This window comes from Nyctibius grandis, chromosome 12 (genome assembly GCF_013368605.1).
Source record: "Nyctibius grandis isolate bNycGra1 chromosome 12, bNycGra1.pri, whole genome shotgun sequence".
Classification (NCBI taxonomy): domain Eukaryota; kingdom Metazoa; phylum Chordata; class Aves; order Nyctibiiformes; family Nyctibiidae; genus Nyctibius; species Nyctibius grandis.
The window spans coordinates 4,478,932-4,623,110 of NC_090669.1; the positions used below are offsets into that span (position 1 = coordinate 4,478,932).

Sequence of the window (144,179 nt, forward strand, 5' to 3'; positions counted from 1 at the left end):
CCTACTGTCTGCTGAAGAAGGAAACTTAAATATACGTTCTTGTAAAAGCCTTAAGGCTCTCAATAACTCTTACACACTTCATATGCTTTGCTAAAATAGCTTATCTGCTATTTTAAAAAAAAAAATCTCTATTTTCTATATGGTGGGCTGGGACGATTTTTTGAGAAAACAATGTCTTTTGCTCCTTGTCTTCTGTGACTTGAAAGTTCAGTGTTCAAAATGCTTTTTTACAGTTTAACTTCATGCTGTGTTCAGCTTATTCTAATCTAACTTCATTAGGAATAGAAAGTAAGTCACGTGAAACTTGCACTGATTTATAGTATAGGTTTTCCTGAAACTTGCACTGATTTATAGTATAGGTTTTCCTGAAACTTGCACTGATTTATAGTATAGGTTTTCCTGAAACTTGCACGGATTTATAGTATAGGTTTTCAACTCGGTATGCAGTATATGCTTGAGTTGGGGAAGGTTGTAGTATGCCTAAGCTGATTCAGTCTTTTGTGATTAGCTACTCTGTTCATGGAGCTTAACTAAAAACACTGTCCCATGTTTGTTATATACAAACAATCATGTAATTCAAAACTATTGGTGAATAACATAAATAACCTGCATCCTTCTCTCTACATTGCAGGAGCTGTAGGTAACATAGAGGGTAATTTGTTAAAATATGTTTTAACTTAACCTGTGTTTTAATTTTTCGACTTCCACAGTGTATGACCCAGTAATCCAAGCTCTCATTCCTTCATTTAACTTTCTTTGAGATTATCTAGGTTAACCATACGTACATGACAGGAACTCTCGAGTACGTTTTTCTGTGAACTCCAGTAAGAGTCTCTTCAAAGTGAGGTACCACTCAGCCCTACTGGCAGAAATACATCCAAGCTGAATAACTGACTGGGAAGACTGAAACTGAACTGTTCAGCTAGCTTTGATTTGTTAGTCGTAAACCCTTTAGTGAAACCGTTTCCTTTTGGTAAAGAATCAGTAACAATACTTTACAATTACTTGAGAATATGCTCAAGAATATGGGCTCTCTTTATGTAAACAGAAGTGTGTGATGCCATTGACTTTGCTTTAGGCACTTTGGCAGCCTCTTTTGAAGCAGTTGAGTAAATTAAGAACTGGTGACTTCCCTGTCTCTCCTAAACTGGCTCTATCACAGGCATGATGAGGCAGGTCTGGCTAAACACAAAGCAGTTTAGATGCTCCTTAGTGTGGGGATAAATCCTTCACATGACTTTTTCATGTCTTCCTTACTGGACAGGTAGATGCATGGCAGCTATTGCTGATTATAAATACCCTACAAATTACTTTTGCCTTACGTAGAATTTATAATAAAACAACTCAATTTGAACAGCCAAAAGCATTGTATCCACACTTTGCAGACTTTCTTCTGTAGTTTAGTTTTTGATAAGACAGGTAGGGTTGTTAACAAAGCTTGTTATTCATTTACGACCAACCCACTGAGTCACAAATCATGATCTTGGCTCTAATAGAAATTATATTGGAATAAAGCTACAGAAAGAGAAGATCGTTGGGCATACAGTGTTGGCAGGTATATATAAAACTAGGACAAGAAGATGCCAAAACCATAATAAACCTCAAAACAGGATGCTTGTTGCTTATTCTGTAGAGAATAAGGAACGTGTCCTGTTCTGTGTCATCAGATTCAAGACAACATATCTCTTCCTGTGTGCTCCTGTGGTTTTGTGCACAGTTCTTTTGTGAACTGAGTGTGGTCAAAGTGATGTCATATTTTGGCCTTACACAGAAGAACAAGATGTCTTCATTTGGGTCCTCATATGTGATACATTTGTAAACATATATATGTCTCTATGAAAAGGGTAATCAAATCCCAGTGCAGAGTCTCGGAGACATGCTTGTGTTGTGAAAGCTAGAAGCAGAACATCACTCTAAAGAAGCACTGCTCCCCTGGTTAAATAACAGACTTGCTGGTGTTTAGATGAAGAACAGTGAGAAGATACTACAGCTTCACTGGAGTTTGAGCTTGGTCCATCCTGATTTGAAAAACAGATCGTTCTATGACAGCATGAAAACACTTAGTTAGCTTCTCGTTGCAATAAACTGGTTTAAGGCCAGTTCACAATCTATTTTTCCTATGTGTGTATCAACTTGACTTTACCTAGCTGGTTGGGTAAGGTCACTTGTCAGGTTCATCTCCTAATACTCCTCTTTCTGTAACAAAATACACTGTCAACTGGCCAGCTCTGGAGCATAACAAAATTCTGCAATAGTTCTCCTGAGTAAGTGCTGGTCTCTTGCTGTGCAAATAGCCCTTTTACTCAGTAACTCCAGACTATATCACAAAATGCTGCTTATTACAAAAGGAGAGATGTAAGTGTACATGCTGTGCTTTAATATCATCTTAGCAAAAAGTTTCCATGGGGATTTTCTCTCATAGCTGCAAGAGAGCTCTCTTTCCAATAGAACCACGGCAATTTTCTATATGCCACCTTATTCAGATTACTGCCAAATTCCTCAATTAAAGACACCTATTCTTAAGCATCACAATGTGTTGTAGAGATGATAAAGTACCTCAGAAACAATGGATCCTAAGTTGGCAAATTTTCTGGTCTAACAAAGACATCCCAAGACAAAGGTACTTCGAAGTCTCTCAACAACGCTTCTGTAAAAAAAAAAAAATTAATATTCTATATAGGAACTCTTACTTTCCCACAGCTCTGGGTGTTTGAGAGCACATGCTTATGCTTCATGTCAGATTCTGAGGCAGCTAGCTTAAAATACTTGCAGCAAATTTTAGATTTTTTTTAGATTTGAGTTAATAATTTCTCTGAAAGCGTTGGACAGACTTTGAATGAGTGATTTTACTTAGTTTCCAGTTTGTTCAGTGTGGTCTGGACAAGAGGCACAACTAGTCAATTTATTCCCATGCTGCATTTAGGTTCATAATACTTCTGAGGTAAGAAAATAACCTCTACTTTTGCATGTGCCCAGTACAGTTGATTGCAGATGCATAGCAAAGAAAAGTCATTGCATAAGCCTTTAGGAATTGCTAATGAAGTGACAAGCACACAACTGATTATTTAGAAACTTGGTATGAGAACATGAATGTGTTTCAGTGTAAATACAGTAGAAATCTACCATATAATGGATGCCTGTTTTGTTTGTAGCAATGTTGTGGTACAGTGAGACCTTCTGTAGCCCTACTCATATTTAGCTTGCTATCCTTCTCCTTTGTCCTGTAACTTGTGCTTAGGCATGTAACTTGGTAGATACATTACTATTGTAGAATCCAAAGGTCTTTTTTGGGTTGGGGACACTTCAAAAAGCATAGATTAGTAATAATCTCTGGACCATTGCAGAGGCTTGAAATAGGCTCTGTGCAGGAGAGGAGGAAGTAAAACACATCTGCTTTCACCATCTGTCAGGGCTGAAAACCAGTCATGACATTCAGCATATTGGTAAGGAATCATATTTTAAAAATGAAAGAAAATGGCTTATTACCTTTTGTCTATATCCCTTACTGATATTTTTTTCTCATTAACCCTGAGTTATCAAGACAGACATATGTGAGACCTCTTTAATGGCTCTCAGAAGTTTGAGCTCTTTCTGGTAAATTCTTAGCTTCAGAGACCCCAAGACATTTGAGGGCAGTTCTTGCTTTTCCAATGCATGTGTGTAACCACAGACTGGGAGATGGTCTGTGAGATCTCCTGGGAGGAAGAGGAGAGAAGGAGGCAGGGCAGGAGAGCTGAAGTCTGAGTTTACACATTCTCGCTGTCTACCAAAAAGGCAAGCTGGAGCTGACTTGAAGTGGTTTGGCATAGGTGGGATGGAGAGAAGGAGCAGTGGGACAGAGTATGCTTCCTCCCAAGAAGTGTGGGAAAGTAGATGTGGATTCACTTAATGAGAATTTTCCTCCAAATTATTAGTTCCAGTCTTTACTCTGTGTATGTGTGCGTATAAAATGCAAAAGCTATTGTTTTGTTGGGAATATTATTTTCAGGATTGACACGTGAAACTGGAAAGATTTTTAGAAAACCTTGGCTGCCTCAATATATTTTGTTAAACTGAAAAAAAACCCCACCAACTTCAAGTTTCTTGGTTTACTGTCCTGCTCACCAGCATATTACAGAGTAACTGACTTGGCTTTCTCCATGGAATTGCGTTTTGCATTGACATTTAGAAACAAAAGGGGGTGTGTGTGGTTAAGTGTTAAATAGAGAACAGAACACTGAAATTAAGATCAGTAGGACCTAGACTCTTCCGGTGTCCTAGAGTATGCTGACAAGCTTGCAGTTAGGGGTGGTTGGGAGCTTCTACTCGTAATGATTTTCTGGTGGAAATGCCTGTTTTGCAAAAGTGAAAAACTTTGCTGACAATAGCTGGCTAGCTGCTTGGGACAAAAGGGGAGAGAGAAGGGCAATATCCTCAGCTCTAACTTAAAATGGAATTTGTCTGGAACTAAATATAATTATTCTTGTTAACAAAATGTTGTAATCTACAAATAATACTATGTACAACTTCAATGATGTTTATGCAGAAATATCTTGGGGATTTTGTTATGTCTTGAGAGCACAATTTATGATAATTATAATTTAGCAGAATAAGTAGCAAACAATAAGAGCTCTAAAACAAAGATACATAGGAAAAAAGTTTAAAGTCAGTGGAAGACAGAATACCTGAAACTTTTCTCGTACTCTTCTACTGTGTTTAAAAAAATAAATAAATTTTAAAAGTCCAGAAGATACCATCCTCCCAGCCACCATAATCTGGCTGTTGTTATGTGACAATAGAGTTGAAGCGTTCTGTGGAAACAGTCTTAAGCACCAGTGAACACTGTAACTTTCTTGCTGCTGATAGCACAGTGTGAGCGACTTCAGTGGATGAAACACTCCTGTCCTTCCTGAGCTGTATGATCTGCCATTTCCCCAGAATAATCCTAAGAGTAAACACAAGTGAAAAAAAAAAAAAAACCCAACAATATAAATGCAAATATTACATGGGCCAAGACACAGAAACGTAATTTGCAATGCTGTGTTCATGAACGTTGGTCAGTTTACATCAATGAAATATTTAGGCTATATTTAGGCAACTTATACCAGCAGAGATGTCAGCTGTGAGTGCAGGGGTAAAACATCTCCAAAAACTGTAGCTGCTATATTTCAGGGCATGACCTCCAGTGAAGGAAGGAAAGGAAGGAATAAGGAGGACTCAGGCCTAGGTCAAGGATGACCTGGACATCATCTACAGATCAGAGATGATGATGATGACTTTTAGGCATCCCCCCAAACTCAAAGCAAAGTCTTTGAAACTCAAAGGAAAAAACCAACCCCTTATTAGGTGGCAGACATGAAGCTGACTAAGTAGACTTGCTCTAAATTGGCTTTTCTCATTGATACCAAAAGGATTGGCTTTTCTTAGAGACCTGTGCTGAGCAGGAAACACGGCATTCAGTGGAGCTCGCTGCCCTGCATGGCTGTGGGTGCACAAGGGCAGCTGCTACTTTAAATAGATACAAATGGCTTTGTTCTTACTGAAAAATTGCAATGGGAAGTGGCAGAAATAGTTTTGAGAATTCTGCTTTTAAACAGGAATGAGTGCTTATATAGGAATCAATCCAGAGCGGGAAAACAATTTTTATAAGTACTTTTTTAAAAAAAAAAATCCCCTGTTTCTGGAAGCCTTTGTAGTTATAATTCCAGAACTGAGTAGGCAACAACAACTGCTTCGGATCTCTTCTATTGCTTTTTTTAAGAAGATTTTTCTTTTTATTTTCTTGTTTTGGGGAAAAAAAAGCCAAACAAAAAAACCAGCCATCTGAAGCAAGTTAGTTTGCATCCCGGTTGACAGAAATGGTCTATAGTCCTGACAATTACCAATCTCTCATTAGATCACAGACGAGGCATGATTTTAATTAGGAAGCTCCTGCCACCTTGTGGCAAGGACTTTCACCTTGCTTGAATCAAAAGAATTAAAATGGATACTTAATACCTTTGCAGAAAAAAAGTATAGTTGAACAAACAGAAAGCAGGGAGATGGGATGCTTTGCTTGGTTTGCTTCACTATTTGGGCATTATCGCTTGTAAATATTACTAGTATTTTAAAATGAGCATAATTTAAATGAATAGATAAGTGTATTGCAACTTTTTTTTTTCTGCAGCTGCTTCCTCCATCTTTCCAGCACACCACAGAACTTAATTCTGTGGAAGTAGAGTATTGAGCCAGGAGAACCCACAACTTTGGTATTTGTGTAAAAAGTTGTTGCCAAGAGTCATTGGTGGGTGTCAGTGTAGTGCTCATTTGTGTTCATCCTGGAAGGTATCCGCTTTCATTATGGCACTATTTGCTTTCAGCTGTAGGAAGTATTCAGCTATAGCTTCCTTCCTAGTGACTACAAAGCTTTTGTGACATCTTGATGTGCTTCATGAAGCCTTTTCTCTGTTCAGAACATGGGAAAATAAAACGAGCATCTGTGAAGAGAAACATTCATCTTTGTACTCCTTCCTGTTTCTTTTGCATTTGGTAATTGGTGTCAGCTGATGTGGTTCTGTACGTACGTATCTGGAGACTGTATGGCATCATCTGAAAAGTTTTCACAGATGCTGGTCAAACTAGGGTCGTGAAACAGCAGCAGCTTCAGCCATCCATAAGACAGAGTAACATGGGAGAAAGGTTTTTACTGGCTTGGTTTGTAACCTGTTTGATTTCGCAAGTTTAGATTAACATTCCTTGCAAGGTCTGATCTGAGAAATATGTTGCAACTATGCTAATTTAAATAGATTAAAACAACCAACGAACCTCCCATCACCACCCACTCTCCAAGTGCAAACTCACTCCATTTTAGGACCTGAAACTAATACCATGACCAGTAGAAGAAATAGATGGAATTGAATTTGCAATAGTTAAGACTGCCTGTATTGTTATTTTTATGCAAACAGAAATCTTGATACATGGGATTTCCTCTTCCTAACATCTAACAGTTACTAATTAAAACACTGATGCCTGCATTCAAGAAATGCCAAACTGACAGTCTCGGAGATTGCAATCTTTACATGGAAGTAAGATACCAAGTTTGGACACTTGATAAGCAGCATTTATAACGGTATGTTATTGTGGCTTGTCCCTAAGCCATTTCACTGTATGTGGTTTTAAAGCATATTCCCACACAAAACTATATCCATGCCAAATGCTGGAGTGCTATTATGTAGGGTAGATTATGTCATGAGCTGGTAGAGTATAAGGATTTTATGGAGGAACCAAATTGCAGTTAAAAATGGCTGCCACGGTAGGCATCTGCATTTGCAAAGCCCTACTTTCCCAGCTGTAGTAATCTACAATTTAATCTGTGCTGGTAGTAAAAACACTAGTGCTTTGCGTGTGTAAGTGTTAAAATTAGTGAAGCTGCTCTGTGGCTGGAACAAGCCTTCCTAGCGTGAAAAACAGTTCCCACACCTAATGTTATCACTCTGTGTCCTGAAGCAGCTTGTATGAGTGTAAGTGCTGCAGTTATTTTATAGCTTCTCAGCTTGATCCAAAATATGAGGTGAATACAACATGATATAAACATATAGGGATAGCTATTATCAGGGAGAGACAGCTGTGTAACAGCGTTCTGGGCAATAAAGATAGCTTTCAGGATATTTATTAAGAGAACAGTCCTGCCAGACGGACTCCACAGGAAGGACATACATCACAAATGACAAGTTATAAGAAATATTATACTCAAACAGCTGCTAAGGCTCGTCCAGGGCTATTGGAATAAAAAGATAGAAGAACCCTGACTGTGAGCCAAAGGAAGAATTTGGCTTTTAGCAGCTTTAAAAATCAGTTACATTCTGAATCGGCAAAGAGGTGAGCTGTTAGAAGTCTGAGCAGGAGCTTAGTGGCACAGCAAAAATTGTTCTTGAGCAAGGAGTTGGTGAGCTTAGTTTTTCCAGAGGCATGTGGAAACACAGAGTTTTAGGTAGAAATCAGATCAGAGATGAAACTTGACTTTGCAAGGAGAGAAAAACTGAGAAAATAGGAAGGTTATGTGATATTACTTACTTTGGAAACAGAGGATGAGAATTTGAAAAGTTGAAAATTAACAAAGCAACATGAGCTAGAACTAGACTACAAGTGGGAAAATGAATCTGAGACTGTTATTTACTGCTTTAAATTAAATTTGGGAGATAGTTTCCTGTCATAGGCATAAAAATGGACCTGGCCTGGATCAAGCTTCAGATTAGGTAGAGGATATTTTCTAAAGAAAATATTTGTCCTTTCTCTTGATACTAAATTCATATCGTTTAGGGTTCTTTAGTCCACTCGAGTTGATGGTAATTGTTTATAAGTGAAGTTTGCTGAATTAGCAGTGTACCACAGAATTCCAAGTAATGTGGGGGTGTCTGTTTTCCTCAAGTTTTCCAGTTACTGGGAACCTGAGGATTGATGACAGACATGTTCCAGTTAGGACGACTTGCGCAACAGCTCTGGGGGAGTATTGATTGTGAGACTTGGTTATTTCTCTGCAACGGAATCATAAACAAAAGCACGATGCTCCTTTGGTTTTCTGTACAAAAAAGTATGAAGTAAAATAAAAATGGTGATAAGCAAACCTTACTTCTTGTGAAACTGCAGGGTCATGTTTTTGCACGTATGTATTTGTTTCCAAACTGTCAGCTCCTACAAAGGGAGTGAAAAGTCCCAGTAGGTTCAGAGATTTACATATCTTTGAAAAGGTCACCTGTAACTTGTGAGCACTTTGACCTTTACAAATACCACACAATGGCACTGTAAGTCCTGATTAAATCTGTCAAGTATAGTAACAAGGGGTAGATATTTATTGGCTTAGGTATAGTCAATGTGGCAAAACTAGGCCAGCAGTAAGGTGCATACCTGTACCTGTGTTTACTGTAAATTCAAATCTAAGAGGCTCTTCTCAGAGCAGGTCAGCAAGAGGATGAGAGGCAACCATCACAGACTGCAGCAAGGGAGATTCCAGTTGAATATTATTTCTTTGAAAAAAAAATAATCACAATGTGAATAAGCAAGCACTGGAACAGGGGCCTGGAAAGGTTATATAATCTTTTTGCTTGAAGACATCAACCTGATCTAACTTTGAAGTTACCTTGTCTGGGATCAGGTGGCTGGACTAGATGACATCACACCAGAAATCCCTTCCAACCTAAATTATTGTGTGATGAGGAGCACCTATTTCTAAAACAATATGAACAAAGCAGTGTTAAACACATCGTATGTTAGTGAGCAGATGCATGATGGACTGCACAAACAGCCTGCCACGAGAGGGAGGAAATGCCGGGTTTTGAACACGGCATAGCACAAGGCTTCTGGGTGGGCGGTAGCGGAGCTGAAAGCTCTCTCTCAGATGCTCTATCTCTGAAAGGGGTAATCTCCAAATGCCTGTTGAGCGTGAAGCCTGTGACACGTGAGCTAAAGAAATAGAGGACGTTTCTTGGTTGCTGCTCTGATGCCAGGAGGACCTGGTGCCAAGCTTTAGCTGTTGCATCCAGCACTGGGGAATGTGGATTTCGACTCTGCTATATTTTCCGAAGAAGGTAACCTGCTCCAAGGAGCCTTTAGATAAACAAGAAAAAGCTATAAATCTCATGTCAACTTCCACTTTTCAACTCTGTTCAGTCAGCATAGGAAAAAGCTGTGTGGGTTTTGTATTTTAAATGTTGTTTGAATAGGGGTGCCTAATATACCATGTTCTTAATTTTGTGTAATGCTTGCAATACTCCTTCAATTTTCAATAACTGATTTCTGAATGATGATATGCTTATGTGTCCTTTTTTACCTAAACCGTTTCAAAGGCAAATGAGTCTTACTGGCAAAGTAGAAAGAATATCTTGCATGAAACCTATAATGCACTTTTATATAGCAAATCTATAGAAAATTCTTGTAGCTACCAAGAATAGCATTTTTGTACAAATACACAGAATGGAGATTTGGTAATGTATAGATAAGTATAAGTTCTGTTAGCAGTTGAACCTCATGAAGAACATGTAGGTACTCTTCCTGATTAAAAATCTTCCTGAAAATCACATGGACTTCATATTGATGGAAGAATAGTCAATATTTGGACCAAAATTTACAATGTGTAGCAGTTTTTATAGCATCAGAACAGTGTTATTGTGTGAACAAGGCTTGGTACTTTCTCATTATGCATTTTGAACTGACAAATTACGTGGATTTCTGGAACAGCAGTTATACTGTACTATGCCACAGAGTACATAATAAGCTATAAAATCTTAATGTTCCCTTTAGAGTCACTTTGTCAGGATCTGGCAGAGTTCTAGAGATACAGGTTGCAGATTTGATCTATATTTTGGTTTTAGGAATTTGAAACCAAAAAACGCCTACGGAAACTAATTTGCTTTGTGATGGCAGCTTGCCAGAATTCTGATGCTTGGGCAATTTTTTGGCCTTTTCTTTTTAACGTCTTGCGTGCTGAGCTGCCACAAACAAATTTAACATTTCCTAGATTAGAGATACAAGGATTTTTTTCACTGTGGTAACAAACTCTGCACTTGTGGTAAAAAGGTAAGTCTGTATTTGTGCTTTGACATTTAAGCGAAGTCTCTATGGTTGCAACAAAGCAGAAAAGACACAACTTCTGATTGCTCTCTGTCCTTTACAGTTCTGTAGAAGTGCTGTTTCACTGAAGTTTTTGGGTCTTACAATGTATGTGTATTTCTGATGCATGTTTATGGAAGAAAAACTACTTCTCTAAGACTGAACTCCAATCTGAGGAAGGGTTTTGAAGATAACTGTGTTTCCTGTAACTTCTGTTCCTCAAAATCTTTCATTTGCATGCCATGACCAGAAGAAAACAAAGTGCTGTCTTTTAGATTGGAAAAATGTGGGCAGCACAAAAAAAAAAAACAAACACAAAGAGAGAGAAAGCACCCATGGTGTGTTTGAAAATGCTCTCGTTTTTAACAGCTGTGAGGGAGAGGCAGGTAAAGCCCACCATGGCACAAGTACTCAAATAAGCTTTCTTGTACTGAAGCAAAGTTCATTACCTCCTGTGAGAGCAATATTTCCACAGGCTGCATCCATTATGGTTAAACTTGGTTGTTAATGCTCAGTAATGCTCATCCTTGAGGCCTTTGTCTGTATTTCCTCACTATTTTGTAGCATTGTTTTTTGAAAGTGGTACCTGAACATTTCCAGAATATTAGAAGTATTTTGGAATTGGGCAAAACCCTGCCAAAAAGAATGAGTCTGTCAGGACTAGGGGCTGGAGGGGACATGGCTTGCATTGATCCTGGTGTGGAGAAGAGCACATGTTAAACAAGGGGCAGGAGCGTGGGGCCCAAATGGGGTGACTGGGAGGAAGAGCATTTCTTTCATATAATCTACTGTCTATAGCTTTGAAACCTGTTGTGGTCCATACAGTAGGGAGTACATCCACAGAGGGGAACCCTGGAGTAGTTGTTTGCTCAAGTCCGTACGTGCTATTCAACGAGTTCTAGTTTGCGTTCCAGGAAAGCAGTATCACCAGATCTGAGAAAGAGGAGACTGCGCATTAACAAAGCAGCCAGCTGACTCCCTGCATCAAACGCTCCTGGCCAGCCCTTCCACAGAGGTCAGCACTCTTAAGCTGGACACTAAGGCGGTTTCTAAGCAGGGGAACAGATAAACCTGATGATTCGTGGCTGGTCATAGCAAAAGGAATTTCAAGCAAAAATTGAAAGAGATTCGAAAGACTGTCTTGTTGACAAGGTGACTTTCAAAGGGATTAGTATCTTTTCTTAAAAACATACTTCATAGTATGATGCATGTGTTCTGCTCCTAGAAGTATGTTTAATATTTATGTATTACTAATTATGCTTAATTATTATTTAAGGAATAGGGAGAATCCATGCTTTTTCCAGCAATCGGCAGGGAAGTTTTTACGTGGGGTCCTGGTCACCTTGTGTTGTCTGTGCTGTTGCAACTAAGCTGCTGCCATGATCTGAGGTAGTTAATTCAGAGCTACAGTAGGATTATCTGCATGAGGTCTCAGCATAACTGGACTGTGAGGGAGATGAACCTTCTTAATTTCTCAGGATATGTTACTATCTTAAGGTGTGAGCTCTATTTTATTGCACTTTATATATTTGATTTGCCCAATCAAATTCGAGTCTTAATGTAATGGCTGTCAAGAAGTTTTTTAGTAAAGAATAAGATGGAAAATAAGGACGTCAAATGGGATGAAAGGAATGCCATTCCTAACTGAGATTTGCTGCGCTTAAATAGCAGCTGTTTACTGAACCTTCTGCACTGAGGTCTGGCATGCCTGCTGGAAAGGAGAAGAGGGGCCAGGCAGCTTGCCCATACTTCTGAAGATGGTAAATGATAGAAGCATGCAGAAAAACTTTCCTTTTTTACTGTGAAACTTTCCATTAAAATGTATCTATTTAAAGAACAAACCCCCCTTGTTGCATCCTTATACGGTAGATGTAGCCATCCTGCTTCATTAGAGCTCTGTCCTCCCTGACGTGGGAACACTCAGGGTAATGCACACTTTCTCAGCATTCATGTTTTATTGATAGTAACTTCCTAGCTGTTGATGAAGAGCTTGGAGAATGTAAACCAATGGTAGAAGCTAGCTAGTGTGAAGTAGTAAAGCGTTATTTCTGTAGCATGTGTCTGCAAAGACTCACTCTGTGCCTGTTGCAGCTCTCCAGGGACTGTCATTGTTTATTTTGGGCTGTGGGCTGATGGCTTTCTTAAGCTTGATGCCCAAAAATTGCTGTGCTTATCCTGTGTGCAGAGGTATGTTGGGGATGAAAAGCAGTTATGCTCTCAACGAGAGATGCAAAGGTAGATATGGAAAGAGACATTTTGGCTCTGAAGTGTAATGAGAAAGAAGTGAGTGCTGCATTTTGCACCTCCCTCCTTATCTCTTCCACACTGTGTGTGTATGTATGTTGCAAGTCTGTGATATTTTGTGTAACTGGAGTGGAGCAGAAAGTAAGAAGAAAGTTTTCTCTTTGTGCTCATTGTCTCTTGGAGTGTTACACATATTTCTTTGGGACAGACTTTTGGTCTGTGGGAGATTCCGCTGTGGTGCCTAACTCAGAACTGAAGAGATGTATTTCAGTTCCTGGAGCAGCATCGTGAGCCTGCCTCTGGGTTTGTCCCACGGGGACTAATGGCGCGCTTTGCTTTATGTACCTCAGGGCTGGGAGAGAGGAGCTTGGCAAGAGAAGTAGCAGGCTGTTGGGCCTGGCTTACTTTATATTCCCACCGTGTAGTACCACTCAATTTTCTGCATGAGGTTAATTAAAATAAATCAACTGTAAGCAAACTGCTGCAGTTTTAAATGCATATAAGATTCCAGTAGGATTCTCTTTATCTTTCCTTTTTGGAATGTACCCTCTCGCATAAATGGATTTTATTGAAAACAAGTAAGAGAAGGAAATCAAACACCATGTTGTAGTAGCACAACAGGGCTCATATTTTGAACATGGATTTCGCTGTAGCTAGGTAAGTGTAAGCCCGTGTGTCTGTGACCTCCCTCATTTTTTCCCAACTACATAATCTATAAATATTCAATTTGAGTAAAAGTAATAAGAGGTCAACTTGTTCAGCATTGACGCATCACAGTTGTTTCCAATGACAGTTCAAGTATTTTTTTGCTAAAGGCAGTATTACAAAAAAATATGATAGAAAATGAGCCTCCCAGTAAATTTTCTGCTGTATATAAATATAAAGCTGAATGAGAACATAGGCTGTTAAGCATCCTTGAAGGATGAGTCTATTTCTATAGTGCTTTCTTCTATGTAGGATTAGACCTCTGTACCTCACAAATCCTCTCTATGCCATTCCTTACATTATGTGTTTCTTATAGGAAACATTAAAGGTTATTAATTTTCTTTAGTTAGTGCCACAGCTCCCCTGGTATCGTATTTATATTGGATCTTCATTTGTACCTGCATACTGCTGTGTATATTCAGCTGTCCTAGAGCTACTTTGTGAGACCGCTTCAGGGCTGATTTTAAACCTGCTTCTCCATCTACGCCCCCTTTTGTATAAGCTTGTATGTTTTCCCACTGTTCAACAGTACTTCTTGGCAGGTAGTCCCACAATTTAATGCATTCACAAATCTTGTCAAACAGAAAAGGCCTGAGCCAGTTTCTCAAAAGAGGAACCTTAGGAATTTTTGTCAAAGTTAAAGGATGTTTTTAGAATAGCAGTTTCCCTGCCTGTGGCAGGGGGCTTGGAACTAGATGATCTTTAAGGTCCCTTCCAACCCAAACCATTCTATGATTCTATGATACCCATTTCCTCATGGAAATAAAGTGACCTTTCATGTTTGGCACATATTGTCCTTGCTAAGGTATGGAAATTGTTGGATTTCAATAACTTCCCTCTGAAAATACTCTGACATGCTGTATGTTTTAAGAATACAGTTTACTCAGAAGCAGCTGATTTTTGGAATTTCTCAAAAACAGTCTCAGTGTTCATTTCAGTGTGAAGTTTCACAAATAATGAGAACAAACCAGTTAATGTACTGAGAAAACTATCTTGTTAAACTGGTTTGGGAGCTGCTTTTTGGGAGGTGTGAGTCCAGGGTCTATCAGGCTCACCTTGCCAGCTCTGACTGAGGAGCTGGTTCCCTTCAGCAGTCAGCTGGTGGCAGCAGCAGAGTTTAAGGAGTGGTTATATGTGCAAAATCAATAGCCAGAGACCTTAAAATCTTCAAGAGAAGATAGCTGTTCTACAGTTTCCACTGCTACCTTCCCTTATGTTTACTATTCTCTCTCTCTCTTTCTTTCTTTCTTTCCTTCTGCAGAATTCACCCCAGCCTTACCAGAAGGAGAGGCATTTTGGCTCTGCCTACAACCTCCACAGACTGGAAATTTTGCTGTTGCATTGTCATCAGCGGATAATTGTGGTATCTCTTTGCTTTAGCAAACTGGAAAATGGAAATGAAGAGAAATACATCAAAGTTGCTGTGGCTGCTGCTGTTCTTCTCTGATATAGTGCCATTCAGCTATGAGAAATCAATAAGAGAGCGAGCTATCGAGCTAATGCAAGATGCACGTTTAATCGATGGGTACATAAAATGTGTTCAACTAAACCCTCTTTGTGAATCTTGACAAGTGAGGAAATGCTAAAGTGTGTTTGGATCAGTAGAGACACAGGCTGTTACTAGCACATAGCAGTTAGTTACTGTTGCAGTGATTTATCAAGAATGAATTTTGGTTCAGAGAGTACTTACTACAGGATCAGGTTTTTCTAAATGCATTTGTGATTTTCTGGTCAGGTTTTGCCACTCAATTATTATTTCCCTTTATATAATGTCCTTGTCTCCTTCACGTAATTTAATGGCATTTTTCATTAGCAATGACTTCTGTGCAGAGCTAGAAAGCAGGCACCATACCTTGAAAGGGTACCCTTACAACTTGAAGGAACGATGTTGAGTGTATTTTGACCTGGGAACACAAAGACTGATTTTTCTAGCACAGGCAGCGCTGATTATTCTACCACAAGTACTTGCTTCTAAGGAGCATGGTGGCTGATTTCAGTTCTTCCATTCTTTCAGAAATGACAGGGAGAAAAACAGATACAGAAACACAACAGCTATAAACATCGGAGAAGCAAAAAAAAATTTCTTGCTGTCTTGATTAAGAAATAAAGCTTGTTTGCAAAAGAAGGGAGACTTTCAAGCATATGTTATTGCAAGGATTATTGGCAATTAATGGTCTAAGGGACTACGAACAGTGGAAGAAATTACATTTGGGTTAGAAGGGGAACAACTTATTTCTATCACAAGCCCTGTTTGTTTTCAATTCTAGACACAATGACTTTGTACTGCGGCTGAGAATATTTTACCAAAATAGACTCAGTAGAGTCAACTTAAGAGAACTCAACAAGACCCACACAAACCTTGTGAAACTTCAGGCTGGTTATGTGGGAGCTCAGGTATGTACTGCCATGGTTGTGAATCTGAGAACATATTTTTACATTTGCCTCCTTCCCAGTCACAAGAGTAGTCCTGGCCTTGGTTTTGGCTCTTTCTGTTCAAAAAGAAAAAACAATGAAACTGAAAAGCCACAGAATTCAGGCCCTCTTAACCAAAACAGTGGCATTTGTTTTGTGGTAAATTAAAGTAAACTTACATCCACTTCCCTGTGTGTACTGTGGAGTAGCTGAGTGTGTCAGGAGGCTTTAATCATATCTGAAATGGATGCTTTTGCCTTGCATCGTAACTCTTCATTTGGGGGGGAGAAAACTATAGTGGGAACTCCCTTGTAAACTGTAGGAAAATATTTTGGTCTGTGCTCATGAACTTCACTGTTAGCAAATGAAAGTTTCCAAGTCGAAACACAAGTTATCTAGTTTACTTGTCAATGTCTCTTTCAGTTTTGGTCAGTGTATGTTCTTTGTAGCGCTCAGAACAAGGATGCTGTGCGTCTGACCTTAGAGCAAATTGACATTGTCAAGAGGATGTGTAACAGCTATGAAGAGCTTGAACTTGTGACAACTTCCCAAGGTGATGCTCTTTCTTGTAATAGAATTTTTTTTAATGGGATTGCAGGAGGTATGTGCAAAAGACAGCTGCAAGCAGGCAAGTTATCCTGGTTTAAAGAGTAACTTTAACTTCAGTTTTTCCACTGAACCACAATAACTGACTCTGTTATTGTGGGTCCTGGCCCACTGAAGTCATGAGAAAATTTGCCAAACAAACATGCACTAGTATAAGCCCCTATTCTATGAAAATGTCAGTATTATTGCTTGCAATTTACAATAACAATTGTTGCTCTGTAGCGCTGGCTTCTTATCTGTCATGAAATTACTTTGGAATTATCTTCCTTTGTTGTTTCCAGGTATTTCTGACAGTAAAAGGATCGCGTGTTTGATTGGAATAGAAGGTGGTCACTCCATAGACAGCAGTTTGGCAACACTGAGGATGTATTATGACCTGGGTGTTCGTTACATGACTTTAACACATTCCTGCAATACACCTTGGTAACTAATGTGCATGTTTTGGGGTGACCATCTAATGTAAAGTAGTGGCAGCTCCAAGATGGAGAAAATATGGATTCAGACACAGAGTTCACCTGTGAAAGTCTCTGAACCAAGTCAAGGATGACAGGTTTTGGCGTAAATCACTTGGTTTTGGCGTAAATCACTTGCCATGTGTTGAGTGGGAGACTGAAGGATCTGTTATGTAGTGCTTGTTACGCTGACAATTTGGGAACTTTTAAACCTTGTTAACAACACAAAGATTGTAAAATTGCTATCCCCTTTCCTTTATTAGGAAAGTTACATAGCACAAAACAGGCCAAAGAGAAAAAGTACTAGGAGGATAAATGCTATGTAAGAGCTCAGCAGTTAGCAGCCTTCAACGCTGTCCTCTCTGGACAGCTCTAAAGTGCAGGCCCCATATGCAGCTACAGAGATGGGTATTTAGTTCCTGTATCAGAATATTAGCACCTGCTCTTTGCTGGATTGACAAAGTTCCTTCTTATACTGACTCAGGTAAAGGGGAATTGTGTGCAGAGAGGGCTGAAAAGCAGGCTTTCTGGCTGACAGGTAACTGACATTTCAGTGTATCTTTGTTTTCTGATGAAGGTTTGTTTAATTAGAAAATTTCTGACAAGCATCTCTTTGCTTGTCTTGCATTGCTTCACAAACATACAAGAGTCCTGAACCTGAAGGCATAATGTCCAGGAAACAGTTATGAACATGAAAAGAACTGTGTGAACAAGACACGTGTTATGTAGGTCATTATCCCCACATTTGGCTATGTGATATGGTAATGATGTTTATTGTGTGTAGCATAAGAAGTTTCAGTTGCTGATATTGTAGTCTCCAGAATAATATATTTCTCCTTTCTCCCCTTTTTAAGGTCTGAATCGTCATCTAAAAGAATACACAACTTTTATCCTAGTGTTATTGGTCTGACTGCATTCGGCCAAGTAAGGATATCTTTTGAATGCTAATCTAAGCAATCTCTCATGCAACTAACAACTTCTGCCTTATCTTTTCAAAAGCAACTTGTCATTAAAAATTAATTGCAGGAAGTTCTTGATAGTTAGGAGGTGATCAGGTTTCAGTCAAATCAAATTCCCTGTGATGTTCCTTAGGGTAAAAGAAGTGCTAGATTTAATTATAACAATTGTTTTAATACAGATCAGACGTATGAATTAATATGTGGAAGTAGTGGGATGTGAATAAACAGTTCACACTAAGTTTTCTAAGTTTTAAGCATGTATTGGTTGTGCTAGTTAATTGTGAGTGAAAAAATTACTATTAAATTAATAGGTAAATAGAAACCCATACAGGCACAGCATGTTTATGACTAGCTGACAGCTGCAGAATTTCTTTATCTGTTTACATATATCAGCTAAACAGTTTCCTTTAAGGAAACTTAATACTGACACTGTTGTCTGTAAATCCATTTTAGGAAGTGGTAAAGGAGATGAATCGCCTGGGTATGATGATAGATTTATCTCATACCTCATATTCCACAGCAAAAGCTGCACTGAATATCTCAAGAGCACCAGTAATTTTCAGCCATTCCTCGGCATTTTCTATTTGTAATCACTCAAGAAATGTTCCTGATGATATCCTCCAGCAACTGGTGAGCAATATGATTTGTAGTATTGCTTTTTTGGGGGGTTGGTTGGTTGTTTTTGTTGTTTTTGGTTTTTTGTTTCAATGGCAACGTTTGGCTGGTCTGAGGCAAACTTGCACATTCAAGATGTGGTGTTTACTTTTCAGCTTCTCATCTCCGAATTGGGTTTATAAGCAGATGCCTGAGCAGCAAGTTACACATTTGCTTCTGAGACATTTTCTTTGGGTTGTGTTTTGTCTTTGGCTACAAAAATGAAGTGTTTGCAAATACTTCGAAATTCTTGTTGAGTTTGTTTTGACGTAGTCACTGGACTTCTTGCTGATTCAGGCTACATGAGAATATAATGCATCCAGGCTAAAGGACAGAGAGGCAAAGCCTTGTGTTGCCATCTGAGCTTTGACTTATAGTGTGTTGTTACGCTCACTGGTGGATGGATGTAGAAGGATCTGTATGAGATGCCCATGAAGTTTGCAGGACACATGGGTGTCCACTCATCACCTGTCTCTTCATGTCTTTCAGAAAAAAAACAAAGGAATTATCATGGTGACTTTCAATGCAGATGTACTGGCCTGTGGCAGAAAAGTTGTTAATATTTCTACCCTTGCAGGTTTGAAGTTAATATACTGTAGTTTTTGTGGGTGGCTTCTATGAATTCCCTGGTGTCTGCGTCATTTTTGAGATTGTGTAAATTATACTGCTTGCATATTCCCTTCTACACCTTGCCTCAGCTCTAGGTGTTTTTGGAGCTAATATTCATTAAACAATAACAAGAGGTACAAGGTGTATAGCATAGCATTAAGGACATGATGCTCCCAAATGGAGCCAAGAACCATTAATCCCAAAGTAGTTGTTACTTTCTGGAAAACATCTTAAACCTTTGTAATTAAGAGTGGAAAACATAGGTATGTAATGAAAAATCTGTTGGTATATGTGGGCTACTTGTTGGGAATTAATGTGCTGTTATGATCGTCTTTTTTCCTCATTTCCATCTCATCAGTGGAGCTATTATTTTGAAGATAGCTGTCTGATGTGCTTAATAACAGATAACACCTAGTTAAGCATCAGTAAATATCCAGAATATGTCAACTGCATTATTAAATTTTAACCTGTACTATCAAGATGTCTTTTGACTTTTTCAAAAAGGATTTGTTTAAGAATCCATGATTAAGGAGAACAGTCACCTAGTGCCAATATGTCTCAACTGTATTAGTTCTTCTTGCCAGATGCTTAGATATTGTTTTCTTTGGTATTTTCTTTCAGATCATTTTGACCACATAAAGAAGATTGCAGGTTCAGAATCGATAGGAATTGGTGGTGACTACGATGGAGTGGAACGGTTAGGAAAATTGTACATACATTGACATTGCTCCTTAAATTATGAAAGTTTTGATTCCTTTTGGGGAAAAAAGACGGCAGACTAAAAGAGTTGTAGCAAGTTGTCTTGTGATGAGTACTAAAACAAGTTTTGTGAAAGAGGGGCACAATGATTCCTTTTTAGAACTGTATGAAGCAGTGCTACAAATGTGGAAACAGTTCCTAATGCCCTGTGAACTCTGTAATTGTGTGTTCTAGGCAGTGGTTTGCACGTACAAAAACAGTGGTAGAGGGTGCTTTCCTCCAGAAGCCAAAGATGAATGACAGAAAAGCTGCCTCAGCCTTTAGATGGTAAACGGGTTAGCCCAGGAAGATGCTGCAGAACTCTTTCCTCCACCATTACTTTCTAGTGGGGAAAGCCCAGAGTGGTTGGGGGCTGTGAAACCACTCCTGCTTTGGGGCTTGGGGAGTGTTTGAGACAAGCAGAGCATGGTGAACAGCCTACAACATAACCTCTTCTGCTTACTCTTGGGCTAATGTTGTTACAGCACAGGAAATAAATGCAGATTGGTTGGCATTTGCTGGTGTAAGCCTAAACCTTTTTTTGCTTTTTATCTTCCTGTTGAATCTTCATCTCTCTTCCTGCCCTGACACACTTGGGTACAAGAGTCACAGTCAGACTCACATCTATGAAGTAGGACCACAAAAACAGTGCGTCAACTCCCATGAGAGTTAGCTAATTGTAGCTCTGAAACTATACTCTCCAAAATAAAAACACAGTTTGCAACAAAAGGCCACATTTTATTGCATGCGTTTTTGCAAAGACTATCGGTTTAATTGGTGGTGGAGTTGTTAAGGTCCTAAACCCTGGTAGAAAGTAATGGCACAGATTTCTTGAGATATGCTTATCACTACACCTCCACAGAAAAGAAAAATAACAGAAAATATTAGTTATCTCAAAAACAAAGTCAAAGACTCATAGAAATACAATGTAAAACAGCTGTTTAATGTGGGTTTTGCAGCATCTTTCTTATAATTCCTTTTTATTCTGACAAGAATTAGCACAAGACATAGGTTGACTTTGCTTATTGTGATTTCTTCAGTAGAGGATTCTGAATAGCTTCCTTTTCACTGCCTAAACTGCTGAATTCAAAACAGTAATATTATTCTAATTGTATTTTCTTTGGAAAACAGAGTACACAAAATTGCCTGCAACTCCTTAGCTCATCATGTGTTTTCAGGTTCCCTTTTGTTCTCAGTTACACAAGTGGATTGCACCAACTCCATCTGTGATGCAGCTGTTTCCTCCTTCTCTAAAGGCCAGATATGGAGAGTGGATTAATGCATACATGAGTTTGTTTTGTTTTTTTTAATTTGTTTTAATATCCTCCATGTTGTTTTTCTGCCTATACACAAGTGCATCTTCATTCCAGAATACACAGTTTTGTTCTGCTAATGGGATCCTCTGTGCAGAAAAATACTTTCATTTTGTCCCAGCCCTGCTACTGTTTATGTCAGTTGAATTCTTAATTATTTTTTTTAACTTTTCAGAGGAGGAATTGGGTCCAAAGTGAGCTCACTCCAAAAGTGAATATGTGCAAAAGACTAATTAAAAATCTTTTTCTACATTTTTTCATTGATGTGTGTTGAATGTTCTTGTGTGACTCTTGCCAACAGTTTCCCTGAGGGATTGGAAGATGTCTCTAAATACCCTTCTTTGATTGAGGAACTTCTTAGAAGAGGGTGGAATGAAATTGAACTGAAAGGGGTCTTAAGGGAGAACTTCCTCCGTGTCTTCAGGGAAGTGGAAAATGTAAGATTAAAAACTAAACTGAATCTTGATTCTTACTAAAGAGGGAGAGGGGAACTGTTGGTGCCTTGCTGCTGCTTTTCCCCCCCCCCTTCAATGAGAGAGCTATGAGGGAATGTAAGCACTTAATGCAGTAATTCCAAATGCTGGGAAAGAAACCAAGATGGCAAGAGAGTGTTAGCAGAATAAAGGAAAGTGAGAGAGAGCAGACAAAGCTCTTTGGAACTTTTTCTCTCTGTGGTAATCTGATAAGTACACATCACTGACTTCTAAATAGAATCACTTCATGTTTTGGAGAAACTGCGGACGTACCAGCGTCACAGTCTGGCTGTGTTCGCTGGTGCAGTAAGGAATGCTGACTCCTGCAAATCAGTTTAATTCTTGTCATGAGATTGGGCTGCTATCCAAAAGGCTCCTGCCATGACCAGATCACTAACAAGGCATAAACATAACAACTGGATCACAATGAGCTTTAAGTGTAAATGGTAGAAGCTAATCCAGAAGGATGAGGGAAGGAGAGAGACTATGAGAGTAAGAACCCCTTAAATGGTAACTTTTTCAAAAGTTTCTCTTGAAACTTGCAAACTGCTTGCCTCCTACTGTTTTTATTTACAGGGACAAGTAAATAGATACTATACACAAAGCCTTATAGACAACAAATATTTCACAGTGATCTTTTTTCCAGTTGCCTTTTTGGGGTATGTTAGATGAACAGAAATCAGGGAATTTTATGCTGTTCCAGTTAATCTGCCAAAATATCTACCTAATGCCAAGTTGCACGTGTGGCAGACTGACATTATGAAGAGGTTGAAATTCATCACACCTAACCGATCTGTGAGATTTAGTAATTTTTTTCCTCCTAAATTAGACACGTTTGAAGCTCTGTCTTGAGACTGTGAGCTGACTTTGGGGAAGAAAGCTCATGAGTTTGTTTGCTTAAGGTTTTACTGCTAAGGCATCTGTATGTGGAGGGAGTCAAGACAAAGAACAGCCAGACTTGTGACTCTTGCCTGTAATGTATCTGTACTGAATTCTGGGAAGTGTTTCATAAGAACACAAACATCAGGATAATTATGTTGATTTTCTCACATTCAGATGTGTTTTTGCAATACAGTTTGAGTTGGTTCACTTCAAATAGCATTGAATTTGCTACCTGCATAAAGCTTTTTGCTGTTGTGCCAGTCTGGCTTTCAGGGGCAACCTTTTCAATTTTTCTAGGTGCGGAACATTAGTGGACTAATGGATGTAGGTGAAAGTGAAATTCCGCAAGAAGTAGTGCAAAATTCCTGTCGCCTAGACCTACGTAATCATCGGCTTCAGGCAGCCAGGTCCTTTGGATTTCCTTCTGTGGCACAAACTTTTAGTCTGACACTTGTAATTGTATCATATTTAATACTGTATTTATGAATCATAAGATCTATGGAGGCTAGAGAGAAATATATGGAGTAATCTGCAATGCAGCTAGCTATCTTTTTTGGATTTTGTTAATGTAAAGCTATGCTAAATTTTTTCATATAATTTCTATAAATTCATCTGCATACTTGAAAGTTAATGTAGATTTTAAATGTTGTAGCAAAAGCATTTAGAATTTGAAGTGATAAATTCTGTGTCATCTTGGCTAAACCAGGACCAACATTGTTAATGGAAAGTATTCACATCTAATGAATAAATTCTCTAATACATGACACATGGTTTTGGTACCAGTATTGTGGTACTTGGTATAAATACTGGAGACCAGAATCAGCAGTTCCACATAGGAACCAGAGAATATGATTAAGACAGCTGTGCTGAGATGTTTTCAGACATTACTTCTTGTTAAATCATACAACTTTCACTGTCAGTCGATGGCTTAGTCAGAGAAAACCACTCCCCTGGTATATGTAGAAGAGTGTTTTTTTGTTTTGTTTTGTTTTTTTTTTTAAGATGACAAGATGGATGAGATGGCTATTTCAATCAGGATTTCATGCCTACCACTAGCTTTAGGGATCCATCCTGCAGTTCTAAACTTGTATTTTTGAACACTGACCAGGAGAGTGGGCAACTGGAGAGTTATCAAAGGGTGGAGGTAGGTGTCTTGCATTTTAGGTACAGGTGACCAGGCAATGTTGTATAATTTGGGGACTGCTGGTAGCATAACCATGAAGCTGGGAGCAAGAATAAGCCAGGACAAAGCAGGAATTCTGGCTACTCAGAGAGTGAGATCTTGATCTGATATTTTTATTAAGTATAAAATGAGTATTTAAATAAAAATTTTGTTGGAATGTTACACAGCTTTGTGAAAATCTTTCTCACATTTAAACAATGATCCTTATCAATAACAGGTTTTATTATTTTATTTTTATTCTAGCTGGCTAAAATCAGACCATTGTCAAAGGATTCATAGGCATGAGATTAGGAAGAAATCTTTTTATTATAAATCTTCTGCTGTTTCAGCCTTTGGAACACGTTTTCAAATACACAAGGTATGTGAGGTCAGAAGCTACTGTTATACAGAAGAGCATATATTGCGATAGGCTTATTCTTGGTAGGCTAGTATGGCTCAAACCTGGAATTTTAATCAAATATCCTGAGGTTCATGATGAAATTGTAAGATGGCAGCTCTACATCTTTGTAGGGTCATTTCCCAGTGCTTGCTGGTAAATGCCTTCTATGATACTTGCTGTTAATTGTGATTTTTATCCCATGATATATGCTTTTATTTACTGATATGACATATGCAGAATTTAGCCTACGTATGAAATAAAAATCCTGTAATTGATCTAAGGACAGCATTTGTAAACACACAAAGTATTTAACAACTGAAAGACAAGGCTAAGCATGATCAGAATAGAAACAGCAGGTCAGTTGTTTTCTAGAGTCACTTGAGACTGTTCCTGCCATCCGTTTCTGCATTCCACGTACAAGCAGGGCTTCTGGAAGCAGACTGTTCTCTTATTGCTTCAAAATGAAGCTTCATTAACTCTTCTGATAAGGTGGTCTCCTTCATAAGTATATTCTGAATATACTGCTGCCACTTACTGAATTCTTTACAAATCATGTTGAATCATCTAGTTGCATACAAGCCAAGTTTTAAAGAACAGTTTCTCAATAAATACTGATCCTGGTTGTGCATCTACAATGGGGAATTACTGCACTGATTGGGAAGTCTTGACTTCCTGATACTGCTTGACTGGCATCAGAACTTGTTTTACTGGTAAAATGATTAATGCAATAGGGCAAATATTTATGTCCCATCAGTACTTCTGCTAATAGCTTCATAAGCCCTTGGAAAATGCCATCCGTGGTCTGTTTTCACAGAATTAGTACTGTGACAGTAACTTCATTACATATTTGAAATGTAAGATGCTTCCTTATTCCTTCCAGCCTCTTTCTTTCTACTGTGTTGTCACTTCCCTGCCTGCTAATTTCTACTTTTTTTTTTCTATACTACAGCATGGATTAAAAATATATTCCTTTTCTTAAAGATATGGATAATACTTTTAAATTACTGATGCCACCATACTATAGATATTTGTAGTTTATTTCCTTGGTTTATCTATAGCGTATTGCACTTGTTTGACTGCTTTGTGCAATGGATAATTTGTAACCTTGTGGCAAAACATATACATGAAATTTCAATAAAATATTGTTTAAAATTGTGTATAGGTACTGGTGTAAATGTTCAGAACTCCATGAAACCCTGAAAGAACCATGCAGCTCTGCTGCAGAAGGAAGGCCCAGGGTATCATGAGGGCTCTAGGTCCACTCTTCACAGGAAAGGTAGCCTCCTGCATGGCAGGCAGGAGAAAATGATATAGGTTTAACCCTAGAGCATCCTGGATGTAGGCAGCCAGCCTCATCTTCATTCAGATACCAGCTAACCTATAGAGAAGTCTGAGCAAGTGTCTATGGAAAGGGAACATGGATGACTCAGTCCATAATGACAGTGTTACCTGCAGCAAATCACTTGTTAAAGCTAGTCAAGTCATAGAGAACAAGGCTTATGGGGAACTAGACAGGTTGCCTGCACCAAGGTTAGGATAACCTCTACTTCACAGCATTTCTCACAGATGTGTGATGATCTAGAAGTCTCTTTTCCATTACTAGTTACAATGTCAATTCAGAACGCTTCAAATAAGCTGCTTGTGTGAAACCAACATGAGTCCACAGTCATCAAACAAGAAATGGTCTTGTGCATTGTGCAATGATTATACACATGGTACCTAGCTTATCTGATAGATGCAGTTAGTTTATTTTTCTTAAACGACCAAATTCATACAACTTGAAACATGGTAGAAAGGCATCTCATTAGAATTCAATTTCAAAAGTAAAATCATGTAAGATATGACTGTAAAGAAATACTGTCAGAAAAACTACAGTGACCCTTCAGTCTTTCCAGTCTACTGACAGCAGCTTGTAGTAGTAGTCACAACACTGCATTTCTAACAGCTCAAGCATAAAAAGATTGCACTCTGATTTCTGCCTCCCAACGGAGAGGATGATTCATCCTGAAATTGAATGCCTTTGCCCTGCCCCAATTAATAAGAGCAATTTGCATTGGTAATTTGAAATGCATGCTAGCTCAGCTGACAGATTCTATTATGGCTAGTGCCATCAGTGAAGTATCAGAGATAATTGAAATACCAACTTTGTAATAAGCTTTGTTGGCTGCCAAATGGAAGAATGCAAGTCATTATTTACAGCTTCTAAATAATGAGTTGTTCTAACATGAATTCTGAAAATAGTTATTACTATTTCTGTAATCTCAAAATCCATGTACTATGAAGTACTTTAGGCTGATTTTGTAAATAAGACCCAAACTTAAAGGCATCTTTAGCAATCCAAGGCTCATGCTTTCACGTGTGTGATATGAACAGCCAAAAACTACAGACATAATATTGATGCAGACTATTGATTTGATTCTAAAAGGTTGACGCCAGCGCCCTTCTCCCAGTACTATCCTTTTCCAGACTAATTGGCTGTAGCATCCACAGAAATAAACAACTTCAATTCTCAGTTGTCTCATCTGGGTAAGTGGTGATGCTAGAAACCAAACCTAAAAAGTCTGTTGCTGGTCTAATATATACAGCTGATCTGTTACATAAAATCTGAGTGGTTCAGTTCATGTACCTAACTTCTACGCAGTAGGTGATTTGTTTGGGCCATGGAAGGACTTTTGCATGTTTTACATTGGACATGGACTACTGAACTCTGCCAGTGCTTGACATCTGTATTCCTTCTTGCATATCATTGAGCTGCTCAAGCAATATGCCAGCATATTTCTATGTCTCAAGGTCAGTAAACATCATGCATTAAGGCTAACCACCTATATAAATATAAGTTTATTAACTTCTGTTTGATCTTAAACATAAGGTTCAGTGGGCACCTGCACCACAGAATCACCTTTGACAAGCTGTGTATCCCTGCGTCTCCATCACCTTCCAGAGCAAGGTGCAGTGCCATAGCAGTTTATGCCAGTGTCACCTTCGGTTGCTGTAGGCCTTCCCTGTTTCTTAGCTGCATGTTGTCTCCCCTGTCTCCTGTGACAGCACTGGTGTTTGTGTAACTATATGGTAAGCTGATTCAGGGAGCTGATATAGCTGAAAACTATCTGTTTTCCTCCTTCAAGTGACGGGTTTCCTGCTGATCATGTCAGTGATTGGGTTAACCATGTTCAGCGTTAGGGGAGGGGAGGAGCAGAAAAGCAGAGTGAGACTGCAGCAACTCGGATTTCTTCCCTTTGCTATTGAAAGCAGCAGCTCCTCTGTTCGTTCTTCTCTGGATTTATACATATGGAAATGATCAAATTGCTTCAGATTCTGAAAATGTAGCATGTCTGAACTACAAAAAAATAAATAACCAAAAGATTCTTCCCACTAACAGTGGCTTTCATTTGCTCTTAAGATTTGTTGGATTTAATTCACAGATCCGGAGCAGTATGTCACTGGATCTGCTGAACAGTTTTCAGGACAGACTGTGATGCTGGATAACCCTTCCTGGAGCATTTTGGAAGGCTTGATTCAGTGTTTCAAGAACTTTTTCTTTTTTTTAATTTGGACTTGATTTTTGTCTTGATATCGTACCTACAAACCTTACGTCTACATAGAACAACTTGAGATGATGGGTGTTTGGCACTCCTGTAATTTTCCTTTTTTAATCTTTTGAAACCAGAGAAATGGAAAAGCTTTTACTAACCTTCGAACTTATAAGTTCATTATGTAATTTCTGTCAGAGGAAAAACAAAATTTGTGGCCATGGGAAGCATTTTTGTCCCATTTCTGTATTTCACAGATGTCCAGGATCTTTGGTGATTGAGCTAGAACTTCTCAGTCAGTTGGTCCAGTATTACCAGATGAGCTGTTCAAAGCCTGTTTCGCACTCAAATTGCAAAGGTGGCAATTCTTCCCCAGTATCTGTACTCTTTGAGAAATTATTGCAACCTGCAGGTTTTTTTTCCTGCAAAGTAAAAGCAACAAACAACCCCTCTTCCCTAAAGCTGTGACCTCAGAGAGTTATTAGACTTGGTTCAGCTGCTTCTGTCATGAGTCAACAAATAGTGAGGGGGGGAAAAAGCAAGCTAAGTAAACAAAGTTCAGCATTTAGCTTTCCTCACAGAAATGTGCTGCTTCTAATCAAGGCTCTAGCCTTAATGATCAGAACTCAAATGAGAGGGCACTTAATTTTGCTCTGTTTCTGTTGCTTCTCCCCAAATTGTTTTGTAAACTTCACTAGGATGATTCTTTCCCCTGTATAATGGGTATTTTTCTCTGATGCCCTTCCTCAGCACCTGGTCTCACTGTTTTCATAAAGCATTTCTCTCGCCAGTTCTGCAATGAAAGAAAAGCACAGAGCCCAGGAAGCAAGAATTCAAGTTCCCCTGGGGGTTGTTGCTGAGAAACAAAGATTAAAATAGCTAAGATTAAAACTGAAGCTAATACAGGTTTTGTCACACAAGCAACAAGAAGGTCCCTTTAGTCTGGAATACAAACATTTGAAAAAAAGTTTAATACATCTTTGAAAAGTCCATTTGGATTAACTTTCCTGAATGCCCTTCTGTAGTTAACATCTAAAGAATCTTGTCTAGGCCTGTGCTCAATTTCTTCTCTGAGCCCTTTATTAAAAATTAGACCATGACAAATTTATCCATGCTAAAAATGTAACTGAACTGAAAATTGATTCCTTGAAAAAAGGAAAAAAGAAAAAAACACAAAAAAACACTGAGTAGTATTTTTCCAGCAAACCCATTAGGGTATGAAACCATGCAATGTTTTAACAAGTTTAGTGAAGAAAACTTTGATCCAGTTCTTATTTGAATTTACAGGATCTGATTGGGGTGGCGGGGGAGAATCTCAAAGACTTAGTAACTGTTGAGTCTCTAAAGATGAGATTAAGGTATCTTTGTAGAAAAGGCTATTCCACATATCAACTACAGTTATGAGTAATCTTACAAGTGAGGCAGAAGTTCCTTGAAGTAAATAAATTCTGAAGATAAGTGGCGCCATAGTGTCCTCTTGTGGTCTTTTACTGTTTAAGCTGTGACGTGTTTTCTAGGGGAACAACAGCAAAATTTTCAGTTGCAGTTAGCATATGAGCTCCTGTGTAAATATGTTGTGACCTTTCCTTGCCTTATTTTTCTCCTGGAAATGGCATATGGAGGATTGCACATTGCACCTCCCATAAGCTCTTATTACTCTGTCCCCAGTTCTTTACACGTGGATGTATGTGTTGTGGTCCTCTCCAAAGGACCTCTTTCAGTGACTGCTTATCTTTGTCATGGATGAAATAGATCCTGATCTTTGTTAGTTAGAAACCTTTGCAGCCAGGTTGCCAGTTTCCAGCCTGCTTTGTCCATGAGGCTGGTGTGAGCCTTGGATGTGGAGAAGCAGGAATGTGCTGAAAATGGAAGTTCACTATGGTGAAATGCTGGCCATGAACTTGCAGAATTTCTGCCAAGCCTCATGTCCAGGGAAGCTGTACCTTGGCAGTGGCAATTTTTGTTTTGTTATTTTTTCTGATGGTCAGCTCTATGCTATTTGTCACCCAGGTTCCACTGTAGTGGAAAAAATCTTTCAAAACAATAAATAATAGTTATGGATCCACTGCTGTGCATATCCCAGCCTTTCTCTTTACAGTTTTAAATATCTGTATTTATGCTTTTTAAAAATATGTTGGCTTCAAAACTTGCAAGTATTTAATTCTTCCAGGTATCAGGGCTTTGTGCCTAACTGTGTGGGAGATAACTGAGCAGAGTTTCAGTTTCCCAGAATTTTTTTACTGTGTTAGATCTATGCTGTCTATAAATCTGCAAACCTTTCCTCTAACCTCTTTCTGTTCTAACTGGAATATATTTTTTTTTTCTGGGCCACTACCCTGCTACTAACTTGATGATCCGAGATATCTCAGAAATACTTTTCATGTCATATGGTTTAGAAATTTCTCCTAGTTTCAAAGCGTAAGTTCATAGATTGTCCCATTGACAAATAGGAGAGAAGCATTATACCGGCCTGTATTAACAGAGATGCAATATGGTTATTACATAAAACATCAGAATGCAGGTATTCCACTCAGGAAGTTTTATGTATTTTGGATAAACACAGTTATGGATGTTATCCCTCAGGCTTCTAGGGCAGTGCATCCTGTGCGTATACCTCTAAGCAGGCCACGTATTCTGCCTGGGGACATAAACGTTACGGTCAGCAATGAAAGCAATAACTGGGCAGGTTACTCCACCAATGAGGCATTTCAAAGCTTCATTTACAGAAAGTCAATTTAAACTTTCTACAAAGCTTTTTTGAGGTATCATGTTATTATAAAGCACTCCAAACAATGTTAGGGGCAACACAATTTTACAGATGAATTTAAAAAAAAATCTGAATTCTAATTTTATGACATATTTATTTTTAAGGATGATACTTTTTGCTTGGTTTTGATTTCCTAGTTAGAAAAAATAAACTAGTTTACTTAAAATTAGGCATCTCTCCATGAAATTCAGGAAGAAGGGAAGATAAGAAAAGCTGTTCTCAAACACAGTTTCAGATGCTGGGTCTTCTTGTCCTTAAACAAATGGCAAATCGCCTTTATTGAGAAGGAGTTGAAACAATGTTACTTTTTGTTGTTTGTTTGAGGTCAACATAATATGTTGCAAGTCCATAAGCTAACAATACCCCAGAGCTCATTTACAAGGGCCTTCCAATGTGTGTACTACATCCCTTTGTGAGGGCTGAGGCAGGCTGTTCCCTCTACTATCTCCTTAAAAGCGATCACTAATGCTGATGTTAATTCTATGTTCACTTTCTCCTAGGATGACTGTATGAACACCACCTTGTGAATTGCTGCCTGTCGGGGAAGGGATGAAACACCTTGCGTGCGTAAGTCAAGCCCGTTTCTGTAACAGCCGATGTGGTGTGCGGTCACTATCTCACGCTGGGCTGTAAAAGCCAAGCTGCTTTTTTTAATGCTTGAGTGGTGTCACCTGTAATAAGAAGCATTTAAGGCAAACTTGACCTTGCTTGCCTGCCCCAGGGATTTATATCAGGCTCTTCAGCAGTTTACCCAACTACCCTTCCAGAAGACTCAGAGTTTCTCATACAACCTTTTTCTTTGTCGAACCGCGTAGTTGTTTACTGTGGAAGCATACTGACCTTTCAGCTGGAAGCTTATACCTACTTAAGGTAGTTCACAAATACCCAGTGGCTTACTAATTAAGAACTGAACTGTGTCTTTGCATATATGATTTGTAGGTAATAAACAAACAATTTAAAAAGCAGTTCCTGATCAGAGATCATGGATTTGCTGATCTTTAGGCTGCTGATTTCACTGATGCTGTAATGTACGCTAGAGTACTGAAAATTCAGGCCTTTTCTCATCTAGTAAGTCTTGATTCTGCTAAGCTGGTCTCTGTGTTTTTTGCAGTGAAACCACCAGACTTTTTCTTAGAAGTGCAGTTTTTCTCTGTTGAGCGTGGGGGGTGTGGTGTGTAGAGAGGGAAAAAAAGCGGGGGGGGAATTAATATTATTTTCTCTGCTCTTTCTTTTGTTGTCACTGACTGGGCTGTACCCATATGAAACCATAATCCCAAATTCCATTTAGTTTTGTAGAAAGCAGATAATTTTCATCCCCATTATTTAATGAGAGATAGCAATGTTGTCTCAGGTAAATGCTGTAGTATTGTAGATAGTCTAGTTTCACTCCAGCCTCGTATTCATATCAGATAACTTTTAAGCTAGTGATGGCCACTCGTACCATTCAGAAGTAACAATCAGTATTCATACATGGGGTGGTAGGGCGGAAGTCAATCACTCAGGTTGAAATTTCAGTTCTCTTACAAACCAGATGCTAAACAACAAAGCTGATATGGGTAGATAACGTCTTATCTTTAAATATGGGCTTTCTACAAGTCAGTAACGAACTGTTGTCTTCAGACAAAATAAATATTTTTGCTTCAATAAACTTGAATAGTTTCCTAGGGCTAAATTCTCTCCTAAGACATTTGGATATAGTTTCCATTCTAGGGAGGGGAGTTTCTGGTATATGTGCATGAGCTTGATTTTATGTATTTTTTAACCTTCATGGGACACAATTTCAGTGCCATTGATTTTATGATACTAAAACATTTTGTGGTGGCATAGATTCACTTTTTGGTGCCTAAAAAAAGACAGCTCCTTGCCAGACCTGCTTTCAAAAGCAAGATGAGAAGGAAGTGCCCAGTTTAATTCTTCTTCCTAAGTAAGCATGACTCCAAAAACATTAACTCTTGAGACTTATTTCTTATAATCCATGTCTCCTTTTTCTAGGACAGCTTACTTAGACCAGACACTTTGACTCAAAAGCTTTATAAAGCGGAAAACAGGAAAGAAGACGACAGAAGACTAAGCATGAACTAGCTTAATGGTGAGTTATCATCTTGCCCTTTTTCTATATAAAATTCTTTGCCCCCTATCAATTGATACTTAATTTTCCTGTTTTCTTGGACTCTAGCTTATTAGGTCATACTTACTATGAACACTAATGAAACATAATTCAACCAAGGAAGGTTAAACAGAAAATGCTAGTTTTTGGCCAGTTGTTCCACTTTACTCCAGGGGAAAAAATATTGCTGGAGATAAGAGAGTGGACTAAGTGGTGCACCAGGATGTTTCCAGTCTGTCAGAACTGCTTCTAAAATTAACATAAATGCTTTCTAGATTATCAAAATTGGCCTAACGTGCCCACAGAAATTGCTGGTAAACCTTTACAGTGGGATCGTATTTACAAATGTGCTTATTTTACTGTTACTGGAAAAAAAAATCTCACCCTAGGTCTTCAAGATACCACGAGTTTTGAACAGAGGAAAATCTGGGGTTTTTTTTTCTCCTCCAAAACTGATGAGGCTGTAACTGAGATACACATGGCCACATGAAGATCATTGTTTTCCTTAACAGAGCAGAGACGAAAGTAAAGTGTAGGTTATATGAAAGCACAGGAGCCTTAGAAGTCTTTCCACCTGTCTGATCAATACTAAGAGGTGTAATTGCTCTGGCTTTCCCCAGAGGTGGTCTACCAGCAAGTTGGTGTTAAGTGAACTGAGAGACCTGTACCCCCTTGGCAGCAGTCACTCCACAGCATGGAGCCTTCTTGTTTATTTCAAAACCCAACTAATTAAAAGTAGACTTGACTACTCAGTTCCCGTGAACAAAGCATTCTCCCTCTTAGTTGTCTCTTCTGCTCATTACACATTTTTCTTTCTCCCAGTGACCTGGGGGTTGCTTTGTCAAAAAGGCACAACAAATTCAGAAAGCCTAGGGATAGGGTTCTTCTGAGCACAGGAAATGTCTAGTCTTCTCCTCTTCCTCTGCTGTAAGCTTTATATTCTCCCGCAGACTCCTATGCAATCCAAAGACGAAACTTACATCAGTACTGGATTGACTTCTCACTGTACACAGGTTTCTTCATTAAGGAATATTTTAGTCAAAAATCTACAGAAAAACTAGTTTGAGTTGATATTCCATAGTAAAGCACACAAACTCTTCTCTAGAGTTTTTTTTCTGATGATTACGTAACGCATTCAAAAGGGATCCTTTTACTTTCAAGGTTAGCTTTCAAGCACAGACAATAAATAGCATTATCAACTATTAATTCATGTTTAAACTCCATGTGAAGGCTACCGTATACGAAAGGAAGGCCAAGCTACCCATTGCTGGTGCCAGCTTTTTCAAATGTGAAGGCAAAATTGAATTTTGCTCCCTCAGGGACAAGAGGCTGAGAGGCAGGCGTGCCCCGGTCTTTATGGACCCTGCTACCACCAAGGCGTCCCTCCCGGCTGCTGGGAGGGGGTGGCACACCCCACTGCTTCCATTAGTGGGACTAAACAATGGTTCAGCCCCGGCTCCCAGGCCCCTGCCTGAGCAGCAGGGCCACAGTTCATCTTCCTTGTCAGTCTGCTGCCTTAGCAACTGTCTGCTTTGCATATAGCTAGAAATACCCTTGGCTCCAGCCGGCATTCAAATTTCCCCAGTGTAGTATTTTACCCCGCGTTCCCCCCCCTCGCCTTTTGTGTGTGCAGCCATGTTTCCCTTGGGCTTGCCACGTTATTTCTGAGGGTTTCATGCAGCCAAAGAGGGCGAGCACAAGAGAAACCACCCGGCTGCCACCACAAGCACAGGAAGCGGGGACAGCTGCCGCATCTGAAGTTAACGATAACTTGCATGAAAAGAAACCGGTTCTGGGGGTGACAGTATGTCTTTAATCAGTCCGTTGTTATCAGCCGCAGCCCGGGGTTTAACAGTCTGCTGGGAGCCGTGAGTTTTTAATTGGCGCGCTCCGCTCCCCCAGGGCCTAGCAGGGCTCCCGCTTCCTCTCCAGCGTCCCGCTTGCTGGGGTTTTCCCCACACCACCTCCCCTGGGGTTTCGCGACCACCCGGCCCCTGGCACAGAGCGCACCGGGCCACCCCCCACGCCGGCAGCAGCCAGCGGAACCGCCGCTTCGCCCGACGCGGCCTCTCGGGGCCGCCTGGCCCCAGCCCCGGGAATCGCCCCAGCCCCGGGAATCGCCCCAGCCCCGCAGCCGCCCCCCCCGGGCCTGGGCGCGGCGCGCCAACGCCCTCTCCCCGCATCGCTCCTGCCCAGCAAATGGCGGCGGAGGGGAGGGGGTCGGAGGCGGCCTGGAGCAGGGTGGGGGGAAACTTCCTCCCCGAGGCGGCCCGGCAGCGCCGGTAAGGGAGGGCCGCGGGCGGAGGGCGCCCGCCTCTCCCCGCCCCGCGGCTCCCGCCGCCCCCGGGCCCGGCTCCTGTCACGGTGACTGCAGGAGGAACGCTCCCCCTTCCCCGCGCCGCCTCGCCGCCTCCGGCCCCTCCTCTGCGTCCCCGCTGCTGAGCGCGCCCGCCCGGCGGAGCGACCACCCTCCCCTGCCCCCGGCCCTCGCTGTAGGGCGGCCTCGGCCTGTCCGTCCGCCGGCTCCGGGGGCGGCAGCCGCCGCGCCGCCGCGGCGCTCGGAGGGGAATGGGTGGAGTTGAGGAGCGCGGTTTCCTGAAAGGAAGTGACCGCACGGGGCAGGAATGCGCCGCCGGCTCCGCGCCGCGTCCCGCCTGCCTGACTGCGGTGCCGCGGGGAGCCCTCGCCGCCCCGCCAGCCATGCCGCACTTCACCGTGGTGCCGGTGGAGGACAAGCACCGCACCGAGTACGACAGCGTAGAAGGGCTCAGCTGGGTGGACTACCGGGAGCCGGCCGCGGCGCCGGCCGCTGCTGACTCCTACGACACCGTCAGCTCCGACGGTGAGCGGGCACGGCTGGGGCGGGGGGGGCGGCGGTGCCGGCCGCTCCCGGCGGGGCCCGGGGCGAGCCTGGCTCCCCCGCTCCGCTTCGCTACCGCTGGCCGCGGCAGACAAAGGCGGGGGCGCCGGTAGCGGCTCTCGGCGCCGCGCCCGGAGGAGGAGCCCCGGCGGAACCCGCGGCGGCGGCTCCGCTGTTGCCAGGGCCGGGACGCGCCGCCGTGGCGAGGCCCGCGGGGAGCCCGGCCGGGCCGGTGGACGTTGTCGCTGGCTGTTAGCCCCGGCGGCCCGGGCCGGGCGGTGGCAGCGCAGCCCGCGGGGCTGCGGCGGGTGCCCTCGGGCTGCGGGGGGCCGGGGTGTCCCCCCGCTGCGCAGGGGAGCCGAGCCGGGCGCACCCGGGGATCCGCCCCTGGGATTCTCTGCGCTCCGCAGCCGCTTGGTGATAGCCCGGGGTGCAGCGGGGAGCGGGGCCGGCGCGGGGGGACGGGTGTTATCGTTGCTCCCACAAACTGCAGTCTCCAGAGGTGATAAGAGGACGTAGAGATACGCTCGAATGTTTTCAGTGCTCCACGGCCAAAATAAACGGGTGATAAGAGTTCAGTTAAATGAGCCGAATCTCAGGTACCTGACTGCTTTTCTTGCTTATGTCATTTTCAAAAACGCGCCTGCCCAGCTAGGTCTCTCTCCCTCAAACCGGGCTCTTGAATACTACAGCATGTGTATTGTGTCTGTGTGGCTTTCACAACTGCTCCTGCTAGGCAGAGCTGCTTTTTGTTAGTTGGTAATTTATTCCAATTACAGAAGAGGATCATGCAAGTAGGAGGTGATTTTGGTTGTTGAGAAGTACTTTCTTTAATTAGGCAGCTAATATCAGTCCTCAGCCTGTCTTGGTGTTTTGCTGGGACGTTTAGGTATAAATCAGTTTAAATACAGTGAGTGTTTCTGGTGAGAAAATAGACAGTTAGATTTGGAGAGTAGAGTAGTTCTGGTAAAAGGTTGTTTTAGCTCTTTGTGGGATCTGTTTCTTTTTCCTGCCTTGGTTATGTTTAGTTCTGTAACCTTTAGGAAGAGGATCTTCCCACGGGCTCAGCTGGTGAATCTGCCTTACCCTCTGTGAATCATGTGTGACTCTAGGCAACAAAAGAAAAATCAGTAAACACCTGACCTGTTCTTCCTTGCCTGTGCAGTCAAACTTTTCAGACTGCGAATGTTACTGGATGCACAGTAATCCCTGAAGGGAGCCTGCACTGCTCAGGCTTGTGCTTAAGGAAGAGAACGGGGTTGTTTTGCTTAGTGATACTTAACTGTCATGAGATCAAGGTCCAGTTCCTGCCTGTCACCTTATTCAGTTCTTTGTGAATCTGTGCTTCGATCTCTAGTATGTACCATTTTTTTTTTCTTTTTTTTCTTTCTTTGCATAGTTTTCAAAGGAATTTAGAGTTCATATACCATGTAGCTTACATAGGCCTAATGTCCATTATGTCAGTTCTTTCCAGTCCTAGTGTGGGCATTTTGGAATGATGAAAGGTAGGTGCTTTTCCCAGCTTGTCTGTTATCACAGACAATTTGAGGCTCTAGCCCTAAAGGCTGTGCAGGGCCTTGAGTTCATTTTGTAAAAAAGGTCTGTTTTACTCTCGGGTTACTTAACATATAGTTCATGTGTATGAAAGTAACAGGTGTTTTTCACCCATCTCAGCAGGTTGAGGTGGAGACCTCATGGAGTACTTTTTCCACTAGCTAGTTTTGGCCATGGGTTGGTAAGTGTGACTAGTGGAAGCGACTGCCATGGTGGATAAAGGAAGGTCAACTCAAACTGCCTCTTATTTGGATATGAGACTGCCTGTACGATGTGTGCAAACAACACACTTCAGGATACTCAGCTCCCCAACACAGTCTATCAGGAGCTGGCAAGCTGCGATCTTTTAAGTACTGCTATTCTGACTGCAGCACAGAACCATGCTGCTGGAAGTTAGCTGAGTCCCTTTATTGTAGAACTGATAAATATCTAGTAATCTCTATTAATATGTGGTAGTTGGTTCTGTTTCTGTTTGAACTATAACTGCCTTCTATTTTTTAATTTACTTTCACAGTAATTAAGTGTTGTTTCATAGCCTCAGGGTGTACGTATAAAGATATGCTGTCTTGCCTACCTGTACTGACAAGCATGTTCCTTCCCACTAGCCTTTTCTGTCTCTTCCTAGATGTCATGGGTTTATGGCTCTGTAGAGGGGAATCTGAACTCCCTTTTGTTATTCCTTTGGTTTTTGGTGCTTCTTTCTACATCCTATGCAGAATACCGTAGCCTCTCATACTGGGGGAGCGTTGATAACATGGCATGGTGGAAATTGAAGCTCCTGTTGAAGGCAGTATCTCACAGCTGTTTAGTGCTGGCTGGAGCCTGCAGACTGGAGGGAAGAGAGTCACCCTCCAGAGCCTTCTGTGGCAGCTGATCATGGGGCTCATGGAGGGATTTGTTGGTGTTGGTGATGCCCCTGATTCCAGATAAGGTAAACTTTGTTTGACTTGAGTGCACAGTTTCAGAGTTCTAGGTTGTGTCCCTATCAAAGTGCATACGATTCATACTGGCACTGTGTGAATGCACGCAGGGCTGCCTGAGCAGTGCCGATTTTCCAGTCTTCCTGTGCGATCAAGGAGCGCCACCATAGTCAGTATGAGAAATTGGTTGCAGTTGTTCTGGTGAATCTTCTCCAGGGAAGATTTTATTTTATCAAATTCCTATCCAGAACCTTTTTTAAAGACTTCTCCAGATTGCTCAGTTTGATTTGAGATGGGTTAAAGTGACTCAATAATGATACGGCCTTTCAAGATTATGGTCTGTCATGGTAATGTAACTCTGTTTATAGCTGGTTTGTAACAGTGTGGAGAGTAGTGGCTTTGTTGTCCAATAGTCCTTGCATAATCTTTTAGGCTGTTGCTTATGATTCTGACAGATTCTTATTTCACTCTGACCTTTTCACTAAAACCTTTATTTGTCATAGCCTTGGTTTTGAATATTTTTTTTCTGAATTTTGCTTTATTTAGGACATCAAGTGATAGGGTGTCATCTAAACATTAGTCAGTGTGCAATAAGGTAGCCTTCCCAGATAGCTCCAGTGCTTGCTTGTGAATAAAATCAGCCTTTTTTTTCTAAGCAGGTTCCACCAACTGCCCCTGCTTGTAATAGATTTTGACATCTTCCATTTAGAAAAAGAAGTACAGAGAATTATCCTGTGATCCTATGATAAACATGCGAGCCCTGCTTTATGGATCAGCAGGGATGAGAAATGTGAATTTGGCATCTCCTCAGTCTTTGAAATAATGCCAGCACATTGGGTTGGGTACACAGGGTAAGAAGAGGGACAGTGGGGCCTGAATAGTGTTTAAAAACACCGAATGAGCTTTGCTTTAATAGGAATCTCAGCTCCACAGTGATTGTGCACCCTGTTAGCCAAAGTATGGCAATGTCATGTGTCCTGTGGGAAGTTATTTATCTTCCTGTGACTTCTGTTTGTGGAAATGAGACACTAATCAGCTTGGTGTCACTAACCAGCTTTGGTCAGCTGCCACCCTTGGTTTTTGCCAATGAATTGCTCTGCTTATGTTCCAGTTGTCGCATGGCTTCCTTTCAGCTCAGAGTTTTCTAACTAGACTTGAGACCTTTTCCTCATGCTTCCAGTCTATATCAGTATGTCTGGTGCCCTTGTGCAGCAGCAGATTGTGCTGGTCATTTCCAATAAGCTATTTTCGAGAAGATGGATAACGAAAATTCTGGTGTGATAGGAGTGCGCTTTTACTTTAAGCTTCTTCCTGGTTCACTGCTTTTTAATATGTGGTAACTTACTAGTAAAGGTTTTAAGTCTTTTGCAAGACTTGAAATAAAGCTCACATAAAATATGTCTGAAGATACTTTCAATGGGGATACATAAATCATTCAAAAAGTCCCTTTCAAAGCGCTTAATTCTTATATGTAGGTGTTTTGGCGAAGTCCAGAGATAAGATAAAATTAGTCATATAATGAATTAGATACCACAGCTAAAGAGGAGCGACAGAAACATGTCCAAATATATTTTAGGTTATCTTAAATTCAAGACCTCTGCTAGCAGCAATGTGAGTAAATGGCGCTGTTACAGTAGTCATAGCAGGATAGTTTTTCGTAGCCTCTGTAGCATGTGCATCTTCAGCATTTTTCATGTTGCCTCAAAACTGCAGAAAGAAGTTATGGAGGAGGGAGCCTGGGGAGGACTTGAGGCAGAAGCTCTGAATTGTTTGGGAGGAAAGAAAGTAACCTGAGAATAGAAATGCATTGATGTCAGTGAACTGTCTCTCATTGGGATTTGTTTACTGTTGTCTTGCTGAAAATGGTACAGAGACTGCATCTTCTTCAATTTAGTTGCATTTTGATGAGGAAGGGTTTTTTTTCCTGTTCTGCTAAGCTTGGCATGTTTTCCCTTTCTGTGAAGTTTAATGTGTAAATTTGGAGGTATTAAAGGTGTCCTGTCAGTGCTAAATACGTCAATTATGTCAATATTTGTTCCTGTTCCATAAAGGATACTTGTAGGATACACAGCAATGGTTATAATTTGAAATGCAGATCCTGAAAGGTGTCTTAGAAGCAGGGTCATCCTTGTGAAGTCCTGTATTTGGGTTTGGTGTTTTTTCTGTTTGTGCAATCGGCAATTAGCACAGCACTGGTAGCAGTGCCAAACTCCAGAATACTTCTTTCAACAATACAGGTGCATAGATAAGTGAACTCTTGCTGCAGATAAGGAAAGATAAGAGTGCAGTATGTGAAAAATGAGAGTGGAGAAATTCTTTGTGACATAATTAGCTGTTTATAACACTTGGGTGGGTGAAGGAGATCATATGTACTTTCTTAGTAGCCTGTAAGCAAAGGAATTTCTCAGACAAGCTTGTTTTAGTGAAGTCCATGGTGGGTACCGCAAGTTGCTTTTGGCAGCATGCAGTGTTACAAGGTTTAATTCATCTGTTAAAATGTTTGTCTAGGAAAAGGAAAAAGTGTAGGTTACTGCATAAGCTGTTACTTTTGCTAAGCATGTCTCTCATACCTCTTCTAATTTGTGCGGTGATTAAGACAGAGCTGGAGAGGCTGCAGCTGTCCGGTACCAAGGGGACCTCGGTGCCAACTGCTGGCGGCCAGGAGACTTAGCTAAATATAGAAGAACATCGGCCTTTTTGTGGGTTCTCTGGTATTTCAGTTATTTGGAAAAGCTCTGGGAAGGATCTTTGTGATATGTCGAAGTGATTTGAAAGCAACTCCTGTAACTGTGTCTGTGTGGGTCTGTATGTGGCAGAAAACTAAGAGAAGATTAAAAAGAAAATAAAAAACCAATCCTCTGCTGGTCTTTTGTAGCTGCTGATTTTTTGTGTTTCAGAGAACACCTGTATTAGAAGGCTATGCAGTTGCACGTGGAAAGACATGGATTTTTCCATCCAATTCTGCCTGCAAATGGTCGCTCCTTGTGACTTGCAAAACACCTGTTTCAGACTGGAGTTGACACTAAGTTTGGGAATTTTTTTACATGCTGAAGCTATATCTTTTAGTCAATCTCTGCACTTTTCTAAAGAAATTCAAATAAATTTTTTGGTTTCTTATATTGTGTTTCTAGTACATATCTCTCTCATGTATAGAATTGGTCTCTGTGTGTGTTATTTAATTTCCCCTTGCAAATTTCTTCAGTGTTTCACTTCCTTAAAGAAAATAGTGACATTTCCTTTCTTTTCCCCTGTGCAACGAAATTAAAGAGTACTTTTTTGCATGCTCTTCAATGTAAAGTTTAAATTTGGCTTTTGCTCTGAAATTCCATGTAGAATGGAGACTAAGGTATTTTGCAGCCTCATTGACTAGGAAATGTAGCCAAACATAATAAATGCCATTTGCTGAAGTTAAAGAACAACAACAACCTTGAGGAAGATCAAACTTAGTGATCACTGCTTTCCTTTTAAGTATGTGTAACAGAATGGGGGACACCCAGCGCCACAGGGAGAGAATAGCTGCATTTGGTGAGTTTCCCCTTCCAAGACCAAGTTGAAGATTTACACCTGTTGTTGACTATGATGTAACAAATTATTTAATGTGCAGACTGATCTATATTACAGAAAAACTGCTATTGTCACCAGTATGTGGGAGCAAGATTTATTTGATCAAAGGGTTCGTGTCTTCAACCTGTTGGTTCAACATTTTTCTTTAAATACTTTGATCCGTGACCTGAACTACGGAGAAAAAAATGCACCATTTTAAGACATGGTCTAAAGCCTATTGGAATTACGTTTTAGGGATGTTTCCATTGCCTTCAGTAACCTTTGAATCGGAAATTTTGAATCTCTTAATTGTACTAAGCTGATTTTTATTCTCACAGATAAGAAAGTTTCAGGGTTTTTTGTTTGATTTGGTAACATCTCTTTCTTTATTATTAGTTTTCAATAGGCATCTCTTCAAATGATGCCAAGTGATCCCTTAGCAAGGAGTAGTACTGTTCTGGTTCTTTCAGTTGAGCTGCTTTGGATGATTTCTTTCAGTATACTTGGATTTTTGTCACGCATGGACAACTGTGCATCTCTCACAGTGGCTGCTGTAGTGAATGCTAAGCAAACAATATCTTCTTTATAAGCAAGCAAAATAACGAAATACCATGCGCAAAAAATATTAGTCTTTTAGCAAAATCAAATACTTGACGTACATTTAATATGTTCTGTCTTTAAATATAAAAAGTCTAAGTGACCAGGAAAAATACAGCTCTTATAGTGCATGTAGGGTAAACTTATCCGGATTTTGGATATCTAGCATTTCGTATACTGTTGTGTGGTGCAGGTCCCCTGTGTTCTGCCACCCTCTGCACCCCTATCCGGCGGTTATTTTGTAGTGTGTCTACTGCCTATTTGTCCTGAGTGACTCTTATTTTAAACATTGTTTCCCAAGTCTCAGACTCTCATTTCTGAACCATAAAAAGAAGTTACTGGAGTTAAAGGAGTAGCATTTTTTACTAATAGGTCATGTAATAGGGCTTTTGATTCTGTGGTAGGTATTAGGTTTGACCTGGAAAAGAAGACTGTTTGCTTTTCAGCAGTCTTAATTCATGTCTGAGCAACAGAGGTATAGGTTAGAACAGTTCTGGGAATACATTTTTTTCAAAATTTTTGTTGCTGTTAAAGGTACTTTGTGGAATTTTTTCTTGATCATCTTTTGATCTTCATTCTGCTCTGTAGGACAGAGAGGTGGAGTTCGACATGCAGAATAAAGCGCTAATTGCCCAAAAAGGGCTTTGACTCAATTAGCTTATGGGTGAATGGGGAAGGCTGATAACTTGGCAGTTTTGCCAAGTCAGCCATGCTTTGCTCACTGGAGGCAGCCTAAGACTTGTCGGAAATGTAGATGAAATGGCATTTTGCTGAGCAGAAGATGAGAGGCCAGTGCCAGGCTGGGCTGGGCAGCTGCGGCAAGGGGTGAGGGAGGAGATTGCTGGTACTGGTGAGGGGACAGTCATCATCCTGCCTTTGTATTGGTGGTCACAGTGCTCTGACAGGAAACCAGGAAGCTTATTTGCTCGGGGCATGGCTTAGCAGCATTTCCAAAGGTATTCGGATTCTGGGTTTGCCTAATGTCCACTGGAAGTTTGTCCCACAGGTCCATCCCCTTGATTTCGGAATTTAGTTTAAGGGGGCTTAATTTGCCCCCTTCTCCCCGCTCCACCCGAGTGACCTGCATTGTCCTGGAAGCCCAGCTCTTTCATTGATTGACACGTGGTCTATAATGTAATTAGGATGCAATCCATCGATTACTCTGAAAATTAGAATCAAAGCTGTAAGCTGACTTTGGAAGCTGGCTTGCAGGGAACTGTAGCAGAGACTGTACAAGATCCTGGGAGAGATGACGCAGAGCTCTGTGTTTAGGGCAGAGGCATGCTGTACTATGTATAGGTTCAAGCTAACCTGAACAAAACTGTATGTGTTTTTTTTTCCCTACAGTCTTAATTGCCAGCCTTCATTTTCATCTCCTATGAGTAGCCAGCGATTTCTTGTGTTTATCTGAGGGATTTAGAACATCATTCAGTCATTACAGATACCTCCTTATCGTGAAGCAGGTTAGACCATCCAAACTTTTGCCTTTCACTTCCATGTCAAAGGGAAAGAAAGACTTTTATGGTGTGCCATTAGCAGCTGCCCATTTGCTGAGTTGGAGTAACTCCTAAGCAGGGCAATCTTGTTGAGACTTGCTCTTGCATACTTTAAATTGCTTATTGCTGCAGTAAAACACAATTTTTATGCCCTGGAGTGTAATTGTTTTTCATAAAATTATCTATAGCAATGCTACTTTGTGTTATGACCCTGTCTCTGCTTGCAAGCTGGGCAGCCCCAAGCTTAGTTACTGTGTGCAAAGTCCACCTCTGCATTTCCATGTAGGAGGTCAGATCTGAGTCAGGACTCGGAGTAATTCAAGAAGGTGGTGTAGCTGCTGCTGTTTCTGATGGAAGACATCACATTATTGTTTTTCCTCTAGCTTTCACCTTTGCATTGAGGAGCTTTGCCTTCCTGATCCACTTCTAAATAATATAACTGGTGTAACTTTTACTGCTACTTGCTATAGTATATATTTGTATCCAGAGCTGATGCAAAGGACAAAGGTAGAGATTCTTTAATAGTCTTGCAGATCCAATTTAAGAAACTACTGTTTTCGGCTTTCTTCTGCTAAGGTTTTCACTGTCCAGTCTGTGATTTTACAATATGAAGTCTTCAGCAGCAATACCACTTGTCCATCTCCCCACAACAGGATCCTTTCCTTTCCCTTGAGTTGTGTTCTGCACTCTGTCCTGGGACATGAACTCCAGGGCACAGCTGTTTTTAGAGCATCACAAGCCAACCCTTGCCAAGCTTATCCAAATTCAATTCCCACATCAATATATCTTAACTACTTAGCCTAAGCAGACACAAACCATTCACTTTTGATGTGGCTATATGTTCCAGAGAATGCGGTGGCAATATCGGGGATTAATTTCAGGGACATTGCAGCCAAACATGGAGGGAGGTATAGTTGAGCTGTGTTTGGTAAATCCCAATACTATGTAACCAGGCAGTGGGATGATTATCTGCCTTGTGTTAAGATGTCTTTTAGCGTACGTGCAGGGAGCTTTAATGCTGTAACTCAAGGCAACACACAGAGAATAATTTAATTGCAGTATTTTGCCTTTGCCCTTTTAAGACACTATATTCTGAACTTTGTGGTAGAAGCATGTGTTTAGCAGGAGTAAACTCACCATTATATGTCCCTGAGCTTCTTCTGACTTAGATTCTGTTGCATGTACTTGATTTAATTCCTGACTGGTGGAGCAGAAGACAAGCGATCTAATGTTGCCCATTGCTCCTTGAAGAGTTTCTTGCAAGCTAATGTGCTGTACTCATTTTGCTCTGATGCTCTTGCAAACTGACAAACTTTTTTTAAAATGATGGTAAAAGCCACTGTGGCTTCTCCAGCTATCTGACTTGGTCTTGGTCTGTGCTGTGTATTGCACAGTGCCTAATATTTTGTGCAATTTTGGAAGACCTGTGAGCTCTTTATAAACGTATGTTTGAATAGATGTATTTTACAAGTACTGTGGTTTGTTGCTTATTGTGTGCCATGTCAGAGCGTTCTCCACCCTCTAAAATGTTCAGTGGGATGGAGTGACTTCCTTTGCTTGGAGAAGTCTCATGCTGACTCGTACTTTCTTTAAGTATTATGGCTGGACTTACAGTGAGTTTTGGCTGTTTGTAGCACTTCATAGTGAAAGGTCAGCTCTTCATCCTTGGAGCGTAGACAAGCTTAGCTCTTTTTTATTTCTCTTTTTTTTTTTTTTCCTTTTCTGTTTTCCTTAGTTTAAAAAAAAAAATCTCTCATGCACTTTGTTTTCACATGGAACAAAGTACTTCTCAAATGGAAGAAAAATCTGATATTCAGCACTTTCTATATGAGTTAGCTGAAAACTTAATAAAACATTCAGGGCTTCAGAATAAGCTGTAACTGATTACAGATATCTTTCTACTGTCTTCCAGGAATGGATAGTAGATGTCTGTTAATGCACATTGTATAGAATGTACATACGTTGAAATTTTCAGTGTCATTGAACCTTTTTCTGTTATTTTCTGTACGTCTGGAGACATTTAGCACCCTGACCTATTTATCCTCTATTTCCACTTGTTCCCTGTAGGAAGTTTTCTGAGCTGGTGGCAATACTGACCTAGTGGTCGCTGTTCCCATCTGCTTGTTCTCACTCCATGGTTTGTGCCTGTACAATTGTTTCTTTGGCACATGTTGAGCTGGAGGAGGGAAGCGGTATGTCTGAAATGGCGGTGTGTGTTGTGGGGTCTTTTTTGGAGTTTGGATTTTTTGTTGTTGTTCTCTCATCTTTCTTACTGCGCAGCCATGGTCAGCTGAACAGGTATAGGGCTGAAAACAATTTTCTGTATTTGGTATCAGAGAGAAACGTGAACTGAACATCACATGGAATCTGCATGCTGGTCTCCTATGTTGCTGTCTCTCAGAGAAAGTGAGAACATTTTACAGCAAGGTAAGAGGCTTTTCCTGAGGCAGGGAAAATGCTAGAATGCTTCTCCCTGTATTTTGATACAGGGTGTGCTGTATCTGAGGTGCCTTCATGCATGTGAAGAGATGGAGTTTCAGGGAGGATAGTTGTGAGGAATGATTTGGAGTCGTTCCACATGAAAGAATCTCTGAAGTGGATTACAGTGAAGTACAAAGGTTGTTTTTATAGTGTATTTTTCAGCTGGTAGTTACAAGTTGTATTATGAAAGCTCCTAAGTGATGTGAGTTCCTAAATCCAATTTCTCAAAAGTGACTTGGCATCTTTAAATACATAGGCGTTCTTGGTGATTGCACCTACTGTGTAAGGTAGATAAGTCTCAGTGTGGCGTGTGCTGGTATCCAGAGGACCCCCTTATGAATGAGCAGGATGGACTGGGTTCTGGTAATTATGAACTGCTTAGAATCATCAAGTTAATGTTTACTTATGTATCTTGTATAAACCTCCCTTTCATCATGCTGATGCTTTTTTTTGTGATCTTGCATATGATTGGTCCATTAATGGGTAATCATATTAAAAAGTATTGAAGATGGAAAGAAATACATCACTGTTTTCACTTGAAAGCTGAAATGCCTGGAGGGCTGGCGTCACAGAGCTATACTTTTCGTGGCATTAGCAGGCTTAAAACACTATCTGATTCCACACTCAGCAAGCAGCAGATTTGTGGCACACACTTTCCTGAATAAGCGTGCAAACAGCTAGCAATGTGCCTCTTAAATGTGGCTGTGTTTGGGTTTCACAAATAGCATTTTCAGTAAGATCCTGACATTTGTGTATTTTCTCAGTGTTGAAAGGATTATAATGCCAGGATTATATCAGTGTCGGCTTAGCTTTCTGTAAGAAACTCTTTTGATTCCTGAAAGAGATGAGTCCCATTCAACATGGCAGCCAGCAGTTAGTTTGTCAGAGGAGGTAGAAAAAAGTTCTTTTGGGAATACGATATTATTAAACTTGTCCGATCCTCAGGACTTCACAGAGAAGGCGTTTACTAAAGCATGTACTAAGAGCAGAAAGAAGAATAATGGTAAACCAAATTACTGAAAATGGCAAAGAGCTATTGCTAAAGGGTAAGTACTTAATGTTGATGTTAATACCTACAAAGGATTATGGTGTTCTGAAACTATCAGTGTATCTTAACTGAAGAATAAAATCATTGCACTTTCTGAAACACAGGATTATTAAATTGCTAAATCCTTTGAGTTGTATGGTATCAGTCAACTTGACTGGTAAAGCTGTTCTCTAAGCTAGTTTTGCAAAGTACAGTAGAAGTTTGATAGTAACTTGACATGTGATTATCTAGGGATAAATCAAAGATCTGTGCTTAATTGTACCCTTAATTCTGTACTCTGGTGCAGCCTAACTGTTGGATAGGTTGTTGTGTGGGAAAGCTTTGGCTGTTTCTTTCATGCAGAACACAAACAAACGCAGTCTTTAGAACTCTGAACTGTTTCAGAGGAACTAATATATTATCAATAATACAGCTTTTTAATTTACTTTTTGGTAAAACTCTGCTTTGTTTGTGTCACTTTTGTAGATGCCGAAGTGTTGCTGACTATCAATATGTACATGGTATTTGCAGTGTAGTGTGTAATGAATTTTAAGCAGCACACCTTTACTTGTTGGCTAAAATTCAGTAAACTCAAAACTTTAATGACAGCGTCAATTTAACAGTGAAATAAATAATGTTATGTATTAGTGTTAAAATGGTGAATGAACACGTTATATTCTTAAAATACCCATGAATGTCAATAGTTTGGCCTTAAGCTGCAGTTGCCGATGGAAGTGTACATGTGGGTCTGGCATGTGAGAGTTCAGTGTTGTCCGTGTAACTGATAGTTTGAGCCTGTGTTTAAAGCACAGAGGATCTCTTTGCTGCCTAAAAGTTATCCAGGTAAAGATCTGTCCTTTCATTCTGCTGTTCTTTCCTCTCATACAGCCTTATTGTTACGTGGGTTGTTATCTAGTGCAACTTTGGCCTTTATTTTCATAAAATACTGGGTCAGCCTGGAATTTACAGCTCATGCTTTCTGCCACCTTCAGTGAAAAAGGCCTGGTAGCCCAAGGTCTTAAGTGAACTGACATTAATAGATTTCACTTAGTTATTTCATTACCAATGCCTAGTTTGTAGTGTGAATGAGTTTTATCTAACTAGATGCAATTCCATTTTTTTTCCCGTTTCTCCGATTTCTGAGGGAAATACAATACTCCTAATTAAAAAAAAACACCTAAAATATGCCCCACTACCCCACCTGCAAGAACTTAGTAAAGTTTGCAAAATATTTTAAGAACTGTTTCTTCTGAGCTTGGAATGTCACTATCAATCTTTTGCTACTGCAAAATAACAAAATTCTAATTTTCAGTTTTGAAAAACCTGAAAGTTAATTCTTAAATCATGACTTCCTGGTTTTGCACAAAAAAAAGCGCTTTGGATAATATTGACTACTTTGTAGCTAAAGTGAAAATAAGTATTCCTCATTATCAGATTTGTGATGTCAGCTGCCTGTTCTGCTGCCATAACTGAGTTTGCAATCAGAATTTTCATTTTAGAAATTCTTTGTGTTCCTGGCTAGCTGTGTGTTGTCCATGGAGAAACAAACATTTCTAATAGGCCATCTTTTTTAGTTATTATTTTTAAATAAGATCTCTACTTTGGACTGTTACTGACATTGGATTAGGATTTGTGCTAAGCAGTTGAAAGAGACTAATTTAAGAAAAGAAGCAATATCTGATTTCTGTTTATGAAATGTATAGATAATGATCTCTGCAAAAATATAATTGTAAATTGAATAATTTGTTATAGTCTCCTGAATGAACTAAGAAAGATGTTTCATAACAGTTCTGAAAGTGAATAAGAGTTTTGTTTAGCCCAGGCACATGTGAGGAACCACATAAATAAAGTATATAAGCAAATTCAGAATGTATTTGAAATCAAATTGTCATCTACAATTTGACTGATAACAAATTTGATAACCTACATGTTTCTTAGGGCATCTTAATGTGATAGTCTCTTGATATACTTCAACAATACTCTTGAATGCTTTGCTGCTGTAATGTGGAGATACCGGGGCGTTCTTGAACTACTAGAAAAGGCCAAGAAACTTGTTTAGGGTTTTCTGTTCTTCAACAAAACTCAGTTCTGCAAAACTTTTCTGCTGGTGGACGATGAGAAGAATGCTATCCGAACATAGCACAGCCTTTTGGAGGGAACAGAGTTTTATCTCACAATACAAGTGCTTGGGAAAGTAGTATCATTGTTAACATCTGGAAAGTGCTTTCTCAAGAACTGTGTTAAAACAGTTTCCTTTGTCAAAACAAACAAACCAAAATCCCAAAGTGTAATAGAAATGGACATGGACAGCTTTTTACATTAAAACTTTACCCTTAAGGCTTTGGACAAATGTTTTCAGAAATAATGTTGTGACTAATAAAATTACCTGATTATGCAAGAAAAAAATATTCTACCTGAAAATAATTTCTGTTTGCAGCAATCCCATTGTTCCTCTAACTCTTTTTTCCTGTAGAATACCTATCTTGGGAGCATTCATTTGCTTCTAGGTCTTGTGAGAACAGTAAGTGTAGCAAACCTATTTTGGTTTTGTGGTCAAAAACTCAAACTGAATACTGGCCTAATTACCAGTTGTGTAGAAATTTGCAGAAGATCTTGACACATGAAAGTCTGGGAAAGCACAAATATATGGGAACAGAACTAACTTGCTTTCCAAAGTGGGATAAATTTTGTATGCCTTAAACCATCTATAAATTCGGGTTTTATTTAGGTTAGACACTCTTGAGAGTAATTTGCAGCATGCCAAGATGTGTGTACAGGAGAGGCACTGCAGGGATCAGCTAATTGAGCCATCTCTTTCTGAGTAAAAAGTGAGCCTACATGATTAGTTGAATATAACTGCGTGCTGTTCAGATAGCTGAAATTAGGTTAAAGGAAGCCTGCACCAACTGCTTGGGTATCAACTCTAATTTCTAATCTTGGATTTCAGTATTATTTGTAGATGAAATAATAAAAATACAAGTGATTGATTTTTAAATTAAAAAAAAGTCTACGGTTAAGTAATGTTTTCTGTGCATGAAAATGGCTCAGTTTGTGTCCCTAGCTATCACAGGCTTTGTGGCCAGTGATGCTTGTTGTAAAATAGTGTCTAAATGGCAGAAAAAAGTGGTGTTAGCTGCTATAAAGTCTATTGCATTACAATCTTTTTTTTTCTGTGGTGTGCACAAAGGAGTCTGCACATGCATATTATAATTACAAGTGAGAGATTAGCTCTTACGCTGCTCTAGAAATTAAATTACAGTGAGGGAGGAGTGTTGGGCTGTCCTTTGAGCTAGTTTTCTAGTAAACATCTGTCAGTTATAAAGAGGTAAATAAACCAATGGGTTTCTGGTTTTGTCAGCCTAGCATTTCAGTTCTAACTGATTTGTACTCTGATTCATGCTAAAATTCTTCGAAGAAATTTAGGCCGTCAGTAAAGATTTAGCTCTTGATATTTCAGACAGGGAGGATTATGGCAACTCTGCATGCCATCGTCACAGGTCGTAGCCATATCTGGAGCTTCTTCCAGCTTGCCAGCCTAGCAAAGCATGCCTGAGAGTCTCTGCGTTCCTCTTGAGACATATGAGTGTGGTGTATGTGCCTCTACCAACTTGCATTTAATTAGCTCGGATATATGCCTGTAAAAGCAGTGGCATAACTTTGTTGTCAAAGTTCAACCCTCTTGGGAATCTTTTTTTTTTTAAAAAAAATGTTTTAAGCCTTACTGCAGCTTAATTAGCATTACTTTGTTTTTCACTTCTCCTGTTATCTGTGCTGGCTAGACCAAAACTAGTCAGACTATGTCCATCTGTGCCTTCAGCATGCCTTCACTTGTCAGGTAGATAGAGCCTCCATAAGAACTAGCTGAGTGTCTCTCTGAGTTAGTCATGTCCAAAGGGAAAGATCTGAAGTTGTTTTAAGATGTACTAATTTCCACTTATTTAACTGAACATGATGAAGTAGGGGAGTGGTGGTTTTCTTTAAGGGAGTTCAGAAACTGACAACAGAGGAGAGTAAAACCTCAACAGATCGAGTCATGCAGCCACTTCTGCCACCTTCTCACAGGGATGATTATTCTTTTAGTAGTCTGGCTGAGTAAACTTTATCACTGTGAAGCTTCCTGGTCTTTCTTTACGATAATCTCACTGTGCCTAATTGCTCAGCTTTCATTTATCCTTGTGAATCTGTCTTTCTTATAGTTACTTTCATATATGTGTTTTGCCTGTGGTTCTCTCTAAATTCTGGCTTCCATACCTCACTTACTAAAGAAAACACATTGGCTTGCACAGAAGACTTGCACTCAGCATGCTCAAGCAGTGGAACTCTGTCTCTCTGGCCTAATGCCCTTCCAGAAGGAAAGCAGTAATGTGAACACTGTCATCTGTGTTCATAGTCTTTTTTTAAAAATAAAGACAACATAAACCTTTTGGAGAAAAACAAAATAAAACCAGTCAGTAGACTATCCGGTACAATTTTGCCACAGTGTTTTTTCTTGACAACAAGACAAAAGTTAAGCAAAAGTTTGGACATCCATTTGTTGCTTTTATTCTGTCTCTTGGGGTTGTGTGTTTGCATGTATGGGAGTATGCACACTTAGGATTTTTAGGTTTTGTTCCAAGGACCACCTTTCATGTTTTATGGAACTCAAGTGATCCGCACAATGATGAATCTTGTTCTACAGACCTGTCCCCACACCAGAGTATGGGAGCTCTAGAAAGTTCAGGGAACTATGGTGGAGATGTTTAGATAAATTGTATAATTGTAGTGGTGAGTGCAAATAGAATTATTTCATTTGGAAGAGAACCGGTAACATTCAGAAATAAAATGCCTTAATTATGAAAGATAACGAAGACTGAGAAGCAATGAAACAAGTGAGGAGGAAACATTAACCTACTTAGAATGTAGTTTGTGTGCCTCAAAATTGAGATCAATTAGGGACTAAGGTAAATAAATTATTCTCTATTGCAGAAGTATATAGCTCCCTCTTTAAGAAATGTTCTTTGCAAAACAATCTTTCATGATGAAAACTAACACCACATAGCTACTGTCCAAGACCAAAGACTTGATAACTAAGAATGTGGAAAACTGTACGCGTGTCACGAGATGGTGCTTGCCCAGGAGACTTCATGCTTCAGAATGTAAACTGTCCTCGTGTGAAGCTGGGGCAAGAATCCCCCGGAGTAGCTTTCCGAGGTCACCTCCGCTCTTCTCCAAAACTGATGGAGATAACAAGCTCTTCCCACGCAACTAAGTCTCTTTGAAGCTGCTGGTATTGCTCATTGGCAGACAGAATATGCTAGACAACATTTTTATTGCAGTACCTATTATATACTGTGCTGCAGTCCATTATATTCTATTTTGTCAAAGTACATTTGTGGTTCTTGTTGAGGAAATGGTCATCTGCTATAGGTTTTACTCATGAAATTGGAAACAGAATGTGGAAAGAGAGAAAATGAGATGAACACTTTGATGTTGTGATTTAGGACATGTCTGAAAAGTAGAGATTGCACCAAATGTGCAGTTGTGGTGAAGGTGATTTTGGCTATCATTTAATTAGCCGTATTTAACTTAGCAATGGAGTACTCTTCTTGAATTGGCACACATCTCTGCAGCACCCAGTTCTACATATTGGTGAAGTTAAAATAGGATGTCATTGTAAAGAACATAAACTCACACTCCTTTCCTTCCTGTTGAAAGTATACAGTGTTTGAGAGGGGGTTTAATGTGGTACTTTATTGGATCATGCAGTTTGAAAGGTCACTTTTATTTTCGCATTGTCTGCAGTAATTCATAATCTGTATATGCTTTCAGGATAATGGAGCTGGTGCTGTGAATGTGGTGAAAAGCCAGCTGTATTCCTCTATCATCTGAACTTTTCCATCAATAGAAAAATGCGCCCTAGCAATTGCAAAAACAATACTCTATTTCCAGTCACTAGCTCTACTGATTTTTCTATTGCAGTTTGCTTTGTTTGGGCTTCCTGTGTGCAGGAAGATGTATAAAGCAAGCACACCAAGGAGTCGAATTCCGAGGGAAAGGCTAATAGGAAGGAATTGGGTGATGCTTGAAAATGCAAATGGAGAATGAGAGAGGAGCTGGAAGCTCTTCTTTAGAGAAAGAGTGAGCTTCTGAAGAGACCAATTGTGAAAAATTTACTGGAGGTAAAATGAAGATGCATCTAAAAAATAATGCCAGTTAACTTACTCATCTTAAGTCACTGGTCTTTGCCAGGCTCAGAGGTGGTATGAAGTAATCTTTCTTAACTAAGGATAGGTTATACCGATGACGGTAATGAGTAGCTTGGCATTTTGAAAGAGCAAAACAGTTCTTATCTTATATCAAAATCTGTGATTGAATGTATGAGTTATCTTGACAACAGTGTGATTTTATATGTAAAAGGGGTGAGAGTTTCTGTAAGCATTACAAGTAAAGGAATGCCCATTATACTTTTTTGAGACAGTGGTAAGCTGCATCTGTAAGCTAGGGTTCCTGATGGAAGAACAAGGAAAACTCAGACAACAAAGAATTGATTTAAAAATCACTCAATGATTTAAAAAAAATAATCAGTTTGATTTTTTTCAAACATTCAGTTACCAGAGCTAATGTATAGGAAATGAGAAAACAAAACAAAGTTACTCGTGACCTTGCTGTGTTTGGTAAGTGTGATGGTGAGAAGACACTGCACAGACCAAAGTCTTGAAGAATCAAGTAGACAGTATTTCTGTTGGTGTTGTCATTATCATGACACCTCTGTCAATTTATCTGTCCAATTTAATGAGTAAAACCTAGATGGCAGATAACTCCATTCCCTCAGGAAAAATCGCGGATGTACTTCAACCGCAGTAGGACAGAGTGGACTGCAGCTCAGCTTACAGTACATACTGCAATAAAATTGATCTTTTGTACTCCTGCCAATATAGACATAACAAATACAGCAAGCAAGTAGTTTTTGCAGATTTTTTTAGTAAATCTGTAAATTTTTTTAGTAAACCTTTGCTGAAGTTGAGAAACATTTTATTTTGATGCTGTGTTGCTAAGCTTACTGATATTTTTTCTAGTAGTGCAAAAAATTCTACAATGTACAGCAATATGAGTATCTCTTACATGTAGGTGGGGTCAGCAAATAAGCTGGGCCCACTTGTGCAAGACAACTGCTAATTAACATCTTGGTGTTGTCAGAGCTGTGGGAAAAGCAATAGGCACATAAACACAGCAGGCTGCTATCTGTAAATATTTTTAGTCAGCTGAGTGTTTACTTCCAGAAGCTTAAAAAGACCTCTGTTGTTTGTGAATATTGTTTTTCCAACAGTTTTGTTCAAAGCACCTGTCAGCAATTTCCAACGAATTGTGCTTCTTTCCATGCATCCCTTCCCCTCTGTAAGGATAGTACTGAACTTTCTCGCAATTTTTTCGCTTATAGCAATTACTTTTGTAACAGTGCGGTATATGCTGATCACTGTGTGCAGGGGAGGAGTCTTCTATTTGCCTGCTAGGTTTATTTTGTAAGTTGATGTAGATTTCAAAATGCAGAGGTACTTTTCACTTCAGTTATGTTAATTTAATGTAGCCTTGTTGAATTGATTACCTTAATCATTGAAAATATGCACCAAAAAAATCCACCTGTTTAATCTCTTTTTATGTATTCAGTGTACAACACTTCTTTATTTTGCAGTATTTTCATTTGAGATAATTTTTTTCTTTCATTACTTCTTTTGTACGTTAAAAAAAGAAAGTATTCCTTGGATTGATCCTTTCTTAGGGAGATACTCTTGGAAATCTCTTTAGTTTGTATTGGCTGAAAGAGCAGGGAGTGAAGAGTTACAGGTGAAAGAAAGGGATTTTTGTTTGTCGGGCAGAGTGTAATGGGAGCCACAGGTCCGAGAACTTCTGAATACTGGAATCAATTTAATCTCTTTTTTCTCTCCAGAGCTCATTTTATGCTATAGTGCCTTTACATTTTTTTAAAAGTTACTACTTGTTACAAAAAGCTCTACTGATCTTCCGTGTTATTTTTTTTTTTAAACATTGTTCATTGCATACGTGAATGCTTTGCTTTTACTGATGTTAGGTTTTAACTTAAAAGCATAAGAGGAATCTGAAGAATGCATGGTCTAAATGTTCAAAATACAATAAGGGTAAAGGCATCATGAAGTGAGCTCGTTTGATATCTGCAATTAGTGGGCATAGTAAAAAACAAACAACAACAACAAACCACTAACAACAAAAAAAAAAAAGGGGGGGTTTTAGCTGATATTTACCTGTATTGTAATAACAGAATCTAGTCTTTGAATTGTTCAGTCCTACTAAATCTCCCTAATCTGTTTGGACATACTGCTCAGAAGTTACTCAGCATTAGTAATGATTTCTAAGTGCACAAGACCTGTCTTTTCACTTGTCATTGTTCTGTATGAGAAATAGTTATAAAAGGGAACATTAGAGAATAAAGGCGCAGATAGTGCTGTAGCTGTGACCCTACTCGTATTTTTTGCTTTGATTAGACTTTTTATTCTATTTTAATGAAAGTGGAGGAGTAGAAATAGAAATAACTCTACTTTGAGAGTGACACCTCTGATATTGATAACATTGCATAACTTTAGATACTAGAAAGAGACAGATTCAATTGACCAAACAAGTTTCCTCCCTATAGTTTTTGTCAAGGTTACAAAGTCTGTCTTTCTGCTCTTATCAAAACCTGCTTCTTTTCTTTGCAGGTCATGGCAACCATAAAGAAAACAGTCCTTTCCTGAACAGTTCAGAAGCTAACAAGGGAGGTGATTACTATGACAAAAATCTGGCCTTGTTTGAGGTAATTTGTAACCGTTTTTCATACTTTTAATGTGATCTGTGATCTTCCAAGATGGGAGGGGTTGAGCGCATCGTATTAAGTGGAAGACAAAGTATTGCAAAGGTCCAGGCAGTGGGTTGGTACCTAACTCTCACTGCATGGCAAATGTAAGAGCCATTGGTGTGTTTAGGGGTATGTCTGCAAAGCAGCAAAAATAATGGTACCATGGGTAACCTGAATGACTTAAATAGTGAAGCTGTGGCACTGTGGGCTAATCAGTGTGGGAAATGAGCATGGGCTGATTTACTGCGTTAAGAACCACCATGTTACTCTGTAGGAGAGTGCCTAAAATCAGGTACTCAGATTAGCCTGGGTATCCTGTATGACACTGCACTATATCAGTAATACCCATTTCTCCCGCACGTGCTTTTTTGTGTGTGTTTGTCTGTTGTCCGAGGTACCAGTAGGCAGAGATATCCTGTGTGATGAAAAAGCCCAGATACTATGACCACTCGGGACTGTGAGGCAGAGAGGTATGACTGTTTCCATGTGGAAGTAAGGAGAACCAGACTCTCATGCGGGAGGCCAGTTGGAGCCACACCAAGGCCAGCAGAATCCTCCTCCACATCCTCACCTCACTGGCACTGCATTAACTACAAATATATCATGGTGTGCTAAGACCAAGTTTCTGAAAAATGTTTTCAGAAGCTCAGGTGCTGGGGAGTGGTGCAGAGAGTCTTTGTATGGCTCTGCAGCTGCTTTCCAGCTGGGCTTCTGAGTTACAGCTTCACAGCAAAACTGACAACATGTACCCAGTGTTTCCCATTCTGGGAACTCGGTGTGGGGCAGCCTGAGCTGGCTCTACACCCCGCCAGGTTGGCGCCTGCAGAGTTCAGCTGTGTGGCACAGGGCCTGGACAAGTATAACTAACCTGCTGCTAGATGGGAACTCACTGTGGAAATGCTGCAAGCATGTTTGCAGGCAGTGTGCTTGAGCTAAAAGACTTTGAAGCATGCTCCCAGCTGTGGTGTCTCCTTCCTCCAACACATGCTAAATCTGCGATCAGCATAAACTCACTTGCAGATCGTGAAGAGCTGGCCTCTTAAGGCATGGCTGCTGCTAGTCACACACCTGCCATTTTCATAAGCAATAACACGGTGCCACACCAGGGGTGTGGGCTCTTTCTGTACTAAAGAGGAGGAGGAGCAGGTAGCATCCCTAAGGCCATGCTGCTCAAGTGAACAGGAAGCATGTGTTGCCTCAAACGCTTTCTGGAAGGAATTGTAACCAGGTTTTGGAAGATGTGAACTGCAGATGAGATTGGAGGAAGGAACTAGAAAAGGGACATTTGGGGTCAGTTTCTGCCATCAGGTACAAAGCACATAAGCTGCTGATCCTCTCAGAAACTGCTTGTGATGATACGTGAGGATATGATAGAACTCCAGACAGTGAAATCTTTCTTAATCAGTTTTTATTTCCTGTGTAGAAAGTTGTTTCTCTTTACTATGCATTACTTACTGTGCAATTAGACGAAAGGGGAAGGGAATGATTTTATTCAGATTTTTTTTTCTTTTTCCACCTTGAACTTACTTTCAGAAATATAAGTTGGATGAGATGAATGTAAAGGTGTGAGGCTTCCATACATGTGGCTTTTGAGATTTTTATCTAGATCCACATAAATTGAATAACATAGTTTGAAAAAATGTAATAAATTATGAGTGCATGCATACCTACAATGACCAGAGTTTAATCACTAAATCTCTGATTTAAGTGGCAACTTGACCTTTTAAAAGTACATCTGTTGATGTAAGCTGACATTAGATACATGCAAAGTACACGTCCATTTTCTTACGTCTTTATCGCTTTAATTCATGCTTTTCAGCACCTAAGGAGAAGGGTGCAGACCTGTTGACATAGCCTTTTCCTGTCAGATTTGCCCTCCTTTCAGAAAATTAAATCCTCTTATCAGTGGTTCAGGCACAATGAAATATTCTGTCATTGCCTGGATGATTTTCCTGGTGTGTTCCCTGGCAGCCTCAGGCATGCCGAGGAAGGCATGACCCCAGCCACTCTTCATCAATGCTGTGAATTGCAGAAGTTGACTAGTTGTCGTCTTCCACAGGAAGAACTTGATATACGACCAAAAGTGTCATCTCTGCTTGGCAAGTTGGTCAACTACACAAATCTTACCCAAGGTGTCAAGGAACATGAAGAAGCAGAAAGTACTGATGGCTCGAAGAAGAAAGTATCAAAAGTAAGTATCCTCTCCATGAACGGGATGATTCCCTGTGTGATTTTTGGGGAGCTGGACTCCTTTCTGCTTTATACTTAACCTCTGTCAGGAGCCATGACAGTGTTGCAAAGAAATAACATGGAACTCTGTAGGTAACCAGATGTTACCAAAGAATTGGGGCAGCTGTAGTGGTTAAGCACTGTGCACTGCAGTGCAGTTACGTACACTTGGTATGGATTTAGATAAGGAGGATAGGCTTTTAGCAGTGAATCAAATAAACAACAAAACAAAACCCCCAGCTTTTTCCTAGTGCTGTGTTAGCTGCCCAGCAGTATCTGACACATCTCTACAAGCCTGGTAGGTATGACACAGGACTTGCAGGAGATAACACCCTTCTGGAGTGGTGGGTGGAGGTCAGATTGGACACCCTGGGGCAGCTCAGGAGTCATTCTGGTGTTAGGCACTTAGGCAACTGAGTTCTGCCCCAAAGGATCTGCATTTAGATGGTTAGCCCATTTGGGCAGGCCTTGTAATAACTGGGTAGAAGGTGGGGTTTGATTGTTGGTAGTTAGATTTCTATCAATCAGGAGGGCTGTGTTCTAACTGCTCTTAGTGCTCTGGCAGTCAGCAAGTGTTTCATTAGTGCTAAACCCTCAAGCGGTACAGTTGCATTTTATGGCACTTGCAGGCCTGTCAGTTTGCTTGCAAATTTTCTCAAAAGAAAGTTTTCCAAAAAACAAAGATAGCACTTGAATTCTGCAGATTTTATAGTACTGCGCTGTCAAAGTCTGAGCCATTTCAGAAAGCGATGGCAGTGATAATGTTGAAAAACAGCACATTGTTCTCAAAGAGAATGCGTGTTCCCTCCTGCCGAAAGCCGGATTCCAGCTCCCTTACTCACGCTCAGTTCCGTACTCTGCACGGTTTTACACCGGGGTTAACAAAGTTGTTTGGTCAACGTGAAACTTAAAATTCAATTTTATCTGGGACCGCATGCACTAAAGTGCTGTGATATTGTGGTTAATACGACATCGTTACAAGACTGAGTGAAGTCGTCTGGATGCAGTAACTGCGTTCTGGTACTAAAGCTGACATTAAAAAAGTAGTTTAAACATTTAAACTCTGAATTCTTTTGTGTGGTACTTGGTGTTACACTAACTGCTGAGTCTGTCCGAAGTTTTTACCTTCACATTACTGATACGAAATGTCAGCTGCATCTCTGTTTTAGCGTGTTTTTTGTGGCAATAATGTCAGGCATCAGCTGTTAATATGGTGTTACTGCATAATCTAAAATTATTTCAGCCTTTTCCTATCAAAAGCAGATTGATTGTTACCCTAACAAAGACAGAATGGAGGGGGATACAATAGGTGCAGTCCTTACTATTTTGAGAAAGTTCTGATCACTTTTGCTGTTTATTTCCTTGTTAATTGCCTGACCAGAATACCAGGGTAAGATGCAGTCTAATCTGAAAGCTACTCACTTACTTCCCTGCTGGAAAAAGAATTGGGAGAATTTGGTGATGGGTCTGTAGTGTAAAGTTGGTTAAAGCAAATGCAGTATAGCTTCATAAGGTAAAAATGGGGCAAATAACAGGAGACTGGGTTGTTTTAAATCCCTGGCAGAGTAACATGTAAGGTTTGGTGTTAATATTTCTACATCTAGGTATGATTTGCGTAAACACTTGCATATTTTCAAGCTGTTTACTGCCATAAAAAAGGACTGTTGTCCTTGTTAAAGCTATGCTTCTATGGTGAAATAGAGTTTGGGCTTAATACCTGGGTTGTCCTGAATTATGCTTTCCCGTGTCCCAGAAATGTGTGTTTGCAGACTTCTCAGATGGTTTTTGTAGAATGGGTTGGGTAACCATTCCAAAAGTGACAATATCATCCTGTGTTAATATCTCGGTGTTTTCTGTGTAAACACTGCAGTTCCCTTAAGCGAATCTTTGCCTAGCATGTCTGTCTCTGGGATAAATTACATCAGCTGCAATATCATAACTGTAGTTTGAATTTCTTCTCCTTCTCTTGCCATAAGCAATATGAAATTTTGAACATCTTGTAGAATATAAGAAGGTTGAATATTAACTTGGCCAATAATTATAGCCATTAAAAACAGGAAATTCAAAGGCAGTAACTGTACAATGCTATGGATTGAAGGTATCCAGAAACTGTGCAAATGGGATTCTTCTACACATTTGTTTATAATAATCTTTGAAGTATAAATCAAGGCACTGCTCTTACCTTATCCTTCCCATTTGAGCATTAGTACAGAAGCGTGAATATCTACCCCAGCACGACAGCAGGTTCTGTTTTAAGTGCCAGCATTGTTAACTGACTCGTTGCTGAATGCAATACTGGGTACGCTCAGCAAACACGTACCCAGCCAGTGTGACAAAAGGTAAGCTGCCTGTCCTGATGTGTCACTTACTGGAATTGGCATCTCATAGACAAGAACTGGAGTGAGGAGGGTGAGCAGGCTCTTCATTCAAAAACTTGATGAAGAAAGCAGTCCTTTCCCTAAGTGAATATATAAATCTCTGTCTGAGCAGATAAGACAGGTCTCTCAGTGAATACCTTTCTGTGACCTAGCACACGCCTGCCTGCCAAATCATATCTATTCAAATGACAAAAAAAGACAACCCAAAAACAAACCATGAAAAAAACAAACGAACAAAAACCACAGACATAAAAAAGGAGACAAGGCAGTTGTGCGCACATGACGCGCCCAAATCTCTGAGAGGCGGGTATTGAAAAAATGAGTTCTCTCTTCCAAAGTTTAAGCTTAAAGGACTAGAGAATGATGTGCTTTAGCTTGTGGAGATCATTGTTGTCAGCACCTGCTTTCTACAGTGACGAGACCAAAAGAGACCTGAACATTTCCACAAGCTCTGGAAAATACAGTACATGACTATCCCCCTTCTAATCTCTTGGAATTATTGCTGCAGAGTTTGTGGAAGATGCAAATGATCAGGACAATTTCAGTGCAAAACAGCTTGATATAAACATATTACCCAGTTTCAGCATTCCCATTAAATATTTTTGGTAGTAGCATTCTGTGTTAGATACACATCAGATAAAATTGACACTACTCTATGTAACAGGGTAGAAATTGGGTTGTTTTTTATCTTTTCTAAATACAGTCCTGTATTAAAGCACTTAATAGTTGCAGTGCTATAAAAATATCCCCTTCTTATGATGGAAAAAATTAGATTAACTATTTTAGTTCATGTATCTTTAATAAGACAGCTCATTTCTGTGCTGCTGTCTGTCCTCATGCTACAGAGCAACTGCAAGAGCTGTCATTACTGGTCAATGTCCCCAAGCCCTGCAGCCAAGTGCTTTGATAACCCATCACACTGGCACAATGGAAATGGTGTCCTTCAGGCTCAGATCAATATTTGCATCATTTATGTGTCTGCAGCTGATTAGAATGAACAGAAGCATGATCTGCATCACTGAAATTGAGACTGTTTTCACGATTTTCCTGTCCCTTCTTGGTTGAGCTAAAACATCATTCTTCAAAATGTCTTTGTGTTTTATTTCCTTTATGCAGCATGGGGTGTTTAATGTTTTTCATTTGGTAGTTGTTGAGACTGAACACAATGCCTTATTTCAGATGGCATTCTGTTGAGACTTCAGCACTGGTTTAGTATCGCTGATTATAAGATGTTATAAAAAAGGGTCAAGTCACTGCAGATTACAGGTGTTAAATATTTTTGTGAACAAGCTGGTTCAAGTAGTATTTGTGGGTCATTCTTTCCTACCAGTATTTTTTATTCCTCAGGGTAAGAAAATCCAGAGTAAACTCTTATGCCCGAGGTACACTTAGTAGTACTGTGGCTTGGGTTTTGTCTGCGGGCAGACGCTTACGCATTTCCTAGGCTGATTTACTCTGCAGTAGTCTCATAACTATACAACTAATGCACAATTTCCTTCCTCAGTGGCTGAAGTTAGCTTGTAACTTGATATGCGTAAGAGGCCACTTAAGAGGGTGAGGGAGAAGATGATGTGCAGTAGAGCAAAGCTTCAGGGGCCACTTAGGGCAGAAGATAGGACAGAGCTGAGCTAAGGTGAATTCTTATGGAAAGGAAGGAGATGTTGGGAGATGTGTAAAGGGCAGACTGAAAACTCACCTGCTTTGATGGTGCTTGGAAAACTGTCATAGAATATATAATAACTCTGCTCCACTTGCTTCTCCTGCGTAGGAGCAATAGGTTGGGCTGCTTTCCTTTTCCCAGATGCCAGTTTTGGCGAACTCTTAGAAACTCCGTTACCTCTGAGATACCCACACAACTGAAAACTTCACTTGATGCTGGCTGAGGGGGGTGACTGACGGATGAATGGTCAAATAGATGATAAAATTTTGTGGAATGTCTCTTTAAGGGAGGCAAAGAGTACATTAATGTGGCAATGGGAAGCCGTTATGGAGGGCAAAATTTGCCCAGAGCCTGGCAACATTATTTAGTCAGTTCTCAGTTAATATTTATGCAGTTGAAGGCACAATGTGAGTCAGATGGTGGTGTTTGAATGGAAGAAACAGGCATGCTATAAAGACTACTCTGAGAAGATCCTCCTCCACGGTAGCACTGGAACAATTCATTTAAGAATCCTTACCTTACCCTGCTCAGGATACTTATGCACAAGTGTCATTTCTGTTAGTGTCAAATACAACAATTCCTTTTGTCCTTATACATAATCTTGACAAAGCTGATCAGGTTAGTTCTATAGGATGGTAATTTTTGTACAAATGACAGGTGACATTTTAGGGTTTGTTGTTTTTTTTTTTTTTTTTGTACTGTGGCATTGGCACAGCTGTGTAACAGCTCTCTGGCCCCATGCTGGTAGGTCTCATAGGGCAAGTCTAGTTCAAACCATCAGCACATGGTTCTGTTGCCCACTTCACTTCAGGAGGTTCACCCGAGTTGAAGTGTGTATGGAAGAAGTCTGGTCTGGTTTAGCTTTAGCCACACAAGGAATTCAAAGCTGACTTCAAAAAATTCAGTCAGCAATTCCTGGCATTTCTAACAAAGAACTGTTCAGATCGTGTTCTTAGGCACAGTTTTCTTTCATCTCTGGCAGGACAGATTCCTAATGCAGATGAGGAAATTTCAAATTGTAACCTGTAATTGCAAGTTGAAGCACTAAATTCCTAGGTTGCTTATTTTGACCTGGGGATATTATAACCATTTGATTTTTCTAGGATTTTGTTTTGTGTAATAAAATATACTCTTGACTTACCTTAGGTAACTAAATTTTTCCATAGTGAAGACAAGGCAAGAACAAAGTTTTTGATGGCCATTTTATTGCTTTAAGAGTAATATGCTTAAGTACCGTTGCTTTTCATTCATGACTAATTTGTCTATAATGGTGCATGTTACCTATTTACTTTTGCACTTAGTTAATGCTATGTGGAGTCAAACTTAAGCAAGTGTTGTCACCTCCCTTTAATACCCTTCTCATTTAGATGATTGTTCATAGGTTTCTTTAAGTGCTGTCTGTCTGTAATATGTTTTGGAATTCACATTTATTTATAGAAAGAAGTAGGAAAAGGGTGAGCCTTTGAGAAGTTACACTCCTATTCCCCCTATGTTTCAGCATTCTGTATAATTTTAAATGCAAAAGAAAACCTCAGAAAGCAGAAGCAATGAAATGTCTTGGTAGGAAAGCAGAGAGATTTGAGACTCTGAATTGCTGCTAGTGCCAGGTGTGCCAATGCAGGGAATGCTTTTGCATTCCTTGAAATAAAACCCTTATCAGCAGCATTTTGATACCATTGTTTTGGGTCTGACTATCCTCCGACAATAACTGTTTGGGCAAAGGAGAATTCTGCAAGCTACTATGTTGAATGCCAGTCAGTTGCAGTTCCTGTGAAGTCACGTAACTAACTTATATTTTCTCAGTCAGTGTCAAAAGTAATTCAGAGATCTTACTGAGGGTCTGCAGCACTCAGTGGGTGTCATATGAGAAACTCTGTGGTTGTACACTAAAACAAATACACGTATCTTCTGTTGTTAGTAATTGGTGTTAAATACTGAGTATAATTACTTCAAATGTGAAGATGTGATAGGGTCACCATTTTGTTCAGAAATTCGTGGGCTTGGTGTTAGGAGTTTGCTCTGTGTTTTATGGAGGTCCAACACAATAGTATTTGTGTGTGTCTACCTTATGTTTCCCAGATTTCTACCATTTGAAAAACTGAAGTTATAGGGGTTTTGAGTTATTTATGCTTTGACTAATTCCAGTTAATGAATGTCAATGAACTTTTTTTTTTCAGTCACCCAGCATGGGCACCCTGATGGGGGTGTATTTACCATGCATGCAGAATATCTTCGGGGTTATTCTCTTCCTTCGGCTGACTTGGATGGTAGGAATGGCTGGAGTTCTTCAGTCCTTCCTGATTGTATTACTTTGCTGCTGTTGTGTAAGTATATAGGTGAAATAATGCATGTGACATAACCTTTGTGAAACTATTGACAAACTTGGAGAGCCTGCATTGTAGATGCATGTGTAAAGGAAAGCCACATTTATGCTAGACACTTCTGCTGTGTTTGTAGCCATGTGATTTTTTTTTTTTTTTGCTAGTATTTCTAAACGGACAAACTGTATCTAGTGTAGATACAGTCTTAAAAATGGTGTTTGTTCAGCAAACAGCTATTTTCTGTGCCTGTCCGAGGTCATGGCTGCCTCCTTTGCTGGCCTAGCCTTTGTTGGGATTTCAGCTCTGCAGATGGAGGGACACCTGCGTCCTTTTATCTTGCTTTGTCTGCAGACACCCATTATTTGACCTGATAAAGCAGTGGTCATCTCTCAAGCAAAAGTCTCAACAGCTTGATGATTAAATTCCTGCTACCCTTGTTTTCTTTCAGATAATGACCTTTCAAGGCAGAATAATTAGAAATATTGTATCCTATATGCAGTGGCAGCTTTGCTTTCCCAAGAAATAAGTTAGGTTTTAAAAAATGCTGACACAATTGCTTCCTTTTCCTTGTTTTCCTCAGACTATGCTGACAACCATATCAATGAGTGCTATTGCCACAAATGGTGTTGTTCCAGGTAAGTTTAAGTTTAGCTAGCAAACTTCATTTGTGTTTTTTTTTTTTTTTTTTTAAAAAAAAACACCACCAAAAAAACCCTGCTATAAGCTGTTAATATGGTTTTATTCCAGAGAAATTTGCTTAAGCCAAGATACAAAGCCTAAATTTATATCTAGTATTTCTTCTTAGTATCAATTAGGCTAAAGATTAATTTATTTGGTTTTTAGTTACCTCTGTGCTAACAGAAAGATACTTCAATTGAACCCCCCAAAAAGCAATACACAGTGTATGATTTTATTGTATTCTTGTTGTGATTATTATACAATTTATAACAATAAATAAATGATAATTTTACTCTCACTTTTCTTGTTTCGTAGCTGGTGGCTCCTATTTCATGATATCCAGGTCATTAGGCCCAGAGTTTGGTGGAGCTGTAGGGCTGTGCTTTTATCTGGGAACAACATTTGCAGGAGCAATGTATATCCTTGGTGCCATTGAGATTTTATTGGTGAGTAGTACCGGAGCAGTCCTGCTTTTAAGAGAAATAACATATAGAAAATACTGCAGTATTCTTATCCCATATTCGTATACACATTTAGAGGTAGAGACCAGTAGGTCTCTGGTTTCTTGGTGTCCAGTTCTGTACTGCTAGTGCTTCCCTTTGGAAGCTGCATGCTCTGTGGTTATCCAGAATGGAAGCTCTTCTGAAAACACAGATGGAAGTATGACTTAATCAAAGACACATGCTCACCATTGATAAAGTTGGCTCAGTTGTACTACTGAAACAGAATGGGCCGTTAGCCCTTGGCTTTCCCTATAAACTGACGGTTCTTGGTGAAGAGCATGTTGCAAACTGGAAAGTGATTTGCATTTCTAGTATAGGTACAAGATCACTACGGTAATATAGACAGAGTTCTGTTCCTGTGTTCCTTCAGCTTGCTTTCTTCTTGTTTCAGACATATATTGTGCCACAAGCAGCAATTTTTCATCCATCCGGTGCCCATGACACATCCAGTGCTATGCTAAACAACATGAGGGTGTATGGCACCGTGTTCCTCATCCTAATGGCAGTGGTGGTCTTTGTAGGCGTGAAATACGTTAACAAATTTGCTTCCCTCTTCTTGGCCTGCGTAGTAATATCCATACTGTCCATTTATGCTGGAGCTATCAAGTCCATCTTTGATCCACCTGAATTTCCGTGAGTAATATTTCCAGATGAGGGGTGTAGCTTTGCCTACGGGTTTGGAAGGTGGGGTTCAATGGAAGGTACTTAAAACTTGTGCCTAATACATTTTCAAGGCTGCCTTTTTTGTGAATTACTTCAGATTTTTTGAGCTATATATGGTGACAGGGATAGTATTCTGCAAGCAGAGCTCATGGAATAGAATTTTTTTGGGATAAAATGAACACAGTATTTCATTCTTTAACTCTTTTGGTAGAATGAAGTCTCGTGGTGAGTATAGAGATTGATGGAGGCTGACATTTCTCTGCTTCCTGCAAAGACAATCCAGTACCTTAGCCTATGGCTGTTGAGTTAAATTTTAGCAAGAATTTTGCTGTGTTATTTATGGCAGTCCTCAGTAGGAAGCAGAGGGGCAGATCCGTTTTCCTCAGGCCAGTCAGAGATGATGTGCTGTGTTTGTGGTTGGAAACTGTGGTGGTGTGATGCAGCTGCTTGCCGAGAAATAGGGCATCTCTTAGGAACGTGGGAGGTGTGATGGTGGGGCCGTGCTGAGGCTCCAGTGAAACTTCCCCTTGGTCTGAAAGCGCGTTAGTCTGCCATGTGAGTAGCTCTGCTCTGAACACAACACACGTTCCTTGGCGTGTTGGCAGTTAAACATAAATACGGTTTCTTGAGCTCAGAGCTGGAGCAGCAATAATGTGGATACGTGTGTTTTACCAGAAATGCAAACGGTATTTCCTGATGCTGCTGACAGGAGATGAGTGGAATGGAAATAGAGGAGTTGAGTCTGCATAATTACTCACATCTTAAAATGCTGTGACCATAACTAAGTCCTTGCAACCCTCAAGTGCTCCCTTTAGATACTCAGGGCCCAATGATTACAATGTTTTACAACAGTGGCAGGTTTACAGTGGTAAAAATAAAACAGTGTCTGTACCTCCCCCTCATTATCTCTTGGATTGTTCCTGAATGTTCTCCCTATCTTTCGTCCTTGGGCTATATTCCTTTTTCTTTTGCTGAAGTAACCAGGTATTGTATTTATTTTTAATTCTAGAGGGGAAGGCTTCCCTGAAGTTACAGTTCACAGGCCTGCAAACCCTACAGAAATGGCTCTGTCTCTTCCATTTTCCTGGCTTTAGTGCTTGATGAGACCTTATTAATTAAATTAATTAAAATGGAAAAAAACAATATTTTTTTTTTTCTGTGAGTGCTTTCTGGCACTGAGAAGAGAAGCTGAATGAACTTTTAGTGGCAGCAGGCTGTTATGTTGTATCTCCATGTCTTGTGCAACCACCTTTAGAGAAGTGGATTAAAAATTTTCAATGCTGGAATAAACTATATTTGTAGTTAGGTGAAACACAACAGGCACAGGAGGATTTTAGCAATTCTGTATAGTATCTTCTGACACGGAGAACCTTTGCTTATTGTGATTGAAATGTATGTTCCTAATTCTGAAGCTACAATGTCAAGGGTCATTTGAGTGCTACTGCGCAGAAACTGGGATATAATGCAATTCCAAATATCTTTAGATATTCTAAATATCTAGTAATTTGAATGCTAATATTCTTCAGATCTCTTCCACTCCAGTAGTTCTGTTTAACTGAAAACAAAAACGTTGCCTAATCTTTCCCTTTCATTGTTTAAGGTCAATTTACCAAATTTAATAAATCACACTGATGTAGCTTTTTATACCTCTCTCAAAATTGTTGGAAAAGTAGCTTTATACTTCTGACCCTTAAAGGAAACAGAGACAGTCTTTGTCCTGCTACCACCATCTTCTTGAAGCTGAGAAATGATGTAGCAGACTAGAACCACTTGGAAGTTTTCATGATAGGAAAGAACAACTATGGGGAAGGATGGATTTAATTTTCCCGGTACCGTATAATAACACTGGTTTTCATGTTTCCCCTCCAGGATTTGCATGTTGGGCAACAGGACTTTGTCAAGAGATCAGTTTGATGTTTGTGCCAAAACCATAGTTAAGGACAACATTACTGTGGGCTCTAAGCTTTGGGAGCTCTTCTGCCACAGTACAAACTTAACTACCGAGAACTGTGATGAATATTTCCTAATGAACAATGTCTCTGAGATAGCGGGAATTCCAGGAGCTGCTAGTGGCATTTTAAAAGGTATGATAGAATATTTTTTTCCCTTAAAGAGAAGGCATGCTGAGCACTTGAAATGGGTTGAACTGTCACCTGCTGGTTAAGAAAGGGGGACTGAAGAAATGTAATTACAGTGAAGAAAATTATCTTCAGTAAAGAAAACAAAGTCTTACAATCTTAAAAATAGTAGATGTCATTTTTCTCCTAATACAGTCCTTGTCTGCTGTAAACTTGATTAAATTTGCCTTCTACAGGTCATAATTTCAGCAGAAAGTCAGCTATAATTATCAGCTATAGTAACATAAGTAACTTGTTAAAATTTTTCAGAACTCTGTAGCTATGATTCTCCATTTTAGACAGGTTAAGATTATGTCCTGAAAGATAAGAGTACTTGTATAAAAATAGTGCACCTCCTTCTTTGCCCGCTCCTGAATATAATATCACTGAAAGTGTTCATTATTTAAATGAACTCCAGAGAACAGTTGCTTTGTGCAGGTGTGGAGTGCCTCAGGTTCCCATTTTCACAGGAACCAGTAGTCTAGTTTCTGAAATGGACTCGGCATTTAGTAGTGAAATTTCAAATGCCAGCCACATAATTCTGTAATTCTTCCACTGTCTAAAGAACAAATCAGTTTATATCTAGAAAGCTGGGCAATATTGCTGCTTTGGATTCTCTGAGCTACTATGTGTGGGTATGGTGGTTCATTAAAAATATTCAGTGTATTTCTTGGGGTTAAAATAGGTATAAAGTTAAAAGAACGTTACATGTAGAAATATTAAAGGATAAAAGTGCTTAGACTTCTGTAGACTATTCATACATATTTATTGGTTTTGTTACAGATTCCCTTGAAAGCATGCAATATGAATTTTCTTTCACATAACTTGTATATGTCTTAATTTGTGTTGATCACTGAATTGCATTTGTAATCTTCAGTTGTAGAACCATTATAATGAGAACAGGTTTGAACTGAAACATGCTTTTCTTTTCTGTCGTGTGATAATAACATTGAAGACAACTTATGGAGCAATTATTTGGAAAAAGGAGAGATCCTGGAGAAAGCACATCACCCATCTGTTGATGTAGCAGGCCAGAGGAACAACCTTCATCTGTATGTGCTTTCAGATATAGCTACTTCATTCATGGTGCTGGTTGGCATCTTCTTCCCTTCAGTGACCGGTGAGAATACTGGGACGTGACAGCACCTTGGGTCTCTGAGCTTTCTTCTCTCCCTTGATCTTACATCCAAAGTGTATTTTCCAGGTATCATGGCTGGTTCTAACAGATCAGGGGACCTCAAAGATGCACAGAAATCCATTCCTGTTGGAACAATTCTTGCTATTGTCACCACATCACTAGTCTGTATCCTTTTAAAACCAGTAGAGTCCTGGCACGTTGTAAGTGACTCAGATGAATAACTGTGTATCTGATTTGTGGAACTGCTTTCAGGTGACTAAATTATCAGTGTGAGTATGATTGGTCCATGGAGAAAATAAAAAAAACAGTCCTTGAGTTGAAGGCATCGGAATGATTATCCTGTTGTTTTCCATCTCCCTTTTTTTGTGTTGGGTTTTTTGTTTTGTTCTTTTGCTTTTCCGTTGCTTTTCTTTGCTACGCAGTGGTCTATAGCTTTTCAGGCTGGTGGAATACAGGTATACATTTGTTTAGGATGTAGTGGACCATTAAGGTGAGGGAAGGCTTTAAGTGGGAGAGACAGTAAATTTCAGTTCCTTAAAAAAAAAAAAAAAGCCTTTTAGTTTGAGTGACGTTAAGGATTATAGGCTTTCTTGAACATTTTAGGGCAAGATAAAGTGGAGTTAGAAATTAGACAAGATGTTCCCCCGGTGGGTTTTTTGGGGGGGGCGAAAGGTTCATGTGTAGTCAGGTGCCCACTGGTACCAATGAATTTGTGTTTACTTTGAAGTCAGTGAAACAAGATCATCTTACATAGCTTACAGGACTGTATATTTTTTTTTTCTCTTTATTTTTAACACATTCCTCTGATTTAATGCTATTCCATGATTCTTAGACACATCCCCAGCTGGCAGGCGTGGAAGTGTTACACACACTGCGCTCAGCAGTGAGCTCCGCGTAGCTGTGAGGGACTTGTCACTTCCCTCCTGTTTCCGCTGAGACTGGAGCACTTCCTTTGCAGAATATGAGGATGTTCCTCCTAGCAGATTTCTGGGTGCTGAGAGTGGGTGCAGAGGAACAGCCTTTGTCCCAGCTGAAGTTGCCAGGTTTTGTATGTGGTTAAACTCTTCAGGGCTTAGGACCAGAGGAGCTTTGCTAGGAAAGGCTGTCTTAATCTCTTCTTTCCTGCTAGAGAAAAGATGAAGCCAAGGTCTTTAAGCTTCATCTAGTTGTTGGTGTCCTAAACTACAATTTATCAACATGGGAGATTTAAAAAAAAAAAAAAAAAAAAAGAAAAAAAAAAGAAAAAAAGAAAAGGCAAAAGGCAATTCACATGAGCAAGGACTTCAAAACTTCTTTGTAAGAGCTTTCTGAATAAATCCCACCCAAAGGGCAGCTGGCTGAGACGGTGACTCTCCTGGAAATCCTGCTGGTTTGAACCTGGTTTTTGCCAGAACTTGCCAAGGTGTAAATCTGAATCCCAGCTCGCTGGTCCCAGCTTCTTAGGAGCGCAGCCTTTTCCAGATGTTGATTTGGGAACTGACCCTCTACCAACAAGTCTGCATTTCCTGTGAACGTAATACCTGTTAAAACAGGTCGCAGACGTAACTCCCGGCTCTAGTGTTAAGATATTTGCAGCTCAAAACTTATTTGGTGGCGGGTAACTTTGTATGTAGGTACTAACGCGCCACCCAGTGGAAGGCTTACACCGTAATTCTTAGGAGTGATCAGTCCTTCCCCTTTTATTACTCTTTGTATTTTACAATTGCATTTCAGGGGTAGAGGGTAGAGTTTAGGATTTAACCATTCCTGTAAACTTAAATCCCAAGATCAAAAACCCTACTGGAATGCCACATCAAAAAACCTGAAGTGTTTTGTACTCCCCAGTGCAGCAGTAGTACAGTTTAATAACAAACCCCATATTCAAAGACTTATTGATGATGTGAATGCCATCAAAGACCACAACCTGAGAAAGTGCAAGGTAATGGTTTGCTTTATGTTCCAAATATCTTCAGATACAAGAGGAGGAGAGAGAGAAGAAAGATCTTTTGTTATCAGTTTCTGTTCTATACTAGCAGATTAAATTGATGTGTACATATAAAATTACTTCCTTTGAAATTATCTCTTTTATCATAACATTTAAAACTATCTTTTTTTAAAAATTGAAACTTAGAATAATAACTTGGTCACTTTAACATTAGAAGGTGTATATGAGTAGCGAGACACTAATTTACTCACTGGCTTTACCATGTACTTACGGAGGTGCTGCAGCGCGAATGCCGTAGGACTGAGGCACATACTGAACTTCCCACAGTACTTTCTATGGTTGTTTTAATCTGCCGTGTCTAAATAATCCTATTTCCTTAGCACACTCTGTACGACAGACTTCAGTTGTGTATTGTTATTTGGAGCCTGCATAGAAGGTGTAGTCCTGAGAGATAAGTAAGTTGTACAGCTTTAATGCTCTCCTTTCTTTTTCGTTTTTGCAAGGAGGGTGTATTCTTTCCCATCTCTCCCCACCCCCCTCCTTTTTTTTTGGCTTTTACTTTTGGGTGCCTTTTAAACCATATTTGTATGTAAATTGTAAACATTTTGGGGATCTTCTTGTATTTGATTTGATATTTTCTGGCATGGCTCCCTCAGATTTTCTATTCCATGTCTTAATTCCCAGCCCCTCCAAAACTATTTTGTCTTGTGCTGACGTACCCTTTTCAGTTTCCAGGGGTACCTGTTCAAAGATCAGATCCCTAACAGTAAACTATAGATTTCTACTTTTTCTTTCACTTCCCTAGAGAAGCAAGATCAAAACAACAAAAATTCTTTCTTTTTTTTTCTTTCCCTTTTTCATCTCCAGATGAACCTTAATTTTTTTTCTCATTTGTTGTTTTTGTTAATTACCGAGTTTGGCAAAATTACTCTTTGTAAACTGTTTTCTGGCTTCACTGCCATCCGAGGCACTACTACTAGCTTTTGTAAAAGTACTGGTGACATCGACAGCGTGTGCCAAATAGCTGAAATGATTTCAGCCTACAGTATGTTAGCAAATAGCTTGCAAAGTTGCTCTGATCTTTCTTGCACTTGCTGACCAGAGTTCCCGAAGTCAACGACCAGTATAATGTACATTCCCTGACCTATGCCAAAGAACAATCTTAAAAGACGGGCAGATAGCACACATCTCTCTGTATATGTTGTATTGCTCATAGCGGTATTCATAGGAAGGAAGTATTTCCTTGTAGCATTTGTGATTATTTTATTGCATAGAAACCCAATCAGACATCCGTAACTGGACAACGTTTGGTGTTTGGTTTTCTCTGCCCTCAGGTTATTGGTTATCAAACATTTCTGTCTGTAAAACCAATAACAGTGTTCCCAGCGCTAGAGTCTACAAGTGCTTTTTCTGAAAACTTCCCTCACATTGATGGGCTCGTTCCAGTGGACAAGCAGTGAAATGCTTGTGAATATAATTGTCTGGGGGAAAAAAACCCCAAACCAATCAACCAAAGAAACCCCAAAGCCTTCTGTAGGGATGTCTGATACTGGATTGTGTTGGGTGTTTTAAACATTAAACTTTTTTTTTTTTAAGAACTGCATCTTTCTAGGTGAAAGTAGAAAATAATATTGTGGTAATAACGTAAGAGTTTTATAATATATAATCAAAAGAAAGTTTTTGAATTGTTGCAATCAGGCTGCAGACACTTCCTATGTGTATTAAAAGTAACTCAGATTGTTTATTACTTCCTATATTTCCTAATCAAGAATATTACATAATATTTAAATGACATCTTAAAACAGACTGAGAAAACCAAGCATGAGTGTCAAAATGCTCCTCTGAATATGAATGTCTTGCTGTTCGTCTCTGCAGATACGGCGATGCAGTGAACAAGAACTTAGTGGTGGGCACCCTTTCGTGGCCCTCGCCGTGGGTCATCGTGATAGGATCCTTCTTCTCTACCTGCGGAGCAGGTTTACAGAGCCTTACCGGAGCCCCCCGACTGCTGCAAGCGATAGCAAAGGACAACATCATTCCTTTCCTCTGGGTTTGTATATCTTCAGAAACAAACAAACAAAAGGCATTCTGTACATAGTAACTAACCAGCTATTTGACTTTGTGCTCTTGGAAATTAGATTTATTCTCCCTAGTTTGCCCAGCATTGAAGTGGAGGTCAATATTTTTTATTTTAATGCTTTGTTTTCTTTTGTTAAAAACTAGGGATATTTTTAAAGGAGGTTGAATAGACATATATGGTAATTTTATGACAAAGTCTAACATCTAATTCAGTGAAGCACAGCAAGCCATTAGAATAATTTGACTCCTTGCTATAGAGAAAATGTATGTAGGAAAATTACTGTTGTTTTTTAAAACGTAATTTTTTTTTTCATTATAACCTTATAAAATACTTAGAAGATAGGCTTAACATTTCTTTTTCTCCAGGTTTTTGGTCATGGAAAAGCGAATGGTGAACCGACATGGGCTCTTCTGTTGACAGCATTAATTGCTGAGCTGGGAATCCTTATTGCTTCGCTTGACATGGTGGCTCCAATTCTCTCAATGTAAGAAATAGGCTGGTTGCTGTTTAAGCAATTTTGAGTTTTGCTAGTTTGATTGTCTTTCAGAACCATATCTTAAACCAGTAAAGCAAATTACTGGAGCCAGAGTTCCATTTTTATTATTTCTAAGAATTCTCTGACTTCAGGCTCTGCATATAAATTTATTTGTTTCTGCTCTGGAGTATTCTGTGGGTACTTTCTTTGGGAAAATGTTATTTTTGTCACAGAACAAACATAGTGATGATGATGTGGATAGATCTAACTTGATCCAATTAAAAAACTGTTCTAACTACTTTGTACTGATAGTTCAGGCTAATAAAAACCAGAGGGATAATCACACGTGACAGAGCAGCTGTATTTTAACTGTAAATCATTCATGTGATTATAATATGTGCCAGAACCTATAAATGTGTGAGCTAAAAAGTTTTGTGCTTTTTTTGCTTCTGCAGGTTTTTCTTGATGTGTTACCTCTTTGTTAATCTAGCATGTGCATTACAAACACTTCTTAGAACTCCAAACTGGCGGCCCCGATTTAAATACTATCACTGGTAAGCAAAAGGCCAGCGCACTTGATGCCTAGTCTGTAATCGGCAGTGTGGGTTTTGGGAGAACCCTCTCCATGAGGGCTGTGGGCGTGTTTTATTTCTCTGGATATTAGTTCTAGATGGGAGTACACCGGTGTAATATTCACAGTGGACTAGACCCAGATATTTAATGGCATGAGAGTTTCATTCCAACAACAGGATACTAAAACTGCTGGGGACAAGCTTTACTGTCGCTGCCAGTTCAGAATAGGCAATGTAAAGAAAAAAGAGCAAGAGAATAACTGACTTGTTTTTAAGCTTTTCTACCCCATTACTCACGAATATCTTTGCTTCTTGTTTTAGGGCCCTCTCATTTTTAGGCATGAGTATTTGCCTGGCACTGATGTTCATTTCGTCTTGGTATTATGCTTTGGTAGCTATGCTTATTGCAGGCATGATTTACAAGTACATTGAATACCAAGGGTAAGTATTAACCGGATAGAAGAGGGTAGGAAGGAGATTGGGTCTGTTTTTTGTGAATTATCTCTAGACTTCACATTCGGAGAAGGAACTGTCCAGAGATATGACTTAAAGGGCTTCCCTTACTAGTGTTTTTTTTTTTTTTTTTTCATTGTTTGAATGTGTCAGTGCTAAACAAAAGCTCCTGAAGTGCTTTGTTGTTAAGTCTCTAAAGGTTTTTAGTGAAACTTGAGAGTCACAGGAAGCAGAAACCCTGGCTGGGATCTATCCTTTGGCTGTCTATCCCAGATAATTACTTCAGGCCCAGAACACCCGAAGGCAGCCATCTTATTCCAATTTATCTGATGCAAAGGTCTGTCTAGAACAGTCCTTGAAAAGCTGACTCTGCAGGTTAGGTTGCCTGAGATTGTTAATATCTGTTGGAGTCAGGCTGTAGTATGACTGGATAACTTAATTTTAACAAATCAGGTATTGAAATGCCTAATGTTTGTTTATGCTTGGGAAGCATTCCCTGTAGTGGAGTGTTGATTACAAATTAAACACAGAATGGTGGTGTTGTGGTATACATTTGACTGAAACATTTGCATTTCTCTCATGTGATATGTGGTAAGTATCACATACATACATGTACAAATGATAAATATACATGCGATGCATGCTATGTATCACATTATTAAACTCATTATGAAGTAATGATTTCTCTATAGCATGACTGTAAGTGTGCAATTAAATGCTCATGAAACCGTATGTTGGCTAAATTGTGTTTTCTTCACAGTGCGGAGAAGGAATGGGGTGATGGCATCCGAGGTCTTTCACTCAGTGCAGCCAGATATGCCTTACTCAGACTGGAGGAGGGCCCTCCACATACAAAGAACTGGAGGTACTCATTTGAGACTAATAAAATGCACTGTCATGATTATCTACTTACACTTAAGGAATTGAACTGGACTCCAAACAAGATGCTTTTGGTCTGTGTAAATGAATTTAAATGCCCAGAATATTATAAAAAAAAAAATAAAAATCTGAGTCTGTGATAAGCTGCCCCATCACTGCCCAAGCCCTGCTGTGTGGGTCATGTACGGGCAGACCTTTTGTGTCCTTTGGATCTTTAATCACACTCTGAATTGGTGAATTCAGAAGTGGAACTTGGGGAAACTGTGGAGATCTCTGAGTACAGAGGTCCAGAGGCCCATGGTAAGTTACACTGGGAGCATAAAGAAGTCACTGCTGTCATTCTAGGATTAAAAACTGGAACAGTGGCCAACATTTTTCCCTCTGGCTTTGTGTGTTGAAGAAAGATGAAGTAGGCAAGAACCCTCCTCTCAGTTATGCATTGCACAACTCAGGCTCTGAGCAAAAGAGGACTAGGAATCTACCAAAGAGGAGAGTTTTACAAATCTTTTTATACTTGCCTAACTGTAGCTTAAGACAGAAAATAACTTAATTGATGTGTAGCAATATTGTAAGGGACAGAAGGCAGGTGGGATCTGTGTTTAAATGAAAATATTCATGTTTCTCAACAGTTTAGCACAAGTATCCAGATAGATCTGGAAGGACAACATTACAGTATGAACAGTGTCTGTGCTCTAATAGCACTTAAAAGAGCCTTGAAAATCAACCACATAGATAAAACACTAATGCAAGCCTCTTAAGTGAAGTACGTGAATGGGGTTTATGACTGTCAACAGAGTGCAGCAGCAGAATTCCCTCAACGCTTCAAATTTGCTTTGAATAAAGAGAAATAAAATATTAACTAAAAGCCCTCTAATGTGAGATAGAGAAAGAATGTGCTGTTTCAGAGTTAATATTCAAGCACAATTAAAGTGATGAGAGAGGTGGTTTTTTAGAAGTGTTTTTGTTGAAGCCATAGTAAAAAATACATTCCCTTTTTTTTTTTTTCATTTCCAGGCCTCAGTTGCTGGTGCTTCTGAAACTTGATGAAGATTTGCATGTAAAGTACCCCAGATTGTTAACATTTGCATCTCAGCTGAAAGCTGGCAAAGGTTTGACTATCATAGGGTCAGTGATCCAAGGGAATTTCTTGGAAACTTATGGAGAAGCCCAGGCTGCTGAACAGGTCAGTGTCTTGAACACATTCCTAAAGTAAAAAGGGGTGAGTGGGTAGGTAACGTAAAAGTTTCATAATCATACATGGAAAAAAGCATATCAGTGAGGCTTCAATGAAATGCAGGACTAGCTGAGTAATACTACAGCTGTTCAGTAAAGGGCTTGCAAACATGTTTTAACTGCCAACTGTGGCTTTGGGAATATAAGAAGATCAGTGCTTGCACTTGTATAAACAGCCTTACTGCAGAAACCTGTCTTCATTTATAAGAAATAATTACTGTGGAAGTGTGTGTATGCTGATTAATGGAGGGAAGAGGACTATTTAGTCTTCTGAACATACCAAGAAATACTTTAATAACTGTCAATTATTGCAAACTTAGCAAATGTGCTGTGTCCCTTTCATTGTGGTGATAAATTTATTACAAAAAGTATCGAAGGATGGTCCTGAAAATTTGTTAATACATCATTTATTCTTCCTCACTGTGTAAACAAGACATCATAGCCCCGTTTACATCTGTATAGTATCAGCACATCACTTCTTCCCCAGAGGCTTTTTGTACAGGAAAACTATTATGAAGGGAAAACTAATTCATAGGCCTATGTGTTGACCAAGTTTGTTTAGTTTTTAAGTGTTGGGGGATATTGTTACAATATTGTTACAGCTAGCGGGGAAAATTAAGGGCAAAAGTAAATTGCAACATAACAAAGAAGGGATTGAGAAATGCTGAATCTACAATGAGGATTGCCAAGCAGGTGCTAGGCTAGCATGAGAAAGAGGAAGAAAATTGCAGCTTGCTGACAGGAGGAAGGAGCGCTTGAAACTGCTGAATCAATATGTGGCCTCACTTATAGTTGCAAAATGAATAGACAAAGTGTATCAAGAAATAGAATGAAACATTAAACAAAGCACTGCTTCAGAATAACCATGAAAGTAGAAACATGTACTGTATAAAAAGAGCTATGCTGCTTGCAATAAATCATTAATCTGAATCTCATCTATGTGTATTGTCGTTACTGCCACATTTAAGCAAATAAAGGGTACAGTATTCTTGATAGGTGTGGGGGTTTGGTGCTTGTATTTGTAAATTGAATATAATAACACAGCACGTTACACAGAAATCTGAAACTGGAAATCAAAATGAAGTTCATTAACCTCGGGTTTAAAGAGGTGTTTTAGGATTAGAAAATGGAAAGTGAGATAACGCTAGCTACTACTATAAATAAGAGATTATAGCACAAATCAAAGAACCCTTCTCTTAATCTGTTAGAAATAATTATGTTTGGAAGGGAACTATGTGTGTTTTAAACAAGCATTATTCACAATTAGTGGGTATTTTCTCTTCTGTTTTATTAAGTAAAGCAGACGAGCAGAACTTTGCCTTGAAATGTGTTTTACCTGTGGATGTGTGTACCAGGAATTTACATTGTAATCACATGATAGAGACATTCTTAGAGTTCCTCTTGGTTGTGAGGTTTTTCCTTGTCTGTCTTGCAGACTATTAAGAATATGATGGACATTGAGAAGGTGAAAGGATTTTGTCAAGTAGTTGTAGCCAATAAAGTTCGAGAAGGAATTGCCCACTTGATCCAGTCCTGTGGACTAGGTGGCATGAAACATAATACTGTGGTTTTGGGATGGCCCTATGGCTGGAGACAAAGTGAAGATCCAAGGTCATGGAAGACATTTATAGGTGAGCTTTAAAGGTTCTGTGTGATCAAACATTGTGAACAGAGATTATTATGCACATGGTACACACAGGATTTTAACAGAATCCTTGTCAAATTGGTTTTGGTTTTTAGTCTGTTTTGTCTAGTTTTGATTGTGAAATAGATAATTTCTGACAAAACTGCTCTATGTTTGAAATATCACTTCTTGTAGGTAAAAAAACCTATGAAAGATCTTCAAAGATTAATCTAGCAGCTAAAATTAATCTGTCTAATGAATGCTTAAAAAGTTACGGACTTGAGAGTTACTGCTTTTATGGCAAACTGTAATTTGTTTCCAAGATCATCTCTGTCTTTTCACAGGTCCTAACCTATCCACCTCTCTTCACTACTGGAGCTAACACTCACCTTGCCTATATCCTTGTCCTTCCCCTATGGTCCAGTTACTTAACACAGTCAAATTAGAACAGAGCAGATGTTTTCTCCTCATACTTAGCTTTGAAGATTGCTGCTTTTATTTCAAACATGAAATAAGGCTTGTGTTCCTGTAAGCCTGCTTTATCCTAGATTTGTCGTTTGGCCCTACCTGTCTATGCATGCCTCGCTGTACGTACTTTTCTTTACGTAAGCAATGACTTTTATGGTTTGCTGACATTCGTTCAGTGAGTAACTATTTTTTTTTTTTTTTTAAACCATAGATCACTCTTGCAGAATTGGAAGTAACTGTCTGTTCTTCCCCTTTGGGGCAGGTACTGTTCGCTGCACAACTGCAGCCCATCTGGCTCTGCTGGTTCCCAAAAATGTGGCTTTCTACCCCAGCAACCATGAGCGTTACAATGAAGGCAACATTGATGTGTGGTGGATTGTGCATGATGGAGGCATGTTGATGTTGCTTCCTTTTCTTCTCAAACAGCACAAAGTAAGGAGCTAGCCAAAGAATGTTTGTCACCCAACTGCTTCTGTGTGCATTAGTTTAAAGAAACATGGTCCAGTAGAGGAGCCTGTATTGATAAATGCAAATGGATATATTGATAAGTTCCTGGTTTGTAGAGCAAAATATTATCGGTTCAAATACTGAGAGTTTGCGTTCCCTCACCAGGTTTGGAGAAAATGCAAAATGAGAATTTTTACTGTAGCTCAGATGGATGATAACAGCATCCAGATGAAGAAGGACTTGGCTACTTTCCTCTATCAACTCCGAATAGAGGCAGAGGTAGAAGTGGTAGAAATGGTAAGGGATTTGAGCCTGGTTTTCACTTTACAATGCAAATGGTGGCGTTTGGTTATGACTTGATTACAAGCACAATATTTGTCTCCTATTTCTGCAGCACAACAGTGACATCTCAGCATATACTTACGAGAGAACCCTTATGATGGAGCAGAGATCGCAGATGCTGAGGCAAATGAGGCTGACAAAAACAGAGAGGGAAAGGGAGGTATGTCATTTGTGGTTGATTGCTATGGGCTGCTGAGGTGGATGACACAAAGTGCCTTCCTAGTAGTGTTTTATATAGCTGCTGCTTAAATTTAACTCCCGTTTTCTAAATATGTAAGGAAATACTTTTAGTGTCGCTTTTTTGTTTCCCCAAATTGCATGTAGTCATTGAATGACCTGGCTGTACTTGCAAAACCGTGCTAGAAATTGTTTCGGGGGGAAACGATGGCAGTATATACGCTGTAGAAACAATTTGTGTGTTCCCCTTTGCGATGTAAATGATACTCGATGACTTGAGGATGTACATCTCAACCCTTTCTTGACCTTGTTTCTGCTTTATATGGGATATCCGGGGTTTGTCTCAATTTAGAGTATATCCTGTTTTCCTGCTGAAGCTTTCATTCCAGTTTGGACTGTTAAGACACGTAGCTATGAAAGGTGCAGATATTCTAATTTTTCTGCATGTCTTTATCCAACATTTTTTTGTTATCCATTTTGCGTCAGACTGGTCCATTGTTTCAGACCATGTCATGATGTGAGTTAGACTGTCTTTTTCTTGTATAGGTACAGGTCTCTGTTAGTCCAAATTCTGCACGGCTTACACCCATCAAAACTGTTTAAAGTCAGCTGGGTATGTAAGATTATTGGCTAGGGCAGATGCCTCGTATCAAAGCTGTCCTAAATGCTAAACTGACTGTACAAAATAAAGGATACAATGAAACAAAAAGTCTTTCATTACTTAAAAAGAACCAGAGGATGTAAAATAAAGTCTCAGAATTCACCTTGTCATTCATGTGCCCTCTAGGCTCAGCTGGTAAAGGACAGGCATTCAATAGCACGTCTGGAGAGCCTCTACTCAGATGAAGAAGATGAGGGAGACACAGTTCCTGAGACCATCCAGATGACCTGGACAAAAGAGAAATGTGATGCTGAGAAGCGGAGCCGAGGCAGTGCTGTGGGAAGCTTTAGAGATCTCATCAGCATTAAGCCGTGAGTCTTGTCATAGTCAGCAGCTTGCGCCTCCCCAAATTCTAGATGTGCTGTGCTTTTATTATCTTTTGTCTCCTAATCCTTGGTTTAGACTTGCGCAATAAACGTTGAGACCTGACTAGTGAAAAGACAGCAGTTAGCCTCCTGAGAAATCTCTAACCAACTAAATGTGGCACTCATCCCTCAGTATTTTACGTGGTATCATAAAATTCTAAATTGGAGCTGTTAAATCCTATTATAACTTTCCTCCTGTCTCCCAAATACCTCAACAAAACACACAGTTAAAAAGCAAACTGATAATTTCACTGATCTAATCAGAATTAAAAAAAAAGATTAATAATTTCACTATCTAACATGCAGTGCGGATGTTTAACGCAGCAAGGAAGAAGCTATGGAGATGGTGATGAATGACTGTGAACAGAATATGTGTGTGATAAAACCCTCTAAGACAGACTTGCTGTTGAAGGAGCACTGACCTGTAACAGCAGCCTCAGTATTACCACGTGTGTGCCCCTTGAATAGCTAGAAGTAAAGCTCTGTTTGTGGCTTTGTATAAAAAGGTGTGAATCTCCTGTGACCTCTTTGATGTACTACACCTTACACAGTGTTCACTCCGTCAGCTTTGCATATGTGGCAAAGTTTCAGATTTTTCTTCCTCATAAATCAGTGAGAATTCAAATCTGGTTTAGGATGAATCATACATAGTGTATATACTGTAGAAATTCTGCTGAATTCCATGTTAACTACCTGTACTTTTTCCTCTTCCATGCTTTCAGAGAGTGGGAAAACTTGTAAGTTTGTTATTTAACTTAGAAATACACTAAGATGGTTGAGAGGGAAGACTTAATTTTCTCAACTAAAAGCAGGAAAACTATATGTAACTATGGAAGAAAATAAACAGAGTTAGAGTTGAGCAGTCTTAGCAATGTTTTTGAAGGGAGCAGGATTCACCACTTAAGCTAAGTATCATTATAAATAGCACGTAACAAACTACAAGAATTGTCCTGACAAGAACTAAGTCAGGATAGAAGACAATTACAGGTCTGAACCTATTTTCTTAAGCAGAATATGACACAAGAAGTGGGAAACATTACTCACTCGGAGAAGCTCTCATTCCACAACACTGCTGTGATGCTATTTCTGGAAGTTTCTGGACACTAAATCCCTTTCTTATAGCCTGCACCTTCCAATCACTGGGGAGATGCCAATTTTAAATGTCACTTTAGAGAATACCAAACCTTTAGTTTTCAATTACTCTTCCAAAACTATACATAGTTAATAACAGTATATTGTTTCTGGTGCTGGCTTCTTCCTCACCTCCTGTAAACATAATCTGGCCTCTCTGTTGTCCCTGGCTTTCTGAAGCTGATGTGGTGAAGACAGAGGATGTCCTTGCTCTAAATTAAATAAGAACATGAAATAACAGAGAAGTAATTCAAAGTGGGTAAATAGTGTTGTTAGTTCTTACCATTGCATCTTCTATTTTCTGTCTATATAAAACATGTCTTTGCAAACCTAAATATTCAGAAGAACAGCAAGGTGACTAAAGACTTTAACTCATGTAAAGCTGAATTAACAAAACTCTAGATTCATATTTGATTTGTTTCTACTAATACTTGTTTTTATAATATTAACATAAAAAAAAACCAAGTGGTAATCCTCAAAACTGCAAATATATTCTCCCTTTGATAAATCTATTTCTGTATTGTCTTTCCCTTTACATTACCAAAATAATGGTTGATTTCCTGTAGGAAGGAAACATTCCCTGGCTCAAAATCCCTGAAGGATACTCTCCAGTTCTGTCCCTACATGAACTGGTGTTACTTTGTGATGATATATTCTGAATAGTTAATCCTGTTACCTCTCTTAGCCTGGATTCTCAAGGAGCAGAGGCCTATGAGATCATGCTGCATCTATTCCCTTCTCTTCCATAACTTTTGAACCAAGTGCTACTCAAATTTGAAAGCATGATTCTGATTTTAAAGATACTTGGGTGATAAGTGTTTCTTGTAAATAGCCAGGCAGGGAGGTTGATTAATGTCCAACTGCAGAAAAGGTTACAATCCTCGTTCCACACCAGAAAAGCCCCATAAGCAGGCACACATCCAGCCATTTGTAGGCTGCATTCCAGCCTATGAGTCTGCAGGAAACCAGGCTTTCTCTGGAGATGTCAACTGCTGTTCACCACAACAAGTGAGCTCATGGGACGTGTGGACTCAGTGCAGTGGTGCTGGTCTCCTGCTTGGTTCCGATGGGTCTCTGAGAGAGTTTTCTGGTACTGAGTCCACAGAGGTGCGTGGTCTGTGCTGCCATGGGAGTGAGGGGGTCTGAAGAGGGCTGCCAGAAGGGAAAGCTCTGCAGTCACAAGTGTACACGGTCAAAGAGCGTGTCCCCTTGCGCAAGTGCATTTTAACTTCCTATGTAAGACTAAATCATCTTTATAAAATACGCTTCTTGAGAGCAATATAACTTTGTAAACTGGAAACTTGACTCCAGGGACCTTACAACCCATGGACTAGCCGTACCTGAAGAACTCTGTGAAATCTCTTTTGTATTTTCACCTTTAAGTTTGAAAAAACTTACTGTGTGTTGAGTTGACATTGAACAGGGTCTTTAGGAGATTTAAGGTATGCTTTTAAGGGACTTCTTAATCATTCTGTTTTCAGAAGCGTGTTTCTAACAGTAAGTCTGAATGTGCTTCTTCTACAGGAACCAGTCTAATGTCCGAAGAATGCACACAGCAGTGAAGCTAAATGAAGTTATTGTAAATAGATCCCATGATGCCAGACTTGTTCTCCTCAACATGCCCGGTCCTCCAAAGAACACTGATGGTGATGAAAACTGTATCCTTTCAGGCAAGGCCTGATCCACACAGAAGATCTTTCTTTAATCTATGCTCTTGAATTCATTTTGCCATGACAGCTGTCAAGCTGTAGTATGTGACAAAGTGTCCACTGAGTAGAGGGTACTGGCTTGTGGCTGTTCTGTAGTAAGTGCTTAGAGTAAAAGTTGCCACTGGTTGCTCTGGAAGCCTCGTAGGTTTGAATTCAGTCTTGTCTAAATTCTTACTTGATTTAATTTATTTATTAAATTAATTCAATTAATTTAGTTTAATTTTCAGTAGTGGATGTAGCAGATGTTTAAGGAGGCATTCACCGCAGTCAGCGCTGTGGGCAGAGCAATGTCTGAACTCGAGTGAATAGAAGTCCTGAAAGAGAGGGCGTATCTCAGGCATAGCTCACAGGTCAGAAGTTGGGAGCTTAGCTCCAAGTGCAATGCTCTGGTAAGTTTAAAATTCAAACCCCCAGTATTATGGCACTGAGGGGTGCTTGCACCATGTCCCTAAGCAAGGCCAGAACCAAGGGCGGTGGTTAGTGAGCCTGGTGGCACCGCAGTTCTCTGTCCACAGCTGCTCTTCAGCCTCGGTTTGTACCATTCAATTAGCAAGCCTTTCACTGGCCTGTGCCAAAAAATGTATGTCACAAGTCACACATCGCAGAGCGAATGATTGTCTTCTCCTAAGCCTAGATAGTAGTAGCAGTAACGGCTGTTTCACAACAGTGTGCTGGCCAAAGAAAGGATAGATACATTCCTCTTGGCGTAAGTGCGTTTCTACCACAGCTACTACAGCTCAGGAGAGATTTTAAGCTGGAGGTTATGGGTGAGAATGCTCATTCCCCCACCCTTCCCTGGAGAGGCTGAGCCACTGTGGCTGAAAACCACTCCGTATTGATGGAGAGCGGCTGGGAGGGAGTGTGACTGTGTAACCTGGTCCCACCAGCATCACTGACAGGCTCAGCTTGGGGCGGTGGCGGGTTCGTTTTGGAGCCGGCTGAAACGGGCTCTGTCCAACGTGGGGGCAGCCCCTGGTCTCATCTCACAGAGGACGCTCCTGCAGCCTCCCCGCTGCCAAAGCCTTGCCACAGAAACCCTGTACAGAGACTAATGGCCGTGTATTTTGGTTTTGATATTTCTTTTGTCCTTGACTTTACCGAAACAGACATGGAGTTTCTTGAAGTCTTGACTGAGGGTCTGGAGAGAGTATTACTTGTTAGAGGAGGTGGCCGAGAAGTCATCACAATTTACTCCTGATTTAGTACGAGCTTCTAACGCTGGTCTACATTTACCTTCTTGGCGATAACAGACATTCCAGTTTCAAAGGGAGAAGTAAAAAAGGTTTTTTGCCTAACAGGCTCCTCATCCAGTCGTATTCATTGTCTTTCCATTTGCAACATACATATCTTTTGGGATTGCGGTATTGTTACACCATCCAATTAGCAACATAAGTTAATTGTGAAGCTGCCACATTATTCAGTTTCTGCTTTGGTACTTCAGCATTTGTGCATGTAGTTTCAACACTAAACCTACTTTTTGTCAGCACTGCTATGTGCAGTATTTTTAGTAACTGTATGTAAAGTTAGGACATGAAAGCCAGTTACTGTAAAAAGATTTTAAAAGCTTTTTATATTAGGTTTGGGGGATAGAATTACATTATATAGCAGCTAGTTTCTGCTGAAGTTCAGCTATAAAGCATTTTCTAAGAGCACACTAAATTGTAAGAGAGGACTGAAAAAGCTTTTGTTTTTCTGGGTTTATTTCCAGAACTAAACTCGCAGTATTGGGTAAGAATTTATACTTTTAATACATTTATTGATAGAGATTTAAATAAATTATGTTGATATAGTTGATATTATGTATGTAGCTTGCTACAAATTGTGTTGCTTCTGAGACTTGAGGTTCTGTGAGGCCAGATCCCTATTTATTTTTGTATTTATTTGTCAGAAATATTGGATATGCAGATGCAGACTGTTTAGGATAACAGAGATCTCACAATAGATTTTGAATCATCAGTGGATTGAAGGACCAGTCCTGTGCAGTTCTTCCATGCTTTAAATTTCTTGCAGACCATCGAAGTACATTGAGCATGTTGGAGTCCCGTCTGTAGAGCCATGCGCTATGCTGTACGCACAGCAATGGGATTGCACTTGCACAAGTACAGGGGACCTGCTGCTTCATTGTATGCTTTATGCCCTTAGAGGAAAAAGAAAAGAAGACCTAGATTAACCAATAAGTCTCTGGAGATTTTATCAAGCCCATTGAGTTGTACTTTATGTACAGAACATTCGTATTTTTTCAATAAAATGTTGCATACACTTTGAACCTATTCTCTGTTCTGTGTGTGCTCTGGTGAATTACCTGGGAAGACCCCGTCTGTCCCTCCCTGCGCAGAACTGCTGCAACCTGACTTCAGCGCATCGGTACTGGTGGATGCACTGTGCGAGGGGAACGTGGTGGAGGGGTGTCGGTGCCACCCCACATGGCGCACATACTGCACTGTCCAGGTGCCACCTTAGTCTTTAAAGCAGCCTGGTGGCATGCCCAAGTGAGTAATGGCTCCCGGGGCTGGAGTTACTGCCATATGCAATAGCCAGGTAGAACTCTGTACCTGTAGGCAATGAAACACACACAAGCTGGTGCCCCCTCGAGATTTCCAGCTGCCTGGGCAAGCAGTCATCCCGTACAAGGGACGCGTGTGAGCCAGCCTCTATGGGATGCATTAGTAGTAGGGGAAGAAAGGTGGGGATTGACACATTTCTCTGACCCATGTGCTCTTGCTAGTTGGTGTACTAGTTCTGTCAGCCCTGCTGGGATAGCACTCCTGGTTGTTTCACTGATAACAGCATGACCAATTTGGCTGTGAGACAAAGCTGCGAAGCTATCCAGGCTTTTATCTTGAATAACATAATAAAAAAAATGCTTGTTATAAGAGTTTTATAGTTAAAGCGTGAATTTGTTCTCTCTGTGAAATAGGACATACCTGATGGGAGCAGGACGGTACTGGTGTGTGCAAGATCCCTGCAAGACAACAGCCAGGAGACAACTCTAGGGCGCGCTCTCTACTTGATATTTTTTATTTTTTTTTTTTAACAACAGTCTTTGCTTTTGTGGTTTTGAAAACCAAAATTCATTTCACTCACATTTTAAAACCAACGGAAAGAATACAGCTTGCTTATTTGTAAATAGTGTGCTATTTGTAGAGAGATCATGTTTACGTCTTCAGAGGACTGAGCAGTACTATGCGAGTGTACAGCAATCATAGTTTTAACACCTATTTCCAAACATTCTTTTATAGGAGCAATAAAGAAAGTTTATGAAAACTTTCTTATTCCTCAGCCTTTGGTAGGTCTAACTGTGAGATACTCTCTTTTACCAAATGTAAACTTCTAATATAAACATGCTGAGAAATATATACACTTACTCAGGAAATTTTATTCATTGGGATGACAGAACTCCACCTCACAAAAGGATTTCAGTGCCATCTATTGCCTGACCCAAGTAACCTGCTTGTGGCTTTATTATGTTTTTAACATCAAACCAACAGAGTGAACAGCCTTACAGATACATTAGGTGAGGTTTTCAGAAGTGATTCTATGTAATGTAGATTAAAAAAAAAAACTAATTCAGCATTGTGTGGACCCTAAGGATTGAACAGGCTCCAATTATGTAAGACATCTCTCTCTATATATAAGGTTCAAAATAAGTTCCTCTGAGACCTGGCTTACATCAAGTGCAGAGTCTAGGGGTGCACATCAGTGAAAACTGGCAGTAGGAAAAGGTCGCGTAAGAAAAACATAAATGAAAACGGTAATTTCTAATTGAGTCAGCTTCGGTGAGGGTAACTAGTCATCTTCCGTTCCTGTCCCTACTCTAAAACCTTTTTTTGGTAAGGAGCTGAGAACATTGCAATTAAAACACAACATGACAAAGTTGATTTAAGCTCTTTCTATACAAGTATAGAGAATTCTACATAAAACCTCTATGGTACAGTTTTAATAATTAGTGAGTTATTAAAAAAATCCTACTGTAGCACAAAGGTGTCACTTTGCTTTATCTTTCACCTCCAGAAAACTCACAATCAAAAAATCTGCAATCAAAAAGCTGTTGTACTTTCTGTGAGGAGCAGTGTGTTGCTCCTCTCATTTTGTTAGCACGGAAATGGTCCTCATGCAGGCCGTGCCTCAGCCACCGCACCCCACGGAGGGCACCAGGCTGCCTCCTCCCATGGTTCCTTCGGTCTGAGGAACGCCACGGCAGTTACTCAGGTTATTTGGAAAATGATGTTGAGTGGTAACTTTTCATGCTATTCAGCTAAACAGGACTTCTTTGCATTCTGGATGCACTGATAGGAAATGAAATGTGATAAATGAAAAAATTCCCCTTTAAACAATACATCCTCCTCCCCTGTCCCCATTTCTCATTTTCTCATCTGCGTCATCCATCATAATGTTTGCTTCTTCAGTAGTTCCCTTGGGAAGGGAAAAACTGCCTCTGCTGTGCTCTGCAGGTCAAAAGTTCTCATTCCATTCTGGAGTCATTTTGTCTCCATAGTCACTGGCCCAGGTCTGTAGGCAGATGCTGCCAACACAAAGTGCCGCGTTCCCCTGGGGCGAGGTATCCCGTCGCTCTGGATTTGCCACGTCAGACAGCGGCACTCAGAACTACAGCGCGGTCCAGGAGGTGACGGGTGTTTGAAGAAAATTTCCCACCGCAGTCACACACTATGTTCCACACTCAGGCAGCTTTTTGAACAGAATGCGCCCTGCCAGTGGGCAGTCGACTCAAATGGAGTCTGTGGTTGGCAACTTCTGTCCAAAATTATCTCCCCACCCTTAAAATAATGCAGGCAGGCCTCTCGCTGTTGGGCAAATGGCGTAAGGGCATGTCTCTTCCTCTAGCTGGGGAAGGCGCCTGCCAGCTCGGCAGATACTGCTTACTCCTGGCAGGCCTGATGGTCATTTCTTCGGTCAGTTCCTGAAGCAAGCCTGTTCTAGTGCTTCACGAAGCGCTAGACAGCCAGTGTGCTTACTGTGTGTGATGGGCTAAATCTGAGCTGAGATACGGGTGAAAGGCCGAGCAAACAGGACAATTTCAAAAGTAAAGGGGTACCTGGCTAGTGCTGAGTGGCTCTGGGAGGTGTCCCAAAGTTCTCTCTGCACAGGGCTTTGGCTGAGGTTCTCCTTCACTTCTCTGCATCATCTCATGGGACTCCCAAGACAGCTGGCAGTACCTGACACCACAAGGTCTGAGGCTCTCCAGCTTGCAATGGTTCCTGCTATTCCCTGGCAATGTCAATAATACAGATGTCACTACTGAAACAGAAATGCAGCAGGACGTGTCCATGGCCCACAGAGATGGCCTTGCTAATGGGTTAGTAACAAAGCTGGAGCCCTCAGGCAGAGGTCTCAGCCCTGTAGAGGTCTGTGTTGTGCAAGTAGGCCAGTGATTCTATGTTAAAAGAAATGTAAGAGGGAGAGGATGGGAGTGTATGCTGCATAAATCTCATCCATTGTTAAATAAGCAAAGCAAAAAATTGACCTATCTCACCAAAGAAAATGTTTTTACAGAATTGCTGGAAGAGGAAAATACCAGCTGGGCCACTAATCTAAGTGAAGGCAGTCAGGATTTATGACAAGATATTCTGGGTTAGCTTCAACAGGGAGATGAAAGCACCAAGCTACCATTTTGACACATAAATCTCCAACTCTTGGACACTATTCATCTGTTTCCTTTCATCCAGCCCAGGAGGTGCCTATGTTTCTGCTGTCAGATAGGCATAAACCCATTTCATTCTTGCTCAGCACTCCTCTCAGCTCAAGTCTTGGGGATTTCACAAAAGGTTTTGAATTGCCATAGCTTGCTACTGCTTCTGGAGGCAGTCCTGCCTGCCCTCTCCTGCTGCTTCTTGTGTCCTCTACCTCAGCCCATTCTGTGCTGGCAGAAGCAGTCATACAGCCATATAACAATGGGATGGATGGGACCATGCCTTTTGGCAGCAGTGACAAGTTATGCCCATTTAAACTCCTCTTTAAACTGCAGCATTGGATGTGAGATAAAAGTTAAATGTCTAGCAAAATCAGTCCTCATACAATGATGTTTTTTAAAAAGAAACCAAAGTAGACAATTCACCATGTAATTTGCCTGCCAGCTCCAAGCTGGGAGATGTCCTCTTGATGTAGCTTCTTCTCTTGCCAATAAAATACCATTGCCAGGAGGACACAATATAGTCTGTACACCTCCAGGCATAAGGCAATCTCCAAGGTTCAAATACAGTAAAGTACTGGGGAGATTTGAACCATAGCTGTCACAATGTAGGCAATGTGACACATACACTCTTAGTTGGAGAGTCCAAGAGAATCACCAGCTTCATATTTTTATAAGATGGGGTTGGCCTGTTCTTGGCACTTCTGCAGGAGGTCAGGGCAGTGAATCTGAGTGAAGGTAAGTTCTTCTTTCCAATCCGACCCAGACATTTAAGTTTCAAAAAGTGGTACCTTTGAAAAGCTCTTCAGCAAACTGAAACGTTAAGAGCTGAGGCGAGCCTCTCTCAACAATAGCTCTTTTCCATGTGCTTTAACACAAGAGTATCTGTATCTGTTGTACAGACTGACTTACATTGAGCAGTTGTGTATTATGGTGTCAATGCTAAAGATGTGTGGTCCCTCTCTGACAGCTTAGTCCTTTGCATTGTGCATCAAGAGGCAAAATCAGCAGCCAGCAGAGCATGCAAATGAAAAAATAGTTTGTGGAAATAGAAAAAGAAATAAAGAACGCAAAGCAAGAAGCTTATGAACTGATCTTTATTGCTTCTCAGTTTCTCATAATCCTTTTGTGGGACTCCATTTTTGGTTGGGTCTTTCAAATGTCAGGCAGTTACTACTTCTACAGAAGACCTACTCTTACTCTGCAAGCAATAGGAAGGATTATAAGAATTACAGCTTCTTCTAAATTCAAGACTTAATATAGGTAACAAGGTAGCAAGTCATATGTATGTAGCACTTTGCCAAACTTGCCTGCTTTATACAGCCAAACCCATAGGATTTTCTTGTTACACATCTGAAACAATTTCCTAAGTGGAACAATTAATTTTGTTCTGCTTTTAAATTTACAGCTATGATTAAATACCTTGATTTGCTTTCCACTAGATTAAAAAAAGCAGTTAATAAGGAATCAATTGCCGAGGCTTTAAAAAAGGAGAAAGAAATTCACCACAGAAACATTAAAGATCTAAATGGAATATGTAAATAGTCCTCATCAAAATAAGCTGGCTGCAATTAGGACTGAACGTATTTTTAGTTGGCTCCTTTCATGTCCCTCACCAGAGTCCATACAAGCTGTTCCCACAATGTAACTCTTTGTGACTTATCTGCTCTTTTCTCTTTCAAGGACAAGGACAATTAGCTTCCTCAGAGGCCAGCTGTGCTGGGGTGAAGCACGACCCTGTTTACTGTTTATGGACTTCAAACTAGCACAACTCTTGCCTTGTCAGAGTGGCCCCAGCTCTGTTTGTCACAAAAGCGTGTTTGGTTGGGCTCCATTTATTACCATTTTCAACAACGTGCTTGCATTTATGGAGATATTTCTCACCTCAAAAGAGCTTACTGAAGTGGTCAGCTGGCCAGCCAACTAAAATGATCATACTGAAAATAAAAAGCTGATGAGCTTTCCTCCAGCCTGTCTCTTAGGTGGATTCAGTTTAACTCCCGTGCCGTTTTTCATACACTAAAGCTAAAGCTGTGTAAGATTCTGCTGTGAGCAAAGCTTAGCAGTTATACTGTTCCCAGAGTGGTGCATGATTTCTACAATGTATTTTTTTTTTCTCAGATTTAAAAAAAAATTCCTTTTCAACAGGCATGATCTACTCAGTGTGTCTGGGGACAGAACACTCCCGTCAACTACTTTTTTCTTTCTGTCAGCTGTCATGTCAGTAATTAATGGAAACTGGCATAAAATCCACGTAACTGGATAAAACAGAGGTCTTTTACCTCAGCATCTGTACAATCACGCCATACACCTTAAGAATGCATACTGAGAGTACACAACATTGTCTTGAAATTCAGTATGGCTTCATCCTAATATGGCTAAATCCGCTTCCGCTGTCTCATGCACAGAATTCCTTCTGGCTTCCTGGACAGACTGTACCTTGGGTACAACAGCAGCCCAGAATGGCAGCTTTGGAGAAAGTAGGTTATTTTTTTCTGTAACAGTTAGAGATCTTTCACTTTGAAGGCTCCTTGACCTCGGTGGATGTAAACTTATATGCAAAATCAGGGAGATTAATTCAAAGTACAGCCTCTGATCTAAAGCACATGTCAATTTTTAATGTACATAAATAAACAGTATTGCTGTTGAAACTGCATAAGACAGCTCTAGTTACTTGAGAGGTGTCTCATGGCTGTAAAGACTTGTACTTGTTGGAGAGGAGGTAGAGGAAAGATAGGTACGTGAGATGAGAATGCCAAGTCATAAGTTTTAGACCACGTGCCCTCTAAGGTCATGGATTTATCCCCTCCCCTTTAACTTTCCTCTAACACCAGGAGCGGTGTTCATTTTCCTGAAGCCCTCATTTTGCATGAAGTTAGAACAAAAATGACAATAGAAGTGACAGAGGTGCTCTTTACTATTATTTCTGATCTACACAGAAGTAGTAAGTCAAAGAAAACTTACTGGGAGGCTGAAGTTAGAGGTAGTCTTATTTCCACGTTAATTCACCTCTGTCAGTGAAGTCTGCAGAGAGAACAAATCCTGTTAGAATTCACAGTGCTTGTTTAATTGGACTTTTGTGATTATGCCAAGAGTTTATTCTAGTAGGAATATGTGTGGGGTGCCCTTTTGCATATTGCAATTCAGTGCTGTGGGGTTACAAAAGGAATAAATTTGTGTGTGTGATTTTATAGCTAATACAGCAATGTGCCACCATTTATTAAGTCACATTTAGCGTTGCAATCTAGTTAAAGAGAGGCAGCTCTTAGCGCAGTCTGTAAAGAGGAAAAAGTCACTCCTGTAATCTCTTCAAAGTCTAACACGATTAAGAGACTGACCCTTCTCACACCAGGCTTAAGTATCAAAATCTAATTAGACTCTCGTTGCTAACCATATGTCCACAATCAAATCCTGGGTACTACAATTTGCCTGTCAGTATTTTTAGGGAAACTCAATAATGTCTTTAAATTGGCCATACAGTGGCAAATTTTGTAAGAAGCAGAAAAGGCAACTTAGGAAAAAAAATTAGAAGTCAATAGTCCTACAGATAAAAGGTTTAGAGGAAAAAGTCTACATATTTTAGCGAAGCTGACCTTCTCCTGATGCTGACATTTCTTTTGCTTTAAGGTGTATCTCACAGATGCTAAAATTGGCCAAGAAATCGATCTCACCTTTGTAACTAAAGAATTAGACATGCTTCAACCCCAGACGTCCAAGTCACATTGTATACTGGCATCATCAAAGAAGCCCATGTCAAGCACTCATAAAGAGACTCCAAACCTGCTGCATTAGGGCACCCAGCCTGTAACATCTATAAATTTCTTGGAGATAGTAGATAGTTCAACAACAGAAGTTGTTGAACTCCACAGGAAACAAGACTAGTCATCATGCTAGTCTGGGCCTTTTTTTCAGTTAAATTTTGGAGTTTAAAATGAACAATCGATGTTCAGTTTAAAATCAGAAATTACTCCAAATGCAATACTGTGAGTCTGGGTTACTGGATTAAAATGGAATTTGGATGAAAATTTTGCAGGCTGAGGGCATCTCCACAGGTTACCCGTACCACAAATAAAACAAAAAAGAAACCTTAACTAGGTCCAGGTCCCTCTGGTAAGCTAAAGGAAGAAGCTAGAGTTTTTCTTGTGTTGAACACCTCATCAGAATCACATTTGAAAACCTTATTTACTGGCACAAATACATGGTTCTTCATACTGCTTGGTTTACCATTGAAAACCAAACAGTAGCAACATAAAAATCCAGCTTCTGTTTCAGTCAGCGGGTCCCATAGTCCTGTGTTCAAACAACCATTCTATTCAAAAGGACTGTTAAAATGTGCTAGGTTTAATGTCTTCTTTGTTGCTGTACCAGCTGTGAAATAAAACTCATCTCCATCATTGCGTGGTGGACCATGTACATCCTTAAGGAGAAGCTGAGATTTCTCACCTGCCCTCTCAGCAAAAAAAGTCAACACAGATGGTGTAGTGGCCACTCTCAGCACATGAACTGAATGAAGTGTAAGACCCTTTCTGCAACCAGGCTCAGCAGCAAGGAAAACCCCCATGCTTTTTATTCATTGCCTTTTTTTGTAATAAATGTTAAACATGTTATGAATGGACACAACTTCCATTAATGTCACTGGGAAAGGGATATTATGCATGCCATATCTCTAGCAGTCTCTTCACCCACTTCTAAAATTCTGAAAGAAATTTTCTGAATTCTGAAAGAAAATAAGGATGTGTTCAATATACTGATGTCGTGTTTCTCAGGACATGCCGTAGGAATAGGAGCCTTGGGAATTTATGTAATTTCTTGTTCATGACTGGAATTGTGCAATTAAGTGTTGCTTATTCTTCCACATTTCAAAATGTGTTATTTATGTGTTCACTGGTAACTCCACGAAGTTTCATGTTTGAACACCTGCTTGTTTGTTTTTCCCTGAATTGATACATTTCAACAAAGGCCTCTTAAACAGAACTTGCCAGATGCTCAGCATATCACTGTGACCAAATGTGAATAGACATAGTCAGTAGTGCCACTCCGTATGGCCTATTTGTCTGGATACCACTGTCAGGCCTATCACATTATTGAGTTCATTTCTGTTCCAGCAGCTACTCCTGATAATGTTAAGAGGAAGGGCTCTCTTTCCTCAGTAAAAGGCTGATCCTTCTCTATTCCACATTTTCTCTTGTTGGGCCTCCACCATTTCCTCCCAGCACCTTCTCCATATTGTATGTTTGCACTCTTTCTGAGATACTAAGGCTTACAGTCCAGCCTCCAGGTTGCCCTCTGCATGCTGCTAGGCTGTAGCCCCTAGCTACTTTGGGATGTTGGGTTACTACTAGTGATCTGGAAGAGAGTCCTGAATACCCAGAGAGGGCACCTGGGGGAATCACAGGTGATGCAGAATTCCTAGATTCAGAGAACAGCAATGATCATCAGCTGATAATTAGCTGTTTGGGGTTTCTATAGGCCCACAGTGACTGCCACTCAGGTCTGCAGCTCTTCTGATGAGTATTAATGCCACCTGTGGAAGGAAGAGTCCTGTTTTTCAAGGCTGTGGCTGTGTTCTTGAAGTTTCTGACTAGTGCAACTTCTGACTTGGTTAAAATGGAGCCTCACATATACCAGAGCTTCCTCCCTGACAGTGAAGTTCTTGGGAACAGCGTGGTGCTGTATGCTCAGCGGCGTCTGTCTGTGGTTAGTTGTTTATCTTTCACTGCTTTATCTCTTTGGAAGTACTGGTTGTTATCTGAGGTTTGCAAAGAACTATTTGCCTTACTGTTCCTTAAGAAAGCAAACTCTGCTTCTCACTGTGTTAGCTTCTGTGGTGCTTGGAGGGCTTACGATCAGTATGATTTGGGATTTTGATTATTCTTTGATACCTAGAAGGCCTAGTGCTCTGCTGCAGATAACTGTTATTAAAGATTTTAAGCTATTTATGGTGCAGTACTCCAAATGTCTATGAGAATTCTGCAAGACTACATGTCTTGCTCAACAGATTTGTGAGAGGAATTTTATATAATACATGCGGTGTCCATGACTAAAGTTGTTTCTGTTTCCTACCTTATTTTGAGCTCTTGAGTACTTTGGTCTTTTGGAGGACTGAATAGCAAGCTGTTGTCAAAGGTGCAACTGAATTCTTGGAGTAGCTACACTGTCTCTATGAATGTCTGTTATTTCTTCTGCCTTTTTAAAATAAACTCTTTGGGGACTGCTTGTACCACCTCACATGCAGATACTCACAGAAAGGAGTTTGTCCTTAGGGACTCTGTTTGGAGTGAGTTAACAAGTATGTGCATCTCTACTATGGACTAGTAACTGGGGAGGAGGCAAGCATATTGAACACCTATAACTTAGATGGAACAATCCAACTCTTCTACTGACTAGTTTAGCAGCAGCAAATATGGAAATGGGTTCCCTGGTGTCCTTTCTCTTTAGTCAAATTGCTTTTAAAATGATTATATGGTCCTGAAAGACATGACCAAGTTCCTCAAAGAGCAGCCCTATAAGGGGAGGAAACGTGAAGATCCTCACGTATCCAAAAAGAGAAGGGCAAGATATATGCAAAGTCTCTTGTAGCATAGTGAGGTAAACCACTGCTTTTAAAACCTAAGATCTACATGTCAGTTTCATAGGAGAACTAGCTGGGAAAGGTATAAAGAAGAAAAGCTCAAAGCCTCTAAAGTAATCAATCAAAAACTCTTCCTAGTGAGAGACAGATGTGAGAAGCAGTTTGGCTACTTAATCCCATTCTTTTGGCTGCACTGGTCTAGAGATTTTTCTGGTGAAAAGCTTAGACTTACTCTTCATGCAAAGGATAAACTGGATACAGTTTATCTTGATCTCTTGATCAAGATACAGTTTATCAAGATCTCTTGCTTATCTTGCCTGCCCTGGTTACGTGCATACCTGCATTACTGACTGTTGATAGCTCCTGCAGAGCTAACCAAACATTGCTTTCAGCAAGAGGATAGGTGTAGTTCCTCAAAGCACTGTGCCTTGGGAGAAGGTGCCTCAATGAGAAACAGAAATGCTGCTGGTGCCACTTACTTGTTTTCTTGGTTATCAGAGGCCAGGACAGGATTATCTAGGGAACATCTCAGAGGCTTCGCAATATGCCCTGCATCTAAAGAAAACCAACCAGGCCCTGCTAGAGAGCTAAGCTAGTGACAGAAATCTGACTCTTGTGTGAGGGCTCACAGCTACAAGAGAAATGAGGCACTAGTGCCATACCTTTGCCTTTTTACTGACAGTTTAAGCAAGATATGAAGTACTCTTCAAGAAAAAGCTGACTGCAGCTCAAGCAATAGCATTCCACAGCTTGTCATTCTAGCTTTGAGGGAATCCCAAAGAGTTTTTACCTCTGCACCTCCCAGAACTTCTGGTGTGTCAGTATCAGCATTGAGCAAAGCTGACATTGATTTGTGTAGGATCTGGAACAAACAAGAGGCTTTTGCTTGATTAAACTTGTGCTCCCACAGTCACTGGAGAGGTCAATCCTTTAAGGTGCAGGTGTATGGAAGAGTGAGGAGGCCAAAGTAGCATAGAACCTAGTAAAGAGAAACAAAGACAAATGATCTACAAGAAACCAGAATGAAAGGCAACCTGTTGCTACTATGTGCTGTTGGGGGTTACTGGAAATACTGATGCTAGATCTTGTTTTGGGTGCAAAACCTGGCTAGTCTATGGGAAAACTTCTGTGACTTATCTTAGGAAATGGTCAGAAGGGTGTGGTGAACAAATATGACTTAGACATCAAAGTTGTGGGATGGAAAAGAAGAAATTGTGGTACCTTGCAGTGAGCAGTTGATTTGGCTTTTCAGTTATGAAATTCATTCTGAAATCATCTTAACTGAGTATTGACCTTGAAGTTTCTCAGGTTGGGAAGGGGAGGGGAGAGGAAGAGAGTTGTAACTGATCTGTAAGAGCTTGTTTGTAGCACTACACTCTTACATGGTTCACAGTGTACTGTGTTCACAAAGCATGTGTCACACAATAGGTGAAACTGCCAGTTCAGAGAGGTTTTGTGTTATATTCAATCCTACATGTGCTATTGTACAGTAAGCACTTATTTTTGAGCCTTTCAATGTGTAAAATGGAACTGGTCTCTCTGTCTCAATAGCCTATATATAGCCTACTGCAAGAGATGTTAAGTCTTAAAACTCCAAGATAGATATTAAGTCTAGAAAGCTCCAGTGAGATTTGCTGGTTATTGTAAACAAAAACCTTTCCTGTTTACCTTTCCCTAGCTTAACATTTGCAAACTTCTACTAAGATTGCTTTCAAGCAAGTAGAGAGTACACTGCTGACTAGCCCTCCTCAGCAACATCTCCTTCGAAGTTCCAGAGACTGTGCTCATTTATGAGCCTTTCGGGCTAAATGAGATTTCTATCAATATGTGAAGGGACTGCTAAGGGAGCGCTGATTAGACGTCAGAAGGACTTCTCTGATGTGGTGCCATTATCTCAACTAGCCTAGTTAGTACATCTTCTGTGGTTATGAGAGCAAAAGTCTGCAACAACAGTTACTAACAAGAGTCTACTAATAGAAATATCCTTGACTGTGGACAAATTCTCCTTTCTAGAGTTCACATTGGGGACCATTGACTCTGAATAGTCAAGAACTCACACCCTACCACAGAAAGCAGGTATAGCTATTTAGCCTGCAGTAGTGTTCTTGAAATGGTACCTTGAAAGATACCCTGTATGAAATCTAAGGTTTGTCTGCAGTGTTGTAATAATTCCATAAGAGTGAAGGAAGGAGCTAATGTCTTTCCTGTCATTGAAAGATATTATAGATGGTCTTGTATACAGTTACTCCGAAATGTTCTGTTTCTGGAATTGGACCCCATTTGGTAACTTCCAGGTTGTCACCTCTTAAACCAATCAAGAGCCTGCCTTGCTTTCTACTTTTTTCTAAACTGATGCTAGTACTACTTGTGTATGTAAGGAGGAGGAAGAGTATGATTTCTTTTGCTGTCACCTGTTCTTCTAATGCTGCTATAGCTTGTCTTCTTTTTGCTTCTACGAAAGGAAGTCAGCAAGGCATGGACAGTAATTGTTGCCCTGGAAAAAGCAATTCAGCTGGAATTGCCCCTGTGTTTAGTCTCCTGCTTTCCTGTGCCCTCCAAATATGAACTATTGCAGTAGTTCTTTATGTGCCTACAATTAAACAGCAAGGGTTGCAAATGCACTGGGAAAAGCTCCTACCCAGCTCCTTTTCCATGACAGAGTATGGAAAATACCCTTTTTTTTTTTTTTTTGTGCCATGATGATCTGAGAGCTGTACTCCTGTCCTTCAGTGCAGGAAAAGATATGCAGGGACAAATGGCTTATACGTAGAGCTTTTATTATAGTATTTTTGGTTGGCCTGCATAAAAGATTTCGCAATCAAATAGCTAGCTGGTTGTTACAGATTAGAGGAGCAGTTCTTCTCTTGGAAATACGTATTACTAGTAAACAAGCTAGTTCAGAGTGGTATGAAGGTTGTCCCAGAGCTGTGAGCTATCAGCAGTTGTGCCCCCTGCTGTCACTGCTTCTGCTCACGGCTGTACTTCAAAAAACTCTGGGTATCCTTAGCACAGACTTTTGTTTGAAATACTGAATTTTTCAGGATACTTTAAGTATATATTTTTTCTAGATGGACAGCTGCAGGAAAAAGTGGTATGCATCATTCAAGTATACCTAGATTTTTTTTCTGCAATTGAAGCAATGGAAAAAAATCTTACAGTTGAAAAGTAAGGACAATGAATTGAAGGTGAAGCTGGGACAGCTCAAATGAGCAGGGTTCTGGCTTCTTTGTACTTGGAAGACAGTAATTTTGCCCCTGCCAAAATACATGTTTATGATATATTTAGTGTGAGAGCCATAATCAGAGCTGGCTGAGAGATAAAATTTCCACATTACGCAAAAAACTTTTGTTTATAAAAACATCTCCCAGATGGAGACAAAGTAAAAAATAAGACCTTTTGTATTATGAAACTTGATGATTAATAGCCTGAAATAAAATAAATTTGACAGCATCCTTGTCTGATTCGTGTTGCCCTGTTGCAGAACTGTACATGGTATATATGTGAGTTGTCAGAGAACAAAGTAGATCTTTGCAAAAAGTTTTTATGTCGAGTTCTTGCTCCACAGAATCATCACTTTGACAGCCACTGTACCAGAGTAAATGATTCTATCTACATCCTTCCTTCAAGAAGGATGTCAAAGCACTTGCTGGAACTGCATGGAAGAAGCGTAGCAATGTTTTGGGAGTGCTGGCACCCATGTGACTGATGGCACAAATCCCTACTCTGTTGCACTGGAAGTTTGTTATAAAACCAGGACCAGTTGTATTTCTTCCATGAAAGCTGCAAAGCAAATATATAAATGTGAAGTAATCAATGTTAAAGATGTCCTGTGAGCTGGTAGTAAGTCTGATTTGGGAAGAATGTACTGCTGACAAGCTGTATGGTTGAAAAATTTAAGTGGGGAGACAACTGCTAATTTGATGGAAATTAAAGATATTAAATCTAAGAGAGCAAAAAGAAAAACAACGGAGGCAAGTTCTGCCTTCCCCTCTACTGAAGCAGCCTATCTTTTATTAATTCTCTTAGCTCAGTTACTGTGATATGGAGTCTGTTGTTAGTGAGCTGCAGTCAGAATGTGGCTGGTAGGGAGTGTGCTTCTACTTGGTGGGAACAACTGTCAGTTATGGTGGATGCTTACACTGATCAGAATTAAAGGCCATGTAGGGTGGGTAAGGGAAAGGAAAGCTGTATTTCTATATAGTTTTTGTATAGTCTTTATTTTGTCTTATTAAATCTGTCTGAGGTAAGAAATATTTTTTTACCCAACTAGGGGATAAGATGTGATGAAGTTTCTGTGGTAATTTCAAGCCTCTTGTGAACTTGGGTTTAAAAACTAATATCTATCATCTACAGAGAATGTTCCTGACTGTACTAAAAAAATCAAGATTTAAGTTAGATGTTCTAAAATTAGCCATGTTTTTGAGAGAGCAGGAGGCAGCACTAAGCAAACTCTAGTTTTGCTCGAGTACTAAGTTGCCTCCAGGAAGCTCACAGGTTTTTGTTTTCAGTTCCTAGTTCTTCCTGAACCCCCATTTTAGATGGGAACTTGGAGTTTTCAGCTTCAGAAGGGACAGGGTCTGCTCAAGGCTAGTGCCAGCAATGAAAGCAAAGTAAACACGGTAATAGTGTGACTCCGTAAAAAATACAGAATTCAACAGACCTGTGAGTTGACATGCACTAGAGATCTCATACTGGAAACCTAGCACAGCAGGTGATGACACCTCTTTAATGATGTCCATGGGGAGAACAATTAAACTCAATTCTGTTGGGTTTTTTTTGAGGAGTCCAGCCTCTGCTGTTCCACTTATAGCAAAGACTGGTTCTGGCAGAAAATAATAAGTTATTGTGCCTCATTTAACAGCCTCATCAATGTGGTACTGTGGGATTTCTTTTAGCTGTAGGAGGGAAGAATGCATGGAGAAATTGTGAAAAGTCAAGTAACTTTTATAAGGCCTGTAAGGTTTTTGCAATCATGCTTTGTGGTGAAGAAAGGAAGTAAGTGCGAGGCAAGGAAGGAGTATGTTATGACAGACAACAAAAGGGTGAAATCTGTCATGCAGCAAAGAACCTATTCCAAAACTATGCTTGCTCTACCCTCTTCCCTAAATATCAAAATATTCTCAGGGGTACTTTGCATCAACCATTGTGACTTTTGTTCAGGCTTAGCCCATCCCTGATGTTCACTTAATAGCCCTATTATCTATCCAAGACAACACTGTTACATTAACTTTAGTGCTAATGTGATTATTGAAGAAGTAGATGAGATAAAGCATTGTCCTTGTTCCCTGCCATTAGGAACTTTCTACCACAAAGAATAGTGGAGAATTCCAGGAGGAATGCTTGCAGGACAAAATCCAGAGCAGTTACTGAAGGCTGAAGAACCTAATGGAATAGGGCTTTACATTGAGTACATATGTATGATTGCACTGATAACTTTTGTTCTGTGTTTTTCATTACTAGCAAAATACCCCATTTCTTCTCCTTCTAAGTCTTTACATTCTGCCTGGAAGATCTCTCAGCTTGTGCACTGAAATGGCCAGAGATACAATTTCTGATATTTTAGACTTGCAATGACTATGACTATCTTTAGCCAGGGAATGCACTGTGAATATGCTCAGTTCTCAGAACAGCAGAGATAAAATAACTGGTTCATATATTGAGTTTAGGGCAGCATATGGGCTTGCCCAAAAGTTAGTAAGCTGTAAATGATGATAGGAGTGAACTAAATCTGATTATTCTATGAATCTGGGAAAACAGGATGCATTCTTTTCAAACCTGAGTTCTACATTTCAGATAGCTGGGGTTTTTTTTGCCTAGCTACTAAGATATGAGGTCTAGTTCAAGAACTCTTCTTGAGCCTTCTAATTCTAACTTAGATTTATTCCCAGTTTATAGACACTTGCTCTCATAACAAAATTGCCCTTTAGCTTAAATAACTCCTCACCCTCACTAGGGTTTTTGTTCCTGGTAATATTTATAGATGACTACAGAGTCCTGTTGTTTAGCTTTAATTCAGCTGTTTTTCCTAGGCTGGCAAAGTCTGTAGAGGAGAGTTTATGGTCTGTATCAGCTTAAGAGAAAGAAAAAAAAAAAAAAATTAACAATAAAAATGGGAACACTGACTTTACTGAGAACCTAACAGCAATTTGCAAGATTCACCTGGTGTTTGGTAATGCTGTCTGACATAACACTGCAGTATGGAAAAGCAGCAAGGAATGTTCATCTGATCATGTTGCTTGTGAGCCTTCTCAGCATCTTGCATTTTCCATTTTTTCCTGTGATTTTGTATTGGACTTAGTCCTGGTTGCTACTATTCTGTTGGGACTCATGAAAGAGGTCTGATGACCCACGAGGGGACTACAAAGAATTTTAAGACACAGCTTTTGGAATTGCATGTTCCGCCTGCCACTCAGTGTTTATAGGAACAATGAAGGTGTGTACTGCTAAGAATGATCCATGCGCAGAGTACCAGAGCTAGGTGAGTGAAGACAGCAACCCTTTACCTCCCCCTGCAACAACAGATTTCAGTTTCAGCTTTGAGCCAGCAGGCCATCCTGCTCAGAGAGCAGAGGGAAAAATGTTTCCTCATTATAATGAATTAAAACTCTTCACCTCTGTCATTCTCCCAATGGATACTGTAGTATGAATGGGAACAGAGAACCACTATATACAGATCATAGGCTGTGACTTAGGTCCAGTTTTCTGTGAATACAAGCTATTAAAGTACGCTCTCAGTGTACTTTGTCACGCAGGATTTGGGATACTGGGAAGGTGGTAGGTCTTCCACAAAGAACAGCGGAGACTCCCTGTGATGACAAGACTTTTTGGACTCTTCAGAAGTCAGGGCTGTATACAATCTTAACATATCCTCCCCCTTTCAAAGGCGCATGTTTCTTCTTGCACAGGCTTTCTGTTCCTCTTACGTAGTCTGGAAGAGTCTTGGCCCTAGATAGGACCTCTAGAAGTACAGAGCCTGCTGGTTACCTTTCTGCCTAACTGATGGAACTGGAGAGCAGTCTGCTCTACCTGCTAAGAGTGTATTTAGCTGACAGCTGTTGCTTAGAAATGTGCTCTCTCATTTATCTAGCTGACTTTTTCATGACTTCTTGTTCAGCCAGGATCACAAGAAATAGCTGCTGAGTTAAAGGTTTGCTTCACATAACACTGAAGGGAAACAAATGTAGAACAGGAAATTGCTCCTTTCGTTCCTACAACAGACTCTATCATTTGATAATGTAGTAACCAGCAGTCCTTTGCTTGACTAACTTCCAAACATTTATTTCATAATCTATTCCCATGTTAGACCATGTGCAACACTAAGGAAGTAAAAGGTGGCAACTTCTGGCTAAATACTCAAGTTCTAGTTTGTCTTAAAAAAACACTACAACAACAAACAAGCCTCAATTGCTTTTCCAACAGTGAGCAAACTGTATAAACAGTCTTGTTTGTCCCTTGTGTATGTGATTAAAAGAAAATGTTAACTGCTGTAACTTAAATTCCTTCAGCTGAATCAGAGCAGATGAAAAGCACAGGGAGGAATCTACTTCAGAAGAAGAAAATTCAAGCTTTTCAATGTGCTGCACAGCCTGCAAGAAAAGGAGAAACTGCAGAATATACCTGCTAAAACTTGGTATTACTTTCTCTTACAATGTCTTATTCTCTATTTATGCTGCAGTGAATCTAAGGGGACTTGAATTTTTATTCTAACCCCTGAGATGCAATAGATCTTGTCAACTGAATGTAAATTCTAAGGGACTCCAGCATAACAACTATACTTACTGTATGAAACTTTCCAGCAATCAGAAAACTTGACAATATCAAGATTAAGAAAAATGGTAAGCCATGCACTCTTGAATGGGGGTGCATGACTACAGACAATGCCCAGAGTACTCACCTTGTTTCTGCTCCTTACTGTACAGACAAAGCATTTCATACTGTGATAGGTGAAAGCAAAACTGTTTCATAGCTCGAGAACAGAGCAACAAGTTATCAGAGTGGAAGCCACTGTCAGAAAGTAAGCTCAGCAAATGAGGCTTTATTCTGTTTGAGTTTGGGCATAGCTTGCTTGAGCAAGTGGTACTTGAGTATATATACCCTTGTGAACTGTAAAAAAGGATTATCTGTATGTATATGTTAAATGGTGGTCTTGGAGCACTGAACTAGGGCTGTGTTCTTTAATCAGTTCTAATAGCTTGTATGTAGCTGCGGCTCTGGTGGCTGCAGACTTTCCCAAAAAGCTTGTCTAAAGAATAACCATACTAGAAGGTACCAGTGTAGGAACAAATATAACCTTAATTTCTCTTGCAGTGTTCATTCTTTGAGAACATTCATGATATTTTGGCACAAAAACACTTTGAGACTAGACACAAAGGAAACAGCAAGTGTAAAGGTCACCTTATTTCTAATTGTTTACATTGCAAGACATAATAGGTAACTTTCCAATTTGCTGCATTTACTAACTGCTTGTAAGTCACAATTACTATAAGTGTTTTTCTGAAAAATGGCATCAATAGCATTTTCCACCATGAAACTAGTTCAAAAGTCTGGTTAGTAAGGGGGAAACAGTAATTTTAGTTTTGCTGATATTTGGGGAGAAGGAGCTTACCAAGTTAGTCAATTATGCTAATGTTACTGATGAGTTTGCAATAGTAAGTGGGTATTTCTCATCTTCCCTCCACCCTAAATGCTACAGCTGATACCCAGGCAGGCCTGAAGGCATTAAAAGAGGAGGTGGAGGGGACCCTTCCTGCCTTTCCGTTTTCTTTTGCACTGATAAATGGCATTTGCTATAGGCATGTTATCTATGACCCTAATTCCAGATATTTAAATACATGGTAGATATTGACCTCTAGTTACTTATGGCAATTAGACAGGAACGCTTATGAAAACGACTGTGAGGACCCAGATCTCTTACTCCTCCTGCCCCCTTTTCTACTTTATTCACTGCCTCTTGCTTTTTACATTTGGTGGGAGGGGAAGACCCAGATGCTGTCTGTATAAAGATCTATATGAATACCCAGAATTTAAGAACTTCATTTTTAATCAGGACACCTTTGGGGCCTTCCAAGGATTCTTCTATGGCAGTTATAGAGGATGGAGGGGAAAGCTGTGGCATGTCACATGATTTGAAATACAACTAATGATAGCTGTTACTGAACTGGCTACAAGTGCGTACAAGCAGATTTTTTTTCCACCATAAATGAGGCACAAAGATGTAGTTGTGAGCACTCTGCCTTTTAAGGCTGCGGCAGATCTGTTTGCCAGGTGACAACTTGTGTATCAATAAGTTTGAGATTTAAATAAGAATTTAACTTTCCATCTCGTCAGCTTCTGCAAGCTCTGATTTGTTGCTTGGGCTGTTACCCTGACAGGACAGCTCTCCACTGAAGAAGCGGTTTGGTGTCTCAAGCTGCAGTTCGAGCTAGTGGGGACTATACGGGGCACACCCTCCTGTGGGGTGCTGCTGGGGCAGAGCGGCGTGGAGAGCGGGAAGCTTTATGCTTGAGGTAGCGCTGACTTCAGGAGAGCTTTCATTTCCAAACAACTACGGGGGCACCCGGGTTCGTCCCCCACCCCGTAACCACCTGCAGGGTACGCTCTGACTTACCGTCTGCTGTGTTTCTCTCACGGCTGCAGGGGGGCTCCCAGGCCGCACCACGGGGGGCTCCGAGGCGCCAGGGCGTCGCGGCGGGAGGCGCGGGCCGAGGGGCTGAGGAGCGCGGCCGGCAGTGACCGCCCCCCCGCCGGGGTGGGGGCAGAGAAGGGGCGCTGGGGGCGCCGCGCGCGACGCCTCACGGGGGCGGCTGGTGGCGACCCTCAGGCTGGCGCGTGGCGCCTCGCGCTTCCCGCCTCCCGCGCTGCCTGGCGCCCGGCCAGCGTCGTGGCCGCCGAAACGGGAGAGAGGCCCCTGAGGCGCGGGTCGGCCACGGCCGCCGGCCTCCGCACAGGGCCGCCGGCCTCCGCACACCGCGGTTCCCCGGTGCAGGGCGGCGCGGCCCCGCTCATGCGGAGCCGGACGCGGCAGGGGCGCGGGACCCGGCGCGCGGAGAGCGAAGGCAGCCGCTCCCCTCAGGGAAAGGCGCGAAGGCGGCCGGAGCTCGGCGAAGCGGAGCGCGGGTCTCTGCCGGCGGCTCCGTGTAACACCGCCGGCGGCAGCTGTCGGTTTATGCAGGCAGCCCCTGAAGCGGCCTTGCCCGGCGGTACTCGTTCCCTGCTGACCAAAACCACCTGGTCAGCTCTGTGGCGGCCTGGGAGCCTGGTGGCTAGTGAGGGGTGTTAAGCTGTGAGGGGCACCTAACCCAGCTCCGCCGGCTGGAAGCGCTGCAAGGCGGCACGGGACAGTACCTGTGTTACTGGTACACTGGGGAAGAGAAAGCGCATTGCGTGCTTGGTACAGAAGAGCTCGCCTGGAGAGAAACTGAAACACATACTCTGAACTTCAAAATATGGTAAATAAATTGCAGCTTCAGGTTACAACATGTAACCATTGGCGAAATGCTACGCTGCTAGAGAAAATACAACCAATATGTGACTGTGATGCATCATGGAGTTCCCATCTTTTTCGTCATTTAATAGATATAACTTCAGCTACATCAGAGAGGTTTTAATTTTAAAATGGTAGTTGTCTTGTAAGGGGCAGTTAAGTTGCCCAGTGTTGTTTTGTTGTGGTACTGTTTGTGTTTCATTGAAAATGTTTTGTTTAAACACTGAGCAGAAACTGGCAGGTATACTGGTGCAATAGAAAAGCTTGAGCAACAGTTTGAGATGATAGTTGGGTCACACATTAGGTCTGCCTTCATTTTCTCATCTACTCTGGATTAGGCACTCTGAGGGGTTAGTGTCAAACAATGGCAAGCACAAAGATTTGGTGACATAGTAGAAGATTTTTTTTTATTCTGTTATTAACAAAGAGCAGACTTGTGCATGCGGTGGCACTTCTGATAGCTGGAGCTCTGAAGAGAAACATAAGAAGCAAATAATATATCCAAATCTAGGGCCTAGGTTATTTTGAGGTGCGTGAAAGTAGAGATGGCTTATCACCAAAAGCCAGGATCTAAACGGTAGCTCTAGGCAAGGATCTACTAAAATACTTGGTCATAAACTAGTCCTGACTCAATCACCCGCAAACTTTAGCTGGAAAATTCTGTGACAAAATTTGGTTTGTCTTTTTGAGTGCTTCAATTATTTTCTATTGCAATGAGACAAGAGCCTTTCATTTTTGAGAGAAACTGAACAGGTTTTGTTTTTTTTTTCTTGTCCCACTTTACCCATAGAAAAAGCCCCTTATTTCTTTCTAGTTAGCATATCATATATGGTTTTGGTCACGTTTAATAGATGAGAAATTTGGATTAGGATCTGGGCAAGCAAATTCTGAAAACTATGAATGGTAGTATATTGGTTGTGCCGTACTCCTAGTGGGTTGGTATGGTTTTCTCCCATGTTATTTGAAATCATGTCATGAGAACATGAATTAACCTTCTACATAATTATGGTCAAAAGTTACGATTGCAAGGTTATGTTTATTTTTTTATTCTTGTGATTGCATAGGAGGTATTGTATTTGAAACCGTTGTCTTTTTATATAGGCTTTTGTCCACTAAAAATGAGAATTCTAAACTGGTTTTTGTATTTTTTTCTAGCTTTACTGCTGAGACCTTGGTGAAATTTCCCTGAGATCAATATCCAGGCTCTTCAAGGAGCAGCCTGTGACCTGACAGAATCAGAACTTCCTACAAAGAGCGTGTCATCAAGGTAAGCCTAAAACACACTTGAATAAAACACCTGTAGCTGATACTGCAGAAACAAAGTCTTAAGAGTGGCATGGATTTAATGTCTTTTTTTTTAAATATTTGCTGCTTGCAATTATGAGTCCTGATGGGATAATCTGGCTTGTTTTATTAGTATAATGACAATAAGTTATCAGGTATGTTACTTGTTATGCAATAGTGGCTTTTCTAAAACCATTCTCTCTGAGCTTTTCTGCCATATAAGCAGTTCTGCTGAAATCCTAGCTAGTTGTCTATGAAGTCTCTGGCTAGTAAGTCTTTTTGACTTTCTTTTGAAGCATTTAATTTATTACCCTAAGAAAATTATATAGGGAGTTAGTGCTGTTGACAGTCTCTGCTCTTATTTTCTTGACTGTTTGAGTAGCTTTTAAATCTGGATCTAAAAGCTTTGAAGTATGACATTGACATTCTGCCAATATTATGGTTTACAGAAAAGCCCTGTGTAATGGCTTTGTGTAACTACAAAATCTCCTAAGAGGGGACAAAAGTACAAGATAGAACAACGCAATGTATGTTTTTCTTGCTTTTAGTAAATCTAAATATCATCAAGAAAAGGGAATGTCAGTGTGCCAAACACAACAGATAATCACTTCCTGTTCCAGTGTAAGCATCTGTCCTTAAATAAGAATAACAAGTGTATCACCTTTCTGATAATGGGCAGTTAAACTCACCCAAATTGTTCAGAGAATATCAACAGACCACTGCTTCCTGCTGTTTTTTAGATGTACTTTTGTTTGTCTGATGTTGTAGCGTTACATGCTTTGGAAGTAAGAAAGTGCTGGTTTTACTGCCTTGAGAATTGGTCACGTGCTTAGTAATGACTTGGTGGTTTGGAATCTGTCTCCATTGCTAATCTAGCAACATGGTTCGAAGCTGCCCTGCTTGCAGTTACCTTTGTAGTCAGAAGGTACTCTGTCCTTGATTTTTCTTTTCAAGAATGGCAGTGTGTTGGCCCAGAATAGTGTTGATGCCTCCCTCAGCTCACATAGGGATCATTTGGCAGAGAGTACTGACTGTTAATAGGACTTTAGCTTCCTAACTTTGGTGTTTCATTCCTTAGTCTTCTGGTTATTCTTCCAAACCCTGTTTTTCTTCTGCTAACAGTATTTACTTCATTAATTATATGTTTACGCAGAAGTAAAATAGAAATGAATTGTGGCTTCTTTTCCAAAGAACATAAAGGGAGGCAAAGGTTTTAAATAAATGGTTCCAGAACACCCCGTGTTAGAATTTTTAGTGTGGACATGAATTCAAATTTCTGCTTTTCTAGATTTGGAACAAAGAGAGGAGTAACTGTAAAATGAGTGCCCTGCTGTTGGCTCTAGTTGCTGAGTTAGTTTTGGCTTCTTTAATTCTGCTGTCTTGTAAAATTTATTTTTGAAGTTTTAAATTTTTGTTTGGATGCAGAACAACACTGTAGAAACCGCAGCATTTTTGGTTAGAGGAAATCTTTTTTTTTTTTTTAACTATATTACATTCTAGTGTTCTACTTCTGTTCTAGATTTCATCCAGGCTTGGAAATCCATAGCTATGAAATACTGTAAACCAAGTTGCTTTCTTTTCTTTCACCAGCCCTGCCCTACCTTGTGAGATATTAGAAAGCTCATGAAAATGGCTGCTCTCCTGAGATTTCTGGTTGTTCAGATAAGCAGCCAAAAGTTCAAGCTTATGTGTTAAGTTAGATTCAGACCTTTTGAAGTTCATCTTCACAAACTGAAAACTGAACTGACCTTGCCATCAAAAAACTCACCTTTTTGCCTTTATTTTAATAGCATTAGGGAATGTTTGAAGTCACTGAATCTTGTTCCCTGCTGTATTATGTACTATTTAGCCGTTTCACTGTGTATTGGGCACTAGATTCATGCCTTTTCTGCCCCAGAGAAAAAAAATATTTAATAATAAAAATGTGGTTCTCTTTACTCTGTTCACCCAACTCAGTTACTACGATAACAGTACTGTTTCCCTGGACTAAAAAAATGTACTTATGAAGATATCTTGAGGATCCTGTAAAACTTGATGTCTTACAGGTGTTTTATTGTAAGATGCTGCAAATTTCTTCAGGTTCTTAAAGTTCAGCTGCTTTCAAATAAATTTGAAACAAGGTGTCTTTTCTGGCAGTGGAAAAGGGATATTTATTTTGGGTCATTGGTTTGGGAGAAGGGAAACTAATAACTTTGATATGGTTGCATGGTGACATTTCATTATATCTTGGTGTTCTGTTGCTTGAAATCAAACCAATCTTTGATATACTCAGTTGTTACCCATAATTTATTTTTTTCCTTTCAAATAAAAGAATGAAATTGGAGAACATGTGTTAGGTGCTGCAATGTGATGTGATCCTAGGTCCTCCTGGGAGGAAGTATTATCACAGTGATTAGGAGATCAGTCATTACTGAAATGTGATGTTAGAATGCTTTATGGACAGTCTTGCTTGGGGAGACATGCAAGACCAGTGCTTGTAAAAATCAAATTCTACTCCTTTCTGATCTGTTGGTGGCAATCTAGAGTCTCTCTCTCTCTTCCCCAAATTGTTCACAGCTCTGAGAGCAAGGCAGTGGTAAGTTAGTTTTTGAAGAAATAAAATCCCTTAGAAAGAACAAGGTATAACAGTGATGCAGAACCGTTAAAATGTGGTTTAAGATCTTGAGAACTGAGACTCCATCAGGCTTAGTACCACAGTGGAAGATATTTCATGCTGGTTTATGAGTAAGTTGACTAGTACTCAGTAAAGGAAAAATGAAACAACCAAAAGTGAAAGCATTAAAGCTGTAATACTGGCTATGATCGTTCATGGATGAATGCTTTGAGCTTGCACGTGACTGGTGCTGTGTTGAGCTGTGGTCTGTTCCTTCATTTGGTGGTTTGTTGGAACTCTCTCTGTTCCTCTTTAGCTGGGAAGAGTGGGATAAGCCGTATCCTCCTCTGGAGTTCTTTTTGTATGGTGTAGTGGGACTGAAGATTGAGTGAAGAGTTAGGACAGAAAGGGCAGTTAGAAGAAAGTGTAGAGGAAAGTCAGATGTGGGGGAGACAGTGGGACTTCCTATGTTAATTTTCCTGCTTGCTCAGCAGGGGTGATGGTGAGGCTCAAGACTTCCTACTGAAAGAACCTCTTTTGAGGAAAGCATTTTCTCCAAGTGTCAGACTGAACACTTGTTTCATTTAGTGCCCCCATGTGTTCTATTTGCTGACAACGCACAAGCTTGTGGCTTGTGTCAGTAGGCCTTTCTATTCAGCTACTATCAGTGTCTGTAACTTTCACTAGTAGTTTCAAAGTAGTTCAGCTCAGTCAACCTTCTTTTCAAGTATTAAGTTATGTGGCTTCAAAACCAAGCTGTGTGCTGTGAAAAGCTTATATTAAGTAGTTAGTCCATATTATGCTGTGCTGTCCTTGGTGCTTTAAAGTAATTTCCGGAGTGATCAGAAATATCGCAGAAGAATCTTGTAGTGGCTTGGATTCATTTTTCATAAATTCCTGTTGTGTTGATGTGGTAACTTCAATAGTTTAGAAAACTAGCTTGTGAAATGCTGCCGTGGCCCCACCTTCCTGCAGGCTGCAAATTCCCACCCCTCCATTTCACCACTGCCATAGTTTTCCATTAAGGCTGTTTTTCTGGGAACACCCTTGAAGCCAGATCACTAAAGTCATCAGAGTTAAACAAAAATGCAGTTTTTGGAGGGCTGCAATCAGTGGAGGATGCGTGAGACAATGACCTGCAAGCCTGCTTTACAGAAATAACAAATCCTGGAATGTGGCCTAGATTCCCCACTGTGCACTGACGGACATGCTTACAATGTAGTTTTTTCACTTGTTCTAAGGCACTGAATAAGGTTATCCTTATTCTGACTCCAACTATAGTAAGAAGGCATAGCTACAAGCCTCAAAAGGGTGTTACTTGTGTTCCCTATCCAAACAAACAAATATTTTAACTCCCAATCTGTGGAACTCAATGCAATAAGGTGCAGAAGTTTGTTTGGTTTAGAGGTAAGTATTCCTCTGAACTGCAGTATGCTCAGGGACATGTAAATTAGATGGATACAAGAAAATACAAATCCTCTTACAGCAAAAAGAAACTAGTAGATGATAGAGGTTAGTGGGAAGAACAAATCCCATCACTGCCCACATGATGTCTCCTGTGATTTTTGCCGTTGATCAGACTGCTGGGGTATCTTGAATTAGGAGGAGTGCTGGTATGTTCTGCTACAGTGAGGGTTTTCAAATAGTATTAGCTTGCTTTTTGTGTATTACCGTTTCAGGGTACTATGTATTGGTCTATTGCACTACTTAGTGTTTAGGCCACTCTGTCAACATTTCACTTGAAAGGCAGTTTGTTTTCTATTTGAATGAATGCATCTCACTTTCTCTGCTCTCTCTCCTTAAGTGGTATCAATAGTTTTTGTTGACAGTAATAGATTATCTAGTATTGATCATGATCCAGTTAAGGAGTTGGTGGTTCTTTAAACATCTCCCAAACTTTAAATTCTTTTATTGTTTTAAATCTTTGTTTCCAGTTCATATTTGGACATGTAGAAATGACATTACTTAGAAGTGACATTACTAAAAACAATAAATTGGACAATTATTTACTCTCAACAGGAGTATATTTTACTACTAAAAAAATTCAAATGTTCTTTTCAAATTGCTGATGGACTTTGGCTGCAGACTGAAGTGTAGCTGCTATGGAAAATTCCAGGAAAAGGTGTAAAATGATGAGTGAAAAATATCAAAGGTAATATTTGTTTAATGTGATTTCATTCATACGTTTATATCCAAAAATGTCTCTTTAGGCCATCTGGGAGTTGTACTGTTGAGTCATGTTAGCCCTTTCCTTTTTCACATTTACTCCATTTTGTTTGTACTTCCCAAATCTATTTTATTTTTCTCATTTTCTTTTACCCTGCTGGTTTGTTCTTTCTTGGCTTTATTTTTAATTAGTTAAACATAAGTGGCCTTTGACATGGCAAAGATTATGAAAACAGTGGGACATTTGTTACTGCTTTGAAAGAGAAAGGCAAATATTTTTGTGTATTTGTTCTCCTTCGTCTGTTACCTCTTTCCTGGGGTTGTATTGTCAGTGAGTGAAGTAAAAGAGCCACTTGAAGGGGGGAAAAGGAGTTTATTTAGAGTTGTACTTGGGTTTTTGTGTATTATGGCTAGAGACCCTAATAAATCTTAGTTCCATTGTGCTATGCAAAGCTACAAATGCGTAGTGAGAGCTGCTGAAGTTTATAGCATGAAGAATTATGACAGACCAGACCTGGCAGGGAGATGACATTTTAATTTTATGCATGCAGATCAACAACCAAAGATTTGGAGCCAGCATCTAATAATGTTTAAGATCTCTTGAAAATCTGCCCCCCTATGATGGAAGCTTTATATGGAAGCTAGCCTACTGGAAATCTCACCTTTTATAGCCATTTCAAGGTCACAGGGGGAGACGGTGACATGAGGTCTGAAGTGTTTCCCAGCTCTGGTGCCAGTCCAGCACAGTGAGCTTGAGAATATACCCTTTCACTTACTTCAAACCTTGTCATATCCAGTACCAAATGTGGTCATACTGTGCATGTTTGGTCTCCGTTTGAGATTTGTGTTGTATTTCATTTGAAACTGCAGCATTTCCTGATAACCAGAGGTGGCAGCAGTTTAAAAGGCTGATTCTGTTGCAAATGGGTAATACAGCTCCCCAAATAACGAAGGCATGTACACTGTTCCCTTGCTTAACTTAAAACAAAAGTTGTTATTGAGATTCTGGTAGTTAAGTAAAACCTAAGTTTTGTCAAAAGGAACATTCACAACAGTCACAGAATCCTGCATCTGTCTGTACATTTCTCTGTAATGGGAACCAGTTAGCCTCAAAGAGGTTCAAGGGTATTTCCTTAGAGATTTATCAAAAGACAGGTCTATGCTTGTGTTGCCTTCCTAGAGAAAGCTGTTTGGGAATTAACCATTGCTACTTATCACAGGGGAGGAGTATTATATGCCTTGTGACTTGCATAAAGGGGATCTTTATAGGTTGCCCAGAGAGGTGGTAGATGCTGATCCCTGGAAACATTCCAGGTCAGGTTGGAGGGGGTTCTGAGCAACCTGATCTAGTTGAAGATGTCCCTGCTTATTAGATGACCTTTAAACATCCCTTCCAACCCAAACTATTCTATGATTCTATGATCTTTTGAATTGTCTGAGAGGTATTATGTTTCAAGCGTAACTCATGGCCTTCCACAGTTTGAATGCAATGCAGCATGATTTACAAAAGACTGGAAATGCGCATGTGCCCCAGAAAAGAACAGGATTCACATGCTATATATGTGAAACTCTACATGAAATGTGCAAAGAATTGCTAAACTTGGAGGTTTTCATTTATGGTCATCAATACATACTAACATGTTTTGTACTTAATCACAGTAATTGTACATGTTAATGTCGACTCTGCTCTCTGGGCCTCAAAAATCAAGGATTGGATTGGAGTTCTACTTTTAGGGAGGCCTTGAAGTGTAACTGAACCAATAAATGCTCAGGTTCCTGCAGCTAGTCAGCTTGAATTTGAAAAGCAGCAAACAGTCTGTTGCCCTGCTAATGTAGGTAAAAGCTAGGTGGTGGTATACAGGAGTGGAGAACTCCATGTTCAGCTCCATGGAAATATTTGTATTCTTATAAAACACCCTCCATGAAAGAAGGCTAACAGAAGCACTGATTCAGCTGTAACGAAGCCACTATGAAGTTTGTACTGTTGCAGGAGCAGAGTTCTTAAGAAATGCCAAGCTCTAAGCTGTATTTTAGAATATAAAGCCCCACACTTGAAGATTAGAGATCAGAGCTAAAACCAAAGGAAATACAGTAAGCAGGAAATGATGTTATCTGTTTTTTAGCAGTGACCAACTACAATCACTGACACGCTTTGTAATGTATTCTAACAATGGGGGCTATGAAGACATAAACAAGGGTTCAGAGATAACAAGCTTCTTTACCAGCCCTGCTCATTCCGGAGCCTTTATCCAATTCTCATACCTGGTTTTCAGAATTTCAGCAGAATGGGGTTTTTTTACTTCTGCTGTACAACTAGTAGCAGGAGAAAAGAGCCAGTTTATCTTACTGAGCTGGCAGAGGAAACGCCCATTTAGTCTCTGTATGAAAATGTGATCAGTTCTTGCCCTAAACCTGTATCAGTCATGAGAAAAAAGGTGAGTGAAGCTCAGGGGAAGGAAGGCCAGAAAGACTGTTCCTGAGAGCGATGTCTTATCATCCAACTTGGAATGTACTTGACAAACAGAAAGAAAAGACACAGAATAAGAGCTGGAGTACAGAAAGGAAGATTGTATACTATGTGTAACTGTGATCCAAGCTTTAAAATCCAGTGTTTCTCCTCAATATTTTAACAAATGCTTGAGTAAATTAACTCTGAAATGATCAGGAATGGGATTGATTTTTAGTCTAAATGTGGGCCTGGAAGCATGGGGTTTGAGGAGTGGAAAAGCAACATTTAAAGTAATATAGTAAAACTAGTGTGACTTGGTTTCTGTGCTTTCTTTGCATGATAGTTGGCATAGGTGGATTTGGGGAAGAAAGCTGGAAACCCTTTTTGAATAACCCAATCATATTTCTTCTGTACTGAGGGAACTAAGTTTGTATGTTTATCTAGCTTTTGATGCCCAAATATGTAGCTCTTGTTTGTTTTAAACAGTGCTATTTTCTCCATTATTCTCCAGATTAGTTTTGTTATAATCTGAGTTTAAAGGCAACTGAAATGTCATCTTTGTAGGCAGAAGCAAGTACTAATTACTGTCTAGAGATTTGAATAAGCATTACAGAAATGAAGGTGAAGATTGAAGTAGTGGAGTAGCTGTCAAAACAAGGAAGTGGTGGAGAGAGTTTGGAAGTGGCACTGGAAAGAGGGAATGCAGTCTATAGCATTTACCTAGAACTTAACCTCACACCAAGGCACTGTGTCTGAGGATGATCTTAAAGCTGCTCATCTAATGATGTTAGTCACTCCTGGAAATAAAATTCACTGTAACTGTTTGTTACAGTGCAGAAATGGGGAAAACTGAGAAATGAACCTGATGCTGAGGATTAATGCGAAACAGGAAAAATCCTCCTGGGCCTCTGTTTAGCAGTGTTTACTCAATATGTGTTGGGCTTCACATTCTTACTTCTGGAAGATTTATTTTCACTTATGTAGGAAGCACTTCTTTCAAGGAATGCTTGTAAGTGTATAGCTCCAATGTGTCCGACTGCCAAAGACATGCCTTGTTCTGTTCTGTTTTAAGCAGGAATTGAGCAAGGGCTGTTAGCTAGGAGCAGTGGGGAGAGAGAGGAAGAGCTTTAATGCAATCAGCTGTCACTGAGTTTTGTGAGACTGCAGATCTGTGGTAAAGGCACTTCCGAAGTCTCTGAAAACTACGTTACCTTCACATATGAAGTGTTTTGGATTTGTGGTTGTTTTTAAGGTAAGCAAAACCTTCTAATTTTGGCTAACGTTATGAGTAGTTTGAGCAGTCTTCTCCTTGGAGGCCTATGGACTTCCTTCTATTTTATGGAACATATGCAAAGAAAGCTGCTTGTACAGAACAGTTCTCAGCATTGGAGCCTGTATGACCATAAGAATTAGTTTAAGTAGTATTTCCAAGAGCTGTGTGTTGGCATTTCCCAAATTGCTTACTTTAGACGGGCGCAGTTTTCAAGCGTGGTCAGTATTGTCCTGTTTCTCCAATTGAAATTAACTGAAGGAAAGCAGAGGCTGAGTTTGGAATTAATTCTTTTGTAAATATCACTGCACTATGGAGTTGATGGTGGTGAGACTACTACCAGCTTGGCATTGGTCATGTACAGTTGTAGTTCTGCACTTCAGGAAAGATGTGCCCTGGACAGAAGGAAGACAAGTGATGACACTGTAATAAAAGATACCAGAAAGGCTTTGCCTTGATTTGACCTGGCTACTGTAAAAGGGGAAATGAAATAATCTACGTTTGGAACATATGTGCTTGAATTAAATTGTACGTAATGTTGTATTGAATGAACTGATGAAAATTAAAAAGAAATTCCACAAATATGAAGTTTAAAAAAAGGGACAGTGCCTTTTAAATGATAAAGGGCTTCTGCTGTAGAGTTGGAAATATATAATAGTTGACATTTAAAATGTCAGTAGTTTCAGCATTTACCATAGAGTTATGACATTTTAATAGTGAGCACTGGAGCTTTTATTTGTTTTAAATGCCTCACTTAAATTCTTTTAGCAAATTATTGGCAGTCTGGTCATCTTTGAAGAGTGGTGTCCTCTTTTGGGAGTACAGCTATTGGGGAAACAGAGCTCTTAATTCTGATAGTTACATCAGTGAAATAAGGTCATCCATATAAAGATGGGCACTTATTTCCTACTGCTTGCATTTGCATTTTGCTCTGTGCAGGAAGAAAGACTCAGCAAGATGTAATTTTTTTCTTTTCTGAAAATGTGATGTGTATTAAAACATTTCTTTAATGGTCAAAAGTAGTAGGCTGGGCCTTGGGAGATCTCATTCCTCCCTGAATTTGGCTAGTTGGCTGGCTTTTTCACATTCCTTCCTTCTCTGTGCCTTACTTTTCAAGGTTTAACAAGTTAAGTGATAATGATATTTTTAAAGAAGCATATTGAAGTTAGTATGAGGAAGAAATTAATTTTGATAACACTTGTAGAGACTACAGAGGCTTCTCAAACTATTTTAGAAGGTGACAGCTGTGGTTTCCCTATTGAGAACTTAATCTATGCTCAGTTATTCAGTGTTTTATGACCACTAATGAAGGGCTTATATTGAGTTTTTCTTATTATGATATTGAATGTAAATGACACTGTACTAACACTTGTCAGGAAGATACTTGGAAAACCAACATAGGTAAACAAATAATTTGGTGCCTTTCTTACTTCCAGTACATATACTTGTTTCACATATACTTCTAATACAGTTGCTGCAGTATTTTTTGTATCTTATGGGCACCTGAGTGCCCATTTTAGCCCAACAAACTAAAATGTCTGGTGTGAGGATCCATCCCACAAAGTTTCATATCTACCCCATGGGCACAGTAAAAGGAATCCCCATCCCCAGTTTCATATGGGGAAGTGAAGCAAAGTTCAAGTGAATGCCTTTTGGCTGAAGAAAACTGCACATCACGGCTTGCCAAAGTATACTTAGTCTCCATGAAACTTCGCTGGGTTGCAGCTTTTTCTGTAGAATGAGGAATTCCTGTGAATGCACAGTATATTTTGGTTGTTGCTATTCTTGGCTTTCTTCATAAAAGAAACAACATAAGCTATTACTGCTATTTATAGAAGCACTTTGTGACCCTATACCATAGTGCTGAAGTGTAAACAGATTCCCTGCCAGTTTTTGATCCAAAAATTTAGCATTGCAGCTGAACGAAAGCTGATAATGGCAACTCTGAGTCTTTTTTAAAAATACCTATTTGGTTAAAGTTCATTGGTGTAGATTCATGCAAAGGTCATCCATTAGATTCCTTTTATAACTTCTAAAATGCTTTGTTTAAGTGTTTGAGTTTTTTTTCTTAAATGTGATTTTTTTTTTTTTAATGTGGCCTGGAGTTTTTATCTATTTTGTTATAATCTAGAGATTTTTCAGAGCCTGCTAAGACTTTGGGAGTCCTGATTGTGACACTGCCAAACTAACTGATTTGCTTTACTTAAGTAGAATGTGTGGTGGGGATCTTCTGGCTTCTGTACCTGCAGAGATGAGTCTAAGATTCTTTAACTGTGCTCAACTGATGAGTTTGTATTGGATCTTGCAATATTTCAGTCTTCAGAAGGAAATCCCCCATGAAATTTAGGTTAGGATTCTTTTCTCTTTGAGGTGAACAGGATTTAATAAAGGGCCTGTATAAGCCATGTCTAATTCCATGAAAGGAAGGATTTGTAATGATTTATATTCTCTGGCATATCAGTTCATTGCATATCTTAAATATTGCACCAGTGACTTGAGTTAAAAGGTGTGTGTGAATGACAGAAATAAACATGATGTTTCAGTTTTACCACTTAAATGATGTTAGCAAATGGAAGAAAACAATGAAGGGCAGCAGCTGGCTGTCTGGTTTCCTATTCAGGCTCAACAGGAGCACTTGTAACCCAAAATGTCTAACCAGTCCCCTGATTCAAGGAAATCTAAATTTCTTTAGCACAATGGAAGACTGTCTCGTCTCTTCTGCTGCTCCCACGTAGGGGAGCTGCTAAGGAAAATGAAAGAAATATACTTCTGAAGACTTGGTAAGTCTGAGCAGTACCACCCATTTGTTTTGAAGTCTTTGTTTCTTCACCTTTCTGTCATCAAGGCCAAACCCTCTACTGAACCCCAATGCATTCTATGGCAGAATGTTTAATAACATTAAAATTTCCGAGGGTTTTGCCTCTGCAAAGTAGTAACTGCATTCACATGTGTGAGGATTGTATGTGAGAAGGGCAAGAAAGAGTTTGGCTTGCTTTACTGAGGTCTTATCCTGACATAGAGAGCTGTTATCTGCAATGAGAGACCTTACCAAAACCCAGTTTGGTGTTTTATTTCCATCTTTCATGTTCTGCTAAAATGCATTAAGACTTTTTCAATGAGTTTATTAAATACATGATTTGTAATTTTGATTCAAGTTGAAAGATTTAGATATCTGTTCTGTACTCCACACCCAAGTATAATTTCAGTTGGCATTGATAAGATATATGTGCACATTTATGGACATAGTGCTTCAGATAATCTTTTATGGGTTAAGGGATGCCACATGAAAGGCTACTGTCTCTGACTCAGCTGTGAAGATATTTTTAAAGCAGCATTTACCAAACTTTGATCCATAGATTGATAGCCACGTTTTGATGACTTCTTGGTTTTGTCTGCTAAGTTACAAGATAAGAGTTTAAAACCCTTTGGCTTGGCATAGTTTCTTTGCTATTGTTAGGACAGGAAGCTGTGCTGTTACAAAGGGGAATGTAGCTGGTTCCTGGTTCTAACTATATAAAAAGATTTGAGACTGCCTGCTACATAAAGTTCATATGAAACGTCTTCCTTTGGTCAAAAGTCCCGTGTTCAGTTATGTGAAGCTTGCCATTGATGTAACTGAGATCAAAACTAGGTATGTCCTGTAAGTCCTGATAAATGGTCTCATTGGGAAAGTACTCTCTTGCCAGAATTGTTGTTTAGGGACAGAGGAGATGCAGGGAAGATGAATCTGTGGAAGCTGTGATACAATGTGCTGGAATATTCATGTGCTAAAGTGACTGGCAAAAGAGAAGAGTCTATGCGTGGTAGAATATGACAGATGAGAAGAAAAATGTAGTAGATCTGAATGGGAAAACAGAATGAGTATAGCAGTATGCAAATAGCTGATATTCATGCACAAATCTTGAATGGGCTGAGGAAAGTAAGATGAGAACCGACATGAAACAGCGTCCTGGCTTCTTCAGAAGAGATTGTTGGGAGGATCTATGTGAGTAATAGATGAGAATGGCAGATGACTCTGATTTGGCCGTCTGGATGTGCAGGGTAAAATACACACTGATGGTGAGCCACCTCTCTCTGAGTGGAATCAGTGGAAGGGATCAGAAGCAAATCTTGGCTTCCATCCTCTAATTGCTTTGAAATAGAAAGGGAGCTGGATTTGTACCTTCTGTCCCCTTCCATACAACAATAAGCACTGTGGCCTCTGCCTCTGAAGTAATCTTAAAAATCTGTAGAGATAGCAACATTCTGGTGCCATGTCATAGTGCTAGTTCTGTCTGAAATTGTACATAACTGGCCATAGGGTCACTGAAGTGAAAGCTGTGTAACTTTGTGTATCCTTCTGGCAAACCCAATTAGTCTGTCTCTTAAAGGAAAAAAAAAAAGTTTGTAGCATGCCTTCTGCACAGACCGCAGGGAGAAGAGGAGCTGGCAGAGACACTCATGCATGAGTTGAGGGGCAGTCTCTGTGTGTAGAATGTCATGGGATGAAGGTCATTCAGGCCCATTTCTCAAGGAAAAAGCTGTAACTGAATCTCTATACTGTTTCTCCCTCGATACTGCTGTCTCTCACCTTCCCAGATTGTTTGGAAGCCAATGCAGCTGTGCTGTAGATGAATGCCCTACAGATATAAGGGGAACAGATATAGATGGAGATGAATAACTTCTATGGAACACACTTTTGCACACGCTGATTAATTGTGCAGCGTCAGTGGCCTTGAAATGCTGCTGGAGACGCTGTGGTGCCTGCAGCTTTTCCCAGCAGCTTTAGTCTCTTTGTGTCATGGAAGGATTAATGCTCTGAGACACATGACATAAGGGTATAAGCTGACCTCATGTGCCCCATGATGACTTTTGGAATTGGTAGATAAGGTTGTTCTACAGCTTTCTTATTTTTAATGAGCTATTATCTTCCTGCGGGATCCTGCAAATAGTGCAATGACTTCTCAGTAATACACAGGGGCTAAAAAGATGTCCTTTTATGGTGATCTCTTAGATGTGGTAGTTTTCAGTAAGGAGTTAATGTTGGAAGAGTACTGTTACTGCTACAGTGGATCACACAGGCAGTTTACTTTTTTGTCTTTGGTTATAAAATCTAGGAGGAGAGCAAAAAAACTTGAAGCAAAGTTCCTGATGACATTAACACCTACATGACCTACTAATGACAGGGAAAAGGGAGTGTCAGCCTATTCCTCCAGCTAGAAAGAAGTGAATACAGCAGCTGTAATGAATTCTTCTTACTCATATTTTCAGAAAGCCTGATCTAGACAAAGCCCACCAGGGCCAAAGCTCGAGCTTTGGGTGTTCATCTTTGACTAGAAGGCAAGGAAGAAGCAGCTTTTTCTTTGGAAGGCCCTCTTGGCATACTAATGAAATCCTTCTGCAGGTGACACACCATCAATAGTTTTCTCTGCTTAGTTCTCTCTGCTCCCTTCTGTTTCCTTTTGAGGGGGTGTTTTTAGAGATGCTTAAGTGGCTCTTTTAAGAATAAGGACTCTGAAAATTAAGGGTATATTTTCTGGGAGCCTTATCTGTTGATCTTCAATACAAATCCATAGCCTTCCTTTGTTTTTTTTTTTAGAGAATGAGTGGGAAGGAAAGGGTTTGGAGAACTAGTCACAAATCTTACCATGTTTTAAACTGTCCTAGAATGGCTTTCCCCAGCAGAACTATTTACAGTCTGTGGTTTGACAGATGACAGTATAAAATACTTTTTTTTTTTCCAGAAGGTGAAACTGCCAGTTACAGCTCTATTGCTATATAGTATGCAGCACGTTCTGCTTATAAAGACTCATAAAACTGAGGGAAGTTTCAATATGAGGGGACTGGGTGTTGAAAAATAATTCTCATTTCAGAGCATGCTTCTATCTCGTTTAAACCCATGTCTTTTTGCACTATTAATTCTTTTGACTTCAATTTGAACAAAATCAGCCTGAAATAGCAAGGTTTTGGTGTAGTTTTATGTGCATTTTTATAGCCATCATATTCCTTTGGTGCAAAAGTGCTTATTTCCATATTAAAATCAGGATGTAAGAACAAATAAGGCTTTCTTCATCCAAAAGTATCCTTCGAATCTTTTGTAATATATGGATTGTTGTCCATTTTTAAATGTCATGTGTCTCTGCAAATCTTATGACATGACTTGATTAGATTTTGTCTGTCTTTATGGATATAGTGTTAAAAGTTTTTTTCAGAGCTAAATCATACATTTGTGTGACTGGTGCTGTGGCTGCTTTTTGTGATAACAACAACATATGAGAAATTGTCTGGTATATAAAAATATGTATTTAGTTGTGAAGACTTCACAGCGTTGAAGGCAGGGGGAAATTCCTGTAGCAATGTCTCTGAAATCTGAAAAGCTTTCCTTGCTTGCTGATGTCCTGTCACAGCTATCTTCTGCAAAGTATGCTGATAGTTGTCTGGTATTTGTCTTATTCACTACCAGGGCAAATAGTGTTAGATGTATAGAAAAGGGAGTAGACAATGACTTAGCAATCCAGCCTTTGATGCTCCCTTACTTTCCAGACTTAGCTGTTGTGGGTATTTCTAACACTGGAGGAAAAAAAAGTGAGATGAGGTGGATCATAGTTGTTAGACTAGTTCCCACTCTCCCATTTCATCTATTGTCTATTGTTTCCTCACCTGTATGAAAGATCAGTGTCCTACCATCGTGATGTAAATGGGTCTTCTTAGTTGAGTGAACAGGCAGCAAAGTTGTGACCTGCCTGGTAGTAAATACAACTTTGTTTTGAAGTCACATGTTCCTTCCAGAATCATCTTATCTAGAGTCCTGCAGGAATCTCTACTATTTCTGCATTGGCTGAAACGTACCTTTTGCTCTGATAGCTGTTAAATAGACTGAACTGGAAGCTTTCCTACTTGACCGAGCTCTTGGCTTGGATCTCAGTGCATGCCTTATGTAAATAAGAGGACCTTAACTGGTTTGAATCAAACCAAATTAAACTTTTGAGGTGATGGTAAAATGGCTTCCGGGTGCTTTTGGCTTTTGCTTCTCACTTGCATTTATTAGAGGAGTCAGGTTTTCCTTTGAACAGAATGATCTTGGTCTAGTCTTATTTTCCTGCAGAAGCCATGTTTCCAGCCTAATAAGGATGTCAGAAATGCTGGGCAGAGGAAGGTTTCTGAGTAATCCACCAGGAGAAAGGCATTGATAAGAGATGAGAATAATCTTCTGTGTAAACAGATATGTAGGTGATCAGCAGAGTTGGCAAAGAGAAGGCATAGTGAAGAACTGGAAGTTAGGTGTTAAAAGCTTGTAACAGACTCTGTATATGTGTGTGTATATATGTGTGTGTATATATATATATATAATCATCTGCTGAATTGCAAGGGGTGTTTAAAATCAGTTTGGTATAAAATTTATTTGGGTTTGGACAATCATTTTTTTTTTTTTTCCAGCAGCTCTGACAATGCAGCTTGTGGGAACATATTCTGAGGCCTCTCATTTAGGCCAGGAGAGTTGTTACTACAGTTTAAGTTAAGAGATAGCTTGTTATTGACCCAGTCCTCCTGTTCAGCTCCACACTGGCAGATAAGCTTTATCAGGAATTGAGAGCCTCAGTATAACTGAGAGGCAAATTAATCCCTGAGGTAACTCCATTGAAGTCAGTGGGCTACAATAGCTCACAGGAATATTCAGCACCAAATTCATTTCTATGTAACTAATGAGTTTTATTAAAGAGGTAGATTAATGGGACTTAGTTTTTAGATGTCATGGTCTATTATCTTCTTAGCTCTGTTTACTTCCACAGGAGCTGCCATTCTGGTCAATGGTAAGTACTGTGTCTCTATGGCAACTTTCAATAAAACAATGATTTATTTGTACACACACACATTTTGTACCTCATTTATAACTTAAGGGCTATGACTGAATCACTGCAAACATAAAGATTTATAGTTTTATCTTTTAAATAAATCAAACTCTACTCTGTTTCAGTCCCACCAAGGGAAAATACGAAGTGATTGAGATTTGTGCACAGAAGAGGAAACTGATATGCTGTAGGAATGTTAGACCTGGATGGGGTGATATACACTGATCCTTTACTGAACACCTATAATTCCAGAGACTTCAAGCTGTGTACATTCTGTTCCTTTTTAAATCTTTGAAATTTGAGGAGCAGTTCTCAAGCTGAACCAATCACAGATGGAGTTTGTAAAGATCAACCCCTCCGGCTTTCTAAAAGTATTAGTTATTAGTCATAATTCCTATTTCTCATTGCTGTTTAAGTGTGTACAGTTAAGCTTGTTCCATGTGAAAATACATGGTATAAAATTGAATTACTTCTAAGTTTTTCCTGGAATGCAAAATGCGTATTTCATATATCTATATTTTATTCAATTATAGTTATGTTAAACCTACTTTTTAATGTATTCCATTGCTTCTGAGTGATTCTAATCTTTGTATAAGTTCATTAGGCCTAAAACTGCTTTTGGTTGTACTTGTGTAATTCTGGAGCTAGCTGCTGTTTTCCATGGTTGGGATGAAGGTAGAAGTAGGCTCCATAAGTTGAGTAGGCTTACATTGGGGAAAAACTAGCTTAAACTTATAAGTTAAGATATTTACAAATGTATGGAAAGTATGAATGTTTATCACCTTTGATTGTATGGGAGAGAAGAGCAGTATCACCCAAGTAGGAGGCTGCAACTGAAACGAATCAAGAATAGCAGCTGTGTATAGTGTATTAACTAGAAAAGCTGAGAAATTGTATTAAATTCACTGTTTTTCCTTTGGAGAGTTCATGGAACTACTGTGAATAAGCTTATTTTTGTGAGGAAACTAAATACCACATCATTCACTTTATAAGAGAAGAATAAGGCATGGCAGGGTTACCTAAACCTATGCCATGAGTCTGAATGTACCTTCAGGTAACATTACGGACCTTGCTGATGTGCATTTAAAATTGCGTAATACTTATTCCACATTAAAAAAAAATATCTTTGTACTGTTAGGTACTTCAGAGTTTTATCTAACACCGAATTTTGGTGTGGGTGGGATATGCTAGAAAGAAGTGCTTCCTGAGGCTAGAAGTAGTTATTTGTTATTGCCAAAGGGCTCTCCTCTGCCTCTAGATATTGTTGTCTAAATAGTTTTTGTAATAAAAAGCCCCAGTAGGTCATGTCAGGCTTGTTTATTATCATTACTCCTAAAATTTCTTTGGTGTTATTTTTATGAAAGCCAGGCAGTGTCACAAAAAAGCTGTGGAGCCCTATGGTACTGAGAAACCCTGAAAATGAGTCAGCGTTAAGTAATTTGTAAGAGACAACAATTGCTCTGTTTTCCAAATATGTGAAAACTATTAGCAGTTGCTATGCAAGTTAATTTGACATTTAATTGCATGGTGTTTGTCTGTGAGCCAGAAAATATATAGAGCAAGCTTTGTTTATTGTCATGCTATGCACCAAAAGCACGTGCGTATCATCTTACTCCTAGGATAAATACCAGCTTCTCCAATAATGGTTTTTCATTTGGGAACCCCACTCTGTGGTGGGACTGCAGCGTTTTAAAAAATTTACTGCGTAGGAAATGCCATGTGACCTGGCTCATGTGTAGTTGGCAAGACGTGGGGAAAAGGATGTACAAGTTGAAGTAAAATTGCGTATCGTGTTATTTTTGCCACGTGGATGGATATGTTTCTTCTGCATCTGTGGCACCGTGTCTTAGATAGAAGTCACAATGTTTGTGTATCTTCCACATCAACATAAAGCAATATATGTGTTGTGAGACTGGTTCTAACAGCAGTCCTGAAGTTACTCCTTTTCTTCCTGGTTTAGCCATGCCAGGTATGCCCCCCAAAAGAGCTTGTGATGGAGACTGATTTTGAAGACAGAATTACTGCCAGTGTTCCTTTTTGGGGCAGTACAACCATTCTGCAGCTGAACACAGCCCTTGGCAGTTTGGTTGTCTTCATGTCTGCATACAAGTTTTATTTATTCAGAAGGGAGTGGTCATTTTGGTTTACAGGTTATAGTTTTTCTTGTGCTTCAGATTTGCTTGCCAGGTCAGAGGCTTGAAATGCTTTGCCCATGTATAGCAGGAGCACATTTTCTTTCTGTGTTTCTAAACCCTTTAAACATTTTAATCTGGTGACTTTGAACAATTAATAATGTTTTGGTAATTAATTTTGATAGATATTTGACAAGAAAAGTGCTATTTATAGAGATTGTATTCCGTAGTCCATAGTAAACCTTGTTTATAAATGGCTGAGGCTTTTTTTGTAGAGAATGCAGTCTAATATTACTAAGATGGGGAAAGGAAAGCTTCCTTTTAGAATTCTAATGATGCTGTTCCAGATAAAAAAAAAAATCTTAAAAGTCATTCCAGCAACAACTAATGAAAAACTCTCATCTATTTGCTAGCACAATTTTATGTCAATAACCTGATGCTTGTGTAATCCTGGAAACATTTTTCTGGGAGTTTATAGATGCTTTTCCTTTGGTTCGAATGAGATTGCGAGAGGAGTCCATTTGTTTTCTCTGAGAAAAAGGTAGTGTCATATCTCTTTCGGAAAAAGTAAGATAGTGTGCATGATTCCTTAAAAATGTTTGGAAAACACTTCCACATGTTCATCTACCAAGGCCTGTTCTGTAGTTGACAAAAGCATGGAATAAACTACAGATGTTGTTCTACTACCCCAACTGACAAGCTAACAGTGCAAGTTTGTTTACTATTTTAAAATAGTATAGAATGCAAAGTATAGCCACATTCAGTGTGAAATTGTAGGAGTAACTGCGGTTTCAGATTAAATGTTCAGAAATTCATTTGCTATCCTTGAATTGATGCCTTTCATGTATTTGTGTAAAATATACATTTTATAATTCATAAGATTGAAACAAAACTGATCTAAACAGAACAAAGTCTGAAGTTCCTTATAGTTAATGGACAAGCTTAATCATCATGAGCTGTTGGAAGCTCTGCTCATCTGCTTTGTATATTAGGCTGTCAACCTGTTAGTGGCTCAAAAAACAACCCCTCCACCCCTCCTTTTATTCCTGGCTTGAAACTTGGGTTAAACAGAATCCTTGAATGCATTTGTTGTTCAAAGTTCTTTCTCATTATCTTTTTCAGCAGTCTTTAATTATTTGAAATGGTTAATTCAAATGTATGCTATTTATCTGTATCACTCAGGAGTACTTGTGTTCTCAGACTGTCCATGTCAGAAGATATGTCTGCAAACAGTGCTTGTCTACACAGCCAGATTTTTCAAGAGAGTTGATGTTGGGGAAAGTAAAATTTGGTGGGTCAATTAGGATGCTATTCCATATAAAATGTGAACCTATCATACCATAACTGAGACTCATAATTAAAGGATCTAGTTGATGAAGAGCAAAGACACAGATTCCAGAAAGCAATTCAGCCTATTAAAGATCTGAATCTTTAATGATGTCTGCTGATGCCTGTTTCTACTGACTGCAGAATTCAGACCAGGATTGTGCTTTTAACACCCCTTTCCTATTTGTGTCTCATATGTTTTGACTTGCGTGGAGCAATATTGGAGCAGTCTTCAGTGCACTTTACCTTTTGTGGTGGTGTCCGCAGAAGGTCGTGATCACACTGTTTTCAGTAATATATTAGATATTTGCCTTTTCCTATGACTTGAAAGTAATGTGTGACACAAAAAAATAAAGGCAACATGGCCGTCTACACTTGTGACTGCACTCTTACCAAGGTGCATGATTACACAGCTTTGTGGTCCTAAGTTATTCTATAGGAGTTTAACATATGCTATTGGTAGAATGGAAATTAGCCCCTCAGGAGCTTCTTTCAGTCTTCAAGCAAACAAACTTTCATGTTTGCAGAGGCCTGTCAGTTCAGAATTTCATGTTGAATTCCAATGGATATTCATGCAAGATGTTCCCCTGTATTTCCTCTGCCCTACGTTTTAATTGTCTCTGTGAACATTCAAAGGAGATTGGCTGTTTGGTGAATGACCAAGCTTGAGAATTTTCTGCAGATCTTCTGAATGTCTTTTGCTAGACAGGTATGGGTATGTTCACACAGTTGAATCTGGGTATATTTCTGGATTGGTATTTTATAAAAGTATTGCTACTGTGGAAACTTCAGGAAATAATGAAAGCTCCCTCTCTAGGGGTTATGCTAACTGTGGTCAGTGGCTTTGAGTTTATAGTTTATTACAGACAGGTCTAATATGAGAATTTTCTCCTGGAGGAAACATGCATCAGTCTATGGTTGGGCACACAAAGTGCATAAACAAGAAATAAGGAGGAATCTATAACTGCACACTTGAATCGTAATAGGGACAGGATTGGAATGAAGTGTTTTCTGAGATTTGGAGAAAGCTCCGAGTTGTGTGGGTTTTTTTTGTTTGTGGGGTTTTTTTGTTTGTTTTGTTTTGTTTTTTGGTGGTTTTTTTTTTTACAAAGTTCATGTTTTGTGGAATCCTCTAGTAAGGAAGCTTTCTATAAATTGGCACGTTGCATTGCTTGACATCAGGCTATTCTGGTGTATTTTGTTTGTTGTATGAATATGTACAAACTATATTAATGATAATTATATGTAGAAAAAAACCACACTGCAGGAACTTTAGCTTCAGGAATTACTTTACTTTCTTGTATATTTCTTCACTACCTTAAATTTGGGATGGTATTTAATGTTTATAAACAATGGAAAGGTCTTTTCTGGAAGCTTGTACAAGAATTGAAATAGTGTGCTTGCACATAACATTTTGCTGCTGGAAGATGTTTGTGAGGTTGAAAACATGCAAATAAGATCAGATGCAAGTTTTTGAGAATGGTAGCTTTTAGATCAGGAACCAGACAGATTAATGCTTTGTGAATTAGATTAGAGTTGAAATTGTCTGAATGAGTTTGATACCAGACAGCTAACCAAAATTTTTTTTCCTCTTGAATTGGATTAAACTGTTGTAGTCACAGCAATTATGCTGTGGTTTGTGGGCAGTTTACTGACTTTTATTATTTAAATAAATTTGAAGGAATTTTGTAAGTTTGACCTTTTGTAACATCAGATAGCAGCAGGAGTTTGGAAGGAAACCAAGTGGCTAAAGAACTGTTGAAATGCCAGATTTTCTCAAGCATATAACCATTATTGAAGATGGATTTTATTAAAACAGCAGAAGATCTTTGAAACCTCTCAAATAATTCTGAGGAGTATTTTACTGATTTTTTAGTGTTTAGTTCACATCAGTTTATCTTGCTATGCTGGAAATGAAGCCTTGGAAATTAAGAAATACTGGGTGGTAATTTCTATTCCAAATACTTTGATACCCTCCTGATGCATAACTTATTCTGCTACTTATTCTGCTTGCATACAAAAACTGTTAAATAACATCCTCCAGAAATAAAGGAAGAAAACCCCTGGGAATGTCTGACAATCTCTGTGGAACTCTTATTTATCGTTTTGACTCCAAATGGAAATATGGCAAGTAGAGATTTAAATAAGGATTATGCAAACCCAAATTGTGAGTAGAGAGTTGTTTCAAACCCAATACAAGTAGAGGAAAAATCAGTAAAATTAATAGCAGTAAATTTGTACTGATTTTGTGTGTACAGGATCAAAATCTGTATAGAACAGTGTTTTGTATGTGCAATCTAATAAACATCCTTGTAGGTAATCGTTTCATTTTTGGCCCAGAAATGGAAATGTAGTGTGAGTTAAAGTAACTCCAGATCCAGTCAAAGTCATTCAACTTTCTCTATCATCTGTACTTACTCTGTATAACATATTCTGGTCTTATTAAATACATGAGCAAAAGTTAGCCATTCAGAATACATAAAAGGACTATTTTTGCTGAGTGTTATGTAGAACAAAGTAAATAATTTCTTCCCTGCTTTGCAAAGAAAAGTTTTCTGGAACAGAATTTTGGGAGGGCTAGCTCATTTTTCTTAACAGAAGTTTTAACTTCTTGCTTAAAAAATATAGTCTGTATTTTACAAAATATTAGCTCATAAGCTGTTTTTGTTAGACTGAGGCCCTCATTTGGTCAATTCTAATTTTAATCTTATGGAGACTGAGGCTGCTAACAAGAAAATAATCCAAAAAGTCTATTCTAGTGTAGCTACAGGATATGTAGCTGGGTTGAAGATATTCCTAGAAATCAAGCTGATAGATGGGTTCTAATGATAGATAATGAAAAATAGCAGTGATAACTCATTTGTCGTGGACTAGAACTCAGGGAAAAATGAAATAAGTCTCTCTAAAATATGAAACTGAAATACCTCAGAAGTCTTTGGGACAGGCCCTATATAATGCCTAAAGAGGTGTTTCAAGGGCTGTTACTTAAAATGAAACATCTAGAAGCGGTGGTAAGGCATCTTTGAAGTGTTGTCATACATGGGACTCCTATGTCTGGGGAAAAAAAACCAAAACACACCAAACAAAAAACCTAACCCACAGAATAGAGCCTGAACTGAACTCTTTCTGACCCGAACTTGCTATCCTCATTTGTATTGTGAGGAATGTCAGAGCCGATATATCTCCAGCAGGGCTCTGCACGGAAGGGGTGAATGGGAGCAGAAATGGTTGATCATGATTCTTTTTTGTTGCTTAATTATATCTTAGCTTTGTGTACAGTGACTTTTCTGTGCTACCTCTTTCTTGATGACAACAACCCCATGTACTTAAAGGGTAATGTTATTTGGGCTTCAGAAAGCATTGAAAAGTCAGTGGAAAATGTGAACTACTGAACTGGCATATTGCAAGGCCAAAAACATCAAACCAAATGAGCAGAAAACAGCTCATTCTGTTCTTGGATAACAAAGAATATTCTACATGCCTAGGAGGGACGTTAATATTTCAGGTTTAATTTTTAAATAAAATAGATTTAAAAATAAAGAACAAAATAGTTCAAGAGATCCAGGGTCAGCCCAGTAGGTGCATTCAATTATTTGCTCTGTAACATGCTTATCAAAAAGCAAAAGAGCAAAATAGTGATTTAAAGACAGTTTGAAATTCCTAGGCGTCTTAAGTGTTTCCAACTAGAGCAAGGCTGTTGTGGGCTTCTGGCCTTTCTAGGTAGGTGTGCTGGCCCTCAATCAGCACCCAAGCTTTTCTTGCCAGTCTTTTGGATGAGACAACCAGAAATTGAAAAACAGTTTGTTCTCAAAAAATGGGAAATCAAAGTTCTTATGCAGTCATGGGGCCATTGAAGCCCACTGACACAGGAAGCCAAATTTAGTATTTACATAATAAATAAAACCAAATCAGCGCTTTCTAACATTTGAACTTCATAGTTTTCAAACGCAGACCCTTATCTGTTTTCTTAGATTATGGAATGTTTTATGGAAAACTTAACACTTCATTCCGTTTCAGAGGGATGGCAGGTTACCTTTCTCTTGTGCAACTGCTCTATTACTTGTCCTAGACCAAATGAGCTACAAATGGTTTAAATAGCATAGCTGACTTGAATCCTTTTGAGTAAAGAGGATTAGGAACACATACACAGGCTGCATAGCTGGCAAACCAGAGGTGACAGGAAAGGCAAGGCAGTAACATGTAGCACTGTGCAGTGCAGCTAGGGGACAGTATTAGTGTCAGCTAGCAGAGCTGATGCCAGTCAGTGTGTGCCATGGCCTTACTTCATGACTGCCGTATGGTTGTTTAGGGGGCTCTGCTTTCACTATGTGAAACTCTTGGTGGTCTGTGTTTCTTGCCACACAGCCCTCCAATGCCTTTGTCCCCTTCAGAATTTTCATAACTGATGGTGAAAGCTTAGTGACAGCAGAATTAAAAATTGGCTGTAAAGTTAAATCAATATACTCTTTACAATCTGATTTAATTAGCTTTAAGGTTTGAAAGCAGAAGTTTAAGGGGAGCTGTCAGTGACCTCTTAGCAGAACATGAAAGACTTAATGTTGTTCAGCTCTAAGGACCAAAGTTCTAATGAAGACAGTAGGTGGCAGAAAATTCAATCAGTTCTAGGAAGTAAAAACAGGACAAGATCCATTATCTTGCAGTCAGTGTCTGTTTCACCTCGGGCTCAAAAATTGTGGTCTGTGGTTCTTTTAATGCGTGTTCTGGAAAGAAGTCAGGAAATGGTTTATATAAATGTGTATTTGGTTGCAAGCAAATCACCCATATTTACTTTAAGCCTTGATTTGAGATAGGCTTCCCTTCTTAGAGAGGGAGAAATTAGCCTTAGTTAAGTATGTATTGGACAGATATCTTTTTTTTTTTGTCCCTTATGTTGCACTTGGAGAAGGAACATAAGCTTTCTCTATAATTGGGCCACCTGCTCTCAGAATATCTTTTGAGTCAGGTGTTCCTAGAGAGCCACTTTAATTCTGTCTGTTTTGGTGACTTTTGTGCCATAAACAGGGTAGGCTTTTTTTGTAGGGAATTTTTCACATCAGTCTCCTGGGATTGTTTCATGCATAATGGTTAATAACCATAATGAAATCTAATCCAACCCAAACCATTCTATGATTCTATGAAACCACTCAAGAGTGAGATTAAAAGCAGGTCTGCTTGAATTAGAATGGGATTTGGACCTAGATTTCTTGCATTCTGTACATGTGTCTTCCTATTAATTTGATACAGGGAGTGAGGAATACAGTAACCTCTTTCTTTGTGTGTTGACAGTATGCACATGCATGAAAAACTTTCATTTTCAAGAAAGTGTTCTTGCTTTTCCTTGAGCCCTGTTCTGTAATGTACAGGAAATGTTGAATATGCAGGTAATGACTAACACCAGTTTCACTGTGGTGTCTCTGTTCCCTTAAATATGTTATTTTCATGTCCCCTGGTCCAAGTTTTATTTTTACGGTATTTGGAAAGGTCAGTGGGAAGCACCTTACTAAGTTTGTGTAGGTGACAATTCTGTTCTTGAAATTAAACCCAGTCTGAAACTCAATTGGCAGATAGAATTGTGGCTTTTTAGATTTTGATGTTTTTTCCCTAAAATATCTGCTGCAGCATAATACAGCTATTAGCTTTAGAAGGAATCTGTTGCAGCCAGAGATTATTGCTTGTGGTTTATATCTAATGGGATCTCAAAACTGGTTATAACTTCTTCAGAGAACAGCTTGATTAAAAGCCACTCATTGCATCTGTATGAGGAGCTATTATGCATGGCTAAGAAAAATGTGTCATTTTCTTATTTCTTTAACAATGGTATAGTTGGTCATTGTTGTGAAGATGTAGATGTCACATGCATCTTTTAATAAGGGAATGATTTGTGTAGATCATGAATATCTGAATAATCATCCTTTGAAAGTAACACAGAATAAGCTATTATGAACCCTTCTTTAGACGTGCTCCTTTTTTCTTTGTCCAGTTTATACAATAAACAAAGCAGTGACACAAATTGGATTTCTTCATTAAAAGCCAAGTAGTGAGCCAGGTTCTTTCACAAGCTTTCTTCTATATGAAAATCAATCTTATTAAAGTACTAATATTACAAGAACAAATACTTGCATGAACTGGGTTGGAATTACTGAGTTGAAGCATTCAGGCTGGGAATTTTTCTTCCTTCTGACTTTTAAACTCAGCCACAAGTCTCTTCTCTGTACTGAAATAATTATGCTGAACTAAAAAGACAACCTGTTTAAACATGTTATCACTCTGTTCTTAATCTTTCAGATTGAAGAACTGGGAGCTGATAGGTCAAATGGGGCCTTAATTCTACCTGCCTTATGTTCACTGAGGCTGACCAGCCTAGAGAAAAAGGTGTGATCAATCTCCAAGATCTCTAATAAATCTTCGTATGAGTTAGGCTAGTGTAGCTGATCCTTCACCATCCACAGCATAACAGGCCTGGAAAATAAAAGATGGCTCACATGTCAGTGATGCTGGTCACTGGCAAAATCATAGAGTCATCGAATGGTTTGTGTTGGAAGTTGGAAATCCTAGTCTTTGCTTGAATTCACACAATTAAGACTCCATATGAAGGTACTCTGAATTCATCCATGATCCTGATGTGTTGCTCAGTTGCCTGGAATCAGTGAATTGCAAAAGTGGCTTTACAGCAGGAATGGTTTGGCAGAAGAGCACAAAGTCATTTGATAATAAAGGGTATTCTATGTGTTAAAATAAAGGAACATGTAATGAAACTTGTTTTCAGGAGTGGTTTTTAAGTTCAGATGTATGCAATGTGGAAGTTCCCAAGGGACTAGAACACTCCTCTACAGCACTGGAAATGCAATGTCAGCCATGCAAATAGTCACGACGACCAAAAGTCAGCCTGCGAAACTGAGTAGTCTAGTGTTGTACTCCAAGATGTCTGAATTGCAAAGGCACAGCTGAGCAAATATTCCCCAACTTGTTCATGAATAACCACTTAGACCACAATGTCAGTTTTGTTCTCTGTTTGTAAACTGTTATGTTCACATTTTGTAATATTGTTGCAAATAGTTGCTTGCAGAAATATCTGTAGAAGCAATAATTTTTGCGTTAGTATTTGTGGAAACCAAGTGCTTTTTTGGATCAAACTGAGAACTTATTTCTGAGCATTAATCTCATGAATTTATCAGGACTGGTATTGTGTGCTGATTATTTAAGACAGCTTGAACTTCAAGTGTTGTTTTACAAGCCAGTCTGTGCAAAATTTGTGATCAGGAATTTAGAAAAACAGTATTGACCAGCAGTATTCCCTGCTTGATTGTTTTCTGGCTTTGGCAGAAATAAAAGTAATTACAAAAAAAAATGGATTTTAATTTTAAAATGTTTCACTGTTATGTGGGTATCTTAAACTGTGTTTTGGCTTTTTGAGTGTCAGTGATTACAAGTACTAAACCCTCAACACTGATGCCTTCTGAAAATGTATTTGGTGTCATACATTTTGGTTAAAGTTGATTTCTGTCCATGTAGTTTGGGAACTAAAGCTTTACTGAAAAGGAAATCAGTGTCTTGACCATACATTTTTGCCTGAAATGACAGTAAACATTACAATCTGATTTTAGCAAGACGCTGAAGAGAGAAGAATTCATGGGTGCCTGAACTTTTAGTCTGCTTATGTGTATAAGGAGAAATTAAGACAGTAGATACTGGTGTTTAGCCTTCCAGTTTGGTTCAATGATGGTGATTTGCATAATCACAGAATCGGCTGGGTTGGAAGAGACCTCTGCGATCATTGAGTCCAACCTTTGACCTAACAGCACTGTGTCAGCTAGACCATGGCATTAAGTGCCACATCCAGTCTTCTCTTAAACACCTCCAGGGATGGTGACTCCACCACTTCCCAATGTCTAATAACCCTTTTTGTGAAGAAATTTTTCCTAATGTCTAACCCGAATCTCCCCTGGCACAGCTTGAGGCTGTGTCCTCTAGTCCTGTTGCTAGTTGCCTGGGAGAAGAGGCTGACCCCCACCCCGCTACAACCTCCGTTCAGGTAGTTGTAGAGAGTGATAATGTGGAATAACCGTTCATTAAAATGTGGAAATGTTTCCACAGACACTGTGTAAACATCTAAGAAGAAAATTATTGCCTTATTCTTCATTGAAAACCATGAGAAGGGTTAAATGAACATTGGGTCTCCCTTATTTTGCAGAAGTGCTAATTACTCGAATGTGACTTATAAGAGCAGGGACTCCTTTTCTGCAACTAGTTTTCATGTCTACATCAAATCAAACCCCTCAACACCTATATCTTTCCAGTGACTCCAGTTGTATTCTTAAATGTAGTTTTGAGGAAATGTTTGCTTATTTAAACATTTCATGCAGGGCAGGGGGTGTGTGTGGTTAGTTTGCAGTTAGTGTGTCACCATGTTTGATTTTTGGAGTAAGTTGCTCTAGGTGTCCTTTGGGGGTGATGTTACTGTGAAAGCTGGAAGGAAAAGATGACAAATGGTAGGTGGGAGTTAAAGGAGTAAACTATTCAGCATACATTTTTCAGAGAGTTTCCTTTCATGTTTCATAGTGGAGACAGCAAAAGTGTAACAAGCATGAAATAGCAGTGCTTGCTTGTGTGAGTAACCCAGGTCATCACAAGAAGTCACAAACCTCACCTGACTGATTTGAGCATCAGAGGAAGAGGTTACTTTTCTTTTAGGGTAACTCTGTGTAGGAGTAAGAAAGAAATGATTACGTTTGGTTTTAAGATTATTGCATTAGAACAGGAAATGGGCTCAGGATACAGCAGAAAAATATTTTAGAATGAATCAAGCAAACACTTGGAGCTGATATCATCAGAGGTAAACACAATAGCCTGTTTCTGCAGCATGGCATGCTTGTTCAGTGCCTTGGGGTTTTGCTTTTCTAGAATGGACCCAAAGCAAGATAGTGATGCCTATGTGAATTAAAACTCTTCTGTGCTGTAGTTAGAACAGGTAGGAAGTTAAGTTCATACAGAAGTCAGTTTATATGAAAAAAAAAAAGTTTCCTAGCTGTTTTAGTATGTATGGTTAGAGTTTCATTAATTCTCTGTACTAGGAAAAAGAGTTGTGAATGACAGATATAACATTTTTCTCTAGAAAATCTGGCAGTTAGATGATTGAAATTTGAAGCACTGAGCTTTTCTATACTCTAATGGTAAATGCAGTCACATATCCGTAAAGATCATCTAGCTTCAAATACACTGAGAAATTTACTGCTTTATTAAGTATTCCAGCTATAACTATTTGAATATTTTTCTTCCATAACCATAAAAAAAACACCAATGAAAAAACAGTTTATCTGCAAAGAATTTCAAACTTCATTGATTTTTGTCAAGAAAGAAATGCAGGAATTCTTGAAGACTAAAGGTGTATATAATTTACCTATCTTCCTCTGACCAATATTTTTTTCCTGTTATTGGCTAGCTGAGTTTTGAATGTCAAGTGGGCTTTGGATCTATCTGGTTGAATTTCTGCCCAAGCCAATGTGAATTGGCATTGTGTGAGATGTAATGACCTGAAAAGGATCAGACAGTATTATGAAAATCTAAACACGTACAGTAAGGATAATACTTAGCTTTTACAGAGCACTTTTCATTGACTAGTTTTAAGGTACTTTACAAGAGATCAACTCCCTTACCCTGATTAGCCATTCTGTTTAAACAGGAATTAAACATTGTGTGTGGTGTCAGGGCAACGGTTGGACTCGATGATCCCAGAGGTCTCTTCCAACCTGGTTGATTCTGTGATTCTGTGAATTGACACAGTGTATGCCTGTAAAGAATTATTTTGTTACTTGTGACTCCTTGTGTTACTCTGGTGTCTCTTACCCTTTTAATTCTCCTGATGTTTGAAAACACAGTTGCTATTAATGTTTGTTTAATTTGCAAGTTGTATTACGCTTCTGAATTGCTGAAATATTTGTTAAGGAGCTGTCCTGACTTAACCGTTCACGTTTTCGCTTCCAAAAGTTCTTCAGGTTTTCAGATTAGGAGCTGTTAGCTGTAGAGTTAATCCTCCTGTTTGAAAATTGAAGCTCTTTGTACTTATTTCAGTTCTGCAAGAACTCCTCTAGAATGTCTCTATATTCTCTAGAATATTTCAGTTGTTGCCTCTTCTTTTGATTTCATAAGAAGCTGTGCTTTTCAAATGTTTTCACTCCCATAAATGAGGAGAGGGCAGAGCAGCGTGTGTCTTCAGCCTCGTAAAAGCTGAAACAGTGGTTTTCAAAGTGGCTAGCACCTACAGACTGATCTAAAGTAGTTTGATGGGTAGACTTCAAAACTGATTTATTTTTGCCTTTCATCTAGTTTTAATTTCACTAAATAAGTCTTTTAGTTCTTAAAGGCTGAATATTTTGGTTTTATTCTTTTCTGTTTTGTCCTTTTACCTCTGCTTGTGATGCAAGGCAATTAAGCTGGAAATTTTGTTTGTTTTATTGTATATTTATTTTTTGTTTTGAAAAATGTTTATCTTCCTATAGAAGTGTTTGGTTTTGTTTTCTATATTTTCTGCTTTGTTTTCAGTGGTATGAATACACAATTCTGTCCCTCCCCGATGGAACACTTCCATATTTTAAACCTCATCTTTTCTTATGTATTTCAAGTGTTTAGAAAGGTAATGCCTGGATACAAGACTTCCTCTGTATTTTAAAGACATTTAAAACTTAGTGTTTAAGTCAAAAGAAAAAGAATTCTCTAGCAAGATCATCCTGCAAAGGTAATTCTGAAAGTAATCTAGCACAATAATTTATTTATGCATGGCACCAGCTGTGTGTATTTCTGTCACATCTCCTCACATTCTGTTTGTACATCTGCCCACAACTGATGTTTTCCAATCTGAAGTAAAAGAAGCCATGCAGATTATGCTTGGATTTGGCATGTCTTTTTTTTGGGTAGATATCAACTTTATGCAGCTCTAAAATGTGTCAATTTATTTTGAATGTGCAAATGGAAGATATGAAGGCTGTTGCCTTCGGCAACTTATTTGTGTGTGTTTCTGTAGATTATATTGCTCCTTTAACTGGGTCCATGCTGACTCCAGGCTTTCATTGTTGGCTGAGGTGGATAGTTAAAACTAATGAGCTTCGTATAAGACCAGAAGATTGGTTCCTTGTCTGTTACTATGAAATTTGAGAGAACTGTGCTTCAGAATGCTAAACAAAACATCATCTGATATCTGGAATAATTCAGTGGAAAATACTCAATATTTGTATGTATGTGCTGCCTGGGCCTGTAAACTTATGGTATGCTGTTATTCCTGTGTTCTGAAGTGCACATAGTAGGCACTGACCTATTCTGCCATGCCAAAGAATTATTAGCCTGGTAGCAAGTGTATAAAGATGATTTTATGGGAAATGGTTAGACAATAAATTGTGATAGCATAGGGAAAGATCGTATTGATGTAAGAAGAAAACTGTAGTAGTCAGTCTAAATGTGACTCTTTCTCTAAATTTAATTTAATCTTTTCCATTCACAGAACTTTTAATACAGAGATGGACACCTGATCCAATTTTGCATGTCTCTTAACTTCCATCTAGAAGCATAATGAGAAACAACAGAATATAACTTGACATCTGCAGTGGTACATTAGCTGAAGGGTTGTGACTGGCCATTCTTCTCCTAGTCTGTTTTACACACTGATTTTGCAAGTCTGTCACTGGCCTTGTGAGAGAAATTCTCTCTTTTGCAACTTTGGCCAAGTTTGAGGGTAGGACTCATGAGGGGGCTTGGCATCCCAAGGCATAGCTCTTCAGTTCTTGACTCAGACTGGAATCCCCAGTACTGAGTTAGGCAGTAAGCTTCCTGTATGTGTGTGTCGGGGGGGGCCTTCTCAGAGAGGAAGGTCTCTGAGAGGAGATGGTGGACTTCTGAGATGGTGGGCCAAGGCATGTCCAAGGTGTATCTTGTGGATCTGGACCTTTGTCTGCCAGGGACTTCTATAAATGGCACTAATTATGTGCTCTTATGAGGAATGCAGGAAAGTAAAGGCACAAAGAGGCTACTTGGTTGCTTTCAGGAGGGTACTAACCCCCGCACAGAATTAATAGGTGACTTAGAAAATAGTGCTGAAGAAAACAGGAGTAAGAGAATCAGGCATATGACTGGATTGGGAGAATCACACAGAATCACAGAATCAGCCAGGTTGGAAGAGACCTCAGGGATCATCGAGTCCAACCGTTGCCCTGACACCACCCTGTCGACTAGACCATGACACTAAGTGCCATGTCCAGCCTTTTCTTAAACACATCCAGAGATGGTGACTCCACCACCTCCCTGGGCAGCCCCTTCCAATGGCTAATGACCCTTTCTGAAAAGAAATTCTTCCTAATGTCCAACCTGAACCTCCCCTGGCGAAGCTTGAGGCTGTGTCCTCTTGTCCTATCGCTAGTTGCCCGGGAGAAGAGGCCAACTCCCACTTCACTACAACCTCCCTTCAGGTAGTTGTAGACTGCACTAAGGTCACCTCTGAGCCTCCTCTTCTCCAGGCTAAACAACCCCAGCTCCCTCAGCCGTTCCTCGTAGGTCAGACTCTCCAGACCCTTCACCAGCTTGGTCACCCTCCTCTGGACTCGCTCCAACACCTCAACATCTCTCTTGAAGTGCGGGGCCCAGAACTGGACACAGTACTCAAGATGCGGCCTCACCAGTGCCGAGTACAGAGGGACGATCGCTTCCCTAGACCGGCTGGCTACACTATTCCTAATAGAGGCCAGGATGCCATTGGCCTTCTTGGCCACCTGGGCACAGTGCTGGCTCATGTTTAGCCGGCTGTCGATCAGCACCCCCAGGTCTCTTTCCGCCGGGCTGCTTTCTAACCACTCTTCCTCCAGCCTGTAGCGCTGCATGGGGTTGTTGTGGCCCAAGTGTAAGACCCGGCACTTGTTCTTGTTGAACCTCATGCCGTTGGTCTCGGCCCATCTATCTAACCTGTCCAGATCCCTCTGTAGGACCTTCCTACCCTCCAGCAGATCGACACTCCCACCCAGCTTGGTGTCATCTGCAAATTTGCTGAGGGTGCACTCAATCCCTACGTCTAGATCATCTATAAAGATATTGAACAGCACTGGCCCCAGAACTGAGCCCTGGGGAACACCGCTAGTGACCGGCCGCCAGTTGGACTTTGCCCGATTTACCACCACTCTCTGGGCTCGGCCAGCCAGCCAGTTTTTAACCCATCGAAGAGTCCACCCATCCAAGCCCCGGGCAGCCAGTTTGTCCAGGAGGATGCTGTGGGAGACAGTGTTGAATGCCTTACTGAAGTCTAGATAGACTACATCCACAGCCCTGCCCTCATCTACTAAGCGGGTCACTTGGTCATAGAAGGAGAAGCAGGCAGCAGCAGATATTTTTGTTGGAAAAGATTGTTGACTTTCAGAGCCATGTAAAATGCAGACCCTTTCAAAGGTAAAGTGCTTTTGCCACTTGAATGATTTAAAGTCCTTAACTGAAAATACTTTTCAATGGAGATGTGAAAGACAGCTAAGGCAAACTTCTTTCCAAAATACAGGAGAGTTTATAGGAGGGTACAACATTGTGGTTTTTTTTGGTGCTTTAGTAAGTTTTAGTAACTGTAAGAGTGAAGGGTTCTAAAATTTGGCTAGTCTATGCCATTGCTCTGGTCTGTCTAAGATCTTGGAAAACTTTATGGAGATATGCAGTATTATCACTGTTTTTGCAGTTGAGGAAGCAGAGAGCCTTTCTGTTCTCTAGGAATTACTTTTGATTTGTTGCTGGAATTACACATTGGTGGATTATGCAAGTGAGCATTTCTGGTTCTCAATTATAGTAGTACATTTTTAGTTTTTAAAAAAAGACTAAACTGGTTTCTCTTTGAATTTTTTAAAAAAACTTTGTTACTTGTAGTTACTACTTTTAAACACATCACATCTGTTATTCTCTCTCCATTCTCTTTGCATTTAGAAGAGTGTAATGTCTTAACTTTTTGGCAGCATCGTTGATTTGTGTTATAATGAAAAAAATCAGATGTATTCTGACTTTTCCCCAGCCTTCAATTTTCTTTTCAAAGATAAATTTTTTGTTGCACGTCTGCATGTTAAATTAACTGAGGTTATAAATATTATCTTAGGTAAGAGGGTAATTTAAAATGTCATGTTTGCTTATATGAATGAGATGCTGAAGAATCAGATGATGAAGCAGTTGTCTTTACTGCTAGCAGCATCGGTACCTAATCTGCCTCTTCTGTTTTGGGTGTTAAAAAAAGGATGTAACGTAAGTTTCTGCTTCTAGAGTAAATTAGAGGACTATCGGAAGAGATGATGTAGTTATCTAAAAACAGACAGGAAACTTGGTTTCTAGAATACTTCCAGGAGGGCAGAATTCCTTCATTATTTTAAGTAAGCCTTGCCTAGTTTTACTTTCATAATAGTATGCTGAGTCTAAAAGACTTACCAATTGACTGAAGCTCGGTGAAAATGGTAAACGGGAGAATAAAGAGTAGTGAAAAATGAAAATTTTGTAAACAGGCTTTTGTTGAACAGCAAAATAGATTAAAAGAAACTTCTGTGAAACACTTGAAGTATTTTGAAAATCATTAACTTTGAATTATTTTAATACTTATTTGTGGGTTTAAGTGCTATTATTAAAAGCTGACATACAAAAATTTAATTATTCAGTTTTTCAGATGTATTAAAAAAAATTTAAACCATGCTTTCCTTACTTGATTGAAGGCACTAGAGGAATATAAACAATTGAAGGCTGTACCTTAACATTGAGATCTGTTTAAGAAAAGGGCTGAGGGAAGTAGATTAGTCTACGTGCCCAGTATGACATTTGTATGTAGATAATTGAGATAGCCTAACAAAATGTCCCTTTGGAAATAGTGCTTCACATCATTTTGTGATGTTCCATGTGGAAATAAAAGAAAATGGTTTAAATTTTAGTAAAAAAAAACCCCATTATCTAGTCTTCCTTCATGTAGGATAAGAGTAGCCTTTTCCTGGCTGATCCATAAATTAAGAATAATGCTTTTATGGCTATTGCTACTTATGGCAAAGTTAACAAAACAAAAGGAATTGCTTGTAAAAAGGAAAACAGTGTAGCCTGAGGGAGTGACAGCTTTTGTGCTATGCATTTTCATTCATGTTGCTAAAAGGTCTTGATTATTTCCTTTCAATGTGTGGTTGTGAAAACGTCATTGCATTACTGTAGTTACATTCCTGAAAGGAGTTCAAATGTAGAAATGAATCTGTTCATTGCATCCACTGGTCACCGAAAAGATGTGAACTATCTCATGAAGGCTGAGCGCTGTACAGGGTTCCTGCTTTTGGGCTTTTGTTTTTATTTGTCTGCTAGTCTTCAGAGTCAGCTTACGACTGGTTTCTGGAAGCCCTTTCCACACTGCTGTCAGGCAGTCCTGCTCCAGAAATGCCTGTCCCTGGGGGGGCAAGTGTGCCACCACTGGGGAGATCGCTGCAGAGCCAAGAGAGCCAAGGACCAGCTGGCACTGGGAAGCTTGAGCTGGGAATAGTATTGACAACAAGCAAACCTTTTGTTTCAGCTTTTAATTGACTGTCATAAGTAAATTCTTGGTACATAAGACTCTTTTTTATACTCTTTTTATGTGCATATTCGTCAGATTTTATTTAAATAATTTTATACACAATATTGGAATAACCTGTTACATTAATGCACAGCTTTAAACAGTTCTTATTTACACTGATCACAGAAAGACACAGAAATGAGGACAAATACTTTACATTCACCATCTTTATCAGCATTTTTAAGTATAGTTAACCAGCACACATCACACACATCCATATTTATAAGAAATGTAGTTGTTTCTAATTACACACGGGCATGTATGTGTCTCCCTTTTAAAAAAAAATTGAAATGCCATTTCCCCCAGATAACCAAAGACTTACAAAGAAAGGCAAATGGACCTGCAGATTGGACAATTAATGGAATCACGCATGGAAGTGTGGTGGCTGTGTCTGGACACTTTTGGTCACTGGGGTGCTTTGGAGAGTATTTTTACTAGTGGCAAGTTTTGAACTCCTATGTAAATTTATTCCGGAAAACTGCTGTGTGATCTCTTGCTTTGGAAGTAGACCTACTGGACGCTAACGCATTTGGTTTAATGTTAAGTTGTCTAACAACACAAAGTTGCAGCCAAAGGATGCCCTGGATTTTTTTTGTTTTTTTTAGAATATAAATTAAAAACACGTGACTTCCTTTTATGAGATTAAGGCAGCAATGGAGAATATTGTGCTACAATGTGCATTTAGCTGTAGATAATGTTTTATTCTCCATTATAACATTTTTACATTTA

At 39.7% G+C, this 144,179-nt stretch overlaps 2 protein-coding genes across 7 annotated transcripts; both read left to right on the forward strand.

Moving 5' to 3' along the window:
* Nucleotides 1-9,426: 9,426 nt before the first annotated feature.
* Nucleotides 9,427-55,833, forward strand: LOC137669530 (dipeptidase 2-like). 6 transcript variants are annotated; one of them, XR_011049106.1, is made up of 15 exons: nt 9,427-9,542; nt 14,774-15,037; nt 15,780-15,906; nt 16,348-16,477; nt 16,812-16,953; nt 17,837-17,906; nt 18,395-18,571; nt 19,085-19,172; nt 19,826-19,901; nt 21,557-21,692; nt 22,908-23,017; nt 23,613-24,151; nt 30,970-31,036; nt 32,462-32,558; nt 55,763-55,833. XR_011049106.1 is itself a non-coding variant. In XM_068411648.1 (12 exons), exons 2-12 carry the CDS (start codon nt 14,904-14,906, stop codon nt 23,614-23,616), a joined length of 1,194 nt encoding a protein of 397 aa, XP_068267749.1. In that variant the 5' UTR covers nt 9,427-9,542; nt 14,774-14,903; the 3' UTR covers nt 23,617-25,276. The 6 variants fall into 6 exon arrangements, 3 of the variants coding, with proteins under 3 accessions (XP_068267749.1, XP_068267748.1, XP_068267750.1); XR_011049109.1 differs by lacking the exon at nt 22,908-23,017 and having other exon boundaries at nt 23,613-23,754; nt 24,037-24,151; XR_011049108.1 differs by lacking the exons at nt 30,970-31,036; nt 32,462-32,558; nt 55,763-55,833 and adding an exon at nt 26,598-26,658.
* Nucleotides 35,145-86,392, forward strand: SLC12A4 (solute carrier family 12 member 4). The gene is made up of 24 exons (XM_068411646.1): nt 35,145-35,418; nt 55,763-55,857; nt 57,959-58,090; nt 64,344-64,490; nt 65,068-65,122; nt 65,481-65,611; nt 66,060-66,301; nt 68,201-68,415; nt 69,404-69,568; nt 69,653-69,751; nt 71,908-71,965; nt 73,386-73,560; nt 73,956-74,074; nt 74,521-74,619; nt 74,959-75,078; nt 75,851-75,955; nt 76,984-77,152; nt 78,638-78,833; nt 79,557-79,726; nt 79,907-80,038; nt 80,136-80,243; nt 81,048-81,232; nt 83,942-84,075; nt 85,233-86,392. Exons 1-24 carry the CDS (start codon nt 35,145-35,147, stop codon nt 85,322-85,324), a joined length of 3,417 nt encoding a protein of 1,138 aa, XP_068267747.1. The 3' UTR covers nt 85,325-86,392.
* Nucleotides 86,393-144,179: the final 57,787 nt, after the last annotated feature.

Coding starts and splice junctions, on each gene's coding strand:
- LOC137669530 (XM_068411647.1), top strand. CDS start 14,904: ATGGAAATGAAGAGAAATACATCAAAGTTGCTGTGGCTGCTGCTGTTC. Junction 16,478..16,811: donor ACTTGTGACAACTTCCCAAG/GTGATGCTCTTT, acceptor TGTTGTTTCCAG/GTATTTCTGACAGTAAAAGG. Junction 19,902..21,556: donor GACTACGATGGAGTGGAACG/GTTAGGAAAATT, acceptor TCTTGCCAACAG/TTTCCCTGAGGGATTGGAAG.
- SLC12A4 (XM_068411646.1), top strand. CDS start 35,145: ATGGGTGGAGTTGAGGAGCGCGGTTTCCTGAAAGGAAGTGACCGCACG. Junction 75,079..75,850: donor AAGTACATTGAATACCAAGG/GTAAGTATTAAC, acceptor TTTTCTTCACAG/TGCGGAGAAGGAATGGGGTG. Junction 80,244..81,047: donor AAACAGAGAGGGAAAGGGAG/GTATGTCATTTG, acceptor TGTGCCCTCTAG/GCTCAGCTGGTAAAGGACAG.